The sequence below is a fragment of the Phyllopteryx taeniolatus genome, chromosome 10 (assembly GCF_024500385.1).
Source record: "Phyllopteryx taeniolatus isolate TA_2022b chromosome 10, UOR_Ptae_1.2, whole genome shotgun sequence".
Lineage (NCBI taxonomy): Eukaryota > Metazoa > Chordata > Actinopteri > Syngnathiformes > Syngnathidae > Phyllopteryx > Phyllopteryx taeniolatus.
This window is the reverse complement of record NC_084511.1, coordinates 3,982,584-4,096,546: the sequence shown is the minus strand read 5'-3', so window position 1 is coordinate 4,096,546 and position 113,963 is coordinate 3,982,584. Positions and strand designations below refer to the sequence as shown.

General features: G+C 40.4%; 3 protein-coding genes and 2 long non-coding RNA genes across 12 annotated transcripts in view; 3 read left to right on the top strand and 2 right to left on the bottom strand.

Moving 5' to 3' along the window:
* The window catches only part of LOC133485074 (uncharacterized), an 8,068-nt gene extending 2,844 nt beyond the window's left edge, over positions 1–5,224 (top strand). Inside the window, exons 2-3 of the long non-coding RNA XR_009790595.1 lie at positions 265–404; positions 3,452–5,224. This is a non-coding gene — a long non-coding RNA (uncharacterized LOC133485074). The remainder of the gene's footprint in view (positions 1–264; positions 405–3,451) is intronic.
* Positions 5,225–25,134: 19,910 nt separating this feature from the next.
* csnk1a1 (casein kinase 1, alpha 1) lies at positions 25,135–89,429 on the bottom strand. Of its 6 annotated transcripts, XR_009790594.1 has the most exons (13): positions 88,745–89,428; positions 88,403–88,509; positions 70,771–70,897; positions 63,867–63,965; positions 43,148–43,231; positions 39,716–39,855; positions 39,403–39,481; positions 31,885–31,959; positions 31,655–31,761; positions 31,320–31,468; positions 29,348–29,497; positions 27,896–27,936; positions 25,135–25,852 (listed from the first exon to the last, which is right to left on the bottom strand). XR_009790594.1 is itself a non-coding variant. In XM_061788415.1 (12 exons), exons 1-11 carry the CDS (start codon positions 88,865–88,867, stop codon positions 27,932–27,934), a joined length of 1,059 nt encoding a protein of 352 aa, XP_061644399.1. In that variant the 5' UTR covers positions 88,868–89,429; the 3' UTR covers positions 25,135–25,852; positions 27,896–27,931. The 6 variants fall into 6 exon arrangements, 5 of the variants coding, with proteins under 5 accessions (XP_061644399.1, XP_061644395.1, XP_061644398.1 ...); XM_061788415.1 differs by lacking the exon at positions 29,348–29,497 and having other exon boundaries at positions 31,356–31,468; positions 88,745–89,429; XM_061788411.1 differs by lacking the exons at positions 27,896–27,936; positions 29,348–29,497.
* Positions 89,430–91,097: 1,668 nt separating this feature from the next.
* Positions 91,098–92,389, top strand: LOC133485211 (trypsin inhibitor ClTI-1-like). Of its 2 annotated transcripts, none has more exons than XM_061788625.1 (4): positions 91,098–91,255; positions 91,334–91,401; positions 92,046–92,155; positions 92,250–92,389. In XM_061788625.1, the coding sequence occupies exons 1-4, from the start codon at positions 91,213–91,215 to the stop codon at positions 92,299–92,301; spliced, it is 273 nt and encodes a 90-aa protein (XP_061644609.1). In that variant the 5' UTR covers positions 91,098–91,212; the 3' UTR covers positions 92,302–92,389. The 2 variants fall into 2 exon arrangements, with proteins under 2 accessions (XP_061644609.1, XP_061644608.1); XM_061788624.1 differs by having other exon boundaries at positions 91,121–91,255; positions 91,319–91,401.
* A 3,744-nt stretch (positions 92,390–96,133) lies between these two features.
* LOC133484620 (storkhead-box protein 2-like) overlaps positions 96,134–113,963 on the top strand; it is a 72,311-nt gene continuing 54,481 nt past the window's right edge. The window contains exon 1 of one of the 2 annotated variants that reach the window (XM_061787487.1): positions 96,134–97,625. In XM_061787487.1, coding sequence (XP_061643471.1) covers positions 97,286–97,625 — 340 coding nt within the window. In that variant the 5' untranslated portion in view covers positions 96,134–97,285. Of the gene's footprint in view, positions 97,626–106,660; positions 107,308–113,963 lie in introns of those variants that run through there. The other variant, XM_061787488.1, reaches the window with a different exon arrangement.
* LOC133484621 (uncharacterized) lies at positions 108,298–113,384 on the bottom strand. The gene is made up of 3 exons (XR_009790448.1): positions 112,874–113,384; positions 110,094–110,205; positions 108,298–110,013 (listed from the first exon to the last, which is right to left on the bottom strand). It is a non-coding gene; the product is annotated as an uncharacterized LOC133484621 (long non-coding RNA).

Here is a 113,963-nt window from a genome sequence, read left to right as displayed (position 1 = left end):
TCATTGAAGCACAACACGTTTAAAATACCATCTCCAAGCAAAATATGATACGATGTGTGGTATATTTGGTGCTTGTGATTGATCAAAATTCAAAAGTGTGATTAATCTGATTAAAAAATTAATCGATTGACAGCCCTTATATATATATATATATATATATGTACATATATATATATATATATTTTTTTTTTTTATTATCACATATCTTACTCATAAATTTGCATTCTCTACAATTCAACTCTGCCTGTGCTCATTCACTCACAGATAGATGATGGAAGGAGATTTCCGAGAGGTGAGACACACGCACACACAGAGCCAGTCGCCGCATTAAAGTCACGGTACCATCTCAGAAAAGGTGTGAGGAACGTCACGGCAACCGCAGTCGAGGAATGTACTTGAGAAAAGTGAGAGAGTGAGAGCAGGAAATGCTTGATTTAGTTACTTTGCAGTAAAGCATCTTGGGGATGTGAGGGGCTGTACTGGGTTGACAGAACTTTCACATGACCCCCCCTCCCCAACCCCCACAAACACACTCACACACCCTCTCACATCAGTCCCCCTCAGGGACCAAAAAGAGCATCATTCCCAGGGTAAATTTCACATAAGAGGAAGCCGCACACGCATTCTGCCTGACGTCTACTTATGAAGGGTTTTTTGTTTATTGTTGAGGTCAAACTAGTTGTGTTGTTGTACTTATGTGAGGCTCCAGCTCAACAGCGACCCTCATGGGAACAAGTGGTATCGAAAATAGATTGATGGATGCTCATGCTGATGGTTTTATTTACTTGTACGTTTTATGCTCGAGACCTTTATTCTTGTAAAAAAATAAATAATAATAAATAATAATAATAATGTGACTATTCCTTGTAAAATATAAAGTTTTTTTCTTTTATTTTTTTTTTCTTTTCAGTGTAGCCCAAATACACATACAGTAGCAGGCAAAATACTGGGCATACTGGCTCATGGATTCAATGGGAAGGTGTGTCCAAATCAATAACAGGCTCTCACTCAGGCACATGCACACATAGACCCCGATAGGTGTCCAAGCACCTGGCCTTTTGCCCTGGATGAAAAAAAATATATATATATAAATTTAAACAAGTACAAAAATGACCCTTGCTGTCATCAAGAATGTCCAACAGACGCTTGTGTAGCCATTCTCATCATAGTGCTCCCCTCAGCTTCCAAAAATGGCAGTGGCACTTACACTTTTAAAGTCACTCAGATTCATTTATGTTTGTCCACGGTCTCTTTTGTCCTTCTCTACTTAACTCTGCGTGTGTGCGCGTGTGCTTGTGCGTGTAACGGACCCTTTGTACGACAGGCGGATAAAGTCAAACGGAGTGGGTTTCCTGTGTGTGAGATTTACAGAACGGGGAGGGGGAAATACGACCATATAAGGAAATGTTTGGCTTAACAGAAGAGATGGCTCTCTGGTTGTTATCACGGCCTGTATAAACACACTCAAACACTCTCTCTGACGTGAGTCTGCCTCCACACAGAAAATTCAGGTTAACTATAATGTCATGTGTCAATGTGCTTTAGTGTGTTTTTCCACTTGAGTGGTAGAATTATGTAGAGTAGTGGAATCCATTTAGATGTTAATGCAGAAACACCATTGATGTTCGTCATTACTATTGCTGACCCCATTCGATTTGTGCCAGTATTCATGTACAAAATTGGCGATGTGGAGCTTTATTATACGGTATTTCATTAAAGCAACACTAAATGGTGTTATAGTATGCTGATGTGGGATGACTGCTGTGACTTATAGTTTGTGCTTTTATGTGTGCACGAGCATCTAATAAGCTATGTCGAGGGCTTGTTACTCAACCGCATTACTCAAACGAAATACAATCAAAGATATTAATATGAAGCTTGCATACAGTATATTCAGTACGGTAATTTTTTTTACTGTTCATGTACAGTAATATTTTTAAGTGCAGTTCAGTTGTATTTAACTTTAGGCACGATACATTTGCATTCATTCTTTAACGGTTTCTTTTAAATGTTTTATTAGAAATACATTTTTATTTTATTTTTATATGCAATTCATTTAAGTTTTTAATTTAATTCGCTTTGACCTAATATGTGTATTTTAATGGTGGTACTTGGTGTAAAACGTTTGAGAACCATTGCTGTACATTATTTTTATGTTAGTAAAACAAAATTATATTCACTTATTCTAACAAAAGTCAAATGATTTCAATATTAATGATAATCAGTGTTTTTTGTTTTTTTTAATGATGGTTGTAGACTCTTGTCTCTGTGCTGTTGTTCTTGTGCAAACGTTTGAGATGAATACCGAAAGGTTTTGGTTCAGTTACCTTGCATCTATGCTTGCTCTGCACATTATTAGCCACATGTACAGCACAGCAGTACTGTAGAAGTATATATTGTGAAATTGTTCCAGAAATAAGTTAGAACATCAAGATTGATGAGTATCAGGCACCTGTACAGACATTTTTTGGGGCAGATGCTCATACCCTCTTATAAATGTGTTCAGAACTAAGCAATTGCATTCAAACTCATGTGAAATAGGGGTCAGCACACACCTGCCACCATTTAAAGTGCCTCTGATTAACCCCAAATAAATCAAGGTTGCAGCGAAATGTACAATTCTCCCAATGACTCAAATAAATCCAGCTCATGTATCAAAACTGAGCTGGTGAAATTGATGACAGTGTATTTTCTTTTCTTTTTTAATACTGATGAATGAAGAAAAAAAAGTGGGCTGCCGCAAAAAGGTCACTTTTTTTCATCAAGGGCAAAAGGGCAGGTGCTTGGACACCTCTTGGAGTTTTATGTGTGCACATGCCTGATGAGTATGTTATATTTTCACACATTCCACATATTTTCCCAAGCACTTGGGAACAGGATGCAGGTTTTGACTTGTCTCACACACACACACACACACACACTCAAAGAGGCTGAGAGAGGGTAGTTTATTAGTAGTGTGTACATGTACAGTAGATCACACTTCCTGAGAACAGACTTTGAGACTTGGCCTACCATGAGAGAGTGTGAGAGAGGCCTTTCTTCTTAATATGGACTTGTTGAGCCCAGGCAGAGGGAGATGAAGCTCCCCCTCCCTCTGCTGCCCTTCCAGTGAGACCCCCCCGACTAGAAAAGGGAATGTATGGCAGCTGGAAAAGGGGGTTGGGTGGGGTTGGAGGTTGGGTAGTAGGGAGGGGTGACAATCTATCTGTGGGAGCAATCACACAGTCTGAAAAGAGGGAATGTTTATCCAGTGCAGTGATCCCATTTTCCATGATCCCAAAAATAAAAAGGGCCACTAAGGCCTTATATGGGGCGGCAGAGAGTTTCCAGTCTAACACAGTCTATTCGAATATTCCAGCAAAACACCATGTTTCCTCTGTCTGTCCTACTAGCCTACTTGTTAGAAACGCCACGGTCAGGCTATATTTAAAATGCTATTTTGTTTTATCAGGGGTTGCCACGGAGATGAGGCGATGCCGCTCACTGATGGACACTTCACTCTGGCTTGGGTAAGGCTTGTGACTTGGGAGACATTTTCTAATACAGTGCAATCATAGGCCACAACATTAGGCTTGAACAAAAGCTTTATCTGCCTTTTCAAAATGACCAATGCTCAGTTTTCTTTGCCACTGACAGAGAAGTATTCATTTACTTTAGCAGGTGTTTAGGTGTCGATGTTATGGATCATTTTCATATAATTTGATCGGTAAAGACATTTGTGTAAAAAAAATAAAAATAATATTTTAGCCATTTTTTTATGCTGCCTTGCTTTTATATGGGTTAATGTCTCCCATGCGGAAACGGCCACACTTAAAGTCCTATTTTGAAAAACGTATTGATGATTTAAAATTTGAAGCATTCATAGTAAAGGCAATCCTCATTGACAGAGCAAATGGTGGTGGCCCAATTATCATACACTTCTTACATAACAGTAGAGACATAAACAGCTTCATAGAAATTGTGCGAGTTGCGCAATGTATGTGTTGACCTTCAAACTCTGCAGATACAAGTGCCGAAATGATCCTAACTACTCATTACACCGATAACACTCTTGTCGTTATACAATCATAATAACAGCAAAGACATGCAATAGTTCCGACACTTTCACAAATGTATACATATCTCAGAAATAATCATTCATTTTGCTGTCCGCTATTGTGTGAATTTTTAAGATGTCAAAATATCCTCCCAGCATTTGTGCAAGATCATCTCAAACGTTGTATATGCGTGTGGAGGTATCCGAGTGTGTAACATGAGAGGGAACAGCACAGGAAGTTTGAATTATGTCCGCAGAGGGTTAATGTCATTTCCTGTTTACCGCTCTCATGTAAAAGTGTGTTTGCAGGACTCCCTCTCTCTCTCTCTCTCTCTCTCTCTCTCCCTCTCCCTCCCTGCGGCCCATGGTGCAGTGCTGCATCTCTGGTCAGTTGGTAGTCTGAGATGAAGCACTGTAGCTCGGGACGGAGGACTGCTTCACAGGCCTCATGGACTACTTTAAGAACTAAAGGGCAACAAAGAGAGTATAAGAGTAGCGACATTTAGAAAGTTTACAGGTGCATCGCAAATATAGTTCACTTTTAGAATTGAACTATTGAAATAAATGAACTTTTCCCTGATAGATATCTCAAATTTCTTTCTTCCTTTTTTTTTTTGTCAATTAAAATTTTATTTACTGCATAATTTGTCCCTTGCCATTTATTCCATGGAAAGAATGTAGTCTGGAATTTTCCATGCCCCCCCCCCCCAATTCTCCTCTCTCCTGGGGTCCAGTTTTCCCAGGAATCCCTTGACCTGTCCAAAAGGGGGATTCCTGGAAATACTGTTCTTAGGGGCGAGGCCAAGCGACAATTGTGCGAGAGCCGAAGGCTTATAAAATATTAGTGTCAAAATCAAATCAAGGTCAAATCAAGTGTACGCCCTTCAACCAGAGGGTCGCCCGGTCGTAGCCCCGCCTGAGCGCATGTCGTCATTGTGTCCCTGGGTAAGACACTTAACCCACATTGCCTACGAATGAATGCGGTTGGATGTTTGGTGGTGGTGGGAGGGGCCGTAGGCACAGAATGGCAGCCACGCTTCCGTCAGACTGCACAAGTAGCTTACCACCACTAGGGTGTGACTGTGGAGAGAATGAATAATGTATATAAGGGATATGCACTGTTATATTTTATATGTTTTATGGCGAGGTTGTTAGAATACACTGTATAATAAACCACACTATGATGAACCTCATTCGTCTGTGTCATGTTTTTGGATTGTGTTGGGTTGTTTGAGTGTCAAAAGTCTTCCAAATGTGAGAATGAAAGGTAAAATGGCTATAGAATATATAGTACTGTACCTGTTTACATTGTACTGTAACAAACAAACATTTGGCACTTATTGCATCGTTTGGAATGTAAAACCACGCTTGTTTTCTGATGACAAACTCAAGCAAGATGTCTTTTTTTTGGGAGGTGCAAGAATTCCATCCAACAGCGACGATATGTAAAATATGAGTAAACACTGCCACTTTATAGTATAGTACTTTTCCCACACCAGCTATGCAGCGAAGTTGGTCTCCAGTTCCGTCACTGATGCCACACCACCACGGCTTATCGATTTGGGCAAAATAAAAGGAACATTCCCAGGGCAATACTTATTTACATACAAAACATATTGATATGATTGGAAATTACTGCTAGTTTAATTTTCTTGAGTAAAAAATATACAAAGACAACTTGTTGGTGAAATATAGTCCATCTGAATGCTTATAGGTCCTTCAATCACTCAATCAGCAAAGCAAAGCCTTTTAGACCATTTACAATGTTGTGTGAAAGATTTGGGGAAGGCCCTTTTCATTCGAAGCCTTGTGCATTAAGCAAAATTTTACCAGAACGTACTTTGCTATAGCTGCAAAGGATAAACAGACTATCGTATTTTTACATCTTGTAGGGGTAATGGCCATGTGCCCGTCTATTTAAGTCCATATTTACAACTGTAACATCTGGTTTTGGGTCACAATCCAGGATCTGTAAGAGGTCAAACTTCAGGACTGTGGGACTGCTAATGATGCCTGAGGAGAGTAAGTTCAAACACACCAGCTAAGTATTGACATGTGCTATGAGGGTCAAACACGCAAGACTTGCATTGGCATGCATTTAAAAAAAAGAAAAGAAAAAAAGAATGTGGTGCTGACTGGAATATAATCAGCATCCTCTTTAATTGCCAAATATGTCAAAAGCACACAAGGAATTTGTCTCTGGTAGTTGGAGCCGGTCCACTACGACAATGGACAGCCATTTTGACAAAATAAATTAAGACATAAAAACAAACTACAAAGAGTCACTTAGCCTCTAGCAGTTTAATGGCGAGAGGGAAGATGATGTTGGAATTAGCCTAATGTGCTTAAAACTGTTATTCTTTGTCTCCATAAGAACAACGTCATGTACTGAAACAGACTGAAATAAATGGTCCAAAATACAGTTGTTCTTTCATTAAAAAAATAAATAAAAATTGTTTCACAAACACTCAAGATGATAATTTACTTTTTGATTTTGTCTGTCAAAGATAATATGTCTCAGTGCATGATTAAAAGGTAACTAGCGATCACCAGTAACACAAAATAACATGAATCTGGTGTGCACCCAGAAGTGAGAATAGGCTTTTAATGTCTTACTGAAGCCAAGAGATGTGCAAAGTTAATTTCTCTTTTTCAAAACAATGAGCCAATAAACAAGAGCCACAGTATGGGTGTAAAATGTACAACCTCAATTCTAATGAAGTTGGGAGGTTGTGTTAAACAAACAAAAACAGAATACAATGATTTGCAAATCATGTTCAACCTATACACTACAAAGACAAGATATTTAATGTTCAAACTGATAAACTTGATTGTTTCTAGCAAATAATCATGAAGTTAGAATTTTATGGCTGCAACACATTCCAAAAAAGCTGGGACAGGTGGCAAAAAAGACTGAGAAAGTTGAGGAATGCTCATCAAACACCTGTTTGGAACATCACACAGGTGAACAGGCCAACTGGGAACAGGTGGGTGCCATGATTGGGTATAAAAGGAGCTTCCCTGAATTGCTCAGTCATTCACAAGCAAAGATGGGGCGAGGTTCACACTTTTGAACACTTTTGAGACAAAGACATTGACAAAAAAACAGTCACTGAGCAGTAAAGGGTTGTTAGTTATCTGGTAATGCCGGTACTTTTTTTTTTTTGACAATTGTGCAAAAAGATGCAGAGTCCTCGAGCACTTAGAGCAGTTCGAATGACTAATCTTGCAATAGTCCGGTGCAATGACCATTGTGCAAAGGGCGCCGAGACTTCAAGGAGTGTATGCGGTTTAAAGCGACGAGTAGTGCGATAATCTGGGACAATGTTGGTTGTGCAAATGTTGCAGATACTCCTCAATCAGTGTGCAAATGGAGCAGATGCTACTCTGGCATGAGTGGCCAGTATAGGCAAATAGTGCAGCATGGCGAGACAACTACAGTGAGTGCACGAGTAATGTATGATTGGCCCCACAGAAATGTGACAACGAACTCGAGTCAAAAAATTGCCAGCATGTTGTAATGGAATTGTAGGTTAGGTGTTTAAGTAGTTGATCGCAAGAGGGAAGAAGCTGTTGGAATCTCTGCTAGTTCTAGTTTGCATTGATTGGTAGCGCCTACCTGAGGGAAGGAGCTGGAAGAGCTGGTGACCGGGATGCGCAGGTTTTTGCACGCTCTTGTCTTAGTTCTCGCAGCGTGCAAGTCCTCAATGGTGGGTAGGGGGGTACCGACAATCCTTTCAGCAGTTTTGATTGTTCGTTGCAGTCGGAGTTTGTCCTTTTTTGTAGCAGCACCAAACCAGACTGTGATGGAAGAACACAGGACTGATTCGATGACCGCTGTGTAGAACTGTGTAGAATCTGGAGCAATCACTGCATGTAAGCAGGAATACCGAAAAACAACATTGAATGCCCGTGACCTTCGATCCCTCAGGTGGCACTGCATCAAAAAACGACATCAATGTGTAAAGGATTTCACCACATGGAGTCAGGAACACTTCTGAAAACTAATGTACGTAAATAGAGTTTGACGCTACATCCGTAAGTGCAACTTGAAACTCCACTATGCAAAGCAAAAGCCATTTCTCAACAACACCAGGAAACGCCGCCAGCTTTTCTAGGCTCATCTAAGATGGACTGATGCAAAGTGGAAAAGTGTTCTGTGGTCCGACGAGTCCACATTCTAAATTGTTTTTGGAAATTGTGGACGTCGTGTCCTCCGGGCCAAAGAGGAAAAGAACCATCCGGACTGTTATGGATGCAAAGTTCAAAAGCCAGCCTCTGTGATGGTATGGGGCTGTGTTAGTGCCAATGGCATGGGTAACTTGCACATCTGTGAAGGCACCATTAATGCTGAAAGGTACATACAGGTTTTGGAGAAACATATGCTGCCATCAGAGCATCGTCTTTTTTATGGACGCCCCTGCTTATTTCAGCAAGACAATGACAAACCACATTCTGCATGTGTTACAAACAGCGTGGCTTTGTAGTAAAAGAGTGCGGGTACTAGACTGGCCTGCCTGCAGTCGAGACCTGTCTCCCATTGAAAATGTGTGGCGCATTATGGAGCATAAAATACGACATCGGAGACCCCGGACTCTTGAACAGCTGAAGGTGTACATCAAGCAAGAATGGGAAAGAATTCCACCTCCAAAGCTTCAACAATTAGTATCCTCAGTTCCCAAATGATTATTGAGTGTTGTTAAAAGAAAAGGTGATGTAACACAGTGGTAAACATGTCCCATCCTTTTTGGAACGTGTTGCAGCCATAAAATTCTAAGTTAATGATTATTTGCTAAAAACAAAGTTTATCAGTTTGAACATCAAATATCTTTTCTTTGTAGTGTATTCAATTAAATATATAATATAGGTTCAACATGATTTGCAAATCATTGTATTCTGTTTTTATTTGTTTAACACAATGTCCCAACTTCATTGGATTAAATATTTAAATATTAAATTAAATATATTTTCTTTGTAGTGTGTTCAATTAAATATATGTCGAACTTCTTCTCTTCCTTTCGGCTTGTCCCTTTAGGGGTCGCCACAACACATCCTATCTACTGCATCCTCCTCTCGAACACCAACTGCCCACGTCTTCCCTCACGACATCCATCAACCTTCTCTTTGGTCGTCCTCTAGCTCTCTTGCCTGGCAGCTCCATCCTCATCATCCTTCTACCAATATACTCTATTTCTCCTCTGGACGTGTCCAAACCATCAAAGTCTGCTCTCTCTAACTTTGTCTCCAAAACATCGAACCTTGGCTGTCCCTCTGATGAGCTCATTTCTAATTTTATCCAACCTGGTCACTCCAAGAGCGAACCTCAACATCTTCATTTCTGCCACCTTCAGTGCCACTGTCTCTAATCCGTACATCATGACTGGCCTCACCACTGTTTTATAAACTTTGCCCTTCATCCTAGCAGAGACTCTTCTGTCACATAACACACCTGACACCTTCCTCCACCCGTCCCAACCTGCTTGGACCCGTTTCTTCACTTCCTGACCACACTCACCATTGCTCTGGACGGTTGACTCTTTCTAGGCATGAACCTATACTGTTGCTTGCAAATACTCACTTCTGTCCTGAGTCTAGCCTCCACTACTCTTTCCCATAACTCTATTGTGTGGCTCATCAACTTTATTCCTCTATAGTTCCCACAGCTCTGCACATCACCCTTGTTCTTAAAAATGGGCACCAGCACACTTTTCCTCCATTCCTCAGGCATCTTCTCACGGGCTAGAATTCTATTGAACAAGCTGGTCAAAAGCTCCACAGCCACCTCTCCTAGATGCTTCCATACCTCCACAGGAATGTCATCAGGACCAACTGCTTTTCCATTTGTCATCCTCTTTAATGCCTTTCTAACTTCCACCTTACTAATCATTGCCACTTCCTGGTCCACCACACTTGCCTCTTCTGCGCTCCCTTCTCTTTCATTTTCCTCATTCATCAACTCCTCAAAGTATTCTTTCCATCTATATAGCACACTACGGGCAACCTATTTCCATCTCTATCCTTAATCACCCTAACTTGCTACACATCCTTCCCATCTCTATCCCTCTGTCTGGCCAACCTGTATAGATCCTTTTCTCCTTCTTTAGTGTCCAACCTGGCATACATGTCATCATATGCCTCTTGTTTGGCCTTTGCCACCTCTACCTTTGCCCTGTGTCGCATCTCAATGTATTCCTTTCGCCTCTCCTCGGTCCTCTCAGTGTCCCACTTCTTCTTAGCTAACCTTTTTCCTTGTATGATTTCCTGTAATGTGAGGTTCCACCACCAAGTCTCCTTTCCTGCCAGAAGATACACCAAGTACTCTCCTGCCTGCCTCTCTGATCACCTTGGCTGCAGTGGTCCAGTCTTCTGGAAGTTCCTCGTGTCCACCAAGAGCCTGTCTCACCTCTTCCCGAAAATCTGCACAACACTCGTCGTCTCAGCTTCCACCACATGGTTCTCTGCTCTGCCTTTGTCTTCCTAATCTTCCTCCCCACCAATAGTCATTTTACACACCACCATCCTATGCTGTCTAGCCACTCTACCCTACCACTACCTTACAGTAGGTAACCTCCTTCAGATTATATCGTCTGGACAAGATGTAATCCACCTGCGTGCTTCTACCTCCGCTCTTGTAGGTCACCCTATGTTCCTGCCTCTTCTGGAAAAAAGTGTTTACTACAGCCATTTGCATCCTTTTTGCAAAGTCTACCACAATCTGTCCCTCCAAATTCCATTCCTGGGTGCCGTACTTAGCCATCAGTTCTTCATCACCCCTATTAGCGTCACCAACATGTCCATTACAATCTGCATCAATCACGACTCTCTCTCTCTGTGTGAGATGCTCAGAACTACTTCGTCTAGCTCCTTCCAGAATTTCTCTTTCACCTCAAGGTCACATCCTACCTGTGGGGCATAGCTAACTAATTATACATAACACCCTCAATTTCAAGTTTCAGCCTCATCACTCGATCTGATACTTTTTTCACCTCCAAGACATTCTTAGCCAACTCTTCTTTTAAAGTAACCCCAACTCCATTTCTCTTCCCATCTACACCATGGTAAAATCATTTAAACCCTGCCCCTAAACTTCTAGCCTTACTGCCTTTCCACCTGGTCTCCTGGACACACAATATATCAACCTTTCTCCTAATCATCATGTTAACCAACTCCCGAGATTTTCCTGTCATAGTCCCAACATTCAAAGTCCCCACATTCAGTTCTAGGCTCTGTGCTTTCCTTTTCTCTTTCTGCCGAAGAACCCGAAGAACCCCACCTCTTCTTCTTCGACTTCTTCGAATTAAATATATGTCGAACATGATTTGCAAATCATTGTATTCTGTTTTTATTTGTGTTTAACACAACGTCCCAACTTCATTGGAATTGGGGTTGTACAACATGCGAGCAAGAACTGGCCCATCAGGGGTTCAATCTGCCCTATGGCGATAGAAGACATTAACTGCAATTTTTTCAATAAAAGTAATTGTCACAAATTTTGTCCCCTGGAGGGCGCACTGACGACCACTTAAATGACTGAAATTGGCTGTTACTCAAGATTTCACGCCTGATATGCATACACATGTGAAGGCGAAAAGATGCCATGTTTCAGGATCAAAGCAAGTCTATTTCCTATAAAATATTGTGCCAACTTTACACCGTGAAGATTACAGTTCTGTGAAAATGAATACATCCTGTAGGAATATGTTGAGACTGAATATTGTAAAATATCAGTCAACAGCTTCAGTATTTGGTGGAACACATGCACTTTTACAAGGCATATCTGTAAAGCTCCGACTTTAGTTTGCATGGCGTGATGAGTCAGTTGTTGTTAATATTTCCAGATGGATGTGGAAATGTATGTAAATTTAAAATGATTGTTTTACAAAAGGTATATAGATTATATTGATCCACTACTGTAATTTGCACGTGTAAATGAAAACACTGATTTGATTTGAAACAAGACAAATGTGAATATTTTGCAAATTATTTGCACTCCAAAAATTTGGGAATTATTTATAGCTTATTAGGCTATATACTGGTAAGGCCCATTTGAGATCAAACTGGGGTGAACGTGCCCCCTGAAAAATGAGTTTGACACCCCTCCACAACAGTATACCTGTGTAAATAAATGTCCTTGTTTTGGCCACGAGGTGGCGTGGTTGTATCTTCAAGTGCCACACAGTCATCTGCTGACCGAGCTTTTTGTCATGACCTAGAGCACATGCCAACACAAAGAAATGCCGTCCTCCCCCTCCTCCTCCAGGTAGATTACCACACTGGCACACGCCCCAGTAGAAAGCAGTAAGAACTATGCGATTTCTCACAAAGCCAGGAAGAAGGATTATGATTATTCTTTTTTATATATATAACCAAAGGGTGGGGAGGCGCCGGCACAATAAAGTAGTGAAGTTTACTAGTCCTACGATAAGTAATGCTCACAAGTAAACTGCCTGCTGGTTGAGTTTCACATGTCCTCCCCACTTGGTTGACTTTCCAAATATGAATAATTCAATGGAACGTAAGGTCAGTCTTTGCTGTGACCATATAGTGAGGAAAGAAGATGCTCTCTTAAATATTTTATGTTCATGCTGAGTTAAGTAAATAAGAATAAAGCTACCCAGGACAAATGAGTAATGTCCATCCAAATAATTTAGGATACTGTCATTTTACTCACTGATAGGAGAGACAATGCTGATTCATTTGAGCAATGATTAAAGGTCAAAGGTGCCCATTAATACATATAAATGTTGAAGTAGAAGAGTTTTTGCAATCAGTGTTTGTCAACGGGCGCTGGCAATGTCATTCCCTTGCGGCAGCACACATTCACCTCTGAAAGGAGTGGCGCATTAATCCGGCTTCAGTGTTGCGTGTGTTTCAACAAGTACAATGACACTTTACAGGGTGTGTCTCCAGTGAACTGAAATGACTCACTCCTCAGCTATTAAGTTGTGTTACTGCGCACCCAGTGTGATAAGAACAGAATTGCTGACATGTTCCAAGTTGTACGCACACTTTGGTGAGAGCACACTGGACACATTTAGATTTATTTCCTTTTGAAATATTAGTTATTTGATTTATAGACATAACTCAATGTGATAATGTTGTCAATGCATGCAGTCGATGTTTTTTCATAGACGCACCTATGTAAAGTTGAACCAGAACATACTTGGACATGACACTCATCACAACAGGTTTGGGAAGTATTCTTGCATCAGTATTTCACTGTTGTAGCATTGCACCTTATGGATCTCCCCATGGGAAATTGTCTCAAATAAGAAATACAAAAGTGAGGGGTGGGTAGCACAGCGATTGCCTGGCAACCAGTTCGCGGTGTACCCCGCCTCCTGCCCGATGATAGCTGGGATAGGCTCCAGCACGCCCGCGACCCAAGTGAGGAGAAGCGGCTCAGAAAATGTATGGATGGATGGGTAGCACAGTTGTTCCATGTTCAGTGCATTTAGTGTGTTCGTGTGTGTCAAGGTGTACCTCAATGAAGCTCGTTGACCTCAGAGGCTTTGGCAGGACCGATGCCGTGTAAGGCTTCCCCGCTACAATAATTACACCACCTCAGCTCCTCAACAAGCGTCAATAAAAAAATGAAAAAAAAAAATCAGTTCACCTGTTTCCAAGAAGTGGTAGAGTTTGGTATTTTGCCCATTACGTGGAGGTTTCATTGACAAAAATTGTGAAGGATACCACAAATAACGCCATACAGTACCTTCTTCTTTTCCTTTCGGCTTGTCCCGTTAGGGGTCGCCACAGCGCGTCATCCTTTTCCATGAGAGCCTATCTCCTGCATCCTCCTCTCGAACACCAACTGCCATCATGTCTTCCCTCACGACATCCATCAACCTTCTCTTTGGTCTTCCTCTAGCTCTCTTGCCTGGCAGCTCCATCCTCATCATCCTTCTACCAATATACTCACTCTCTCTCCTCTGGACGTGTCCAAACCATTGAAGTCTGCTCTCTCTAACTTTGTCTCCAAAACATCGAACCTTGGCTGTCCCTCTGATGAGCTCATTTCTAATTTTATCCAACCTGGTCACTCCGAGAGCGAACCTCAACATCTTCATTTCCGCCACCTCCAGCTCTGCTTCCTGTTTTCTCTTCAGTGCCACTGTCTCTAATCCATACATCATGGCTGGCCTCACCACTGTTTTATAAACTTTGCCCTTCATCCTAGCAGAGACTCTTCTGTCACATAACACACCTGACACCTTCCTCCACCCGTTCCAACCTGCTTGGACCCGTTTCTTCACTTCCTGACCACACTCACCATTGCTCTGGACGGTTGACCCCAAGTATTTAAAGTCCTCTACCCTTGCCATCTCTTCTCCCTGTAGCCTCATTCTTCCCCCACCACCCCTCTCATTCATGCACATATATTCTGTTTTACTTCGGCTAATCTTCATTCCTCAACGCCATACAGTACCACCTCTTGGAATTGTTATCAGTCCAACTTGGAGAAAGTCTGATTTTCTTCCATTTCCACTTCCTGTACACACTGTAACCATGTGGCCCAAGTGTCCAATATTGAGACATCAACAATTCATCTTTTGGACTCTTAACACTACCACAAAGGATTTGAAATGAAACAAGATGTGCTGAAATGCAGACTTTCATCTTATTTTAGTACCCACAGTGGGTACAGAAAGTACTCAGACCACCTTCAGTTTTTCACTCTGTTGTATTGCAGTCTTTTGCTAAAATTTATTTTCTTTCCTCATGTACACACAGCACCCCATATTGACAGAAAAAAAACAATTTTTGGAGATTTATTAAAATGGAAAAACTGAAATATCACACAGCCCTAAGTATTCAAACCCTTTACTCAGTATTTAGTAGAAGCACCCTTTTGGGCTAATACAGCCATGAGTCTTTTTGGGAATGATGCAATAAGTTTTTCACACCTGGATTTGGGGATCCTCTGCCATTCCTCCTTGCAGATCCTCTCCAGTTCTGTCAGGTTGGATGGTGAACATTGGTGGACATCCATTTTCAGGTCTCTCCAGAGATGCTCAATTGGTTTTAAGTCAGGGCTCTGGCTGGGCCGTTCAATAACAGTCACAAGTTGTTATGAAGCCACTCCTTTGTTATTTTAGCCATGTGCTTAATGTCATTGTCGTGTTGGAAGGTGAACCTTCGGCCCAGTCTGAGGTCCTGAGCACTCTGGAGAAGGTTTTCGTCCAGGATATCCCTGTACTTGGCCGCATTCATCTTTCCTTTGATTGCAACCAGTCGTCCTGTCCCTGCAGCTGAAAAACACCCCCACATCATGATGCTGCCACCACCACGTTTCACTGTTGGGACTGTATTGGACATCAGTGCCTGGTTTTCTCCACACATACCGCTTAGAATTAAGGCCAAAAAGTTAAGTTACCTTGGTCTCATAAGACCAGAGAATCTTATTTCTCACCATCTTGGAGTCCTTCAGGTCTTTATTTTAGCAAACTCCATGTGGGCGTTCATTAGTCTTGCACTGAGGAGATGCTTCCGTTGGGCCACTCTGCCATAAAGCCCTGACTGGTGAAGGTTGACTTTCAAGAACTTTCTCCCATCTCCTAACTGCATCCCTGGAGCTCAGCCACAGTGATCTTTAGGTTCTTCTTTACCTCTCTCTTTACCACCACATTCAGACGCATACAGGTGATGAGTTACAACTGTCGGGTTCCTCGGGTCAAGGCGCTTCTGAGCCTGAGCCAAAGTAGGAGGTGTCTCAATTGGGCCAAGGAGAAGGAGGACTAGACTGTTGGCTAGTGTTTAGAGGTCCACTTTTCCGATGAAAGTAACGTGTGCCTTTCATTCGGGAATCAAGGTCCAAGGGTTTGGAGGGAACAGAACCCAAGCTGCTTGAGGTCCAGTGTGAAATATCCACAGTCAGTCATGATTTGGGGTGCAATGTCCAGTGCAGATGTTGATAAACTCTGCTTTCTTAAAGCCAAGATCATCACAACAGTCTACCAGAATGTTTTAGAGGACTTCATGTGTATGGAGATGCAGATTTCATCTTCCGGCAGGACCTGGCCCTGCCCATATTGCCAGAAGCTCCAAAACCTGGTTTGATGCCCATGTCATCTCAGTGCTTGACTGGTCAAACAACTCGCCAGCTCTAAAACCCATTGAGAATCTATGGGGTATTATCAAGAGGAAAATAAGGGGCACCAGACCCAAAAACAAAGAAGAACTAACAGCAAGGAAATCTGGGCTTCTATAACTCCCAGACAATGCAACAGGCTGATTGCTTCAATGCCACGGCGCATCGAGCCAGTGATTAAAGCAAAGGGATTCCCAACCAAGTATTGAAGATTAACATATTGTTTTCAAAGTTTTCTGCACGTGTTACAATAGCATGGCTTCATAGTAAAGAGTGCAAAAGACTGGCCTGACAGCAGTCCAGACCTTCCATTGAAAATGTGTGGCGCATTATGAAGTGCAAAATACGACAACGGGGATCCCGAACTGTTGAGCATCTGAAGTTGTACACATCAAGCAAGACTGGGAAAGAATTACACCTCCAAAGGTTCAACAATTAGTATCCTCAGTTCCCAAATGCTTATTGGGTGTTGTTAAAAGGAAAGGTTGTGTAACGCAGTGGGTAAACATGCCCCTTTTCCAGCTTTATTGAAACATGTTGCAGGCATCAAATTTGAAATTAGTGAATATTTGCACAAAAAAAAATAAGTTAATCAGTTTGAACATTAAATGTCTTTGAAGAACAATTGAATATAGGTTTTGAAAATGATTTGCAAATCATGCTTCAAAAGATTTCCCAACTTAATTGGAATTGGAGTTTGTACACACACACGCACGCACAAATGGCTGAAATAAGTTTAATGTCACCATTTTTCTCACCATACTTCCAAAAGTGCTATAGACCTGAACATTTTCTCACTAAATATACTTCCAAAGGTGTTATTGACCTGAAAATTTCACCAGATCCATACATAGAAAGTAGAACAAATAAACTCAGAAATTAAGTTGTGTGTAAAAATGTGAGATGACACAGAAAAAGTATTGTACACATCAAGGGAGGTGCAAAAAGGCATGGAAAGCCAAGACAACACCTAAAATCTATCAATAATCAAACAGCAATTCAGCCCCCGTCAGTGCAAGTTGATACTCAACTGGTTCAGTCCTAATTGATGGCCTACAAATAGGTCACATTGCCAAGGTGTGAGTCAAGACATCTCATGATGGGTAAAGGCTTCCTTATACTCGCGCGGGCAGCGACCGCGCTGACGTTACTGCGGCTGTCCCGTACGTAGTTTGCCTTTATACTCGAGCGCAACCCACGCGCGCAGTTTTGAAAATGTACTGCAGTTCACCTCCAAGTCGGGGGTGTCGCTACGGCTGGTATTGGCTAGGACACCACAGGGTGGAGTTGCCTCTCCTTTCAGTAACATGGAACAAAGCAACAACAATGGCGACCGTGGAACAGTGTCTGCTAGAACAAATGGACCTAGATGACCAGATGATACGTTTCATTATGCAGCAAAATCGATCGAGAAGGCGGCGGCGTAGATGGTATGTAGAACCATCAGAGCATTTGACTAAAAGGGACCAATCACGAGAGATAACACTGCGTTCGACGCTCAGCAACAATTTTTGCCATGTGCGCATCAAGCTACGCAGAGGGGCTGCACGGGCCAATTCGTCGGTCACGTGATGCAATGCAGCTGTCTTAAGACGATCGGAAACTAATTGATAATGGCATTGGTTACAGGTGCACATCTAAGCTTCTGAATGTTCCAGTGAGCACGGTTGGGGCCATAATACATAAGTGGAAAACCAATCATACCATCATAAATTTGCCTCGAGCAGGTGCTCCTCACAAGATTTCTGATAGAGGCGTGCAAAGAATAATCAGAAGTTGTCCAAGAGCCCAGGACCACCTGTGGAGATCTTAAAAAAGACCTGAAATTTGCAGGTACTGTTGTCACAAGGAAAACAGTCATTAATGCACTCCGCCGCCATGGCCTGTATGCACACTCACCACACAAGACCCAATTACTGGGGGGGGGGAGGGGGGAAGCATATCAAAGTTCATTTAAAGTTTGCTAAACAGCATTTGGACAAGCCAGTTAAATATTGGAATATAGTCTGGTCGGATGAGAGAAAAATGTGTTTAGCTGCCATAATGCACACCACGCTTGGAGGAGAAATGCACTGCAAATCACCCTAAAAACACCATACCAACAATGAAGTTCAGAGGTGGGTCCATGATGGTGTGGGGCTGCTTATCAGGAAAAAGTACTGGTAAACTTCAAATTGACGGAAGGATGAATGGGCAAATGTACCGAGACATTCTTGACAAAAATCTGCTGCCATCTACGAGGATGATGAAAATGAAACGAGGGTCGACATTGCAGCAGGATAATGATCCAAAACATACTGCCAGGGAAACTCAATTGGTTTCAAAGAAAAAAAAGAAAGCTGCTGGAATGGCCCAGCCAATCACCTGACTGGAATCCAATCGAAAATCTATGGAAAGAACTGAAACTCAAGGTCCATAAAAGATAACCGGATGAGCCAACATTTTCTTCAATTAAACCACAACAAAACTGAGAATTGTTTTTGGCAATAAAAAAAGAGGATTGCTGTTAGTAAATACCTGGAGTCACTCTCTTTAAGAACCAAAGACCAAGTCTGAAACCTTGGTGTAGTGATAGATTCCGACCTGACTTTAAACAGTCATATCCTTCCCTCAGGTAGGCGCTACCGATCAATGCAAACTAGAACTAGCAGACATTCCAACAGCTTCTTCCTACTTGCAATCAACTTCTTAAACACCTAACCTACAATTGCATTACAACATGCTGGCAATGTTTTGACTTGAGTTTGTTGTCACATTTCTGTGGGCCCAATTATACATTACTCGTGCACTCAGTGGAGTAGCCTCGCCACGCTGCACTATTTGCATATCTGTTGTTGACCTATACTGGTCACTCATGCCAGAGTAGCATCTGCTCCATTTGCACACTGACTGAGGAGTATCTGCAACATTTGCACAACCAACATTGTCCCAGATTATCGCACTACTCGCTTGAAGTCTCGGCACCCTTTGCACAATGGTCATTGCACCGGACTATTGCAATATTAGTCTTTCAAACTGCTCTAAGTGCTAGAGGACTCTGCATTTTTTTGCACAATTGTCCAAAAAAAAAAAAAAAAAAAAGAAATTTACAAAATGTACCGGCATTACCAGATAACTAGCAACTCTTTATTGCTCAGTGACTGTTTTTTGTCAATGTCTTTATGTCTCAAAAGCGTTCTCTGTCAATTGACTGTCTGTTGGGGTACTAGAGCGGCTCCAACTACCGGAGACAAATTCCTTGTGTGTTTTTTGGACATACTTGGCAAATAAAGATGATTCTGATTATTTTATTTAAACAGATTATTTTTTTCTTTGTTTTTAAATGCTTTTAATCATGTAAAGCACATTGAGTTACCTTGTGTATGAAATGTGCTCTATAAATAAATTTGCTTTGCTTTAGTTTCTCCATACAGGAGGTGTCTTGATCCTGTCATTGCAAAAAAAGGCTTTTGTACAAAGTATTAATACTAGTCGGTGTGTTCAATACTTTTTCCCTGTGTCATTTCACATTATTACACAAAGTTTCTGAGCGAAGTTGTTCTACTTTCTTTGTATGTATGGTTTACTTGGGTTGTTCCCAACATCTGGTGAAATATTTATGTCAATAGCACCATTGGAAATATATTTAATGAGAAAAATGGTGACGTGTTCAATACTAATCTCAGCCAGTGTGTGTGTATATATATTTCCCTAATAGTCATTTGATTGTTCCTTGAATATTTTTTTATCATTGACTGCCGACCAGGTCAGTTGTCATCATTCAGTCAGTCCTTCAGTGGTCAATATGTTGCGTTTTGAAGCTACTTGCTGTCAACAATGTGCATTCTTTGTGCAGGGGAGAACGTGCACACATTTCCCACCCCTGATATAAATGGACATGACTTTTTATCACCATCTATCATCTGTCATCTATCATCAAGTGTGCTTTCGTGATTTTGAAGTTGAAGGACTGGTTGCACTTGTTCAACTGGTTTCTACAGGTTTTGCAATTAGTTGGGGGTGCAACAGTCACCTGCGGCGTTCTCTTGTGTTTGCTGAAAATATGAATTGTACTTTTACATTTTAAAGAACTACCAAGCCACCAACAACCCTTACACTATTGATATTTACACCAATTAGTTGTATCGAGGTCTCTTTTTCCAGACAACACCATTTTTATATTCAAATTCTCTATCCATCCATTTTCTGAACCGCCTAATTTTCTATTTAATTCAAAAACATCATTTAGAGGCAGGACAAATAAAAGTCAATGTTTTTTGGTGACCACCTATCACAGCATTAGGTAAACTTGCACATTTCATGAAATCAAAGTTATCTCAAAGAGCTACATAAGGACACGTTTTAGAAACAATATGATGCAGTGCAGCTCTACAGGACTGAAAACCACACCCCAAAAAATTTCCAAATTCAATGAATACTTCAACATTCATCAAAACAGAGCATTATAATGTTTGATGGCTTAATTTTTCAAAGATATTTTCCTGTACTGGATCTCATTACAGTGTGCAAGTGATGAGCGTATATTTTTGCCCAATCCCTAATGTAAGTCAGATCTACTAAAGGTAACATCGTTGTTCCCATCTCAACCTGTTATTCATGTCTGGTATGTCAGAGCTGGCTCTACCACTCCCGGTGTATAGGCCCTGATGGGGGTAGGGGCGCGGTGTTCTTCCGTCATTGTTGTCTGAGTAAGCATTATGCAGCACAAAGTCAAACTCTTCCTAATATAATAATAGATATAAAATTACAGCTGACAGGTTGGGGCAATAAATGAGCTGTAGCATAAAAGGACACTTTGTTCGTCCTGGCCCAAAGGGCAGGCGCTACAGCAAAAAGGGTATTTTTTTCCCCCGGTACTTAAGTACCACCTGGGGTCCAAGCATGTGCCCGAACACAACTAAAAATATAGTTTTAGATCAGCACAATGTATCCCATCATAGCATCCTCAAACTGTTGGCAACTGTTCTGTATATTCACCATATTTGTCAGGTGCCATTAAGCCCTGTTCAAATGAAACTGGTGTCTTTTGAATGAGAAATCTTCAGCAAAAATGACAATTTGAAAACTGAAGAGATTAGCATGTCGACTATAAATCCAATGTATTCCATGTAATATACAACCCCAATTCCAATGAAGTTGGGACGGTGTGTTAAACAAAAACAGAATACAATGATTTGCAAATCATTTTCAACCTATATTTAATTGAATACACAAAGACAAGATATTTAATGTTCAAAATTATAAACGTTATTGTTTTTAGCAAATAATAATGAACTTAGAATTTATGGCTGCAACACATTCCAAAAAAGCTGGGACAGGTGGCAAAAAAGACCGAGAAAGTTGAGGAATGCTCATCAAATACCTGTTTGGAACATCCCACAGGTGAACAGGCTCATTGGGAACAGATCGGTGCCATGATTGGGTATACAAGGCGCTTCCCTGAACAAGTGCGTGAGAAAATAGTTGAACAGTTTAAGGACAATGTTCCTCAACGTACAATTGCAAGGAATTTAGGGATTTCATCATCTACGGTCCATATCATCATCAAAAGGTTCAGAGAATCTGGAGAAATCCCTGCATGTAAGCGGCAAGGCCGAAAACCAACATTGAATGCCCGTGACCTTCGATCCCTCAGGCGGCAGTGCATCAAAAACCGACAATGTGTAAAGGATATCACCACATGGGCTCAGGAACACTTCAAAAAACCAATGTCAGTAAATACAGTTCGGCGCTACATTCGTAAGTGCAACTTGAAACCCTACTATGCAAAGCAAAAGCCAATTATCAACAACACCCAGAAACGCCACCGGCTGCTCTGGGCCCGAGCTCACCTAAGATGGACTGATGAAAAGTGGAAAAGTGTTGTGGTCCGACGAGTCCACATTTCAAATTGTTTTTCAAAACTGTGGACGTCGTGTCCTCCGGGCCAAAGAGGAAAAGAACCAGCCGGACTGTTATGGACGCAAAGTTCAAAAGCCAGCATCTGTGATGGTATGGTGCTGTCTTAGTGACAATGGCATGGGTAACTTACACATCTGTGAAGGCACCATTAATGCTGAAAGGTACATACAGGTTTTGGAGAAACATATGCTGCCATCCAAGCAACGTCTTTTTCATGGACGCCCCTGCTTATTTCAGCAAGACAATGCCAAACCCCATTCTGCACGTATTACAACAGCGTCCAGACCTGTCTCCCATTGAAAATGTGTGGCGCATTATGAAGCATAAAATACGACAACGGAGACCCCGGACTGTTGAACAGCTGAAGCTGTACATCAAGCAAGAATGAGAAAGAATTCCACCTACAAAGCTTCAACAATTAGTGTCCTCAGTTCCCAAAAGTTTATTGAATGTTGTTAAAAGGTGATGTAACACAATGGTAAACAAGACCCTGTCCCAGCTTTTTTGAAACATGTTGCAGCCATAAAATTCCAAGTTAATGATTATTTGCTAAAAACAAAGTTTATTTGTATTGTATCCTATTAAATATAGGTTGAACATGAGTTGCAAATCATTGTATTCTGTTTTTATTTATGTTTAACACAATGTCCCAACTTCATTGGAATTGGGGCTGTACATGATGTCTCAGTGGAGAAGCTATGAATGCAAATGTTTGCTATGACTGTGGTAGTCTTAGGCGATGCACTGTCATCTACTGGGTCACATACCAGACTTCTGTGCAGCTGTTGTGTGATTAGTCCCCACTCCTCACAACCACCCTGTGGTTGGCTCTGGCTGCTCCCAACCATGACTGAACATGTTAAATCGTAGAAATTTTGACCTCAGGCCCTGGAATGAAATTAAGTATTGGAACGTGACTGATGGGTGCTTCTAGTTGTTCAGGTGTTGGCTTTTAGATTATTAAACAACAGATCGTGCTTGTTTTTGGCTATGGGTTTCACCTGTGTAAACCATATTTGCTGTTGAGCTAATGAAGACGAGAGAGCTGTCTATGGGAGAAAAGCAAACCATTTTGAAGCTGAGAGAAGAGTGAAGAATCGGTCAGAGCTCTTGCACAAACATTGGGCATACCCAATACAACAATTTGGAATGTCCTGAAAAAAGAAAAACTACTTGTGTAGTGAGCAACAGACATCGAACAGGTCGGCCAAGGGTTTCAACAGCAGTTGTTGACAGAAACGTTGGCTCTGTGAAGAAACACCCAAACACAACAGTCAGTGACATCACTGCCAACCTCCACAGGGCAGGGGTGAATGTATCACAATCTAGTGTTTGAAGACTGAGAAGAAATATACAGGCCATCCCACAAGATGGAAACCACTTATCAGCAAAAAGAATTGGAAGGCCAGATTGTATTTTGCAAAGGAGTATCGATGAGCCACAAAACCTTTGGAACAAAGTTTTATGGACTGATGAGACCAAGATTAATGTCAATCAAAGTTATAGAAAGGACAAAGCATGGATAAAGAAAGGATCTGCTTATGATCCAAAACACATAAGCTCATCTGTGAAGCACGGTGGAGGTAATTTCATGGCTTGGACTTGCATGGCTTCTGGAACTGGCGTCACGCGTCTTAATTGATGATGTAACTCATGATGGTAACAGCAGAATGTATTCTGAAGTCTATAAAACCATTTTGTCTGGCAATTTACAGAAAAATGCATCCAAACTAATCGGGAGAGGCTTCATCATGCAACAAGACGATGACCCAAAACACACTGGCAACACAACAAAGGACTTTATCGGGGGGTTAAAGTCAAAGGTCTTAGACCGGCCAAGTCAATCACCGGACCTTAACCCAATAGCGTACACATTTTACCTCATGAAGAGGAGACTGAAGGGAGAAACCCCCAGAACCAAACAAGAAATGAAAGAGGCTGCAGTTGAGGCCTGGAAAAACATTTTTAAAAAAAGAAGGCAAAAGTTTGGTGAAGTCAATGGGTCGCAGACTTGATGCAGTTATTGCACCAAATATTAAAAGTTAATTTAATCATGTCTGTTCCAATACTTTTGCTCACTCGAAAAGTGGGTGGCTTCAAACAAAAGGTGCTCTGTCCTGAGTTCTGTAACATCTAGGTAGAAATACAATGAAATAAAAGCTGGAATTAGGAACTTGTGTCTCATATTCATCTTTTGATTTGAAACCCAAATGTCTTCAGTATACAACAAAAAACAAAAGGAATTGACCTTGCCATTCCAATACTTTGAGGGGACTGTGTGTACATTAAACAGTAATATGGTCAAATGCGATGGGTAGAAATCCGTGGATAGTCTTCCAAACAGAATAATCTGTCTGTTTTATTAAATCATACAACTAAAGGTATGAACAAACACTAATACCATACAGTACTGTCCAAAGGTTACATACATTCAAGGGATTCCTCAAACTAATTCTGTTTCCTCAAAACGACGGAGGGCAATCTAAACATGCCAGTTCTACTGGTTGGATAGCTAGTAACTCAAGGCTGAAACATTTTTCCAGAGTGACAAGACAGTTTTTTTTTGTTTTTTTTTTAATTATTATTTTGGACTGTGCATGTGTGTGTCATATATACAGCCCGTGTCAACTACAGAGTTCATATTTGTTTGTACTAAAGATGCATTAAGTTCTCAGCCAGTGAAATTCTGTCAGTATAGGTAAACTTACGAGCACAACTGAAAAGTATGGTCATTGTAGCATTGCTAAAAGAGATAACCAATTGCTGACTTTTGCACAGTCGTTTTGTTTAGCGACTGAAAGCATGTCTGTTCAATAGATTGCAAATTGTTCTGTCATTAAAGAACATGCCAGGGAAAGCTAAATGACAGCCACACCCGAATAAAACATACCCACCTACAACTGACAATTGTGGCTTAAACACAAACTGAAGTTTCTATGATTTTAAAACAAAGTAATATCTGCCCTCATGTTTCGTGCTGCATTTGATGATTGGTGGAATGGCGATGAATACCTTTGTCAAAAACAGTTGAATTTATGAAAGTGACTTTTATGGTAGTGAATGTGAAGGGCATGTTTACAGAGTGGGTTAAAAATACTTTTCAATATCCGAGTTGTATAATGTTTTTATTGGCATTTTTGGAGAAGACCATGGGTTTTTACAACAGATTTAATAATAAGTCGTAGCTCTAAAGAGAGGGAGAGAGCCAGAGTATCAATCTACAACAGACTGTTGCCATCAGCTGCTTATAACGTCAACAGGCAACCTCCTAACCACCATAGGGAAAAAAATTTCAACAGTTCACCTTTCAGTAAATAAGGGTTCAATGGGTTTCTCATTCAGCTCTTCAAAAACAAAAAGGTTTTCAGATTTACATGTTTAAACATTTGCTTGGTAAAGCAGAGTGAAATAAGTAGTGAAAAACGGAAGAGATGCTTTGAGATGTTCCCACAGTGAGGCAAAACAAGAGCTGACTAATGTTTTAATTCTGTTTCCAACGAAACCTTACAAAAAGTCAACAGTGAAAGGGAAGACAGACAGGGATGGATGAGAAGCTATGTAGGGTCATGGTTAGGACAAGGAACTACAGCCTCCACATCCAAAGGAGCTTCGATTCCATCGTTTTTCTTTCAGAGTGGAGAATTTCTTTATATACACATTTAATATAGAGATAACACAGCCGACGTGTGTAAATCTATATATTTCCATTACACAGACAGATGGAAGGGGTGGGGGGGAGGAGACAGACTTTCTTTGTCGCTTGTCCGGGAAAGCCAGCCTCGTTTGTCCTCCTACTCTGCTCTGGCAGGAGACTACTCAGAAACCTGTAGACACACACACAAGTCCCATTATTAGTACAATGCTGACAACCTGATGACTGTAGTGTGAGTCAGATTGGCGCCCCTTTTGTGGAGCTTTCGGCAAAGTTAACGTGCAAAGGTGACTGTCACTCAAGAGTACTGATATCACTAGTACTTTTGATACATAAAACTTCAATTAACACAATCTAATTGTGAACAACGACCTCTTTATTACTGACACACGTGATGATTCGCCAATGTGTCAAACCGCCGCAGTGTAGCGCCAACTATTGGCGAGGTGGACTTAGCCGATGTCAGATTTTTTTGCCTTAAGTATCGGTGGCTGTATCGGCAACCTTCACGTGTACCTGATAGGTTGAAATAATACCTGGTATCAGTACTCACACATCCCTAGTAACTATTTAAAAAAGCTAAATGCACTCCAATTGACAGATCTTTTGTCACTTAATCTACGACTCCAAAACATTTAAGACGCAACCTATTTTGGAAATCCACCTGGGGCTGACTTTGAATTTGCATTTACTACAGTTCAAATATGCTAAGAGACTTTATAACAGAAACACCGCAGTCAAAAAATAAATGCCTCTAAAACTAAACAAAATCTGAACAAAAGAGCAGCGCAAAATTGAGGAGGGAAGTCACTTGAGACCAACTCCACTCGTCAATAATGGGGCCAGAGTTGGATCATTTTCCCGTCTAAGTTTCCTGCACTCAAAACACATTACACGTGTTACACAGCAGGTCAACTGTGATCGATCCCTCCTACCGCTTCAAGTGTGAGCACAGCGCAAGTTAAAAACTGACCGTGACTGACAAACCACAGTTAAAAACCAAACATGACTAATTGATAAGACGGATTTTGTGTTTTTGTTGCCTTGACAATTGGTCATGTATTGGCTTAGTTAATATGATTAAAATCACTGAACATTTAGGTCGACATTATTGATATACAATGTATAAAAAAAAGTATTTGTCCCTTCATGGCTTCCAATACCAGCCACGATACGTAACGAAAAAAAAAAAAAAAAAATTTCAAAAAATCCTCACCAGTGGCTGACAATACACTGTGGTGGATTTACAGATTGCCGAATCAAACATGTTAAGAAATAACTGGTCTTTGTTCACAATTATCTGTCATTGTGTAAATTGAAATTTTATGTATCAAAACTCCGTATTTCTATTGGTGAGTTCTCGAGTGACCACTCTTACCGAAATAAGTGGAACATCCCTAGTTTTTAAATTTTGTTTTTACATATACGTAAATGTTTCCGATCAAGTCAATTTTAGTACCTTGCAAAGACAAAAATACAAAATGCATTTTCTAAATAATTCTATTTAAGGGAAAATAAATCAAAATTGAAGAGGGCAAATACTTTTTCACAGCACTGGATTTATGTCATCAGGAGTGCCATCCATGTATTTAAACCATTAATTATATACTCAAAACAGTATCAAAATGTTTAACCATTTGACATGTACGTTCTATCACCAAATAAAAACAAGCATGTTTTGCCCCCCCAATTTCTCTCCTCAGAAAAACTAAGAAACAAAGATTGCTGAGCTTGCCATCTTGTATCCAAATTCAATTGTTGCAGAATTATCTTTGTCTTCAGGAGATGCAACAAATTTTTTAACTGGTGGTTCAAACAAATACGGAGAACATCAAGATTAACACTGGAAAATAATTGGTACTATACAATTCAAAATGAATTAAAACTAAATTGATTCTTAGCTATATCTAGGCGTTGATACCTAGATATTGCTAATGGCTGGGTAGCAATCACACATTTTTTACACATGTACCAATACACATTCCTTCACTTTGATACCAGTTCCTAAACAATACTTGTTTTCTGACACCAATTTTATAAGATTAATTCTAACAAAAAGATAATTACATTACATATTTATGGTACAAAGTTTGAGTTTTATTTTTCAGCTTTATTTTTCCATTGCAAGCAGTTTTCTTACATAACACTGAATACATTGTCACTTTGCAATTTGTCAAAAAAAACAACAACAGTCTGCTTTCTCAGGACAGAAAACCTCGTTTCTGGTGTGCTCAGTCGTAGACGTATGCTTTCATCCTGCAAGACAAAACCAGAATGAACTGAGAAATTAACATAAATCTATGAGTATGCAATATATTTTGTCTAATTTTGGGGTCACCCTAGTTTAGCCAAGCTACACCGCTTTGCCATACCACCATAGTTTGGATTCTGCCTGCCCAAGAGGGTAGAGATGTATTGTACAGATTTTGAACAGCAAAGTTGAGTATAAGTAAAACAGCCCATTTTTCTAAGGCTCATTTTTTTGACTGCTATATATGCACTATCTACAGTGGGCACAATGTTTTCCTTTATTGAATTAATCAAGATTGCATGCCCTGTATGTGCCGGAGACTAGTATGCAGGATTATCTCCTTCATAGTAGCCTCTTGCACAAAAAGGACTAAAATAGACAAGTAGTGGGAACCCTGTGCCATACTGGTTCACCCATCTGAGGTCACAGCCACATTTCTGACATCTTGCAATACTCTCGACATTTCCCTTCTCTACTGCATTACAATGCCAGCATCAGTGTATTTGAAAGTGTGTCTCAACTGGAGGACTGATATAAGGTGTTAATTGGGTATTGCTAACAAAAACCCATCTCTGCTAGAGTCTTAACTGGTCAACAATATACTTTACAACTCATTAACCTCCAGCATGGAGCCTTCAATGTAGAAAAGGGCAGCAAACCAACAACTAAAGTTTGTGACTGGAACTCATCATGTAATTTTTCAGCCAGTGTGAATCTGACCTTTTCCTCCTCACACCAGCAAGGCAAAGCATTTTTATTTATATAGCACATTTCATACACAATGCTTTACATGATTAAAATCATTTAAAAAGAATGAGAAAAATACATGTATAAACCAAGTACAGGAATAAATGACAGCTAACTAAAATTACTAAAAGATCATACAGTGCAAGGCAAGATTAAAATCCTTTGAATGAGCTCATTCGTAAGCATGAGGAAAAGAAAGGTTTGTTTTAACTTTGATTTAAATTTTTTTTATTTGAATTTAGGGCTAACTTCACTTCTGTTGGAAGTGTGTTCAATTTGTGTGCAGCCTAGCAGCTAAATGCTGCTTCACCATGTTTGGTTTGAACTCTGGGGTCCCCTATCTGACCTGAGTCTGTTGATGTCAGAGCCCTCTTGGGTTTACCAGGGTCAGAGGCAACAATGATAAGTTCAACATAACAGTGGACAAGGTGAGGTGCTAAACTGGCAGACCCAATGGATGAGCACATTTATTTTTTTTTTTACACGCAAAGCTTTATCTGTTACTGTCAATCTTTAGTTAGCTTTTGTTTTAGCTAGTTACATATACATAAAATAAAGCTACACAAATAAGTTAGCATTACATGAACCCCAGTTTGCCTTATGGCGCGATGCACTTGCAGTAACATTAAGTTAAATATGTTGGCCAGATTTCAAAGAATGTAAACTTACCTGTTGAAATCTCAAGACACTGCGCCGTCCTCTGTAATCATATGAAGCGGAATCCGGCGTGGGAGATTTTGAATCAAGCCGTTCTGGCTCGGTAACATCCACAGCTGGACTTGAATATTGAGAGGTGGTGGATGGCTACGTTCCGCTACCCTTGCAGTAAAACACAGAGCAACTTTCTGCTCTTAAATTTATTCCATTCAGTTACTTCATTAAATTTTGACAGCTTTAGGAACAGTTTTTTTTGTCCTCCCCACCATATATTGCACCGCCCCCTAGTAGCATCAATTTCGCAAAAGAGGAGCCACGATTTTGATCTCAGTGGTATTTGTATTTTTACTGGTTTGACGACTCTCAACTATACTAAAGATATAGTTCACAAATTGTGTACCCAAGTCTGTGAGCGTACACAGTGTCTATTTTCCCTGCATGCTCCAAATACATGTAATGCTACAGCCAATTACTGGCAGCATTATAAGAGCTTGAGCACGTGATTAACCTCTAAGGATCGAAACTTGGCACTGAGATGAGGTATATTTTGATACTTCGTACTACTAGTAGGGATGTTCGATGCCACCTTTTTCAAGTGCAATTATTCACTCATGAGTACTCACCGATAACGATAGTAATTTTGATAAGTACAATTTCAGTAACACAATCACATAATTGTGAACCAAGAGCTTTCTTTCTTTCTGACATGATAATTTGCCGATGTCTCAAACCGCCGTAGTTTAATGCCAACTACTGGGGAGGAGCACGCACTCGTCAGATTTCTTTTGCCTTAAGTATCGGAAGCGTTCACGAGTACCCGATATTTAGAAATGAGGACGGTATTGGCCCGATACCTGGCACCAGTTCTCGCCCATCCCTAACTAGTAGCATTTCGGTTGGTGCCATCAAAGAACTGAAGTTTGGCACCCATCCCTATAGACAGGTAAAGCATTATACATGACAATAAAGGTTGCATAGAAAGTATATGAAGACGGAAACTGTGCCTAATCCAGCACTGTATTCAAATGCCTCGGCTAAAAAAAAAACTTTGGAAAACGGCTACATATGATTGAAGCCTTATCTCTGTAGATCAGTGATTCTCAACCAGTGTGCTGTGAGTGCTCTTCCGGTGTGCTGTGGGAAATTATAAAATTTTATTTAATTTCTCAAAACATTATTTGCAAGAAATAATGTATCTTTGTTGTTTTTGTATCTATTTATGCCAGTGAGGCACAGTGACAGAAAGAACAAATAAATGCTATTCTATTAGATGGCAGGAAGTACAAACAGTAATTAATGTATCCACTTTTTGTGACATTTGTTTGTTGGTGTGCCGTGAGATTTTTCAATTATAAAATATTTGCCTTGGGTCCATAAAGGTTGGAAATCACTGCTGTGGATGCCTCAGTGCTGTGGACAGTGACTGCGTTGGAACTTTTACATCACTCAAAAATTCCCCAAATGGCACCTGAATTGCTCTGCAATAGCTAATGAGACACTTGTCCACCATTTATACAGGTGTTGATAATTTCACAAATAGGAAAACAAATGTTGAAAAAGAATATAGGTAATGAGACAAATGGAATAGTCAAGAGTAAAGTCATCAGAATGAGTTAGCCAACAGTAACAGAGAAAGAGAGCCCATTGTCCAGCCCCAACAAAGGAACATATCAATGTGACATAGTTAGTAGTCAAATTCCCAAGGACGTCTTAGCTATAGCAAGACAGACCAATTGTATCACTATCTCATTCCTTTGACTTTTGGCTCTTTTAAAAAGGTTCCTCCTCTAAGTTCTCCATGGCATCATTATTCCAAAAGGAATAATATTTTAGCGTTGCCATTTTTCCAATTTGGATATTTTGGAGATTTAAGGGACAATGGGGTGTGGGTTGTAGAAAAACAATAGGTAAGGCCTAGGTACAATACTGAGACAAGGAGCAATTGGTGTCTATAAAAAACGTCGCTTGGCTGTTTGCTACTAACCTTTCATGTTAGGCTTGGGTTTGTCAGTTTGCTTGCCTGTGGGGGTTTGCGCCTGTTGGCCTTGGCCCCCGGAGGAGGCCCCCTGCTGCACTGCTTTCTGTTTCAGCATGGTCCAGTCGAATGTGTAGTCATACTGGTGATTCAAAGTCCTAAAACATACAGTAAAAGACGCTGTTCAATACTCCATAAAGCTTAAGTTTTGAACTAGTTTAGTAGCAAGCTCACAGACAGTCAAGAGGAAGAATATGGGAATAAGGATAGTAAGTTCAAAGAACCAGCATTGGATATGTATGCAAGGTTCAGATCACTTTTTCCTTTCATGATAACAAAAGTACCTGAAGAGGATGCGGAAGAGTTGGCGCAGATACATGTAGTCTGGAGCCTCCTCGAAGCGTAGGCCACGGCAATAGTTCAGATACATGGAAAATTCTGCTGGAAAACCCTGGAAGCATGTATTATTACAGTAAGTTGTCCTGATGTAAATAGCAAAATACATGAGAATGTACATGAGAACGTATTTTGAGGATAAGAATGTTCAGCAGTTCCACCTTTATCATGTTCTTACCTTACACAGGATCTCAACAGGGGTAGACATCTTCTTCTCTGAGATTTTCTCATACTTCTGCTTCTTTGTGGCAGCCTGGAAAAAAGAATGCTCAGTGTGACTAAAAGCATAATCACACTGTGCAGTAAGAAAGCACTATCTATTCTGAATAACAATTACATAAAAAAATAATTCATACTGCGTGTCACTGTTCTTAAATCATACTCCAGTTCAAACATCATACCATGATCAACAGCAAGCAATCAACACTACAAGAATATAGACGCCTCACAAAAAGTTAGGAATATCAAAAGATTAGAAAGGTCAAAATAATTTCACGTGAATGTTATAAAAGCAATGTTACAAGATTTCCCCAAAACGAAAGTCAGTCAAAATTCAAAGTCTTGTTCGAATGGCCACTGTAACCAGAGCACAATGCAGCATATCCATCCATTTTCTTCCGCTTATCTGAGGTCAGGTCGCAGGGGTAGTAGCTTTAGCAGGGAAGCCCAGACTTCCCTCTCCCCAGCCACTTCATCCAGCTCTACCGGGGGGATCCAGAGGCGTTCACACTATATATATATATATATATATATATATATATATATATATATATATATATACATATATATATATATATACATATATATATATATATATATATATATATATATATATATATACATATATATATATATATATATATATATATATATATATATATATATATATATATATATATATATATATATATATATATATATATATATATATATATATATATATATATATATATATATCTATCTCTCTCTCTCTCTCTCTCTTGAATTCATTTTTTACATGTCGTTACACGCATTTCAGAGCTGCTCTTGAATGCATCATAAGCTATGGCGCGGACTTGAGGGAGCACGAGCTGATCAAAATAGAACAAACAAGCCATATAAGTTGAACACCTTTACAAGCTAATGTAGACAGTGTATGACAAATTATTAGCACATGTTAACGTTAAGTGATAATGCTGAATGAGTGGGTGATTGTGAAATGTCGAACGACAAGGAGATGTCTGCGACAAAGTGATCCAGCTCTTAAATCAAGTTACCATTTTGATTCACTATGTTGTGTCATAAAGTCAAATCGGAGCCCTGAGGAAAGACTGATCTTGTTACCTACAGTATATTAACTTACTTGCTAGCTATTTTAATCATACATTAAACAAAGCCACTCATTGCTTTGCAGATACCCATTTATGTAGCATTGTTATGAATATTATTAATGCTACAACCTCTTAAAAGGTTTTGATGGGCCTCAGGATTATGAATTGGGTTCTGAGCCGGCACTTTTTGGGAATGACTGGGTTAGTGTTTGATTCAAAACATCAGAAAATAGGGAAAACTGGCGATCACTTTTCCAAAAGCTGAAACCCATTAATGTCTTTTTTGCTTTAAAAAAAACAAAGGTAATTTGTTTGCTTTCATGGAGGACTTAGAAAATCAGACCCAGTTGGCCTGAAAATCTGAGGATTTGGATTTTTAAATTCTATTTTTAAAATGCCTCAATACATTTTCACTTTCTTACCATCTTGTGTCATCATGGGACATTTATCTGGCCAGTTCTGATTTAATGTCATTGTATTCTAACTCAGTAGACGTGAAACCCTCATTAATGAATTTTCCTTTTATAATCAGTTGGTAAATTCAGTCGATGTCAGGAGTACTATCAATGTATTGATATATTTTATTTACCTGCAGAAGGTGCTTCATTGAAGTGTCTCACTTTGCAGTGTGAAACAAAATTATATAATTACAAAGTAATTCAAGGTAAAGCAAAGCAAATTTATTTATATAGCGCATTTCATACACAAGTTAACTCAATGTGCTTTACATGATTAAAAGCATTTAAAAACACTGAAAAAGAAAACCGCTTATAAATTTAAAACAAAGAAAAAATATATATAATTAAAACAGCGTACAGTGAAAGAAATATTTTAAAGTGGAAATGCTCCAAAAAGCGTGGGAAAAAAGAAGAGTTTATAACCTGGATTTAAAAAACACACTTGGGGCTGACGTCACTTCTGTTGGCAACAAATTCCATGTGTGTTCCGCATAACAGCTAAATGTTGCTTCACTGTTTGCTTTGGACTCTGTGCTCCACTATTTGATCCGAGTCTGTCGAGCTCAGAGCCCTACTGGGTTTGTATTCCATTAGCATTTCTTTCATATATTCAGGACCTAAACCATTTAGTGATTTATAGACCAGTAGCAGAACTTTAAAAAACTGGAAGCCAGTGTAAAGACGAAGAATTGGAGCAATATGCTCTGACTTCTTTGTTCTGGTCAGAACCCGAGCTTCAGCATTCCGAATGAGCTGCAGCTGTTTAATGGTCTTTCTGGGGAGTCCAGTCAGAAGACCATTACAATACTCAAGACTACTTGAGATAAAAGCATGGATGAGATTCTCCTGGACTGCTTGACACATGCTAGCCTTCACTCTGGATATGTTCTTCAGATGGTAGAAGGCAGTTTTAGTAGTTGATTTAATATGACTGTTGAAAGTCAGGTCGGAATCTATCAGAACACCAAGGTTTAAGACTTGGTCTTTGGTTTTTAAAGAGAGTGACTCCAGGTATTTACTAACAAGAATCCTCTTTTCTTTATTGCCAAAAACAATCAGCTCAGTTTTATTGTGGTTTAATTGAAGAAAATTTTGGCTCATCCAGTTATTCATCTGTTTTAAACAGTGACACAACACCTCCATTGAACTGTAGTCATCCGGAGACTGCTAGATATAACTGTGTCATCTGAATAGCTATAATAGTCAAAATTAAAGGTAGAGAAGCAATGCTATGCTGTGGCTGGAGAATGTGAGGTGGACAACATTCTAACAATTTATCAACTGTTTGGTTGAAAACAAAAAACAGTTTTAGAGAATAAATCCACTAACATCTAAAGAGCTCCTGGCATGACATGATACTTTTATTGTGACATTCACACAAAATGCTAATGTGTGACCACAAAAAGGTGCAATTTGGGCACAAACAATTTGTAAGTTTATTATCATTCCCATCAACAATTAAGCAAACGGTTCGCACCTTTGCAAAAAACTGCAATTCCTGGCGTCCTTAAGGCAAGTCTTATTTGATTTTCATAAATAGCCTGCAATATTCTGCTAAGGCATTACAAACTCTTGTTCCATGTGCCCCCCTTTTAACTTTGAGGCACACCCCTGATGTCACATGTTGACACGGATGGCCGGCGCACGCAAGTGTGTACAAACTACAGAGTAATGAATCATTTACTCTTAATAAGAAATGCCATAAAGAGCTTTGCTGAATATCCAGTTGAATTGACTGGGAGGTCACTTTATTATACACACCCTACACTCACGGTTTGATAATGACATATTGCCATCAATCAACCATAAATGTGAACCACAATGCCATGAAAAAGTATTGGGCCCCTTCTCAAATTCTTATATTTTCAGTTTCCCCACTTTGATGTTTAAGATCAAACAAATGTAAATAGACAAATAACAAGTGAACTTAAAATGCTGTTTTTAAATGGTGACTTCATTTATTAAGGGGGAAAAAATTACCCAACTTAACCTGGCCCTATGTGAAAAAGTAATTACCCCCTTATTAAATCATGAATTAATTTTTGGTTAAATTTCACTACTCACACCCAAGCCTAATTACCTCCAGCCCTGTTCAATCAAGAAATCAAACAGAATATATCCCAACAAATTCAAGTCTGACATGAGATCTAAAAAAGGTGCAATAAAATGACACGATCGAAAGAAATTCCAGAACAGTTAACAAAAAATGAAACTGACATCTGTCACTCTGGAAAGGGTAACAAAAGCCATTTCTAAAGCTTTAAGATTCCAGTGAACCACAAGGAGAGCCATTAACTTCAAAGTGAGAAACTTTGGAACAGTGGTGAAAATATTTCAAGAGAAATCTGAAAGACTCATTGCAATTATAGCAAAATGCTTAATATCAGTTGTTACTGCTGAGGATGACTCACACAGGGCCAGGTAACTGCATAGTTTTTTCCCCCTGAATAAATTAAATCATTTAAAAACAGCATTTTAACTTCACTTGGGTTGTATTTGTCTGATGATCTTAAACATAAGTGGGGAAACTATGCAAAAATACAAGAATTTGAGAAGGGGGCCAATACATTTTCACAGCAATATAAGCATAAATGTTAAATAACATGCATTGAATAAACTACTGGTAACAAACACTAACAAAGATGAACGTCTTTTTTCACTGTAATAATTAAAATTTGCATGTTGTGATGGATTATGGGAAGTGTGGCTTTTCGGTCATCATCGTCCCTATAGTTGCCCAATGTCGCTGCTTTCTGTTATTCAGGGATGGAATGCTTGTTGCATGCCGTTTTGAGGCAGCCGCCCCAGCTACCTACAAGCTACAACTAATGCAGGTAAATATGATGCCGAGCTGCAGAGGCAAACGTGTGCCTCGCATCCAAGCGCAACATAACTCACTAATAATCGCCTACATGACAACGAATAAACTACACTTTTAGACATGTATTGTAATAACGAAGGACAGGCGGAGGATAAGACAAGAGAAAGACAGGAACACCATGCAAATTGCTAAGCTATCACATGATGCCAAACAAAAGTGATTGGGTGCTACACTACACTTGTCACATTGGTCTGGCTGGAATAGCATTATAGAGGAGATTAGCCAACTAATAAATAGCAGGCAAATTAGTACGCGTTTATAGAGGAAAATATTGTTATATACAATGCTAGACAGCTGTACAGGGATCGGGAATCGGAAACGAATTAGTACGTTGCCTCGGCTACGTCACTTGAGAGAGAGGGGGGGGGGGGGGGGGGGGGGGACCTATAATTTAAAAGTACATTAATAGATCTTTTTATATACCCTTTATTAGTTGCACAATGTGGAAATCGGCATAATTTTAGCAGCAATAGTGGATAGAGTAAATACAAAGAGCATGCAAGAGAAGGCATAGGTCTGCAAATGTCCCAGCTGCAATAACTGCATTAAAATAAATATTGAAGCCATAATTTAACGATTATTGAGTAATAATTATGTTGTAAAATTCAACAGTACGCATTTTTTTTTAATACACAGTGTTTTAATTGTGAGGTGTTTGTGACTGTTTGTTTTTTGTAAATGGTGTATTGCACAGTAAAGATGGCAATGATGGATGTGATGTGGTAATGTTCTTCAGAAAAATTGTCCTGAAAGTGAATTTCTTTAGGTTGGCAGCTTTGCAGTCATAGCCATATATGCAATTTTACAAAAATTGGTATAGTTTTATAATTAATAATTGGGGGATTAGATTTTTTCTGCATTTTCATTAATGAAAAGCACTTTATGTTGAATTTTTTTGTATGAAAAGCGCTTACAAATAAAGTTTGATAATTTCTGTTTTCGGCCTTCAATGTGGACCCTCATAGTTTACAGCTAATGTTACTTCAAGTTTAATCATGTCAAAACTAAAAGATTACACTATCATTGACAATTTACCAACAGCCACAAGCAAAGCAAACTACAGTACATCAGGCAAAAATCTTGCTTTTTTTCCTTCTTTAGCAAGCGTGGGTTGGCCATTTCATTAGAGACAGTGAGGAGGATCACGTATGTTATTTTCCGTATTAAAGAGTGTAAGAGGCAAACAAACGGAGGAAAAAAATCAATCACTCAGTTTAAGTGCTTTTTTTTTTTTTAACTTACCCCGAGAAAGCATGAGCAAAGTTTTATAGTCAAATACGTGTTGCACACACGTCTGCTTGCAAAAGCACTCGTTTCTACTTTCAATTACGGCCTTAAAACTTAATGATACTTGACTTTTTGAATATTCACAGTTGCTATGAGTTTAAGGGAATATACTAAATGGGCACGGAATGTCCGTACTCACTCAGAAAAGACAATTTACGTCGTCTTTGGTGTCATTGTACAGACTTCCACAGCGACAATCGATTTTTTTGTTTCGTTTACTACTTGGATCCCTTCCCCGATTGGTTGACAAGTTTCAGTCATATCCATATAATATCCATCATTAAGCTCATACGGGCCGAAACTCCAAAGCGTTCTCTAAGCTGACACCCTGAAAATGATTGTGACCTTTCTGTGTCACATTTTGCCCTAAAAATAATTTAAATGGAACATTATTTGTCAGAAGAGGAGGATGGGCAGTAGAATTGGTCATGTATTTAGTCACTAATATTTTTTTTAATAAAATTTGTTATGGAGGGTTTTAGGAGTCCGAAGTTCTCATTACATTTTTTAAAGAAAATTCCAAGATGGCAGCCAACTGTCACGTTGCTAACTGCATTTTACACCGTGTGCAGAATTATTCGACAAATCTCATTTTTGAGGGTTATTTTTATTAATCACCAACCACAGTGTTTTAGGTTAATCCAAAATGTTAAACCTCAAACAAGAATGTTTAAACAAGTGAGGTTTAGGCTTTCTTAGGAGAATATCAATAAGTGGAGAATTCTTAGGCAACTATTAGTGTGCAGAATTATTACGCAACTAAATGAAAAACATTTGCAGTCACTTTTTTTATTTTCATTTTTTTTTTTTTAAAGTGAGAATTATAAAACAAACAAAACTTTCCAATACAAACTGAGATAGTGACCAATATAGCCAACCCTTGTTTTCAATAACTGTGATAAGCCTTCCATCCATGGATTCTGTCAGTTTCTTGATTTGTAGTCAATTAAATTTTTGTGCAGCAGAAACCACAGCCTCCCAGAAACCAGCTCATCTTTAATAATACCAGCGCCCCACTCTCCACTTTGCTGGCATCTGAGTCGAAGTGGAACTCCATGCCCGTTAGTGATCCAGCCACCGGCCCATCCATCTGGTCCGTCAAGAGTCACTCTCATTTAATCAGTCCATAAAACCTTTGAGAAACCTGTCTTCAGATATTTCTTGGCCCAGTATAGACATTTCAGCTTATGTTTTGTTCAATGGTGGTCTTTTTTCCAGCCTTTCTTACACCTTGGTCATGTCTCTGAACACTGAATATTTTATACTTCAAGGTATTTCAGGTAGGTTGCAGTTCTGAAATATCACAGAAGATAATGGATTCCTGGTATTTTTACGCTTGATTCTTTTCAAATCCTTGGCAGTTAATTTGCATCTTTTTCTCTCAACACGTTTCTTGCAATCCTGTTGACTTCTCGCAGCAAAATGTTTGATGGTTCCGTGATCACTCCCCAATTTCTTAGATATTTCAAGAGTGCTGCATCCCTCTGACAGACTTGATAATTAGACTTTTCAGAGTCATTTAAATCTCTTTTTTGGCCCATTTTCACCTAAAGAACATGTTATATAGTACAATAACTTATACAACTTAACACCTTATAATTACACACACCTTTATATAGGAAATATGCCTAAACGTGATCAGATGGTCAAAATAGTTGCCTAATAATTCTGCACATGGTGTAGGTTAATCCTGGCATTTCACCCGAAAGCCAAATATCACTAATCGTATGCTGAGGAAGGGGTTCGCTACATTTTCATACCTTCAGTCCTTGCCATGGTAGACTGGTTCTGTTGAAGTACATCAGCACATAGCCTAGTGACTCCATGTCATCACGGCGACTGTAAACAACAATTTGACTTTAGTATAAGATGAAGCATTATTTAAACAAGTGCAAGTAGCTGGAGGTGAAAATTCATCCTTTTTATGGAGATTGAAATCCTACATGAAAAGCTGGTGTTGCAAAACTTTCCTCTAATAGCAAACTCATATTTTAATTTATGTTACGCCACATTATTGAAAAAAGCAGGCCCCTCTTACAATGGAATCTCATTTGAGTTACTGTGTGAACAGACCTTTGTTCAATGCCCAGGTGTGCATTGATGGAGGCATAACGTGCTGTGCCGGTCAGGTTCTTGTCTTCTCTGTAGGGGATGTGCTGTCGTGTTCGGTTGTCTCTGTACTTCTTCGCCAATCCAAAATCAATAAGGAACAACTGTGTAGAGGAAGCAAAAATATGACAGCTATTAAAACTGAAACCCCAGAAATCGTCAGGCATTAACATGCACAGTATCAAGTCCACACATATTTTAACATGGAAGCACATTTATCTGTTAAAACAAATTCCCTCAAAAACGTGACTTTTTTCTTTTTTTTTTTAAATATGCAGTTCGATTAACCGTGAACCACATTCATACTTTTGCACACATAACTGCCAGATGTGATGCGTGTTAAATTACTAAGGGGTTGTTAGAATGGGATAGCCTAAGTCTATTGCTAGCACTGACACTACACGCCATACTACCCTGGAGTACTGTTTCTGTAATATACATGATGGCGCATTCACCAAATAAAGGAGTCTACTGTCCTATGCAGCTGATATTGCCTCTGACCAAAAGGGCTGAGGTTGAAATCCCTCGACCACATGGGCATGTCCAACTCCTCCCTATGTCATGTCAGCTTCCTACTGCTTCAGTATGTCACTTTGGGAAAGCACTGGCTGTGTTCAATGTAGACTTTACACCGATCTGATCGGTATCGGCCCATAATTAGCATTTTATGCTGATCGGCTTTAATGCCATAACTTGTATTCCGATACCACCACATCCCGTCTTTTACAATCACCGGGCTTTATCTTGTCAACTCAAATGTGACCGGATACACTCGTTACCGTCGCGACGCGTGGATTATAAAAACAAAATGGGGGGGGAATGTGTGCTGGTGGTCACCGGTGCTCGGGAGAGGATGTTCGTTTAAGGCTTGCTTGAGGTATGCTGACGTACTTTTAATACGGTATCGCTCGCAAGCAGGCAACAAAACATTATGTAGCCTAGCAAGCTAGTGCTAGCACTAATGGTTGTAAGAGAACATGCAGGCATTCTGTCGAATCATGCTCTAAAGTTTTGGTGTGTGAAGTAATTTAATTACAATAAAGTAATTTAATTACAGTAAGTTAGCACCCGTGATTTCTGTCATGTAATGTTGGTTTGACCTGACTGATTAGAATACATGATCTGACTAGAGCAGTGATTTCCAACCTTTATGGAGCCAAGGCACATATTTTACAACAGAAAATTCTTACGGCACATCAACAAATAAAAATGTCACAAAAAGTGGATACATTAATTACTGTATGTACTTCCTGCCATCTAATAGAAGACCATTCATTTGTTCTGTCTGTCACTACTGGCATAAATAGATGAACAAAGATACATTATTTATTGTAAATATAATCTTTCGAGCAATTAAGTACACCAGTATATACAGTAAATGAACAAGTCATTTAAATAGACACACTGCCCCATCTCGTGATCGGTTATGGTTTTCTTTTTAAACTCACTGATCAGTCCAAAAAATCCTGATCGTGTAAAGCCTAGTTCATTGCATGTGTCCGTTATTGAATCGGGGGGGAATTCAAATCTTGATTCTAGACCTATTTTGCTTATTTGAAAGGGTATGGATTGTGGTTTAGCATGTGACTTTAACAAATTATAAAAATGCTTTAAAGGTGATAGAGTACATTACAAGGTTGTTCGAAAGTTATTTCATAAATAAGAATGCCAACAAGTACGCGTATGCTAAGCCTTTAAAGCTGTACTCAACAAAATTAAAATTTAAAGTTGTGCCTTCTGCCTTCTTAAACTATGATATCTTATAACAGCTATGTTTCCTACTGTTTCAGCACAAAGTCCAAAAGGTAGAATCAGCTGCAACCATCACCAATAAACAAATTGAGCAAAGTCTGCCAAACTACATCAGCAAGGCAATATTTTACCAAGGTAAAATAACAGCACTTGGACCACCCCTCCCTCGACATCATGAGCCCCACAATTTTAGAAGGTTGATATAGCGTAAGTTGCTGCCAAGAAAGAAACCTGGAATCTACCTGGAATTGTTAGAATAAGAAGTCCGTCAATGTAACATCTGTTTCCAAATAGCCATTAATGACAGAATGTCATGTTCAAAGTCACAAATTAACCATTTTTCACTGTAACAGCATGCTCTTTAATCTCATAAAACAATCTTTTCTTATTAATCCCACCTCATAAAACAACCTTTTCTTAGTACAAACACAAATAGTAACAAATTGAAAATAATTAGACGAACAATGAATGCCATCTTGAAAAGGTATCACTTATTGGAAGGAAACTAATTTAAAGTCTGTTCCAAACAAACCCTCTACATAGAAATTAGGACTGTACAATAATCACACTCACCAGATCAGAAAAGAAATGCAGGTGCACCTTACACTAGCACACCTGATGTACCTGCAACTCTCTCATACTGGCTGCTTCAGTGAATCTTTTGGCCTCTGTTTGCATTGTAGTTTCACACATTTAGTGGAGCTCAGACATTTGCTGTGTCTAATTTACCCCCGCCCTTCCCTCCCCTTGGCATTTGTACAATATCCCCATCATGGTGAAAAAACGAGAACACTGAAAATAAAGCATGTTTTGGTGACAGAAGCAGCCACAGGCAGTGCAAAACCCTCATTCTCTACCAGCCGTAGTGATCTGAAATTGGAAACATGATAATAGTGTTTGGAACCTCTGTCAAATTATGCAGCAATTCTGCAATTAGCACATAAGTGTAAAACTAATGGGGCAAATCTTGTACTCACAAAGCGTGGGATTCACATGTGAGTCTAGATAAGATAAAACCCCTGATTACAATGCCAAGTTGGAAATGTGAAAATTTCCAAAAGATATAGTGGAAATCAATTCTAAAATTGTGAGACATTCCCTGAACGTCATCCACTTTTTCCCGCTTCTGTTACAATGAAATATCATACTTCTATTAGCTTGGCTACAATTCAACAAATATGTTCAATCTCCACAAGACAACACGTTTTACTTAAAACACACTTTCCTTATGAATTTATAATAGGACCAAACTTCAATTTTCAAATTCTTCATTCCAAAGGTTATGTTATCATCACACCATTTCTTGAAAAACGGCACTTCAACCACACCAGGATGGACACTGGTTTATAATATTTGACTCACGGGCCAAACAAAGAGACAAGAGCTGCCTTTAATTTAAGTCAGAGATAACTGGTCTCCAAACACTGCAGGACTGGGACGAGACAGCCATTGCCTAGATGATTATGTTGAAAGGTTTTACCCTCCTCTTCCAATGGAATGAAGTGCACACTGGGTGGTCAGGTATAATAGGTGCAAGATGAACACTAATGGTGTACTGTCATTCACTATGCCTGTATAGTTAATTATAATTGCGAAGCGACAACTGCTGTTGTGAGGCAGCTGGTGTTGCGGTAAAGGTCACACCTGGTTTAATCCTGAGAAAGATGGGTCCTGAGAAGAGCTAACCGCCAAGCTTCTTTTCCTCTTCCCCACTGACGAGTCTAAACACTAGGGCAGACAGTAGAGGGGCAGGGGGTCAAAAAAAATCACACAGCCTCTATCCACCTTTAGTCACAGTTAACAAGAGTACAACAGGCACTTCTGGTTGTACCCACTTAGTTTGATACCAATTGGTTCTGTACAACTAAGCAAGCACCTCTTGTGTAATTAAGGTTGGACCTAAAACCAAAAGGCCCTTTTTGGGGTATATATGCTGTATGTAATGATCAAACTGTCATCTGTCAAGAAGAATCACAGGTGTGATTTTCTTCTGTCAAGACAACCATGGAAAGATCAACCCTGTACAAGAAGGTAAAACTTCAGTATCCTCTCTGATGACCGCTTTTTAAAAAAGCCAGAACAGACTGGCAACAAAATGGCATATACACCTTGATTGTGGGCTGCAATAATTGCTCATAAGACCTGGTGCGGTAAGATAGGTAGAGAATAAAAGGATAACTACAACCTTACAACAATTGTACTTTTAGCTTTAGCATTCAGTTAAATGGCCAAGATCTATTTAAATGTAAACAAAAGAAATGTTTTTTGTTTTCTCCATAACAATGCCTGGCAATATATTGTATACGGTTGGAAAGCCTGCCCATTTCCCCTTTAAATTACATCATTTTTAAGGAATATGTATTTGTGGGATGAGCAGCACAGCTGAGTATGTGTCTTACGCCCATGTAAAATGTACTGAGTTTTCTAACAGCTCTCATTCTGCTGTGGCCATCGACTCGTTCTTTTCCAGGTACTGACAATCAGGTGCTGATCCTCACACATTCAGCTTTTGCGAACTCTAGCCTTCTATAGGTTTGCAGTCAACAACTGCATGACTACAGTGGATATACAAAAAAAAAAAGTCTACACAGACCTGTTCAAATGCCAGGTTTTTGTAACAAAAAAAGATAGAAAGAGACAAATCATTAAAATTTTCTCCAAAATTAAATGTGACCTAATTTTTACAACCACCACCCAAAAAAAATAAAGATTTTAGAGAGGGAGGGTGTGCAACACCCTCTTCTAAGTGGGGATGTGGTCATGTTCAGAATTAACCAATCACAAAACCGTTAAATGGGAGTAAGCACACACATGCCACCATTTAAATTGCTTGATTAACGGCAACTATAATTAAATGTTGTACCAGGCCTTTTCTGACATTTTTTGTTGTCACATCTTACTGCACAAGCCATAGCCAGCAGAGCGCTTTCATAGCCTCAGATGAAACCGATTGATAAAAGGTATCACTCAGGAGATGGATATATAATTTACAAGGCATTAGACAATGGAACCCAGTGAAAACAGCCATCATAAAGTGAAGAAAATATGACACAACAGTGACATTACCAGGAAATGGACATCCCACCAAAATGAAGACAAGAAAAAGTGGTCAGGGAGGCTGCCTAGGGGCAGACAGCAACATTGAAGGAGCAGCAGAAATTTCTGGCGAGTACTGGCTGTTCAGTACATGTGACAATCTTCAACCATCTTATGTCTGGGCTGTGGCGTAGGATGGCAGGACGGAAGCCGTACCTTACAAAGAAAAAAACCCAAGCCCGACTAAATGTTGCAATAACACACTTGAAATCACCCAAAGCATATTGGAAAATTATGTGTTACTGTCTGATGAAACCAAGGTTGAACTTTTAGGCCATAAATGCCAAAACCTGATTTTCGTTCAAATACAACACTGGATATCATCAAAAGAACACTATACCTACACTGAAGCATTGTGGTGGTGGCTGCGTCATGCTTTGGGGCTGATTTTCTTCAGCTGGAACTGGGGCCTTAGTCATAGTGGAGGGAATTATGAACAATTCCAAATACCAGTCAGTCAGTGTTACCACAAAACCTTCAGGCACTGCAAGCTGAAGATGAACTTTATCTTTCAGCATAATAATGACCCAAAGCATGCACACACAAAAAAAACAAGTCCACACTTGAATTCAATCGAACATCTGCATGGTGATCTGAAGAGGGCTGCGCACAGGCGTTGGCCTTGCAATCTTATCAAAATTTTGAGACTTTTTGCAAAAAAAGAAATTGGCACATGTACCTAGGTCTAATCACAATAATTTTCTTATGACGATATACTATTAGGATTGGGCATCCTTTGAATTTGAGCGATTCCGGTTCTGATTCAGGTTCCAAACAATTCTCTATTCCGATTCTTTTAGGGGGCTTGGACAAAAAAAAGTTTGCGTGGTTTAAATAAAAAGGTGTCCAAATTATGATCATCCATTTTCTTAGCAGCCCGCAGCATAGACTAAAATTAACATTTGACTCGAGGTTCTCTATAACCAGTATCAATATTAAACCTATGAACTAAAAGGCAATGTGTGTGGAACTAGTCTAATTGACTTAATATTCATTAATTGATGTTTCAGCTAAAAGTTAAATATAGAATTGCTACAATAGTTATTTGGGACTGTTTCATTACATCAAATGGTTTATATGTGCAGCTTTTAACTTGACTTCCTGTTTTAAGCTTGTAGCCTTTTATTTTGAAGGGTACGCACCGGAACTCAGCATTTTGGCACGAAAAGTAACTTCACACGGCACCGGTGACTTAAAATGTATTTTTAATTTTTTAATGGATGGAACCAAATGCTATAAAAAACTGTTTCCTTTCCCTGCCCACCGATAAGTAACAAGGTTAGTGTTTGTGATACTGTGAGACGTTTGTGAATTTTGTCTTAATTCATTGTGATGTAAAGTTGCTACGGTGAGGTTTTAGCCCAATGTTAAATTAAGCTTTTTTATGTCCTCGGCACTTACGTTGCTTTGAAGACTAAAATAAACACTAAAAACCATCAGCGCAAAAGTGCAAGCAACCGTTTACTTTGTTAGCTGTCTCAATGATGGCATAGACTTATTTTACAGTTTCACTCACCCATTTGACAGTGAGTTGACTTCACTGAAGCTAAGCGCGGTGTAGGCTAAGGCTCGGAGCACGTCGGACGCTACACATCCTGAAAGCCTCTTTTGCACAATGTAATCTTATTCTAAATGTTCACTGAGGCGACTGGTCATTAATTTTAACTTTTTAATTTTAACAAAGTTAAGACACACTTTTGTTCACCGCGGCCGCTGTTGGGCACAAGCACGTCATCGTGCGCATTCTTCCTTGGTTTATGCCGCTTCTTCGTTGTTTTTTGCCACTTCTTCGCAGCTGGAGAACTGGGCATCAAAACTGGGAATGGAAATTTTTAAATTTGAACTGTTCCGGGAGAACCGGAATGTTAGTCCCGGTTCCAATCGGTTCTCGATGCACAACCCTATATACTATACATGACGACACACTATATTGCTAAAATTATTCGCTCACCTGCCTTGACTCACATATGATTTTAACTGATATCCCATCCTAAATCCATATGGTTTAATACAATGTTGGTATACCCTTAACCCTTACAGCTTCAACTCTTGTGGGAAGGCTTTCAACAAGGTTTAGTTGTGGGAAGGCTTTCAACAAGGTTTAGGAGTGAGTTTATGGGAATTTTTGCCCATTCATCCAGGAACATATTTATGAGGTCACACACTGATGTTGGACTAAAAAGCGTGGCTCACTCGCAACTTGAAATCAACCCAAAGGTGTTCAATCAGCTTGACGGCAGGACTCTTTGCAGGCCAGTCAAATTCTTCCATGCCAAATTCTCTCATCCATGTCTTTATGGACCTTGCTTTGTGCACCGATGCAGACATGTTGGAACAGGACGGGGTAATCCCCAAACTGACTGTCCAAAATCTCTTGGTACGCAGAAGCAAGTTCCTTTACCTGGAGCTCAGGGGCTATTATTTTGGACATTTCCAAATTTATGGCAACAGTTTAGACATGCATCAGTACACAAATCAAAGTTCATGAAGACACGGATGATAGAATTTGATGTGGATTAACTTGCCTGGCCTGCAGAATCCTGACCTCAATCCTATAGAACTCTTTTGGATAAATTAGAGCGGAGACTGAGAGCCAGGCTTTCTGAAAAAATAAGTTCCGCCCTCAAGCTGCAAGGCTGTGGTTTGTCCGTTGAAGACGAGCCCTTCACCTGTCAATCAAATATATGTTGACGTTCACTGTAGGCAACTTCTGGCTAAATAAAGTGTGCTACTGAAGTTATGCTTAATAAACAGTTAACTTTCCCGTGTTTGTGTTAATTGGGGACCAACAAAACAATGCAGAGAGAGGCGCTGACGTTTTAAACGACACCCTCCTGCAGAGATGTCTCAGTATATCCTTTTTCTACTGGGCTTAAGTTCGGGATAGTGGGATACCGCAATTACTATGCCTTCCTCCATTTCCCCCTGGCTGTTTACAGTACAAGTCCGCCAAAATAGCACTCACAAATCACTTCCAGCCCCCCTCCCATTGCCATTCCCAGGAGCTCTCTGACGTCACCGCTCCAGAATAGAATATATTTCTCTTAGAGGACCGCGTCACGCTGCTGTCCCCTCAGCACATACACAATGAATGGGAAAGTCGAGGGCGTCATACTACATACTACAGTCCCATATTTTACCAAACCAAAATTTTTCTAGTATTTGGGATGTAATATTGGCTCTGTAGTGCCTCAGTAAACGCAAAATATGAATTTAAAAAGTCCATGCATTCTTAATTTTCTGCTCAGAAGCCTGAAATCCCAGGAGATCATTCGAATTTCCAGCTTATCTACGTCACTAGCAAAGATTTCCGCCTACCTCTTCGTTACAAAGCCAGTGCAGTTTTTTCTCACAAGTGGGTCTTCTACATGGATGCAACCGATCAGAGGAAAGGGGGCGGTCTGAGCCAAATATGGACAAAGCGGATACAAAACTGCGTCAAAACGGACGTAGCTATCAGAGGGCCCTTTTCTGGACACAAACAAACCCAAGGTGTTTTTAAATAGTGTTTTTTAAATGAAACTGACACTTTTATACTGAGTCCATGTTAGAGAGTCAGTCTATAGAGGTCTAAATAGCCAAAATATGGGACCTTTAAGTGTCTCCGTTGTGTGAATCTACGTGCTGCTCATGGAGCAATGCGGTGGAGTATAGGACGGAGTCAACACCAGCAAGAGTGAACTGGTCCGCCGGCGTTCCATGAGCCCACTAGTGGCTAATGACACAGCCCCCCCAACTCTGTCAGCTCCCTGTGTGATGCGCCCACCGCTCCACCACAATGACAATTTATCGAGCCCGGAAAAACGATCGTGTCCATTTTATTGATCAAACAATAAGTCTGTACAATAATTATCATGACAGGCCTCCTCAGGTATGTCCCACACAAAAAAAATAATTGCTGAAATAAAAGCAAAGGTGGTGCAACAAAGCATTAAATTGAATTAAATGTCAGTTTTTCCAATTGAGTTGTACACATTCTAGCGGCACATAAAAAGTGTATTTTTTTTTATGATTTATTTTGGCTCCTTATTTTATATCCTGAAAAACCTGGCATTTGAACAGGAAAGGGAATCCAGAATGGACAGTAAACAGCCAATCTCATGACTTGTCTTGTCATCATCAAAGGCAATCTTAACACAGACAGATGGAGATTAGAACAGTCCCGACTTTAAACCAACAGACCACCTCGGTTTTGGCATGCCGTTTACGACCAGAACAATCAGATTGTCTTATAATTTTGATGATGCCTGACAGAAGAATAAACTGCCACTCCACAGCATAAAGTGCCAAGCTGTTGGTTCTTCCACTAGCAACTGATACTCTTGACCGTTTGTTGAAAGAATAAGGTGGAAGTGGCTTTTTTCTCTTCTTCCTTGTTACACCAAGCAATTGCAACAGCAGAATAAACTTTTTAAAAAGGTTGCAAGGTACGTAATTCAGATGTTCCTTTCAAATGGGGCATCATTTAGAGAAATTAATCTGCTTTCCAACAGTAAACAGGTATTGTCCTTGCTTCAGAGCAATAAAATACTAAACACATGCAATGCTATGTCCTTTTGACAAATTCTCCAGCATGATGATACTTAAAATAAGATGACAATGGTTGTACAATATAGCAATATTAGAAGACAAAACCATTTCCTGGGTTAAACTGATGTACTATATAGTGGGGCAGCATATAAGCATGCTTTGTTATTTTTAGTCTGTTAAGTGTGGCAACATGAGAGACATTGGTGGATATTCACTAACTTTCCCCAAACAAGCAATAGCAGACATTCTGGGAAAGACCAATTACACCACAGTTACATCTGTAACAGAACCTTTAAAGCAACGAAAATCAATGGATTTAGTATCGCTAAACAACAGTAGTGTATCGCATCAAAAGAACCAAATACCCCAAACAAACAACTTTTGAGTGAGGAACTCAAAAGTTTAATGCTTACTGCACTGCCTATATAATGACTTGAAAACAAAACTCAAGATACCACAGGAAATACCAATTAAGCAGTATGTAATGGTATTATGGTTAACAGAGAATGACTTATTAAATTAATAAAAACAAATATGCTCCCTGAAAAAAATTGTCCATATTTTGTTAGTCAATCCCCCCATTTACTGTTTACTGAACATTTTAGGACTTTTGTCTTCACAAACACTTGGAAATACGTTTCAGTAGGCGACTAAAGTTACTCTTGGTGGTTTGTGATCTACGTTTAAGGTGAGTGAAAATGGACTGACTGGCTTGGAGTCTTGAAGAGGCTTCAGGTTTGAAAAATGTTGGGGGTAGTTGTGCATTTAATTCTATGAGTTGCAGGAAGCTATCATGGGTTCTTAGGCGTTTCATTATTCAAGAGTCACGTTTAATCAGGAATGATTCTTTTCATTATTTTTTTTAAATTGCTTGAGCCTCTTTTGTGTTTCAGTAGAACTCAGTCACCTCCGTTGAAAAAAATAAAGAACAAAGGGATGCTAACTTTACAAGTAGTGGTACAGATGCTAACAGCTACTGTCTTACTCAGAAACAGCAACACAGTTTGATCAAAGAGCTTTTGCTATTGTGTTACAATCAACAATTTATTTGCCCAACCAGAAGTAGTAGTGTGACAGGTGTTCAGTGGTTCATCAAGTCTGTCATACTGTTCTAAACATCTATGTTTAGATGCTTAGAATACTTGTTCGAGCAGTCTGACAAGGAAGATTATTTCCTGGTCTTTCTAATGATAGAGGTGGTGCAAGTCATGAGCATTGGTCAGGGTACAACACATTGAAAACAGTGCTAAAATACATTGCTCAATATTCCCTGTTGACAATGTTGAACAAAACTTCATTAAATATAATCGTTAGGGGTGCAACGATGGGTTTAGGCAACGATTCCATATAACTCAAGGAGAATATTGGTTTATTTAGAACAACACGATCTGAAACGATTCAGTGGCTGAAAATCACTTTTGCAAAAATTTATCCAGTGTGACTGTGAAATAAAGACCTGCATACTGGACAGTGCAGGTGAAATTTCTTAAGATTCTTGGGGTTTTTTTGTAAGAAAACTGGGTAAAAACTAATTATGGTCATTAAATATAAAGATTTTCTCTTGTACTTTCCTTTTGTGTCCTATTGTGTACCATACTATACGTTTTGCTCTAATGGACTATGAGTCAGATGAGTGGACTCCCTCTGGATCGCCTGAAACCAGCCAAGCTTCATCCCTAGTCTGCAATAAAACAAAAGGGAAAAAAGCGGCTTATTGTTATTTATGATTTCAGCTATGATTTTACTTGTTTGGCCAGATTTTTCCTTGAAGAGATGTTTAATTGGTGTTAGAATTAGGAGGGGGTCCTTGGAACAATTTCTCCAATGTATGGAGTCCCTAGCTGGACCCAACATTTGAGAATCCCTGTTCCAAACAGTTAAATACAAATACAAATGAAGCACTCTGAGGTTTTTCATGAGAAAATCATTTAGGAATCGTGGGAATAATACAGAGCTAAATAAATGAACAAACCTGCCCTTTGTAGCACAAACATGAGCCTGAAACCGCATCCAGTGGTTGATAATGTCACTGGTTCTCCTCTTGTTCACTCAAGTTTACACTCCTCATAGTCAACTGTTGTCGTTAGCAACTAGTGAGCTAAGCTAACCAGCTTGAAAGGCTTCAAAGCGCACGGCGATCACAAATGAGTCACACACACATTCTCAATGATAATTTCTCGCTAGCCTCCTCATCTGCCATTTACCAGGCTGACTGACATCTTAAACGTCAATAAAAGTGCTTCAAACAACAACACACACACACATACTGTGGCGCCTTGTCCAACCACTAGGGGCACTACAGAAAGGAGTGTGCGGTCTAGAAAAGAAAATGAGACGAAGAAGAAAGTAGCCTTTACAGTACATTGCTGTGTACAAACTGAAATATCAACCAAAGAAAAATAATTTTGTTTTTCTTGGAAATACAACACAAACACGAGGGCTCGAGACGGCGATCAAATTGGTCACGTGATCCTTTTTTTTCCAGCTTGTGCGATTAAAAATTTCCATCGTGTTGCATTTGAGCGAGAGCATGTTTTAATGGTTGAAAGTTGCCTTTTTTCCACTGCAATCGCTTCCTGTGCGAGAGAGTGCTATGACACCGTGTCTATCGTCGTTATGAATTTCATTTGAGTTAAAAGTGACCCGCTGCAATTTGATTGGCTACCTGCTGTAACATAATTGACTGCTTCTTCCAGTTAAGACACACCATTATCCAACGCATCGTTGCGTACACGCGCCCCACATATGCGCATCGGGGAGGCCAGTACGCTGTTGTGCCTGGCCAGTAGCCACCACGTACCTATATTGACGCTGGGCTGTTATTTATTTGTGTGAGCAGTCAACTCATCTGGACTACTGGTATGCAAGCTAGCTAGCCCGCACCTACCTTGTGAAGTCCGGTAAGCCGTTAACTCCTCCTGATGCAAGTCACCTACCGCTTTTCTTTTTACACAAAAGATTACCAAAGCTGGGTGGCATGGTGACCGACTGGTTAGCACATCTGCTTCACAGTTTTGGAGACCCGGGTTAAAATCCAGCCTCGCCTGCGTGGAGTTTGCATGTACTCCCCGTGCCTGCATGGATTTTCTCTGGGTACTCTGGTTTCTTCTCAGATCCCAAAAGCATGTATGGTAGGTTGATTGAGGACTAAATTGCCCGTAGGTGTGAATGTGAGTGTGAATGGTTGTGTGTTTATGTGTGTCCTGCGATTGGTTGGTGACCAGTTCAGGGTGTACCCCGCTTCTCGCCCAAAGATAGCTAGGATAGGCTCCAGCACACCCGCGACCCGAGTGAGGATAAACAGGAAGGAAAATGGATGGATGGATGGATGATCAAAGCTGCTACATTTGTCATGGGAAAAAAACAAAAGTTGTTTCCCCGAGTGACGTCTCAAATGATCGTTTCAAATTTACGAGGGTGGGTGTGCGAGTTTGTGGGGAGGCTATGCCGCTAACTGCAAATATTGCCTGCTTAATTTGTCTCTTGTTTTCATTTCACTCATTACAAACACAGACCCATGTGCAAAGGTTTTACTCATGTTGTTATGAAGCTAGCAAAGCTAACCTGTCTGTCTGTCTGTCTAAACCCTGTTTATATCAGAGACATATTCAGATACTATATGTGCAGAGTTAAAAAGCCCAGACAAAGATTGTATGGGGAAAAAAATAAAATTGAGCCCATTTTATTTCATTAAAATAAAATGCAATAATTGCAGTAGTAATGATGTATCCATGTTCTATTTGGGACTATGAGTTTTAATGGGTAAAATGGTTTGTTTTGAGAGTAAATAATTTGCAAAATAGCGTGAATAAGCAAACGATACTTTTATATGGTGGTGGTACACTTATGAAATCACTTTTTAATGTATGTTGATCATATGGTTGTGGTAATGCGCAGAATTAAGAGGGTTAGGAGCCCTCATAAAAACTGGCCCCTCTGAGTCAAACAAATGATCACTTAAAAGCATTCGTTTTTTTTTTTTAATTGACCCGTTTTGTATGTCACCAGTTGTTACGGACAAACTTCTTGTTCATAGTAACATATTTAGCAAATATAGCTGTTCATAGTAACATATTTAGCAAATATAGCTCTAGTCAGTGTCATTCAAAACTCTGGTATGCTATGGTCATGCTGTACCTCCTCAAAAATGCAACCATATCATGTGCTGGTGCGACAAACTGAAAAGGTTGGTTGCACCAGTACTACTCATGCAAAGGTTAGTGTAGAGCCCTGTACACACCTCCTTATAAAGCCTTCCATGCTTAAATCCAGTGTGTTATTTCTTGTGATGTACCAAAATTTCGAGCGCGGAAATATTTCAGCCAAAAATAGCCCAAAACGCCATTGTTGGTTTTGAACCAAAATACTTTTTTCAACAAAACTACCGAAATAACGTCACATACATAACATGTCATGCTGAACACAGTGACGGCCGGCCCCTGCAAGTGTGTACACTTCAGCGTAAAGAATAATTTACTATTAACAAGCAATGTCATACAGAACATTGCTGAATAGCCAGTGGAATTGACTTGATCTCTTTAATACACACACCTCACTCACACCCACAGTTTGATAATGACACAGTGCCATAAATCATTAATAAATGTGAAATAAGCATATACAGTTGTGTTCAAAATAATGGCAGTCCCACATCACTAGCAAGATAAAGCACTTTTTGTTAGAATTTCAACTTCTACACTGCAAGTAAGTTTCTAGACGGTTTAGTAAAGGTACAGAAAACCAACAGACCCAACAGGCATGACACGCATGCTGCTGATTCTGTGAAACTGAATCATTAACTGAAAGGGGCGTGTTTAAAAAAAAATAAATAAGCAGTGTCGACATCTGTCTTTACAAACTCAAAATGTACTGTATAAACTAAGAAATGCTTCAAGATTCAACTTTCATGAGAATCAAACTAATATTTAGTTGCATAACCGCGGTTTCTGATAACTACTTCGCATCTGTGGTAGATAGAGTTGACCAACTTCTGGCACCGGTCAACAGGTATTGCAGTCCAAGACAATTGCACTACGTTCCACAATTCCTCTGTATTTCTTGGTTTTGATTCATGAACAGCATTTTTTATGTCAGCCCACATGTTTTCTATGAGATTAAGGTCTGGGGATTGTGCTGGCCACTCCATTACTTGAATGCTGTTTGTCTGGAACATGATATTGCTCGCTGGCTGGTGTGTTTGGAGTTATTGTCTTGTTGAACCACCCATTTCAAAGGCGTTTCCTCTTCAGCATACAAGAACATGACTTCTTCCAGTATTCTGATGTACTCAAACTGATCTATGATCTCTCGTATGCGATAAATAGGACCAACCACCGTTTCTTTTTCTTCCGCGCCTTTGTTTTTTGCCATTTTAAAACATTTGATATCATTTTAGCTGAACAGCCTACCATTTTCTGCACTTCTTTATAGGTTTTCCCCGCTTTTATTAATTTCCTAATCAAAGAACACTCTTCTGAACGGTGTTTTGAACGACCCATTTTACGCTGTTTTTCAAGGACAAATACACAGCCAGCATATGCAGCGTCAGTTGCCTTGATCCTTAAATAAGGGCAACCTGTTTAACAAATTTTTTTCACAGAATCAATTACCGCACACTGCATTGGCATTGAATAAACTACTGGTAACAAACAATGACAAATATGAACATCTTTTTTTCCTGTAATAAGTCAAATTTGCATGTCGCTTTGAATTATGGGAACTCCATGGTTTTTCCATCATCATCGTCGCCACGCTGCACTATTTCTATATCTGTTGTTGACCAATACTGGCCACTCATGCCAGAGTAGCATTTCACCACTTGCACACTGACTTAGGAGTATCTGCAACATTTGCACAATAAACATTGTCCCAGATTATCGCACTACTCGTCATTTTAAACTGCATACATTCCTTATAGTCTCGGCACCCTTTCCACAATGGCCATTGCACCGGACTATTGCTATATTAGTCATTCTAAGTGGTAGAGGACACTGCATCTTTTTGCACAATTGTCCCCAAAAATATATATATATTGTACCGGCATTACCAGATAACTAGCAATGCTTTATTGCTCAGTGACTGTTTTTCTCAATGTCTTTATGTCTCAAATGTGTTGTCGATTCACTCTGTCGTCGTACTAGAGCGGCTCCAACTACCGGAGACAAATTCCTTGTGTGATTTTTGGACATACTTGGCAAAATAATGATGATTAAACAGAGGGTCCCTATTTTTGCCAAAACCCGCTACTTTCCGCTGTTCGTGGGGGGGAATGCTTGTCGCATGTTATTTTGAGGCAAGTATCGCAAAAACTGAAGACAGGCAGAGGATAAGAGAAAGACGGGAACACAATGCCAATCGCTAAGCTATCAGATGACGTCGCAAAACATATGACTAGCTGGGCCAATATACTTGTCACATTCGTCTGGCCGGAACCGCGCTATAGTGAAGATTAGCCAATTTTGAAGAGCAAAATAGCTGGCAACCTATGTGTTTATGGAGTAAAATACTGTTCCTGTATATACAATGCTAGACAGTCATACAGGAACCAAAAAACGGAAACGAATTAGTACGTCAACTCTGCTTCGTCACTTGAGAAAATGAACCTATAAAAGTACATTAACTCATTCCTTGCCATTGATGTCTGAAAATGTCGCCAATTTGACCAATTTTAAGGAGACACAATACTAAGCTAACAGATTTTTACTAGGCCATTTATTTTTAAGAGAAAATCAGCTACTCTTATCAACTTTAACAAATACTTGCCTACAGCGAATGTGCAATAATGCAAAAAATAATAAAAAATAAATAAAAAAAGGACATGACAGCTCTGCAGAGATCTAAGACAAGATTTTGTGGAGGCTGATCTGGGGAAGGGTACAGAAATTGTTCCGCCAATGAGCAGCGTTCACCTTCATCCATCAATGGAATTTTGAAACAACCATGATTCCTGCTAGAGCTGGCAGCCTGTCTAAACTGTGCAATTGTGGGAGAAAGGCCTGAGTCAGTGAGGTGACTAAGAAGCCGAAGCTCACCATGTCAGAGCTCCAGCATTCCAGCAATCCATCAATGCGGCCTGTATGGTAGACTGGCCATACTAGGGTTGGGACGGTATAGGTAACCCGTGGTACAGTCCGTACCTAGGATAGTTACATTTTCGTTATGTTTTGTGTGAATTAAGAGAGCAACTTTTGTTTCCACTTGCAAAATTCTGTTTACTTTGCTTGTCAGCAAAATCTGCATTTTGTAATTAACTAATTTCAAGTGAACTTATTTAAAAACAACTATTTCAAATGGTAAACTGCTTCTTATTCCTTGACTAATTGTATAAAGGTCACAATACAAGAATATCAAATGCATAAATTCACACTTCTCACACACACAAAAAAAATAAAATTAAAAAAATAAAGCACTACTTGTGAAAGAGTTGGATTAAGCATGGGCCGAGTGGTCACGCGTGCAGATTGGGGTGCACGCATGACCAATCGGCCCATGCTCAATCCAGTTCTTGCACTTAGGTGGGGAGTTAAAAATTCAGGGAAATGTGTACGTGGGTCGAGCATAGGGGCTGGCGATGTGACCTAAATGAATCCTTCACCGGTAACTGTATATATTGCGATAAAAACGTATGAAAAATTACAAAAGTATTTATGAATGGGTTGCACTTGATTTCATTCTTTAACAATGGTAGTGTTGTGTTGCGTCATCAGCTGTACATGTAGATTTGATAAGAATAATCCAAAGAGCTTTTGCTGAAACTTGTCGAAAGCTTTGGATCACAGCAATTAGAAGAGACAAGTGGACCCTACTCACAACGATAGTGTGCTTTCGACAATTTATATAATGGTGAGGCGCTTAACTTTATGATTTTGTTTTGCATTATAATATTAGATATATTATTCTAATTCAGCCTTTATATTGTTCACACTAGGCACAAAAAGCAATCACCAAAGCAGTCCTGACTATAATCCATCTGTAAATATGGGAGTCTTAATAAAAATAAAATTAAAATAAATAAATAAAATGTACGTTGCATTTGAATTTAATTTATGAGGACTTTACTGTGATGCATGTACAAATCTTTTACAATGAAATCTTACAGAACATTAGTCTGGATGCCACAGGCTGGTGTTGGATATATACGTGTGCATGGATTTAGGTCCCTTTTGTCCATAATTGCAAGAAGATCAGGCAAAACCTGGGAACCAGCGTTGTACAGGTTTACGATATATTGTATATTTGCTTGCCATTAGCAACAAACTTGCATTGTATGTACCGAATTCAAGGTATGAAATAATATTCAAGTTTGGGGAATTAATATCTATTATTAGACATGCAAACACTCCCAGACATTTTTTTTTATCTTAACAAATTAAGCAATCTGGAAGACTTTAAAGCGTACAATAAGGCAAAAAAACAAATTTTCTTCACGAAGAAAAACTTATTTACACCGCTAAAGTACATGTTGATGTATACATTTTAGATTAAAATTAAATTTGCCTAATTTCTTTTACTTTTTTGTTCTAGCCTCCAACTTGAGCCAGGCCCATCTCCGCCTGGACCTGATGCCTGCTTTGTTGTGCCACATGAACAGCATCCACCTCTTTAAGCACTCTCATTCTGGAAAAGAATTGACTAAAATCATTGTCCGTTTCACTTCATTTTTCACTATTACCAACTTCAAAGGCTAATCCCAAATGTTATATCGCAGCCATTTGCTAAAATCATTTTTGGTTTTTTCCCCCCTCACTGATGTAGACACAGCACCCCATATTGACAGAAAAAAAACGCAATTGTTGGAATTTTTGCAGATTTATTAAAAAAGAAAAACAAATCACACAGCCATAAGTATTCAGACCCTTTGCTCAGTATATAGTAGAAGCACCCTTTTCAGCCAAGACAGCCATGAGTCTTTTTGGGAATGATGCAAAAAGGTTTTTCACACCTGGATTGGGGGATCCTCTGCCATTCTTCATTGCAGATCCTCTCCATTTCTGTCAGGTTGGATGGTGAACGTTGGTGGACAGCCATTTTCAGGTCTCTCCATAGATACTCAATTGGGTTTAAGTCAGCGCTCTGGCTGGGCCATTCTAGAACAGTCACGGAGTTGTTCTGAAGCCAGTCCATTATTTTAGCTGTGCACTTAGGGTCATTGTTTAGTTGGAAAGTGAACCTTCACCCCAGTCTGAGGTCCTGAGCACTATGGAGAAGGTTTTCGTCCAGGATATCCCTGTACTTGGCCGCGTTAATCTTGCCTTCGATTGCAAACAGTTGTCCTGTCCCTGCAGCCGAAAAACACCCCCACAGCATGATGCTGCCACCATCATACTTCACCGTTGGGACCGTATTGGACAGGTGATGAGCAGTGCCTGGTTTTCTCCACACACACCGCTTATAATTAAGGCCAAAAAGTTATAGAATCTTATTTCTCACCATCTTGGAGTCCTTCTGGTGTTTTTTTTTTAAAAGCAAACTCCATGCGGGCTTTTATGTGTCTTGCACTGAGGAGAGGCTTCCGTTGGGCCACTCTGCCATAAAGCCCCAACTGGTGGAAGGGTACAGTGATGGTTGACTTTCTAGAACTTTCTCCCATCTCCCGACTGGAGCGCAGCCAAAGTGATCTTTAGGTTCTTCTTTACCTCTCTCACCAAGGCTCTTCCCCCCAATTGCTCAGTTTGGCCGGATGGCCAGCTCTAGGAAGGGTTCTGGTCGTCCCAAACGTCTTCCATTTAAGGATTATGGAGGCCACTGTGCTCAGGAACCTTAAGTGCAGCGAAATCTTTTCGTAACTTTGGCCAGATCTGTGCCTTGCCACAATTCTGTCTCGAGGTCTTCAGGCAGTTCCTTTGACCTCATGATTCGCGTTTGCTCTGACATGAACTGTGAGTTGTAAGGTCTTATATAGACAGGCGTGTGGCTTTCCTAATCAAGTCCAATTAGTATGATCAAACACAGCTGGACTCCAATGAAGGTGTAGAACTATCTCAATGATGATCAGAAGGAATGGACAGCACCTGAGTTAAATATATGAGTGTCACACCAAAGGGTCTGAATACTTATGGCTGTGTGATATTTCAGTTTTTCTTTTTTAATAAAAAAAAAAAATTCAACAATTCTGTTTATTTCCCGTCAATATGGGGTGCTGTGTGTACATTAATGAGGGGAAAAAATGAACTTAAATGATTTTAGTAAATGGCTGCAATATAACAAAGAGTGACAAATTTAAGGGGGTCTGAATACTTTCCGTACCCACTGTACATTAACAGAGTGTTAAGAGGAAGGGGAAAACCTTGAGAGGATTGTCAAGAAACGGCGATTCAGAAATCTTGGGAAGCTTCATAAGCAGTGGACTGAGGCTGGTGTCAGTTCATCAAGAACCACAACATCCAGACGTTTGCATGACATGAGCTACAGCTGTAGAAGTCCATGTGCCAAGCCACTCCTGAACCAAAAACGTCAGAAGCGTCTGTCCTGAGGCACACGGAGAGAGAGAAAGCAGAAAAAGTACTGGTCTGTTGCCCTGTGGTCCCAAGTCCTCTTTTCAGATTAAAGTAAATTTTGCATTTCATTTGGAAGTCAAGGTCCCAGAGTCTGGAGGAAAACTGGGGAAGCACAAAAGTCAAGTGTGAAGTTTCCACAGTCAGTAATGGTTTGGGGAGGAGCCATGTCATTTGCTGGTGTGGGTGCGTTGTCTTTCATCAAGTCCACAGTCAACGTAGCTGTTTACCAAGAAATTTTAGAGCATTTCATGCTTCCCGCTGCTGACAAGCTTTTTGTAGACGATTTTATTTTACAGCAGGATTTGGCACCTGCCCACAAACTACTAATACCTGGTTAATACATGAAATATTCTAATTTTGTGAAAGGCCGATTTGTTTTTGTTTTTTGTCTTTCTGCCATAATCATCCAAATTGAAACAAAGGCTTGAAATATTTGACTTTGCGTGTGGTGAACTAATAACATACAAGTTTCACTTTTTGAAACAAATTTAAATAAATGGAATTTCCCTCAATATTCAAATTTTTTGGCTCATACCTGTACCTCTGTTTGACCCACTTTTTTATCCGCTTTTTATTTCCTCCGATTGGTTGCCTCCATGTAGATCACCCAACCCTCACTACTTGGGAGAGCACACGTTATGTTGACAGCGTTGCCTCGGGAGCAGAGATCTTCGCTCGTGAGGTAAATAAGAACTCAGGAATGCATGGACGATTTTAATTCATATTTCACGTCTACTGAGGCACCATAGAGCTAATATAATATTCCAAATACTAGAAAATGTGGGTTGGTAAAATATGGGACCTTTAAAATGTCAGACATGCTTCAAGAATTAGAACACAAACTCAGTCTTGTTGAAATCAGCCTGTTTTGAGGGGGCTGTCCAGTCACATGCAAATGAGCCACTTTTTACCCCAACCTTTAATACACAGTGTGCAAATGCGAACAAGACTTCACATTACCATGACAACCAGGGACGGGGGGCTATTTTGTCCCCTAAATCTGAATTTTACTATATAATAAAAAATTCCCATAAAGACAGTAAAAGCATTGATTGAATTTTCATTGGTGGCGGTGGCACTTTACCAAGCTGTCGAATGACACTTTTCTATGAGTGTAGACATGACATGTAGTGGACGTATCACCAAACTCAAACATTCTTCTGTGGTGTCCTGTTTGGGACTAAGATTTTAAATGGGTAAATTGGTTTGTTTTGCTACATGTATGCAAAATACTGTGAATAATCACAAACGCTACTTTTATATGGTGGTGGTGCACAATCGTTTTTAAATGTACGTCATTCATATGGTTGTGGTAGTGCTAAAATTTAAGTGGTTTTCCCAGGGGAAGCGGGATTAGGAGCCCTCACTATAAGAGCTGGCTGCTGGCCCCTCTAGTCGAACAAATAAAATGTAAATAAGGCCTTTTTTTTTTTTTAAACTAATTGACCCGTTTTGTCTGCCACCCGTTCTTTCAGAGAAACTTGTTCACAGTAAAAATATTTTGGAACTATATCTCGAGTCACTGTCGGTCTTTACTTCATATGAAAGTATGGCATGCCATGGTCATGCTGTACCTCATCAAAAGGGTGCGACCAAATCATGTGCTGGTGCAACCAACTGAAAATATTCGTTTCACCAGCTCTACTAGTCCACAAGTTAGTGTAGGTCCCAGACTTTGCACTTCCAGCATCTATTGTGAATATAAAAATGTAAACAAATGTAACATGCTGAAAGAAAGCATGTTACAGACAAACACCAAAGGCAAACAAAATTAAATAGAAACATTGTAGGGAGGTCTGGGGGGATCTCTAGGGCCCCTCCAGAGATTTTTATTTTATTTTAACATAAATGAAGCAATCCGCAAGACTGAAGAGTACAATAAAGCAAAATACACATTTCTGCACAAGCAGAAAACCCTTTATCTACACCGCTCACGTACATGTTGATGTACAAATTTAAGATTCAAATTAAATTTGCCCAATTTCTTTGCTTTTTTGTTTTGGCCTCCAACTTGAGCCAGGCCCATCTCGACCAGCACCTGATGCCAGTTTAAAGATGTGCCACATGAATAGCATGCTCCTCTTTAACCACTCATTCTGGAAAAGAATTGATTAAAATCATTATCTGTTTAACTTAATGTTTCACTATTACCAACTTCAAAGGGTAATCCAAATGAATTCTCCAAGAAAATATTAAGTACAGTATTATTCTGTTTTTATTGGCCATTTCTGAATTTGAAGTTAGTTCATTCTGTGCTGTGACAACCCCTAACATCTCTCCGTTGCTTAATACATTTAACATTAACATCCTTAAACTAATTAAATAATTGTAGGTATGCTTCCTAATTAATGTAAGATTTACTAGCGGATCAGCTCTTGTCACCGATGTTACGTGTGCTTCGCGGTTCCGCTGGGACCACAACCAGGGCCACGACCCGCAGCACCTCAACGCGAAAATACAAGACTAGTGCAACAAATACGACACTGGCTAATCTGATGAGCAAGAAATGTTCGTAAAACGTAACACGAGCAATAGAGGATGTCTGCTCCAGAGGTGGGTAGAGTAGCCAAACAAATACAGACCCTTTCCAAAAAAATGTAATATCGTGGAAACGTTTAGTTCCATAAGTCCATTCAAAAAGTTAAACTTTTATAGATTCAGGGCCCACAATTTAAACGATTGAGTATTTATTTTATGACTTTGTAAAAAAAAATAATAATAATAATAAACAATTTGGGCTTCCAGCCCCAAGTGTCAAATTGCTTCAGTTTGGTTCATTTGTTTCAGTTGGGTTCAATATGGGGAAGACTGCAGACTTGACAACTGGCCAGAAGACCATCATTGATACCGTCCATAGCCACAAAGGTTCATAGCTAAGGAGTCTGGCTGTTCACAGAGTGCTGTGTCCAAGCATATCAATAGAAGGACAAAATGTGGCAGGAGAAGATGCACCAGCAAAAGAGATGACCGTGGGCTTCAGCGGATTATCAAACAGAGAAGATTCAAGAATCTAGCAGAGATCCAGAAAGAGTGGAATGATGCGGGAGTCACAGCTTCAAAAACCACCACATTCAGACGCATATGAGAGATGGGCTACAACTGTCGGTTCCTTGGGTCAAGCCACTGCTGAGCCAACGTAGGAAGAGTCGCAACTAGGCCAAGGAGAAGAAGGACTGGACTGTTGCACAGTGGTCCAAGGTCGTGCCAGAAGCACCAAAACCTGGTTTGATGCCCATGCAATCACAGTTCTTGACTGGTCAGCCAACTCGCTGTATCTAAACCCCATTGAGAATCTATGGGGTATTATCAAGAGGTAACTGAGGGGCACCAGACCCACAAACAAAGAACAACTGACAGCAAGGATCAAGGCAATCTAGGCTTCCATAACTCCCAGGCAATGCCACAGGCTGATTGCGTCAGTGCCACGGCGCATCGTCGCAGTGAGGACAGCGACGCCTCCAACCCCCACCAGGAAAAACTCTTCGGATCTATACGATTCACATAAATGGCTTATTTTGAGTTCAAAATGGCAAACTGATTTGCATGTATGATGTTAATAAGTCAAAATGGCGGTGGGCGTAAACGAAGTTCTCAGCATTGCAGCTCGTCAGAATAAAATTCGTACGTGGATTCGCTTTCATTTAAATGTTAAAATTGAGTCGGGATTTGTTTTTTTCAAGTGGATTTGCGAGTAAATCTGAACTGGTACTCATTCGTTCGTAGTACTACCCAATACTGTCTAATTGGTAAAAAGACAATTTCTTAATGGACAGTTTTGTTATGAGCATAGCATGATTCTTTTTATTATTATTATTATTATTATGGGTAGAGTTGCACAGTGATAAATGATTTGAAGATTTCCGTTTCACAAAAACCTGTGGAAAAATGCACAGAAACTACTAAAGACTATCAAGAAGGACTTGGCCAGCAAGAAAAAGCGAGGTCTTTGGGTTTTGCTGAGTACGTCTCTCTGGCCCAACTGTACTCTGATTCTTCCTGCAATACTATGAGCTTCTCCACAATACTGCAATAATTATCGTAACGTGAGTAACCAAACCGTGAGATATGATTACATTACATCCCTAACTAAATATATGTCATGGGACAACCCTTTAGCCAACGAGCTGTACTTACCATCAGGGCACTCAAGTCAAGACATGTTTAAATACCATAATAATTGGAGAGCGATGTTGACCTGCAGTTTAACAACTTTTATCTCTACAATGAAATAGAGATCTTACCTTGTTACAATGTCGGCCGATGCCCATGAGAAAGTTGTCTGGTTTGATATCTCTGTGGATGAAGTTCTTTGTGTGTACATACTCAATTCGGCTGATCATCTACAACAAAATGAAAGGCACCCAGTCATTACACTTATTCCTCGTCAGTAATTGAAAATTGTGACTATTTATGCTTCTCAGACCTCATTCATTTAGATAAATACACATTTTCTCACTCACTAGCACAGCTGAGAAAACAACCATACACTAAAAAAAGGCAAAATCTAAATGTTGGCCTGGTGACAGCATGTGCACAAATCTCACAATTCTATGTGGAACTATGCCTTCTAGGAAAAAGTAATTGCCTCAAATGCACATACACCACTCACAGAAAGTTATGGATATTCGGCTTTCAGGTGACATTTCAAGATAAACCTAAAATGCACTAAACTTTACGGGGGAATTTAATATGACCTCTCTTTTGAATGCACATGTCCAACTGTTCAATGTTTAAGTTAATGTTTGCACAACCTGCACGGAGATGTCGACCCTTAACGTCACCACTCAGGAACATTCTGGATATTTTGGAGGGAACACTGTCAGGAAAATTTCCATCTCGACCAAAACAAAGACACCCCATCAGAAAAACTCAGAACGCTTATATTTCTTCATATTTTCACAAAATTTTCTCTCTTTGAATGGAAAAAATATTGACAGCTTATTTTTTTTCATTTCAGTTTTGAATTATTATGTCTAACTTGACACTAAAAATTGATAAATGTAGAGTTTCATTTACAGAATGACATTACAACAAAAATCAGGTTGTATGGTACTTTAGCAAAGCTAAATTGATTATAAAAAAAAAACTAAGATACAATGTAATTTTGAGAATACTGTGCAGATCTCAAAAGTCAAAATAAAAACAGCACTCTTCACGCTATAAAATACTATAGTATGTATTCATTTGTATGGTAGTAATTATGGGGCTTTAAGATCTGATTGTATGTATACGTTTATTTTATTTATTTTGATTTAACCTTTATTTGGCCAGGAAAACCCCAGAGATTAAACATCTCTTTTATAAGTGTCCTGGTCAAAAATACATGGGTATAAATACATATGTAAGTGATTAAGTGATAATGCAGGTGCTCAAAAAATAAACAAATACAGTGGGGCAAAAGGTATTTAGTCAGCCACCAATTGTCCAAGTTCTCCCACTTAAAAAGATGAGAGAGGCCTGTAATTCTCATCATAGGTATACCTCACCTATGAGAAAATAATAAAAATAAAAATAATAAAATAAATAAAAAATTAATAAATAAAAATCCAGACAATCACATTGTCTGATTTTTAAATAATTTATGAGCAAATTATAGTGGAAAGTATTTAGTCTATAACAAAAGTTAATCTCAATACTTTGTTATATACCCTTTGTTGGCAATGACAGATGTCAAACATTTTCTGTAAGACTTCACAAGGTTTTCACACACTGTTGCTGGTATTTTGGCCCAGTCCCCCATGCAAATCTCCTCTAGAGCAGTGATGTTTTGGGGCTGTCGCTGGGCAACACAGACTTTGAACTCCCTCCCTTGAAATGCTTCTTACAACGCCACTCCTTCGTTTCCTGGGCAGTGTGTTTGGGATCATTGTCATGCTGAAAGACCCAGCCATGTTTCATCTTCAATGCCCTTTCCGATGGAAGGAGGTTTTCACCCCAAGTCTCATGATACATGGCCCCATTCATTCTTTCCTTTACACTGATCAGTCGTCCTGGTCCCTTTGCAGAAAAACAGCCCAAAAGCATGATGTTTCCACCCCCGTGCTTCACAGTAGGTATGGTGTTCTTTGGATGGAATTCAGCATTCTTTCTCCTCCAAACACGACAAGTTGAGTTTTACCTATAAGTTCTATTTTTGTTTCATCTGACCATGACATTCTCCCAATCCTATTCTGGATCATCCAAATGCCCTCTAACAAACTTCAGACGGGCCTGGACATGTACTGGCTTAAGCAGGGGGACACGTCTGGCACTGCAGGATTTGAGTCCCTGGGGGTGTAGTGCATCACTGATGGTAGCCTTTTTTACTTTGGACCCAGCTCTTTGCAGGTCATTCACTAGGTCCCCCCGTGTGGTTCTGGGATTTTTGCCATTAATACAGGTAACAAGTGGAGGACAGGAGCCTCTTAAAGAAGTTACAGCGTCTGTGAGAGCCAGAAATCTTGCTTGTTTGTAGGTGACCAAATACTTATTTTCCACCATTATTTGCTAACAAATTCTTTAAAAATCAGACATGATTTTCAGGATTTTTTCCCCCTCATAGGTGAGGTATACCTCTGATGAAAATTACAGGCCTCTCTCATCTTTTTAAGTTGGAGAACTTGCACAATTGGTTGCTGACTAAATACTTTTTTGCCCCACTGTAATTATTTAAATTTTGGGCCCTGAATCTGTAATCTATGAAAGTTTCACTTTTTGAGTGGAATCATGGAAAAACTTTTTGGGAAAGGGTCTGTAAACACTTAATGCCCTTTTCAAAGTCGTGAACTCTCACCTGTAACGAACACGGTTCCAGCTAGACCTGAGTGGAAGTTGTACTGTAGCATCAATCACTTATTACAGGTGTTTGCTTTGTGACTACATTTAACAATAGCTTAGCACCAGTTTAGAATATCTTAGCCGTTTGTTAATTACTCCTCGTCCTACTTGCGTGATCGCGATTTTTGCCAGGAATGTAGCTTACTCGCCGTCATGAAAGGGATAAGTGACGAAGGATGTCTCGATCCAACTTTTTTTTTTAAGCATAGCCTTGAATTTTGGCCGATACCGATAGTCTGATCCGATATCAGCACTAATCATACATACTTATTTTGTAGTATGTAATGTTAGAAAAGGCTTGAAGTGATGTTACTCAAACAGCGAACAACAATCAGTAACAGTATGAGGAAAAACTGACTCATTTATTATTAACCAACGGCTACATGAAGTAAGGGTACTTAGTATTGAATAAAATAAATGAAAATTACATTAGGAAATCCTGAGACATAACCAATAAAACTAGTAACAAAAATAAGTTAAATTGCAACATAACCACTGCTTAACTTAAACATTCTACATTTGAATAGATTAAAGAAAAAAATAAATTGGAAAAACATGGGTGGGGAAACAAATCTCAATAATTATGAAGAACAAAATAAAGTTAAATTCAGTCATTGACAATCGCTGTTCCTACTGTGGACGTCTTTGCCTCTGAGGAGCAGTGTGATACACGCAATGAGATACACACTTGCAGTAACAAAGAGTAGAAGTCACGATCGAATATTGTTATTTTAACTTGTTTTTCAGAGTTTGAAGAATATACAGTCCCCTCCAAAAGTATTGGAATGGCAGGGTCAATTGCTTTAATTTTTTGGGTTACAGATCAAAAGATGAATGAGACAAGTTCAGAATTCCAGCTTATTTCATGGTATTTACGTCTAGATGTAACTAACAACTCAGGACAGAGCACCTTTTGTTTGAAGCCACCCACTTTTCAAGTGAGCGAAAGTATTGGAACAGACAAATTAACTTAAAGTGAACAACATTTAATATTTGGTGGCATAACCCTTACTTGCAATAACTGCATCAAGCTTGCAACCCATTGACTTCACCAGACTATTGCATTCTTCATTTGAAATGATTTTCCAGGCCTTTACTGCAGCCTCTTTCAGTTCTTGTTTTTTTCTGGGGATTTCTCCCTTCAGTCTCCTCTTCAGGAGGTAAAAAACATGGGCTATTGGGTTAAGGTCCGGTGATTGACTTGGCCACTCTCAGACCTTCCACTGCTTTCCACTGATGAAGTCCTCTGTTGCGTTGGCGGTTTGTTTTGGGTCATTGTCTTGTTGCATGATGAAGCTTCTCCAGATTAGCTTGGATGCATTTTTCTGTAAATTGGCAAAATGGTTCTGTAGACTTCAGAATCCATTCTGCTGCTACCATCATGAGTTACATCATCAATAAAGACAAGTGAGCCCATTCCAGAAGCAGCCATGCAAACCCAAGCCATGACATTACCTCCACCGTGCTTCACAGATGAGCTTGTGCGTTTTGGATCATAAGCAGATCCCTTCTTTCTCCATAATTAGGCATTTCCATCACTTTGGTAGGTTAATCTTGGCATCTTCAGTCCATAAAGCCTTGTTCCAAACTTTTGTGGCTCATCTCTGTACTGCTTTGCATAATCCAATCTGGCCTTCAGATTCCTTTTGCCGATTAGTGGTTTCCATTTTGCGGTATGGCCTGTATACAGTATTTCTTCTCTCTACGTCTTCTTTGTTCAGTGGATTGTGATACCTTCACCCCTGCCCTGTGGAGGTTGGCAGTTATGTCACTGACTGTTGTCTTTGGGTGTTTCTTGACAGCTCCCACAATGTTTCTGTGATCAACAGCTGTTGATACCCTTGGCTAACCTGTTCGATGGCTGTTGCTCAGTACACCAGTAGTTTCTTTCCTTTTCAGGACATTCCAAATTGTTGTTTTGGCTATGCCCAAAGTTTGTGCAATAGCTCTGATCGATTCAAAATGGTTTGCTTTTCTCCCATAGACAGCTCTCTGGTCTTCATGAGTGTATAACAGCATATGCAGTTTTCAAAGGCGAAACCCAAAAACAAGCAACCTTCTGATGTTCAAGCAATCAGTCTAAAAGGCAAAACCTGACCAATTAGAATCACCAATCAGTCACACGTTCCAATACTTTTGCGCACTTGAAAAGTGGGTGGGTTCAAACAAAAGGTGCTCTGTCCCGAGTTGTTAAACAACTAGATGTACAGCAGCTGAAATAAGTATTTAACACATCACCATTTTACCTCACTAAATATACTTCCAAAGGTGCTATTGACCAGAAAATTTCACCAGATGTTGGGAACAACCCAAGTAATCCATACATACAAAGAAAGTAGAACAAATAAGATGAGAAATTAAGTTGTGTAAAAATGTGAAATGACACAGGGAAAAAGTATTGAACACATGAAGGGCGGTGCAAAAAGGTATGGAAAGCCACGACAACACCTAAAATCTATCAATAATCAAATAGCATTCCAGCCCCTTGTCAGTGCAAATGAATAACAGCTGGTTAGCTGGTCCTAATTGATTGCCCACAAAAAGGTCTCATTGCCAAGGTGTGAGTCAAGACACATCTCATGATGGGTAAGAGCATCACAAACTAATTGTTGCAAAAGATAACGATGACATTGCTTACAGGTGCATATCTAAGCTTCTGAATGTTCCAGTGAGCATGGTTGGGGCCATAATATGCAAGTGGAAAGCCAATCAGAGTGCAAAGAATAATCAGAAGAGTTGTCCAAGAGCCAAGGACTACCTGTGGAGAGCTTTAAAAAGACCTGCAATTAACAGGTATTGTTGTCACAAGGAAAACAGTGAGTAATGCACTCCGCCGCCATGGCCTGTATGCATGCTCACCACAAAAGAACCCATTGCTGGAAAAAAAACATGTCAAAGCTTGTTTAAAGTTTGCTGAGCAACATTTGGACAAGCCAGTTAAAATACTGGGAGAATATAGTCTGCTCGGATGCGAGCAAAATTGAACTGTTTGGATGCCATAATGCACGCGACGTTTGGTGAAGAATTGTCAGTGCATATATATTGTACCTTATTTGTTTATGTACCGGTATTTATTTATTTATTTCAAAGATAGCCGCTTGGGCTGCATCATCTAATTTCCGAGAAGGTTCTTTCAACACAAAGAAAATCAGCAATATAAAAAATAAACTTACATCAAAATCATAACGTGCACGCGCATACACACAGCTCCCCAAAGCTTAGCCTCCCACCAACCAATATTTTACAATATGCATGTACATATATATTAATATATAGTATACATAGTGTCAAGACAAAAGATCGAGCATTGTTGAAATGTCAGTGCTAAGTAAATATTTTAATATTGTTGCAATTGATTTATTCTTTGAAGCATTATTATTAATTTGTGCAATTACAATGCCTTGATTTTAGTGAGGTTGGCGTTGAGCGTTCGAAGGCCCGCGATGAGATGGATGATGGACCATATCAGGGTCCACTTCCCCCGAAACATCGACTGTCGGCAGACATTCAGACTCTTGATTACAATGAACTTGATCCATCCTTATCTGGGAGCAGTAGGGCGTCCTTCCCTGAGCCCCCAGAAAGTCACGGAAGAGGTAAGAACTTGCTAACTTCAAAGCTAACGTCCATAACCTTAACGTTGACGACGGTCATTTTTATCATGCAACAGGGATTAAATGTTTCTTTTTGTAGGTTCCATGTTTCTGTAGCTACAGAACACAATTTTCTGTGGGCCTTCAAAAATCTGTCAAAATTGTCAAAAATGGCTACCTCCCGGCTCTCCCAATATCTGAAAACGGATGGCACTAAAAAACTCAGCACAATACCAGATAATTGTGAACAAAGACCTCTCTTTCTTCCTGACGCATATGATAATTTACCAGTGTCAATCCCCCACAATGTAGTGCCAACTACTGGTGAGGAGGAATCAAATTTTTTAGCCTGAATATCGGCAGCCTTCACGAGCGCCGATACCCTGAAATAAGGCCGGTATCAGCCTGATACAGATACCTGGTATCCGTACACGCCCATCCCTATCAAAAATGTAAATAGGGTGATTAGGAGGACTGTTTTAACACCACTTCTAATTGAACCACGATATGCATTAGTCCATTCATGTATCACCTGTTAAGAATTTTGCTGTTCGGGTCCTTGTTAGAAAACAGCTAGTTGTGCAAAAAGTACTAAAACTTCTTACAGTTGAAAATGTGCATTAAAAGCTTTAGAGAAGATCAAATTAAGTTCACCTGTCATTCTGAAATTTCACACAAAAGCTGAGAATCCCTTACTTTTTGTGAGTGGTGTATGTATTATGCGCGCATTGGCTACCTGGTCTGCCAGCATAAGGACCGTCTTCATGGTGAAGCGTCGAGAGCAGAAGTTGAAGAGGTCCTCAAGGCTGGGGCCAAGCAGGTCCATGACTAGGACATTGTAGTCCTTCTCTTGGCCATACCACCTAAAGAGATAAAATAGATTTTTAGCAGGTACAGTGTCTAAATCTGCTTTACCAACATAACTTTTGCCTTTACACATTTAGTATTTTAACACAAAGCTGCTCAACTGACAGTCTTTCCCATTTCACTAAAACCGTCGTTAATTGTTCGTAATCTAAACTGTCACAAAACACTGCAGAACCTTGCTCAAAGGCTATCCAACACACCATGACCGTAAATGTTCGTTTTTCAGCTTTCTACCAAGCACAATTTGCCATCTCAAACATTTAAGGATGATTGTTACATGCGCAAAACCATCCATTTTCTGTATCGCTTACCCTCACTAGGGTCGCGGGCGTGCTGGAGCCTTTCCCAGCTATCTTTGGGCGCAAGGCAGGGTACACGGGGAGAACATGCAAACTCCACACAGGTGGGGCCGGGATTTGAACCCCGGCCCTCAGAACTGTGAGGCAGATGTGCTAACCATTCGTCCACCGTGCCGCCTGCGTACGCACCGCACAGCACGCAACTCAGCATTTTGGCACAAAAAGAAACTTCACACGGCACCGGAGATAATTTGATTTATTTTTTAATGGATGGAACCAAATGCTATAAAACGCTGATTCCTTTCCCTACCCACCGACTAGGCACAAGGTTAGTGTTTGTGATACTGTGAGAAGTCTATGTGAATTTTGTCCAAATTCATTGTTGCGTAAGGTTGCTACGGTGAAGTTTTAGCCCAATACTTTTGTCAACGGCGCTTACGTTGGTTTGCAGAGTAAAACAAACGCTAAAAACCATCAGTGGAAAAGTGCAAGCAACTGTTTACCTTGTTAGCTGTCTCAATGTTGGCATAGATGTATTTTATTCTTTCACTCACCAGATTGACAGAGTTGACTGCACTGATGCTCCACGCGGTGTAGGCTGAGGCTCGGAGCGCGTCAGACGCTACACCGTGAAAGCCTCCTTCGCACAATATAATCTTATTCGATGTGTTGCACTGAGGCGACTGGTCATTAATTTTAACAAAGTTAAGAGCCACTTTTGTTCACCGCCGCCATTGGGCACAAGCACGTATTCATGCGCGTTCTTCATTGGTTTTTGCCACTTCTTCGTGGTGGGAGGACTGAAGGCATCAAAACTGGGAGCCGAAATTTTTTAATTTGAACGGTTTCGGGAGAACCGGAATGTTGGTCCCGGTTTGAATCGGATGTCCAACCCTAACAGTCAGTGACATCACTGACAAACCTCCACAGGGCAGGGGTGAATGTATCATAATCCACTGTTCGAAAAAGAAATACTGTCTATAGGCCATACCACAAGATGCAAACTACTCATCAGCAAAAATAATTGGAAGGCCAGATTGGATTTTGCAAAGTAGTACAGAGCCACATGAGTTTTGGAACAAAGTTTTATGGGCTGAAGACACCAAGATTAACCGCTACCAAAGAGATGGAAAGGCCAAAGTATGGAGAAAGAAAGGATCTACTTATGATCCAGAACACACATGTCATCTGTGAAGCATGGTGGAGGTAATGTCATGGCTTGGGCTTGCATGACTGTTTCTGGAACAGGTTTTTTTTCGGGCAATTTACAAAACAAATGAATCCAAACTAATCAGGAGAAGCTTCATCATGCAACAAGACAATGACCCAAAACACACTGCCAACACAACAAATTACTTCATCACGGGGTAAAAGTGGAAGGTTTTAGACTGGCCAAGCCAATCACCAGACCTTAACCCAACAGAGCATGCATTTTACCCCCTGAAGAGGAGACTGAGGGGAGAAACCCCCAGAAACAAACACCCCCTGAAGAGGAGACTGAAGGGAGAAACCCCCAGAAACAAACAAAAGAACTGAAAGAGGCTGCAGTCAAGGCCTGGAAAAGCATTTGAAATTAAGAATGCAACAGTCTGGTGAAGTAAATGGGTCGCAGGCTTGATGCAGTTATTGCAAGTAAGGGATATGCCAGCAAATATTAAATGTTATTCACTAAGTTAATTTAATGTCTGTTCCAATACTTTTTCTCACTTAAAAAGTGGGTGGTTTCAAACAAAAGGTGCTCTGTCTTGAGTTGTTTCACCATGAGGTGAAAATAAATACCATGTAAATACCATGAGGAAAAACGCTGGAATTCTGAACTTTTGTCTCATATTCATCTTTGGCTCTGAAACCCAAATGTCTATCGTGTACAACAAAAACAAAGGAATTGACCTTGTCGCTCCATTACTTTTGGAGGGGGCTGTACCACGTCACATGTAAACAGTTGACCAGAGCTCTTCAATCAAAATGACCGGAATGCAAGTCTCCATGTGGTTGGTCTGCTTAACAATAGCCCATCACTTGTCAATCAATCGAAATTATTTCAATTGGAGTGGAAGTCTCTATGTGGTTGGGCCACTGAAGGAGAGCCGTTCATCTGTCAAATAAATATGTTGACATTCCCTGTCGTCAACTACAGGCTGAATAATGTGTGCCACTGAGGTTACGCGTAACAGTTAACATTCCCGTTAGCACACAACAACGCAGAGCGGAGCGCTGATGTTTTAAACGACATCACTCGTGACAGTTAATTTTCCCTTAAGTGCATCTGTTGTGTGACTACACGCTGCATACGGAGCAAGGCTGTGGAGTATTGGACGGAGCCAACATTGGCAAGTGTGTACCGGTCCGCCGGCGTTCCATGAGCCCACCAGCAGCTAATAACACAGCTGTCCAACTTTGTTGGCTGACTGTGTGATCCGCACGCCGGCTCACCACAACAATGACAATTTATCGAGTACGGAAAAACTATCGTCCATTTCATTTATCAAATGATAAGTTGATATCGTAATTACGATGACAGGCCTACTGGTTTGCCACATTGGCTTAAAGGTTTCATGACCCACTGCCAACCCTGCTTAAGCCTGTGCTTCATCCATGCAAGTAGAAACTTGAATGTACCAGACTTGTGGAAAATATTGGAAACTATTGTTAGGTATTTTCCAAAATAATTCCAAACACCTATATATCAAAACAGACAATATCAATGGCAAGAGGAGTTATACACAAATGAGCCCTGCTTTGTAAGAATCAGACAAGGATTTTATGCCACTTGTCGAAAATCGGCCCAAATTTTCTTGCCCAAAAATCTATATAAATCATGAGGAAATGCGTGACTGAAACCATGACACTCTGATCTAAAAATGCCGAGTTTTTCTTTTTAATTTTGAAGCATTAATATTCAAGACAGACAAATAGACAAACATTTGTCAATGTGACTGTGGGTGTGTGTGGAAAGCACTGTTCGGTAGAGATCGACCAATTATCGGCAGGCCCGACTATCGGCACAGATATTTGGAAATTTTACATACATCAGCATCATTTTATATATAAATCTGACATGCCGCTATCAAGAAATTAATTTAAAATTGGGTTATTTCGGCTTAGATGCAGCTACCCCTCTCTCCTGCCATTTCTTTCTCCAGCATTGTTCCACCCACAGCGCCATCTGACTGGTTAAGCAGCCACAGCACGAGTAAGGGGCAGAGCCCATCTGAAGCGGAAGCTCTCCTCACAAACACAAGCCGGAGAGAGAAAAGGTTCTCTCGTGTGGAGAAGCTCCGGAGAGCAAAACCCGTGTCGATAAAGTAAACGCAGAAAACTCTCCCAAAATTGTAATAAACAATTATTACTGCTAGCTAGGAGTATCTCCCGACATGTCTGAGAATTACTTGAAAGAAGGCTGCCGATATCGATATGGAAAGAGTCCGTGATAGCAAAAGCATGTGTGTGTGATTGAGAGAAAGTGCGTAAAAAAACTTAATTCACTTGTTTTATGGGAGGGAAGCACGCTAAGGCGGGGGCTGATTTGCTTTTACCGTAACATTAGTTCGACGATCTGGCTCTAAATGCTCAGCAGACTATGTATTAGCAATGGGGAGAAGTGTGTGTTAACATGAAAGTCATATGAAAAAAACTACATCTCACGATTACCACAATAACATAACATAAAGGGCAACGTAAACACAAGCGGCAGCTCTGCTAGCTCGGAGTACCTCCGATAGGTCAGTGAACCACCTGAAATATTGCCAGTAACAGTCAGTGATTGCAGAAGCCCGTGTGTGTGATTGAAGTACACAGAGATGAAGGCTGACTAGTTTTTAGCATAGCATGAGCTCACTGGTCCAGATCTCTAAATACTGAGCAGACACAATGGGAGAATGTATGTTATGTTGAGAATAGTATGAGTTTGCGTGAAAGACAAAAACTCTAGTTATGGGAAAGAGTAGTGGAGGCTAGACTCAGGACAGAAGTGAGTATTTGCGTGCAACAGTATGGTTTCATACCTAGGAGGAGTACCCCAGATGCATTATTTGCCTTGAGGATGTTGATGGAAAAGTACAAAGGTCAGAAGGACCTACATTTTGTCTTTGTAGATCTAGAAAAAGCCTATGACGGCGTACCTAGAGAGAAACTGTGGTACTGCATGCGGAAGTCTGGAGTGGCAGAAAAGTATTTTAGAATACAGGACATGTATGAGGGCAGCAGAACAGTGGTGAGGTGTGCTGCTGGTGTGACAGATGAATTTAAGGTGGAAGTGAGACTGCATCAGGGATTAGCCCTGAGCCCCTTCGTGTTTGCAGTGGTGATGGATAGGGTGACAGGTGAGGTTAGACTGGAATCCCTGTGGACCATGATGTTTGCAGATGACATTGTGATCTGCAGTGAAAGCAGGGAGCACGTGGAGGAACAGTTAGAAAGATGGAGGAGGCATGCACTGGAAAGCAGAGGAATGAAGATGAGCCGTAGTAAGACAGAATATATGTGCATGAATGAGAGGGGTGGTGGGTGAAGAGTGAGGCTACAGGGAGAAGAGATAGCAAGGGTGGAGGATTTTAAATACTTGGGGTCAACCGTCCAGAGCAATGGTGAGTGTGGTCAGGAAGTGAAGAAACGGGTGCAAGCAGGTTGGAACGGGTGGAGGAAGGTGTCAGGTGTGTTATGTGACAGAAGAGTTATAAAACAGTGGTGAGGCCAGCCATGATGTACGGATTAGAGACAGTGGCACTGAAGAGACAACCGGAAGCAGAGCTGGAGGTGGCGGAAATTAAAATGTTGAGGTTCGCTCTCGGAGTGACCAGCTTGGATAAAATTAGAAATGAGCTCATCAGAGGGACAGCCAAGGTTCCAACCAGTTCCTGGTCTAAAGACGCCTGCCCTACCCCCACCGGTCGCCCCATCTACCGCCCCTCGCCGGCAAAGGTCCCAACCCACACACCCTTCTACTGCTATATGCAATTGTCAACGTTTAGTATTTAAAATTTTATGAGAGAGGGCGCGACACTAACTTTTGCAGTAGTAGCACTCAACTTTTCCGGTTGGTCGCGCTAGCACATTATCTGGTCGCACAATGTTTTGGAGGTGGTACAGCATGACCATGGCATAACATCATTTTCAATGACAGTGACTTGAGATAAAACAGTTACTGTGAACAAGTTTGTCCGCAAAAAGCAGTAGCAGACAAAACAGGTCAACTAAATTTAAAAAAACTAAGTCTTTACTTTCATTTTATTATTTGTTTGACTCAGAGAGGCCAGTTTTTATAGTCCCCTTGGGAAAACCAATTCATTTTGAGTTTTACCACAACCATATGATTGACATTTAAAAATGATTAACTAAGTGTACCACCATCATACAAATGTATCGTTTATGATTATTCACACTGTTTTGCAAATAATTAACACCAAAAGTAACCATTCATTTTCCATACTGCTTATCCTCACTTGGGTCGTGGGCGTGTTGGCACCTAGCTGAGCTGACTCTGGGCAAGAGGCGGGGTACACCCTGAATTGATTGCCAGCCAATTGCAGGTCACATAGATAATCATTCACACTCACAACTACGGGCAATTTAGTCTTTAATTAACCTATCATGCACAACTAAGGGCAATTTAGTCTTTAATTAACCTATCATGCATGTTTTTGGGATGTGGGAGGAAACCGGAGTGCCTGGAGAAAACCCACGCAGGCACGGGGAGAACACATGCAAACTCCACACAGTCGGGGCCGGGGGTTTAACCTGGGTCCTCAGAACTGTGAGGCTGACGCTCTAACCAGTCGCCCACCGTGCCGCCTAGTCCCAAACAGAACATGGGTAAATCATTACTACTGCAATTATTGCACTTGAGCTTGCAAACTTTAAATGAGTCTGGGGTTATTTTAATGAGTCTGGGGTTCTTTTGCAGATACAGTATCTTCATATGTCTATGCTATAAACAGGGTTAAGACAGACAGATTTGTTAGCTTTGCTAACTTCATAAAAGTTATTAAAACCTTTGTACATGACTGTTTATACTACTGGGTGAAATGAAAATGACAGACATTATTAAGCAGGCAATCTTTGGAGTTAGCGATAGATTGTGACTCAACAGGAATAAACCCCGAAAAGTATCCATCCATCCATTTTCTGAGCCGCTTCTCCCCACTAGGGTCGCGGGCGTGCTGGAGCCAATCCCAGCTGTCATCGGGCAGGAGGCGGGGTACACCCTGGACTGGTTGCCAGCCAATCGCAGGGCACATACAAACAAACAACCATTCGCACTCACAGTCACACCTACGGGCAATTTAGAGTCTCCAATTTATGCATGTTTTTGGGATGTGGGAGGAAACCGGAGTGCCCGGAGAAAACCCACGCAGGCACAGGGAGAACATGCAAACTCCACACAGGCGGGACCGGGGATTGAACCCGGGTCCTCAGAACTGTGAGGCTGACGCTCTAACCAGTCCTGTTAACACCGCCGCCATGCCACTCTGTCTCTGCGCAGCGCTCTACTCACATATAACCATCATCACCATGGCCACCACGTCAATACACCACATTCAACATAGCCACCACATAGGCACGGGAGGCACGGCTTATGGAATTGGATCGACTCATATTGTATATCTGTCACCCGGAAATATGTCAGTCCCATTCTCTGCCTGCTTTGCGCCACAGCGCCAGTAAACAGTGGCCAATTCTGGAACTAACAGACTTTGTCAACGGCAGTTTAAGTGACAAATGAATACTGTTTTTGGACACATTGTACAGTCCCGACGGTCCATTTTATCCGATATCCGTTATATCGAGGTTCAACTGTTGTTTGTGACAGCTGCTACCTCTATTGAAGTGGATCAGTGTATGTGAAAATTTATGTCTGTGACAATTTCAGTGCGATGGACTACGATAGCCTTCCGCCGGGCTTCCTTTGTCATATGTAAAACAATGTGAAATAATTCGGCTTATTTTGTCCGTTTCTTAGCAGTTTTCCCTTCTGTGCTACACACTTTGGTTTCAACAGTTTTTAAACATACTTTGCAGCAGGCTGTTTGTTGCTCATTGTCTTGAGGCTGCTAACCCGCACCAAATCCAAATGACAGACAAAACAGAGCCCCTTAACTTCTCTCAACGTAACCATGTCTTCGCTGTTCACCACCTTGTCGTGAGTGTAAACAGTGCACGGCCGTAGGCTATGGAAGCCACTAAGGGGAAAATTTTATTTTTGGGAAGAAAAAAAAAAGAAAATACAATAACTGACGTGGAAGACCCCCCACCCCCAAAAATATCAATTACATCAATAGTCACGGTAAGCGTTTGGAGCCACCTAGCTTGTAAATAGCCTTTTTCAGAGTTTCCATAAAATTAGCTTTCAAAAGATGCAACATCATATCTACCATTTACACATCAATAATTACAAATAAAAATGAATCATAAAATATTGTGCCTGCTAAAAAAATTCATAAGTGTGAGTTTGTACAACAAAATCTAGAGTACGTTTGTCTGCATACAGAGAAGGCTAGTAGCTTGTGTGAAAAAAATGTGACCAAGTATTATGTAAAACATGTCTACATGTCATAGTCCATACTAGTGTTGCGCCAACCAGTTTTTTTCAGTACCAGTACTTAATAATTTTTTTTTTTAAATAATAATAATAATAATACATGAATTGGAGACTAAATTGCCCATAGGTGTGCATGTGAGTGCGAATGGTTGTTTGTTTGTATGTGCCCTGCGATTGGCTGGCAACCAGTTCAGGGTGTACCCCGCCTCCTGCCCGATGATAGCTGGGATAGGCTCCAGCACGCCCGCCACCCTAGTGAGGAGAAGCAGCTCAGAAAATGGATGGATGGAATAATAATAATGAAAAAAAAATTAAAAAATTTAAAACACACACACACACACACACCATAGTGCTCATATGTTGTCCGAAAGGCCACCACACAAAAAGCTGACAGTCAGCCAATGACTTCCTGTCTCCGGACAAGTTAGAAAATGCCTTTATCACTAAGTGTGAAGTGAGGGACGAAGGTTTGGTGTGTGCGTGCCGGGAGAATGAAATGGGTTCAAACTGCAGACGAGCGCCTGGCTCCTATAGACACGTTAGCGTTGGCCACCGGGACGTAAACTCAGAGTCCGCAGCTCACGAGGCTATGTGAATCAAAATCATCTTTATTTTGTCAAGTATGTCCAAAAAATGAACAAGGAATTTGTCTCCGGTAGTTGGAGCTGCTCTCGTACGACAACAGACAGTCAATTGACAGAGAACACTTTTGACACATAAAGACATTGCGAAAAACAGTCACTGAGCAATAAAGGGTTTCTAGTTATCTGGTAACACCGGTACAATTTTATTTTTATTTTTTTGCCAATTGTGAAAAAAGATGTAGAGTCCTCTAGCACTCAGAGCAGTTTGAATGACTGATAACAATAACCATTGACTGCAATAACCATTGTGCAAAGGGCGTCGAGACTTCAAGGAGTGTATGCAGTTTAAAGTGACTAGTAGTGCGATAATGTGGGACAATGTTGATTGTGCAAATGTTGCAGATACTCCTCAGTCAGTGTGCAAGTGGTGCAGATGCTACTCTGGCATGAGTGGCCAGTATTGGTCAACAACAGATATGCAAATAGTGCAGCGTGGCGAGACTACTAAAGTGAGTGCACGAGTAATGTATAATATAACAAAGTCAGTGTTCTATGCAGTGGATTTTCCTATGCTGTAAGTAAAACTTGGCATTTGATGCAGACGAGAGTCTGTGTTACCAGCAGGAGATTGATAGCATCGATAGCATGGGGCGACTTAGCGGGGGTGCGCGACACACGGATGCCCAGCTTGTAGCGCTCCAACCCGGATACAGGCTACGCTCATCATTAAAAACCAAACGGGGAGTTCAAGAAGAATAAAAATCCACCCGAATGCAAAAGGAAAAGTATTTACTAACAAAGTGGAATCCAAAAGTCCACTTTGAGTGTCGTGGCTCTGTTCGCAATGAAAAACAGCAAAGGCCGGCCACTGACTGGTGCACATGTATTGTTTACAATGGGTGAAATCAAATGCAAGAATACTGCATACTAAAAGCTTACAGTATTATGTATGAGTAAATTACATTATATAAATACTTAAAATAGTCATGGAAAAGATTTGAACCCTTGTTTTTTCAGTTTCTTGTTTATGTCTGGTGCAAGTAAAGGTACATTTGTTAAGACAAATAATGACAAGGAAAATAGCTCATAAGAGTTTAATTTAAGAGCTGATATCTAGCTCTAGCAATTTTCTATGGTTTTCTTGATAAAAAAAAAACATATTTAATACAATTAAGCTCCTAGGCATTAAAATGAACAAGAAAAGAAATAAGGGTGGTGTAATATTTGTTTGGAGTTGTACGATTTTTCTATACATAAACATTCATGTATGCATCTGTATGTAGAGTGGGTACGGAACCCCCTTAAATTTTTAAATTCAAATTTTTCACTCCGTTATATTGCATCCATTTGCTAAAATAATTTAAGTTCATTTTTTCGTCAATGTACACAAAAAACGGAATTGTTTAAAGTTTTGCAGATTTATTAAAAAAAAAGAAAAACTGAAATATCACACAGCCATAAGAATTCAGACCCTTTGCTGTGACACTCATTTAACTCATTTGGACTGGCTCAGGCTAGACTTCGCTGCAAACAGTAAAAAACTGCTACCAGATAAACTAATACAGATATGGGTGTAATGACAAATATCTTGCTTCCCACCAAAATTTAAAACAACAACACTGGAGACTTACAATGGGTCATTCACAAGGTTGAAGAAAAGCAGAAAACTACTCAATCGTGCGTGCATATTTCACTGACATGGACTATCTAACAATGGTCTCATGTAAAAGAGGTGCGAGTTCATGTTACTGATTAACTGTACAATGCATAGATATGTGGGATTACAGCAGTCTGAAAGATATTGCACAACTCTTTGCATACACCAGGAAAAGCAGAGAATGTCTGCAGCAGTGGTTTCAAAAGGCCAAGCTACTTTATTAGTATGAATTAATTAAGGGTGTCCCGATCGGTCCGATGTCAGCAAAAAATGAGTATAATTTCGGCTCCGACTGGATCTAAAATCTCCAATTATACCACTCTTATAGAAGCAGTCCATTCCATGCTCCACTCCAGCAGTTTTATCTAGCTGCACCTGGACGGCATGCAGATCCCAGGTGATCACAACAACAGGTTGCTTAGGTGCCAACATGGTAGCACGGAATAGGAGTGAATGTTGCTTGCTTAAAGTCATTTGACACTCCGGTTGAAATTCTCTGTAAAATTAAATTTGCATAACAAAATAATTACACCCATTGAATGTTCAAATACATCACAGCCTTTGTTCGTGTTTGTTTTCAAAAATCACTAGCTCAAAGCTAACATACAATGAATGAAAAATCCCATTGACAAGCTACCGAAAATTAGCATTGAACTCGCGGCTGTTTCATTAGCTGCCTTGCTCCGTGTGCAGCGCGTAGATTCAACAGAGGCACGATAGGGTAAGTTAACTGGTTAGTTGTGTTCGCTAGCCCGGCCGCGAGCTAAAAAGCTTGCCTGCAAGCTTGAGTTAAGGAGCTAAACAGCCTTACCACGGCGTTTAAAACGTCAGCGCCCTTCCGAGTTGTTGTGTGTTTGTCCCCAATCAACACAAATACAGGAACATTTAACAGTTTTTTTAAGCATAGCCTTAGCGGCACGTTTTTCAGCCAGTAGTTGACGACAGCGAACGTCAACGTATATTTGGTTGACAGGTGAAGGGCTCATCTTCAGAGAACCAACCACACAGTATCTCAGTTTACATGGAGACTTTGTCATTCCCATAAAAATCATTCCGATTGAAGATATCTGGTCAACTGTTTACATGTGACATTATCTATTCCAACCAGGTGTTATACATGATGTGCTCTACATTTAATCGGCACAGCCGTGTGACATGCACAGGTCGTCATGAGTCACGTCATTTATCAACATAGAGGTGTGTTGTCTATTCAGCACAGTAGTTGGGATTGTTTTTATATGTTTATTTTACTCATTCACTGCCAGCCCTCCATGTTAACATGGATATTTGAATTCAACAGCCGTCAATGGCAGTAATTAAAAAAACAAACAAAAAAAAAACGCTTGATAAAAACAACCGAAGTAGTTAAATACAAGATCGCTGTCGCATATGAGCTCTGTCAGAAATCACCATATCTACATTGTGTGTAAACGATGACGTCACTGCACATTTACATCGAGGCGATGCATGCGCAGAGATCGCGCTTCCCGACTCTATTCTGAATGAAAGCTACATGGCGAAAATGTATTTCAGATCAGTTTGGCAAAAGGAATTTTCCACCTCTGCGAAACCGAATGAAATTCCATTCGGATTCTGCCTGTTTCTTATGATTGAGATGTTTATATTGAGAATTCTCATTCGGTTTGGGCTTCTGAACCGATTATAATCGTAATAGAAGGCTCCATGTAAACCAGGCTAGTTTTGCAGCTCTTTATTCTTTATTTCAGACCCAGGGGGATCCATATCACAGAGTAACAAAAAACAACTTAATCGAGAAACAAGAAAGGAAATGTTAACAACAGTAATAACAATACTGATTTAAAAGCAGTAAAATAAAAAAATTAGGGTGGGCCTTATTTTTCATGATTTCAGAGGAATTCAAAAAACAATATCATTTATCGTCTTTTTGAGAAAATATATCGTCTTAGAAAAATTGTTATTGTGGCAGGCCTACTAAGAGGCAATATAACAATGTCATATATTCTTCAAACTGTTGAAAATGAGTTGTAATAATTTTCCGCCCTGCGATTGGCTGGCAACCAGTTCAGGGTGTAACCCGCCTCTCACACAGAGTCACCTGAGATAGGTACCAGCACACCCGCAACCCTAGTGAGGATAAGCGGTACGGGAAATGGATGGATGGATGGATGGGTGGACTTTGTTACTTTGTTACTCGTGTATATTACTGTGTATCACACTGCCCCTCAGAGGCCAAGACGTGCACAGCAGGAACAGCGATTGTCAATAAAACTAAACCCCATAGTTCAAAAGTAAACTCCCACACAAGTGGCAAAAGCAAATGATCTTTCCATCATATACTGACAGGAAAAAAATAAATAAATACATTTAAAAAAATGAAATGAACAATGTTATTTTGCACTTTAAATGTATTTATATTTATTAATTACTGAGTTTATTTTTCATGGTTTTGGAATTGTATTTAATCCATTCAAATGTAGAATATGCTTATGTTTAAGTTAAGCAGTAGTGTTGCTGCAATTTGAATATTTTTTGTTCTTGGTTTTATTTGTCAGGATTTCCCAATAATTTTTATTCATTTCATTGAATTGCAATATACATTATAGACTATGTAACCCATTACTTAATAAATGGGTCAGCTTTCATACCCACTGCTGCTGAGTTGGTCTCTGATTAATATCACTTCAAGACATATTTTTAGATCTACATTTCAAGGGGGATATATGATTGGGTTTACATTTATGGAACAAATTAAACAACTTGCAGATGCACAAATTCTACGTACATAGTTCCACAAACCACCAAGGGTGTCCCGATCTTATTTTTTTTTAAGATTGGATTTCAGTCCGTTATCAGCAAAAAAAAAAAAAAAACGATTATCGGATTCTATCGGACTGGATCTAAAATCTCCGATATCAACACTCTTATACAGGCAGCCCATTCCACGCTCCACTCCAGCACTTCCATCAAGCGGCGCCCCAACCACAGCATGCAGAGCCCACGTGATCATGATATCATCCATCCATTTTCTGTACCACTTATCGGGTCGTGGGCATGCTGGAGCCTATCCCAGCTGTCTTTGGGCGAGAGGCGGGGAACATCCTGAACTGGTCGCCAGCCAATCGCAGGGCACAGCACATAGAAACCAAAGATCCATTCAGACTCACATTCATATCTACGGGCAATTTAGTGTCTCCAATCATGTAGAATTTTGTCACCTGAACCATGAAATTTAAATCCAGCCTTAGGGCATTCCTTTGCCGCTTCATGTATGATGCCAGGCTGTATTAAGTTTCAGAGATTTTTTATTTTTGTAGTTGTTCACAATATAAAAACAAATCCCCAGAATTGTACTGTTCACACTCGCAAACTAATTTTATATATGTCAATATGGGAAAATAAGAACTGACCTACAGTTTAAATACAAATAGCCACACACAAAAAAAACATCTACATTAAATCCTTGGACTTCCACAACTTCTCCCTATAGTATTCAGTGTCCTTTTGAAAGTGTGTAAGATGTTGCACAATCAATCAGGTATGACATACAGAATTTTACCACTGTCATTCCAGTCTGTCAACATGCTCAGTCTGGTTCGAATGGCAACTGCAACCTGAAAATTGGACGATTGTGTTGGGGGGGAATTCGCCCTTTTGGGGAACATTTTGGTGTGATATTAACTACAAAAAAATCTGGTCAAATAATTAGGGACACACAATAACAGTTTTTTCAACCGAAAACGTTAACTTGCTGCTTTTCCAAGCCGATACCATTACCAATAACCAATACTTCAACAATTTCCAGGACGAGGACCTCCAAACTGATGGAAAGCTGGAGCGGGGACCCCCTACTTAGGTATATTGTATATAATTGTACATCAAACTGGTCAGATAATAGAATGTCTTTTTATTCATATAAAAATCATTAAAATTAATAGTATTATTAATATCATATAATATATAAAATGTATAATATAATGTAATATAAGAATAAGCAATGCCTTTTATTGTCACTATACAAACGTACAATGAGATTGAGATGATGCGATTTATAAATGTATTGTTATTTTGCAATCAATACTATAGTTTTGATGACAAACTTTTTTTCCCCTTCTTAAACATGAATAATACACAGGTTCAAATATTCATGTTTTTGTTTTAAATAAGATGTTAAACTTTATTTAAAGTCCCCCTGCTCCAGTGTGTTCCACTAACATGTGTATGTGTTCACTGTGATGGGTTAAATGCAGAGAACAAATTTTGTGTGCATGCATGCATGTTAATGACAATAAAAGGTGATTCTTCTTCTTCTTGTAGATCATCCAGTTTTGATGTTAATTACATTTGTAGGTCATCTAATTTTTTTGACCAGTGACCTAAAGTTGTAAAGGAATAGGCGTTTGCAGGGGTTAGCTGTTGTTATTTTAGCCGTTAGCCCACCGCGACAGCCGTGCTTCCGCATTCGGCCAAGCCCCACGCTTTGGTTCTCTGTCGGCTTGAGATGCTAAGCTAACTGCTTCATAGGCCGCTGGGTCTTGCCTCGAGCGTTGTAGGTGCGAACTCAGTCACTGGATGGTCGTAAATTCATTAAGTGCTGGTGCTCATAAGCTAATTTACTGCAGACTATTTCTGGCGTCATCGGTGAAGAATTTTGGTCATAAAATCCATGACCATAAGGGCCAATGCAAAAGGCTGGCGAGTGGAGACTAGTGCACAGACTGGAATGATGTGGCTGTAGCTATTGGTCCCATTTTTTTCTTTTTTTGTTTGTTATCGGACCGATGAGCGGGACGTAATTTTCCCCCCCAATATCGGGGTGATAAGTTGTCTGTCCGAGAGTTATGGCGCATGCCTACAAATAATGTCTTTAGAGTAAAAAAAGAATAATTTAATTATTTCTCAACATGCCTCCTCAAACCTTAATTTCATCTACTACTTAGGAACCCCCTTCGAATTGGCTGACAATATATAAGACTCGAAATATAATTTTATTTCTTTGAGCAGCATTTTCACTGATGCTTTCTTCATTTGACAATCGACCATCTTTGAGGAGCAATTTTTTGCACGTTAACCACGCAAGGACCCGAAGCAATGGTTTTATTAAACAATTGAAATACGATAGTTTAACGGCGGAGTTGAATGTAGGGCTGCAACCAACTAATATTTTAGTACTCGAGTATTGGATAAACTAATTTTTGCTTGGTTAAAGAGCAATTATGAATACAAAAGAGAAAATAAGACCTTTCACTTAAGACTAACTGCTTTCCTTTTTATATAATCAACAGTTTTTATTTCTTAAATTCACATTACGCATATAAGATGAGGCATTCATTTAAAAAGCATTAACAGCCTTTGTGCACCTGCACTTCAGCAGCTAGCATTTTTAACATTTTGTGCCAATACTTTAGGTTCATGGCTGTGTGTATATGAGGTCAGACCAGCTGACTAGGAATAAGACATTCTTTGTGCAACTAGTACTACTACAAGTTTTGAAAGTGTTCAATTTGTTCAAACTAAAATGAAGAAACCTTGAGAAAAAAAAAAATAAGATTTCCTTCATCTGACTTCACAAAAACCCTCCTCGTTTGGGTACACGACCCATTTTATTCTTATTCCTCTCTGGCCACATTTGCCACATTTTTCACCTACTTGACTCTAAGTTTTGTCACTTACAGATCATCAGATGGTAGTATGCTATACTATATCTCAGTGACTACACTAAGCAAAAACACCTGTAAGTAACTTTGTCTTTACTATATGGTTGTGTACTGTACTTGTCACCTTTGTAATAAAACCACACATTTGACAGTATTCATAATTAACAGAAATGTTCTGCAGGGCTAACATTACGTTAGTAAAATAGACTAACGTTAATCTCATTGATTTGCACAATGTAAATTTCACCTTTGTCTCTCGGGTCTCACAACGCGGCATCATACTCAGCGTCTTCGGTGGAGAGAAAGGTCTGTGTTACAACTAACGGGTCCTCGCCTTGCATTTCACTATGAAATGCTCCCACTTCTTTCCCCCCCCCCCCCCCTCTTCTCAATTCTGCTTGACGTCGCAACATCCCACTGTGTTCCTGCTCCTTGAATCGAATAACTTCACTTCCACGTTATACTTTCCACGCATCAGTGACATAAGCGCGTTTTGTCACATACGCCCCTGCATACTTCTGTCTTCGTTACCTTCTCCACGGTAAAACTGTGATTCACAGTTTTGCTTTACATTGTGTTTTTTGAGGCGCAAAATGCACATTTTATCTCGCAAACTGCAATGCGAGACCGGTTAATTCGAGCTTTGTATAAATATCAACAACTAACTTCGTACAGGCCGAAATTCTGATTGGTTCTCCAAATCGACGTGTCAAAAATACTGTGGTGTTTCACATAGCATCACTTGCCCTAAAAACTAGACTTAAATAGCGCAAATGGAACATTATTTGTGAGAAGGGCAGTATAATAGGTATTTGTTACGGAGGATTTTAGAGCAGTTTGATGCACTCGTTCCATGTTTTGGGGAAAATTCCACAAAGATGGCTGCCACTATCACACTGCTAATACAAACGTGATGACACAGATGGGGATGTCTTTAAATTCTTGTTCCATACCTGAGATATTACACACCCCTTCAGCTATATGTCGAGAAGCTTGACATTTAATTAAGCGAAAAGGCATAAAAACGTCACAAACATTTGTATACATGTATATTACATTGCCGTATGTAAAGAAACGCGTTTCTGTATAAAGTTTGAATACATTGTACTTAACTAACGTGCTTGCATTCTGCTTTGCTAAGTCTATTATCCACTGTTCCAAACTTAAGAAATTGCATCTATGTACATTTTTCAAATATGTAGGCTACAGCTCAACCGGCCGGGTAAGCGGCAGAAAATGGATGGCTCTTACATTACAGTCGAACAACTTTGAATGTAACCGCCAAGTTTAAATCTGGCAGTTTATGCCACTCTTGGTGACACAATAAAGATAAAAACAGTCCAATTGATGTTTCAATCAACTCCATAATGACCTAATTAAAACACTCAACGCTCTGTTCAGGTTGTTTTCCCTGCTGTGTTCGGCCGCCATTTTCTAACAGAGGACGGAGCGAGCACAACAAAAGAGGAGCGGCCATTTCCAACACATAGCAGCCTTTTCTCAACCCTTAACAGCTGTTATTCGCGATAAAAGAACACCATCTCGGGATACCATATAATGACCACAACTACGACAAACAGCAGAATCGCGATTGCGGAAAAATGATTTACAAGCGATGATTGAGAAATCATCTTTCACGGCGTACACTAGCATTTGTTGGGCCTTGTACAAACATTATTGTGTCTGTTACACTACACAATGTATACTAAACAAATGTACAAGAGCGATTACTACTTAATAAAGTATTTCTTTATCAGGACAATACAAGGTTATCAATAATTCCCTTACCTTATGTGTGGAATCCCGACACCACCTTGTAGGATTTTGTACAGCTTACTTTCGTATAACAACTGTGGATGCCTGGCTTTCTGTGACTCCAATTTTACTGCTACCTCCTAAAAATGACACACGGAACAGGTGTTACTTTTATTTTCAATCTAACAATAAAAGTTCACTTCGATGACAGTCATTTATTTACTTCAAATGAACGAAAACTAAGTTCATCGTTTCTGTAGCGAGGTTACAGTTTTTGGATAACTGAGCAAATGTTTACTCAAATAAACTGACGTTCTCAGCCTTCAATGCTACGTTGACAAACAGCTGTACGTACTCAATAATTATGACTAATACCTCTCCATTTGTGACGTTGATGGCCAAATATATGTCGCCAAAAGACCCCGATCCAATTTTCCGGACAAGCTTGTACTTCCCACCGACAATAAATTCGGCTTTAGAGCCACTGCTGCTCGCCATAATATCCACCAAATGACGATCGCCGCTCGATTCACTTCAGGAAATTCTGTTCTAACTGAATGGTCGGCGAAACATAAATGTAATCCTGACCCCGTTGGTCAATATGGACGAATGGTAGCTAAATGAGAACTTGCTAACGTAATGCGCAAATTAGGGGGGAAAAAACAACAAAAAAACAAGGTACCATCCACAAAAGATCGTTAAAATACGAATTCCTTTAAGAAACACTGTATGACGTGGTAGTAAGAACGTCTAATTCGATCGAACGGCCTTGTACGACCAGCCAGTCACAGCTACTCGAAAACGCAGCTAGTCAAGCTTAGCGTTAGCGAGGACCGTTGCTGGGAGGTGAGGGAGAGAAAAAAAAAAAAAAAAAACGACCTCCACACTGAGGGTTCAAAAGACAAAATAATTACGCTACGGACGATAATGTTTTTCTATCCGAACATTTCAGTCCTTAATAACTAGCGTGCTAACTTAAAGGGTCGCAACCGTTTGTCCACAGCGCAACCCACTCAATCCGCCATCTTGTCTTCTCTACCCTTTCTCTGTGGTTTCCGTTGGAGACAATTTGCTCAACTCTGATAGCGAATGGCCCCTTCAGATGCTATCGGAAATCAGGGTGTTCTCTCCCACGGTGGCTTTCCATTGGATTTTAATGAGAGTTGACAGTATTTCTAAGTAATTATAATTAAGTGTGTGATTAGGTAACAAAGAAATCTAAGTTTTAAAAAAGTTGTTTCAAGCCTTGCCAACTTATAAGAAAAAACACTACATAAAACGGATGACTATAAAACAATAAGGACTTGGAATATATATATAAAAAAAACAGAAGTCTTGTATTTCGAGGAATATTTCCCATGATAAAAGATGGCGTTGTTTAAAACATTCAAATAGCATTAAAAATAAAAAGTTGCAAATAAAAAAAAATCAACATCGATGAATAGTTTGGAAATCATTAACCGCTCCAATAGCGCCACCTACTGGCATTGCTCGTTAATCTGGACCAGAGAAAATGTCAACAAAAGGACATTAAAAATTGGACACTGGAGTCTGTGCAGTGTTTGCCTTTCTGTTTTGACTGTACTAACTCGGATATGTTTGTAGAGGCATGTGGGGAGTATTTGCATGAGTTAGCTAATTAAACATGTTGTTATGCTGCATTCTGCAGAAAAATGGTCATTCACTGTAAAAGGGTTCAAATATACCCCGCTAATAAGACAGTTAAAATTAGGCTATCAAATACTGTGTAATAGATAAGTGTAACAAATTATTGATGGCATCACATTTCTGTATTATGTATTACTCGTGCACTCACTGTAGTTGTCTCGCCGTGCTGCACTATTTGCATATAGTGGCCACTCATGCCAGAGTAGCATCTGCTCCATTTGCACACTGATTGAGGAGTATCTGTAACATTTGCACAACCATTGTCCCAGATTATCGCACTACTCGTCACTTTAAACCGCATACACTCCTTGAAGTCTCAGTGCCCTTTGCACAATGGTCATTGCACCGGACTATTGCGATATTAGCCATTCGAACTGAGGACTCTGCATCTTTTTGCACAATTGTTGTTTGTTGTTGTTTTTTGTCAATGTCTTTATGTCTCCAAAGTGTTCTGTAAATTGACTGTCTGTTGTACTAGAGCGGCTCCAACTACCGGAGACAAATTCCTTGTGTGTTTTGGACATACTTGGCAAATAAAGATGATTCTGATTCTGATTCTGATCATGTAATTTTCATTCAATTTCATTCATTTATTAAAAGACCGACTGAACCCCATGAGCACTAGGTGACGAAGGCAAGGAAAAACACCCTCTTGAGAAGAAACATCAAGCAGATCCAAGACTTGGTGTGGGGCGGCTTTCTACCTCGATCGGTTGAGTTAGGTTACATCACACAGCAAACTGGGTTGAATTAGTTTACGTCATCCAATAAACTAGTTTGTGCCCGAAAAGTAAAATAAAATTTGATCATTTCCATACAAGATAAGTTTGTACTACCCTGTCATGTGTCTGTATGCATCAGCTTGATATGACACACAATGGAAAATAATGTACTGTTTGTGATTGGACAATATTACAACTGTGTTTTCTTACATTTTATTTCCACATCCACCATGCTTTACACAAAATAAATAAATAAACACACACACGGGTCCAAAGTTCCATTTTAGTTCAATATTTGTTTTCCAAGCTGTTGTTTGTTTCAAGGGCACAATCTGACGTGCCTCCTGGCCTTGGAAATCCAACCAATCAGGGACAACTCCAAGCTATTTACACATTATTGGTGGGAAAGCACACCTGTTACCCACACAGGAACTCATACGTGTTGTAGAAGAAATGAAGTTAGTTGTACTGCTCTGTTTTGTCCTGCTGCTTTCTGGTGAGTCAATTCATTGAACGTACTGACTTTTTGAAATGCTACTAAGTATTGGTTTCATTGTAGTGTTTGTGTCTGTAGTCCTAACCCTGCAAGTTGGGACTGGGTCTGCAGAAAGTGATCCACATGGTCAAGATGGTGTTGCAGAGGTGAGGGAATTGGCTTCCCCCCCTTCTTTCATTCTTTCAATTTAATTATTCTGTACACCACTACCACACTTGCGCAATCTAATGATACCCATTACAAAAGCTGTTTTTTTTTTTTAAAGTAACCAGCCTTAACTGAGTAAACAGTCCAAAAATGAAAGTAAAACACTCTTTGCACAAATGTTGATCCCTAATGATTTTTGCAAGGCTCCTATAATAGCAACAACAGAATATATTGTTTGGCATAGACACTGACAGACGCAACACGATTCAGCTTTTTTTTTTTTATATTTATGTACACGGAAGACAGGGCATTTTGCAGAAGGTTGTAAATTTAATGTAGTGTGTTTTAAAAAAAAAAAAAAAAAAAAAAGCAAAAATAGCAGCAAATGTGATTGTCCACGCAATAGTTTGGTCATCTGTCAAGAACATCAAAACATCCATCCAAGAATTGCTGTTTTATCAAATAACTTGAGCAATTAAATTAAAGCACGATCCCAACATGGGGTGCTGAGGACATTGGATAAAGATCAAAAGGACTGGATTACAAGCAAAAACTGAAAACTGCAACTAAAACCCAAATTTAATATGTTGGTTGTATATTCCATATATTAAAAAAAACAACCTGCAACTACATTTGTGTCAAGCCTGCCTGTGAGAAGTATGAAGACGGATTTTGCACCAAGGAGATGGATCCAGTGTGCGGCAGTGATGGACATACCTACTCCAATGAGTGCCTTCTCTGCCTGGAAAATAGGCATGTATAAGTCGTTCTCACACTGTCTACCTCATTCACTTGCACACACACTCCGGTACATTGCCCTGAAACATTTTTCTTTTGTGACCAACAGAATGAAGATGAAGAATGTGAAGGTAGCAAGGAAGGGATGGTGCAATCCATAACAATGTGGAACACATTGCCTTGTAATAGGCTTATTTGATATTATGAAAAGCACGCCTTCTCAATAAAACTTTGAACATGTACCCTGCAGTGGCGGTTCTAGCCTGTTTTTAACGGGTGTGGGGGGAAGATTGGGTCCAAGGTTTTTTTTCAGGGTTGCCGGAATACAATCGTCAATGGGGGTGGGGGGCAGATCGACATATTTTTTTTTTTTTCCCGGTGGCCTGGAAGTGCAAAACATAAATTGTGAAACACTTTAACATTTCAGAAAACAAAAAGAAAACATGAAACACTAACATTTCAGAAAACACAAAAAGAAAACGTGAAACACTTTAACATTTCAGAAAACACAAAAACAAAACATGAAACACGTTAACATTTCAGAAAACACAAAAACAAAAGATGAAACACTTCAGAAAAGGAACTATGAAGCAAAGTTGGAAAAACAGTGTGGCATGCATTCCAATCGCTGACAAATTACAAGCGACGATCCCCCCCAAGCTGAGAACAATAGCACACTAGTCAACGACTTGAACACCTTCTCCTGCAGATTTGAAAAGGACACTTTCACACCCCACACCCACCCAGCCGCACCACCGACCACTATCACACCACCGACTTCTGCGTTAACCATCCACGAACAGGATGTGAGACGCATCTTCAAACAACAAAACATTAACAAAACGGCAGGCCCAGACCAGGTGTCCCCATCCTGCCTCAAAGTCTGCGTGGACCAGCTCGCTCCAGTCTTCAAACAGATATTCAATAAATCTCTGGAACTGTGCGAAGTACCATCCTGTTTCAAACGCTCCACCATCATTCCAGTCCCCAAGAAACCTACAATCCCGGGTCTAAATGACTACAGGCCTGTCGCCTTGACATCTGTGGTCATGAAGTCCTTTGAATGTTTCGTGCTGGACCACCTCAAGAGCGTCACAGGTCCCCTGCTGGACCTCCTGCAGTTTGCCTACCGAGCGAACAGGTCTGCGGATGATGCAATCAACATGGGACTGCACTTCATCCATCCTAGAACACCTCGACAGTGTAGGGACCTATGCGAGGATCCTGTTCGTGGACTTCAGTTCAGCATTCAACACCATTATCCCTGAACTCCTTTCATCCAAGCTTCTCCAGCTCAGCGTGCCATATGCCAGTGGATATACAGCTTCCTGACGGGCAAGACACAGCAGGTGAGGCTGGGGGAGACCACCTCATCCAAACGCAGCATCAGCACTGGGGCGCCCCAAGGTTGTGTCCTCTCTCCGCTGCTCTTCTCTCTCTACACGAACGACTGCACCTCAACGCACCCGGCAGTCAAACTCCTGAAGTTTGCAGATGGCACCACTGTCATCGGCCTCATCAACGACGATAATGACAAGATATTTAATGTTCAAATTGATAAACTTTATCATCTACGGTCCATAATATCATCAAAAGCTTCAAAGAATCTGGAGAAATCACTGCATGTAAGCGACAAGGCCGAAAACCAACATTGAATGCCCGTGAACTTCGATCCCTCAGCATCAAAAACCGACATCAATCTGTAAAGGATATCACCAGATGGGCTGAGGAACACTTCAGAAAACCAATGTCAGTAAATACAGTTCGGCGCTACATCCGTAAGTGCAACTTACGGATGCCATTTATCAACAACACCCAGAAACGCCGCCGTCTTCTCTGGGTCCGAGCTAATCTAAGATGGACTGATGCAGAGTGGAAAAGTGTTCTGTGGTCCGACGAGTCCACATTTCAAATTGTTTTTGGAAATTGTGGACGTCGTGTCCTACGGGCCAAAGAGGAAAAGAAGCTTCCGGACGGACTGTTATGGACGCAAAGTTCAAAAGCCAGCATCTGTGATGGTATGGGCTGTGTTAGTGCACATCTGTGAAGGCACCATTAATGCTGAAAGGTACATACAGGTTTTGGAGAAACATATGCTGTCATCCAAGCAACGTCTTTTTCATGGACGCCCCTGCTTATTTTAGAAAGACAATGCCAAACCACATGCTGCACATGTTACAACAGCGTGGCTTCGTAGTAAAAGAGTACGGGTACTAGACTGGCTACCTGCAGTCCAGACCTGTCTCCCATTGAAAATGTGTGGCGCATTATGGAGCGTAAAATACGACAACGGAGACCCCGGACTGTTGAACAGCTGAAGCTGTACATCAAGCAGGAATGGGAAAGAATTCCACCTACAAAGCTTCAACAATTAGTGTTGTCAGTTCCCAAACGTTTATTGAATGTTGTTAAAAGAAAAGGTGATGTAACACAGTGGTAAACATGAGTCTGTGCCAGCTTTTTTGGAACGTGTTGCAACCATAAAATTCTAAGTTAATGATTATTTGCTAAAAACAATAAAGTTTATAGGTTTGAACATTAAATATCTTGTCTTTGTAGTGTATTCAATTAAATATAGGTTGAACATTATTGGCAAATCATTATCCATCCATCCATTTTCTGAGCCACTTCTCCTCACTAGGGTCGCGGGCCCGCTGGAGCCCATCCCAGCCATCATCAGGCAGGAGGCGGGCCAGCTGGTTGCCAGCCAATCGCAGGGCACATACAAACAAATAACCATTCGCACTCATAGTGGCCAATTTAGAGTCTCCAATTAATGCATGTTTTTGGGATGTGCGAGGAAACCGGAGTGCCCGGAGAAAACCCACGCAGGCACGGGGAGAACATGCAAACTCCACACAGGTGGGGTCGGGGATTGAACCCCGCTCCTCAGAACTGTGAGGCTGACGCTCTAACCAGTCGTCCACCGTGCTGCCGCAAATCATTATTCTGTTTTTATTTATATTTAACACAACGTCCCAACTTCATTGGAATTGGGGTTGTAATATTTAACTTACTATATCACATTGTCCAGTTTGCATATGTACTGTATTTGCTTCTATTTTGCTTTGTTTTACTCTGCTGTCTACAGCCAGGTTGGAATAGCAAATACCTGGATAAGGTTAAAAAAAAAAAACATAACGGACAGCTATTTGTCTTTTTGTTTTTTTAAATATAGCAGTGTGAAGTATTTGGCATCTGTAAATGTGTTTGCATTAAAAACAGACTGTAGCTTGCAAATATTTGTTTGTGAACGTACAAACACAGAAAAAAAGCCGGGCTTCATTTCTGTCTTTGACTATGGCAAATGCGGATTTTTTTCACAGGAAGGAGCTCCTTCAGCCTGTTTTTATTTTAATTTTTTGGGAAAGCCCCTTTTGACGGACTAGTCCAGTCACATCATATCCATTTTGGGCAACAGTGAGGGGGGGCAAGCCCAGTCTTTGGGGGCCACAGGCCCTCCTTAGAACCACCACTGGTACCCTAAACTCGGTCTATTTCAACATTTTGGTGCGTGTTATGGATCATCAACACACTAGCTGACAATTACACTCTGGTTTAAGGCTCTCAGCTCAGCCTGTATGAAAGGATAATTACAACCAAACGTTCCCTATATTTAAGCAAGTCAATTAATGCATAAGGAGAAAAAGGATCTTTTTACTGAATAAAAGCAAGTCAAATACGTTGAGAAAGGAATGACAAAAGGACACCTGAAGAAAATCGTTGTACTGTGTATTACTTTTTTTTTTTTTTGTATGACTCAAACAGTTAACAGGAGTTCCAACTTCTGACAGAGTATACAGTATAAATGAAACTTTCTGTGAGGCAAAAATGCATCGTATTAAGGGAGCAACTGTTAAAAAGTCACTTATGAGCAACAATCAGGTATTTGAAGCTGCTGTTGTTCCTGGAGTACGAAGAACCACTCAATGCTCCAATGTATTTATGCCAATCCTAAAGGGAAAACGTTTAAGGCTTAGAAATACAATTAGTCTTTCAAATACAAAAAAATTACTAATTAAAAAAATTAAAAAAAGACTAATTTTCAAACAGTTTTTTTTCCCCATTGATGAGTGCCATGCTAATTTGGTCTTTCGAGGCCATAATATAGACAGTGGAATTCATAAATTATGATTTTATCTAAATTAACAATGACATTGTAAAATTTAATAAATACAGAAAACATGGGTGTAGCGAAATATTAATTTTATAACTGAATTATCATCAATGTGGTTGGATTGAAAGCAAACAAAAACAAATGCATAATTTGACCTCATTAGAAAATGATGTAGATGAGCAAATGTTTACAATACAGGTGCTGTGAAGCAAATTGATAAATTACATTTCTGGAGGTATATGGAACATTTCTATAAACTTTATATATTTCTAATTATTTATTTATTTTTACCGCCGTTCCATTGCTGTGGTTGCTTCCCAGTCTTAATTTGAAAATGTATCCGGGAAAAGTGCTATTTCTCGTCGACATCCTTTTGACGCACCGCCATAGCAAAGCCTGTCAGTACCTGGATGAAGCGGATCCGCACCTCAGCCGTGTCCTCGCCCACCCACGGCTCGTTCCGGGCACCACGCGGCGTTCCGACCTTTCACTCGGAGGTTTGTCACCTGCTTCGTGAATTTGGGACTCAAAGGAGCCGACGTCCCACCGGACTCGATGCTGCCTGTCGACAGGAGAAGGGGTGTTCGCCGCATCTGTTGCCTGGGTGAATTCATGATATGCTAGCATCCACCTAGCTGTAATCCAAGGGAACGACGTGTTTTTTTTGGTTGTTGTTATTTTTGTTTTAATTTGTATATCGAAAATCACTAATGACAGCTCGTGGTTCTGGTGGACTGCGCTCCATGTGAGTCTTCAGTAAATAGTCGACCCACTAAATGGTGTTAAAAAAAGGCGTCTTAAAACCAGGGCGGACCTGAATGTGTAGGAATGGGTTTGGCGTGAGGCTGCAGGGAGGTAACGGCAGCTAGCCTGCTAGCTCGATGGTAGTTGACATGTAGGATATGCAGCGACTGTACAGCAGTCCTGCTGGCTAACATGGACTTTGTGTTGCCCGTCGAGCCCGATGCAGTAGGAGACAGGTAAATACAATGATGACACCGAATTCGGCAGCCTGCAGCTAGGCGACCATGGAGTCTTTCCTGCAGATCGCTCCCCACTCTCTGGCCATCGTGCTGTCCAGGGTCGGGGCCGGGGAGGCGTTGGGGGCGGCCGGAGTGTCAGAGAGCGACGAGCTCCCGAGACACCACACCGGCTATGAGATATTTGCCGATTTCAAAGCGGAAAACACTCAGCATCACGTATGGAATCAACGGATTACAGAGGCTGTGTCCGAGACTTTCTTCCTGGGATGGATAGACGAGCATGTGCTGCTTATACAGGGGAAGGAGGACCACCTGGAGGTACTGAGGGAGGGATGGATGCGGAGGTCCCTCAACCCGCCTCGGGGATTCACCATCAAATATCTGGGTAAGCCTTCCATGTACCTCCTAAATGCTGCTGTGTGGCAATGAAACCTCTTGTCAGCACAAATTCACACAGTTTCACATCTACATTTGTCATTGGACAAATGGCATTTGAGCATCTCGGTATATTTTGTGCAACAAAAATATTGGTACCCTTAATATTAGGGATGGGCGAGTACCGATACCAGGTATCGATTACCTGATTTCAAGGTATCGGGCACTCGTCAACGCTGCCGATACCAACCTCAGATGCTTTAAGGCAAAAAAAATCTGACATTAAGTCCTCCTCGCCAGGAGCTGGCGCTTCACTGGCAGTTTGAGACATTGGTGAATCGTCATGTGCATCAGAAAGAAAGACAAGTTTGTTCACAGTTGAAATTTTATGGATCAAAAATAGACCCACAAATGAATCAGTGGCGATTCGAATAGACTTGCGAGTCCGGTTGAAAAAAACAAGTCCTTAATTAGAATTGTTGCATTCAAATCAAAATGAATCCAAGAATAACATGCTGCTTACTTTATTCTGAAAAGAGTTGCAATGCATGCCACATTTACTTCCTTTGTTTATGGCTGGCTGCTGTCGTTTGGTTTTACTAGCAATAGACCGATAGTTTTTTTTCAGGGCCAATACCAATTATTAATAGCCAAGGAGGGCCATAACTGATATTTGGAGCTGATATTCATTTGCAGTAAAAGATAAAATATTGGCATCAGATTTTTTTAACAATACAAACGCCAACACTTAATTTAATTGAAATGCCTTTATGCATATGCTCCCAGGCTTAGCAGTATGTCATAAAGCTAAATGAAAACCTAAATGAATATGGAGCTCCCTAAAGTTGTCTACTGTAAATAGTTTTCCAAAACAAAACTGAAATGTCAATCTTTCACTTATCTTTGTTTTAAGTTGGGGGGGAAAATTAAGTGTGCGGCATTCCCAGGGTCAGCAAAATGGGTTATAAACTTACCTCAAAATTTATATAAATAGTTAAGGGCTTATATAAGGTGACTTCAGAATACTGTAGTCCAATGTTTTGTTCTTAGCCTTTCTTGGGGGGTGTTTAGGGTCATTACCTCCCGAAAATTTCCTCTCTTCAGTTGACGACCTCGCATTAGCAATAGGTACAGTTTTGCTCACTCGCAATAATTAAGTTTGGAAGCACTGTTAGCTCATAGCTGTATTTGGATTGGAGGCACAAACAAGTTCGGCCACTTCAAGGTCAACACAGGTTTGTGTCTTAAAGTATTGCTATTTTCAGTTTCGATACTGTATTGTATAAGGCTTAGACTGCATATATACACTGTACATACACTGTATATATGTACTGTATATGTGTGTACTATGTGTATATATAGGTACTGTATATGTTTGTACCCGACCGACTATTTTACGGCACTGTGTTGAAGCTCTTAAGTTAAATGATATATTTTAACATCAATATTATTATAAAAATATAAGTATTATTGTTATCAATTTTATATTCAATTAAATTATTAATTTGCTGTTGTACAAAAAAATCAGTTTGATTTTGATTAAAATATTAACTACATTAATTTTTAACTTAACAGTAGCTTGATTGATTTTTGACTGTGAAGCCCAGTGAGTGCGCTCAATTTGGGTTGAAAAAGGTAATTTATTTCAAATTCCTAATTCCAGGCGGCACAGTGTTCGACTGGTTAGAGCGTCTGCCTCACAGTTCTGAGGACCGGGTTCAATCCCTGGCCCCGCCTGTGTGGAGTTTGCATGTTCTCCCCGTGCCTGCGTGGGTTTTCTCCGGGCACGCCGGTTTCCTCCCACATCCCAACAACATGCATGGTAGGTTAATTGAAGACTCTAAATTGCCCATAGGTGTGAATGTGTATGCAAATGGTTGTTTGTATATGTGTGCCCCGCGATTGGCTGGCAACCAGTTCAGGGTCTACCCCGCCTTCTGCCCGCTCTGTTTCAAAAAGGTTAGTGAGTACATTACTACCTCTCGTGTGATCTTCTTTGTTTAATTGCTTTTGTGTAATCATGAAATAATACCAAATAAACAACAAACCTCAGTTAATAAACTGTAATCGAAAAAAAAATTGCAATAAATTTTAATGTAAAATATATTTTTTTCCGATTACTCTAATAATCGATGGAATAATTGATAGAAGAATATTCAAATTCCAAGAATTTTGAAAATCACATGTAGGTTTTCAAAGAAATGGAGTTGTGTCGGAAAAAAATGCCTTGTGTGATAGGGCTCATAGAAAGTCTTTTTATTTTATTTATTTTTATTTTATTTTTTTACCTGTCCTGATCAGCTGGATGGCTATGCAGAATAGTGGCTCTGTATGCCTTTTGTGCTGGAACAGTTTTTCTCTGCAACAGGCGAGTTTGAAATACACCCTCTGCTTATTTGTTATTTTTTTATTATTCTGATGTTTATTTAAAATGCAGCCAGACAGAAAATGGTTTTAGGGGACAGACAGAGGGACCGAACGGACAAGGGGAATAGGGGTGCGAACCACAGCAGAACAATAGTCAGACAGTCTAGAAATTTGACCACAAGTAACGTGAACAGTCAAATCTTGTTCTTATTTGTGGATTGGGGGTGGGTGGGGGGACACCCGGTGAGGACATGCAACAACTAACCAATAGAAAAAGATGAGAGAGGACAGATGTGAAAATGAGTGGTGTGGTGCAATGCTTTTATATTGTCTAAACACCAAGAAGAACCTGTGAGTTGATATCCTAATACAACCTGTGTTATTGTTAATGGTCCCAGCACAAACAATTAAAGCCGTTAGCATGTAGACAGAAGTCATTAGTGAATAAAAACCATATCACATGCATGTTAGTCATCTGCGCCTACGCCAAAATTCCCCTCACACGTCACTCAGCACGCCCCACTGCTGCTTCCACCCCCGCCACTCCTGGAGAGCATGGGGGCCCCAACCACCAAAAGGGCCCAACGTAGGAGCCAGCTACCACCTGAAGAGGCCACAGCCCACCAACAAGCGAGACCATGTCAAGCACATGCCGCTCATAGGAAATATGGATAAAGGCCTTCAAATTAAAGTTTGAGTAAAACAGTTTAAATTCATTGATCTCAACTAGACTTTACGGCGATCTGATCGGTGTTATCGGTATCGGTCGATAATTAGCATTTTATGCTGATCGGCTGGTCGGCTTTCATGTCATAAGTCGCCGATCCGATCAGTGACGTCATCGATCGGCTCCGCACAAGACATTTAAATCCGCGTCTTCGTCGCGTATGAATCCAAAAGCTTGTTTATTTTTAGCCTTGTCACGTGTCTTGTAACGTAGTACTGTAACTATCTGACGGCCAATAAAGTTTTTTCAATCTTGTTGGTGAAAAAACACGTCGGTGTGGGACTATTTTGCGGTGTCTCAGACAAACAACACAAGTTTTTTGCAGTCTGTGCACAACTGAAGTACGTCGTGGGGAACGTCATTTAACTGCGTCAACACAACAAATTTGATCGAGCACCTGAAGAATGTACATGAGGAGCATGCCGCGTTCAAGCAACGCAGCGTGGGGGGGAAAAAGAAAAGTGTCAAATGGACTCAAACTCTGGACAACACCCGTCCATACAGCTGGAACAGTGAGAAAGTTAGAGGAAGCATGTCATTAACAGTATCTATTAAAGTAATTTAGTTGCAATAAAGTAATTTAATTAAAGTAAGTTAGCACCCATTATTTCTGTCATGTTGTAATGTTGATATGACCTAAACCTATGTCAGTGGCCAATCCTTGAATGCCCCCTAGAGGTCATTAATGTTTTAACGTTTGTTTAAAATGCTAGAGAATAATTTTGAGCTGGGACGCTCCAGCACGCCCGCAACCCTTGTGAGGATAAGCTGTACAGAAAATGGATGGCTGGATACAGTATACAGTACACAAGTATATACAATAAATGAACAAGCCATGTAAATAGACATATTGCCCCATCTTGTGATCGGATCGGTGATTGGTTATCGTTTTTTTAAAACTCCAAAAATCCTGATCGCGTAAAGCCTAATCTTAACATAGAATATCTCCATAAAATGTCACACATTTATGTACTGTAATTGTCCATGCTGAATTTGATTTTGAACTTATTTCTTACGAAGATGCTCATTTAAAGGACCTAATTAGCATAAATTATGCCCAAAAATGGTTGCTTGTCAAAATGTCTTATTTTTAAAGTGATGGTCAGTATTTTTTTTTTTCAAAATGAAAAATAATGAAGCCAAGCTATTCACAGGAGGACATAATATACAAACCCATCATGTAATTTTTTAAATATCGAACATTTCAAAATGTCAGCATTGGTTGCTATGGTGGAATTAGAATCACGCGATTACGCAAGTAACACTTTTTCTCAGGAACTACTACTTGATGGATTTAGATGAAACTTGGTATGCACCAACTTTTAAAGCTACTGCGTGTTTGTGCTTGAGTTGTTGGGGTGGAAAGCAATGGTCAGTCACACTGCAGTGGACATTGATGGGCTGTCATTGTGTTTGGCCTTGTTTAGCATATGATGATAGGCTCCTATTGTATGGTTAGATAGCTAACGTTAGCAGTGAAGACGTCAACAATTTAGCAAGCTATAGCAAAGGTCTTCGCCAAACTAAACTTGAGAAGAAAACCTGTATGAGCACGTCTGCGACCGACAGGCTGATGATTGTTCTTGCCAAGTGGATAGCGATTAACTGCAGACCGATAAACATAACGGAAGATGAGGGGGTTAACAGAGGTGTTGCAAACTATGTCGAATGAACCAATCGTACAAAGCAACGTGCAGGACTGCAGTGATCACCAAAATCGGCAAGATATACGGCGGCGAAAAAAACAACAACATTGATTTCTGACTGCATTTTCATCTTTCACAAGCAATACATTTATCCATCCATCAATCCATTTTCGGAGCCGCTTCTCCACACTAGGGTCGCGGACGTGCTGGAACCTATCCCAGCTATCATCGGGCAGGAGGCGGGGTACACCCTGAACTGGTTGCCAGCCAATCGCAGGGCACACCTCTTTGTGAACAAGTGCATGAGAAAATAGTCCAACAGTTTAAGGACAATGTTCCTCAACGTACAATTGCAAGGAATTTAGGGATTTCATCATCTATGGTCCATAATATCATCAAAAGTTTCAGAGATTCTGGAGAAATCACTGCATGTAAGCGGCAAGGCTGAAAACCAACATTGAATGCCCGTGACCTTCCGTGACCGTGCCGATCCCTCAGGCGGCACTGCATCAAAAAGCGACATCAATGTGTAAAGGATATCACCACATGGGCTCAGGAACACTTCAGAAAAGCAATGTCAGTAAATACAGTTCGGCGCTACATCCGTAAGTGCAACTTAAAACTCTACTATGCAAAGCAAAAGCCATTTATCAACAACACCCAGAAACGCCGCCGGCTTCTCTGGGCCTGAGCTCATCTAAGATGGACTGATGCAAAGTGGAAAAGTGTTCTGTGGTCCGACAAGTCCACATTTCAAATTGTTTTTGGAAATTGTGGACGTTGTGTCCGCCGGGCCAAAGAGGAAAAGAACCATCCGGGCTGTTATGGACACAAAGTTCAAAAGCCAGCATCTGTGATTGTATGGGGCTGTGTTAGTGCCAATGGCATGGGTAACTTACACATCTGTGAACGCACCATTAATGCTGAAAGGTACATACAGGTTTTGGAGAAACATATGCTGTCATCCAAGCAACATCTTTTTCATGGACGCCTCTGCTTATTTCAGCAAGACGATGCCAAACCACATTCTGCACATGTTACAACTGCGTGGCTTCGTAGTAAAAGAGTGCAGGTACTAGACTGGCCTGCCTGCAATGCAGTCCTGTCTCCCATTGAAAATATGTGGCGCATTATGAAGCGTAAAATACAACAACGGAGACCCTGGACTGAAGAACAGCTGAAGCTGTACATCAAGCAAGAATGGGGAAAGAATTCCACCTACAAAGCTTCAACAATTAGTGTCCTCAGTTCCCAAATGTTTATTGAATGTTGTTAAAAGAAAAGCTGATGTAACACAGTGGTAAACATGACACTGTCCCAGCGTGTTGCAGCCATAAAATTCCAAGTTAATGATTATTTGGTAAAAACAATAAAGTTTATCCGTTTGAACATTAAATAACTTTAACACTCTTTGTAGTGTATTCAATTAAATATAGGTTGAACATGATTTATAAATCATTGTGTTCTTTTTTTATTTATGTTTAACACAATGTCCCAACTTCATTGGAATTGGGGTTGTAGTTGAGATGTCTGAGTTTACATTAGCCAGTTACATGTCTTGGCAGGCCAACAAATATTCATTCCTTCATTCATTTTCCGTACCACTTATCCTCACTAGTGTCGCGGGTGTTCTGGAGCCTATCCCATCATACTCTGGGCGAGAGGCGGGGTACACCCTAAACTGGTCGCCAGCCAATTGCAGGGCACATATAGACAAACAATCACTCACACTCACATTCAAGTCTTCAATTAACATATCTTGCATGTTTTTGCAATGTGGGAGGAAACCAGAGTACCCGGAGAAAACCCACACAGGCACGGGGACAACATGCAAACTCAACACAGGCGAGGCCGGATTTGAACCCAGGTCTTTAGAACTGTGAGGCAGATGTGCTTACCAGTCGTCCACTGTGCCGTCCACTTTCTAATCATTACTCTCCTAAATAAAATTTCAAATGAAACAAGTCTTATATGATGCACCTTGGCTGAAATGTTTATATCATGTCCATCTTGAGTTTCATATGATTCCGAGACTGCATCACACATGGCTTTATTTTGTGAAATCCTGTAGGCTCACATTTCCAGTAAATATCACTCATTGCCTTGTTGTTCTCTCTACTCATTCATGCTGATTCCTACAATACAATAGTGTATTATTATTAATATCCACTAATGACAACTAGGGTTGAGCATCGAGAATTGATTGGAACCAGGACTAACGTTCCAGTTCTCCTGGAATCGTTCAAATTTAAAAATGTCTGTTCCAAGTTTTGTTGCCTAAAGTCCGCCCACCGTGAAGAAGTGTTGAAAACCAACCAAGAATAATGCATACGAAGACGTGCTTGTGCCCAACGGTGGCGAACAAAAGTGTGTCTTTGTTAAAAGTAATGACCAATCGCCTCAGTGCAACACTTGTTGTAAGATTATATTGTGCAAAGGAGGTTTTCAAGATGTGTTGCGTCTGACGCGCTCCGAACCTCAGCCTACACCGCGCGGAGCTTCAATGAAGCTCACTCACTCAGTCAATTGGGTGAGTGAAAAAAAATTACGTCTATGCCAACATTGAGACAGCTAACAAGCTAACGGCGGTCAGTGGTCTCGTCTCCCAATGCGAGAGACACTGGTGGTGTGGGTACAATCCTCAGTGGGAGGTCGACCCCACGCAGAAAACCTTAACCGGTTACACCTGATTGGACGACTGTCATATCCCCACACGCCCCACACTGAGTACTGGATCGTTCATACAAATTAGAAGACACTGGTCATGGAATTGTGTGTACATGTTTGACTGATGCTGTTGTGCGGGCCAATTTCACGCTAACTTCAAATTGATCCCGTGAGTCGGATGAAATTTCTGCGCGGGCCGGAAGTGTCTGGGTTAGGTGATTATTTATTTAAACTCATTTCCTAGCCACTTTCTTTTGAATTTGTTGGTACATTTGTGTAAAAATAAGTAAATAAAAATTAAAACAACCAGATGATTTTTTGACATATGATTTCTCTCTGTCGTGAACTTAAGCAAATACAATAGGACAAAGTATTGTAAACAGTCAAATGTCTCTAATTCATATATTACTGTAAGCATTAGGAACCCAAAAAAGTTATTCATTATATTTTTTTCAATTAATTGGCCGATTAATCGGTTATCGGAATTTTATTCTGACGAATATTGGCATCGGCATTGGCCTAAAGAAAAATCCTTATTGGGCGGGCCCTAATTGAGATACCATCATTCCAGAGCTGTGACCGGTGGACGTCATTGCTAATGTCTTCAACAGTTGTTTATGGGACTCTGTTACAGCTCTCACAATGTTTGTCATCAATTGCTGCTGTTTTCCGTTATCATTCCATTCAACACAACAAGTGGTTTCTTTCTAACCGTTGCCTATATCACCAAATATACCTATAATTTTACATTGTTTCACTTGTCATACAGGCAACTGATGGCCTTGTGTAACTGGCAGTATAACGTTGATATTGATGCAAAGCCAAAGCAGTACAGCTACATCCGCCAATATGACAACAGACAAAAACTGTTATTGCCTGTGCTGCTGTGTGGATTGCAGCATTTTGTCAATAGGTGGATAACTAGAAAGTCACACGAAGAGTCTTGTGCTGATTGGCTGGCTCATGGAATTCTGGATTTCACACAATAAGACTTTAAACACACACTTGTGCATGGACACATCAATTCAGCTTTTGGATGTGTGGGTTTTCTATGAATGGACAGTAGTCTCCAGTTTTTGCAACAGAGGGAAAATAAGGGGGCGGACTCAAAAGAACCCTGCCCCTCTCTGTTAGCCCCCTGCCTGCCCCTCCTCTCCATCCTCCTCTCCCACGATACTGAACACAGGGAGAGAGAGCAAGCAAGAGAAGAATGCTGGAGAGCGAAAGAGGGAGGTGAAGGGATGAAGGAGAAGACAAAGAGAAGTGGAGACAGTTTTTGCTCTGTTTGGGATTTACCACATATTATTGACTTATTTGATTTTTTCTTTTGTCTATAAGATGTCCATCATGCCTCAATTAAGCTGTAGTAGTGTCACGTATGACATTTCTACCCAGCGGGTAAAGCAGCATTTGTCTACGGACTCCTGGAGCAATGTGGATGGCTAGATGTTGAAGAGAGTAGCGTATCTGCTTTCCCATGGATATTTTGTTGGATACTCTCCTCCCTCAACTTGCTTTCTTTTGTATTAGCATGCCCTCCCGGTTTCCCTTCTTGCTTCGTTTGGCTGCAGAGGCTTTTTTTTTGTGATACAACGGCTCTCCTTCCCAGAGACCTCCTTTACCCATACCAACAGTATTGTCTCCTAGACTTTGTCCTACTACTTGGGAATATATTGCTTAAATCTAAAGGAGACTTTGTTTCTTTTTACTGCCAAGTCTTTTTTCATGTATTTGTGTCAGTAGATGCATTTACTGTCCAATGACTTGCTGTGCTATCATACATTTTTTGTGACCTAAGAAGACGCACGGTGACTGTGGATATACTCATTGCTGCATACCTTTCTGAATCAAATCTGAGGACTATTTTGGCCATGTCAACAGCGACAAGACCATGAATGTAATTATTTTTTCACAAAATGGTGGTGGTTTGATTTTCATTAATTGATTTTAACTACTAGTTCTGCAGAATGGAATTCACGTGATAAACTGCAGACTGAGTCTTTTACCTGACTCCAATATTCAATTTGCTTGTTTTGACTCAGCCTTGTAAATAAAATTACCACCCAATGTGGTGAGGATGAAGAAGACACACAGCAGGACACTGAGGCGGGCATGGCCCAGCTCTGAACTGTCAGAGCGGCTGCTGTCACCAGCAGCCTGTGCAGAGCCTCTTAGGAACCGCCGCTCTCACAGTGAAAAGGACTACAGAATCCACAAATACAGGAAGAAGAACCACTATCCTGCACAGTATGTGTGTCAGAGTCCGCCTGCTTACTTTCACACAGGTACTGTGCACGTCACCAGAGATTGTTTTTGTCAGAGCTTCTAAATAGTCATGGACTCTCTTCATTTTGAATTTTTAGTCAGTTTTAGTCAAACATGTATGCTCATAGGTAGAGCAGGTTGTCCAGTTACCGAAGGGTCTCTGGTTCGAATCCCGGCTGTGAAGTCCGCATGTCGCAAGTCTGCAAGTGTCCTTTGGGCAAGACACTGAACCCTAATTTGCTCCCAGTGGGCCTGGCAGCGCCTTGCATGGCAGCAGCCACCCATTGGTGTATGAATGTGTGTGTGAGTGGGTGAATGTGAGGCTTTGTAAAGTGCTTTGGGTACTGTGATGGTATAGATAAAGCGCTATATAAGTGCAGTCTATTTACCATTTACAATTTGATCAAGTCAAAACAGAGAACAGGGAAGATAACAGAATATCTGTGGCTCCATAGTTAGCTGAATGATGGTTGTTGCCATGGATACAATCCACCAATTCTGAGACTTTAGTGATTTTGATTGGGTCCATTTGGTGTATGTAATATTTCCTTTTACTAGCAACTTTGGGTAAAAATGAGCAGGTGCGTGTGTGTGTGTGTGTGTGTGTGTTGTCACATGCGCGTGTACACACAGAGACAGGCGCTGAATTCCTGCCTAAATAATATTGCAAAGCTTGTAGTTGTAAGTACGGCTGCAGTTATTTAATCTTTTAAGACTCGAGTATTCTATCGATTATCCCATCGAGCATTATCAAACACAATAACGTACATGAGGTGCACCATGCAGGTATTATATTTGTCCACTTGGGGACACTATCCTTGCGTTCTGCTGGATGATCTGTGACTTTTAAGTATGTATGTACGGCCCTGTCTTGGTGAAAGATGTGACAGCAAATGAGAGTGTAGAGTTGGCTGACTCTTAATTGGCTAACCCGTTAGCAGTGTTGCCACAGTTACCTTGAAAATTAACTTAGTTACTTTACTGATTACTTGATTTCAAAAGTAACTAAGTTAGATTACAAATAACTTTATTAGTACTACTTTATTAGTTACTTTCCGCAGTTGACAAGTGGCAGGAATATTACTTATCCACGGTACAAAAAGAGCATGAACATAACCGTACCCATTACTTGGTAATATACGCCACACAGGTTACTGAATGGCGTCATCAACATGAATTAATAACTTTTTTTTTTTTCATTTTTTCCCCCTTTTTTTCTCTCTTTTTTTCTTTTTCTATGCAAAGCTGGATGGTTTCATGGTGACAGGGGAGCTGTGTAGCCCATCCAGGGCTGTGACCTTTTTTGGCGAAGGGAGGGGTTTGAGAGGGAGTAGGAGCTGACGTGCTAAACCCTAATGAATAAAACTATCATCTGCGCCGGAGTCAATGAGGGCTGTTACTGGTGTGTTGCGAACGGGACCAAGAATACACGTGGGAATGGTCATACGGGAGGGAGAGCTTGGGAAGGTGTTGGTTTGGCTCACCAAGGCGCTCTTGGGCCGTGGTGAGCCCGGTCTTTTCGTCTCATGGAGCATGTGGCAATGAAGTGGCCTGGTTGTCCACAATAGATACACAATCTTTGGTTAAAAGGGCGCTGACGTTCCTGAAGTTCTAATCTGATGTTGCCGAGTTGCATGGGCTCACCCGATGCAGTGGGGGGTGATGATCAGGCGGTCGGGAGTTCAGGATGTGGCGGAATTGCTAATGGCGCTGTGCCCGTGGAGGATACTAATCTATCAGCTTTTACCCCCCTCTCCCGTGCTCTTTCCCACAAACGGTTGTCGAGGCGAATGGACAACAAAATTAGGTCCTTGAGTGAGGAAGGCTCGTCCCTGGTTGCGAGCTCGTCCTTGAGCTGCTCCGAAAGCCCTTTGTAAAAAAATATCCCATAGCATGGCTTCATCCTACCCACACTCACCCGTAAGAATTATCCGCACTTAGAATTCTAAATTCAACAGAAGAGGACACCACGGAACTAGAGCCCTGAGTGAGTGTAAGGAGGCGTCGAGTGGCTTCCCTGCCCTGAACGGGGTGGTCAACGACCTTTTTAAGTTCGGCGGAAAAAGAGTCAATTGACGTGAGTACTGGGGAGGAATTATGCCATAGCTCGAGTGCCCATTTAGCAGCTTTCCCGCGTAGGAGGTTGGTGACAAATGCGACCTTGGATTGTTCACTAGGGTAGCTCAATGGTTGCAGATTGAATACTAGGGAGCGATTTAAGAGGAAATGGCTGCATGAACCTAAGTCCCCGGAGTATGGCTCGGGCGGAGGAACATCATGAGGCTCTTTGTACGGGAGGCAGGATTGATCGGAGGCTGTGGGCTCGGAAGGAATACTGACGGGAGGGTGGCCGGTGTGCATTTGGGAAGAACTGAGGGATACTTATTGAGAGAGGGTGTTGAACGAGGCCATGATCTCGCAGAGAACTTTGTCCTGTCTTCCAATGTGGGCGCTTCTCTTAGCACCTCCTGGGTTGCTGTGTCCATGATGGCCAGAGTATTCTGTCACAATACAATCATATCAGGGTTGACTGGACCCAGAAGCAGACGGAGGCGGAAGAAGTCGTGGAGAAGGGTTTATTTAAAATAGAGTTCAGAGTGGGATCTCCAAGGTGTGATGGTGGACCGTCGGGACAAGGAACGTGCGGGAGGCTGTGGCGTGAGCAGGCAGAAGAGCTTGGCGGCGTGGCTGGAGAGAACAGCGAGGCGGGGAGCACGGAAGGAGCACTGAGGACGAAGAGGAACACAGAGATAAGTACAATTCCGGGAAGTAGCGTAGCTTACGTGTGAGGAGAGAGCCAGTGTACCACGGATGAATGTTAATACTCTGGCGGTGGAATCCTGGATCTGGCAGGCTTAAATGGAGGCAATGATGAATGCTGATTGACAACAGATGCTCGGCCGAGGTGGTGCTGATTACTGGGAAGAGAGCGAGAGGGACAGAGAGAGGGCGAGAGGGGCGTAAAGCGCAACACAATCTCCAACAAAGGAACTGCAGGGCACAGACCATGACAGTAGCTTTTTCTGATTCTGTTTCCCAACAACACACACAAGCGCGTGCACACATACACACACACACACACACACGCACACACTTGCTCCCACCATCGTAATTTTGATGCGAAGAGCAAGAAAACTTCTTTGTTCCCGGTGACAAGTTAACGCAGCTGTTTAACTAGCAAACCTGTGGGTGATTGACGTGGGGAGAAGCACTTACTTACGTGAACGTCAGTAGTGCAGCACATTAAACCAGCTCGCGCAGTCCGGACTCCAGACGAAGTTGAAAGCTCTCACTTTTCATTGTAAATATAATTTAAGATAAGTATTGTAAGTCCTTCAGTGTGTCGGTCCTTAACTCCAGACGATTTCTGACCGTGCACTTCGGTATGAATAATTAACCCAACAATTCATTCCGCGCTGAACACACCAGTAAAACTCTATTCTTAATGTGTGAATAAAAAAGTAACAACAATCAAATACACCTTTTACTAAGTAAAATAACAAAAATTGTGTGGTGACAGGAAAGCCGTGCATTTCTTTACACTTTTATATTTCATGCACCTTCACTGTGTAGTGTATGATAAACAATGACTTCCCAGTCATTTTCCTTAGTATGTTAGAAAGGAAGTGGTCTGCCTAATTGATAAAATGCTATTGGACACATGGGCTGCTTCTTCTTCAAGTCATTAGCCACAAATGATTACTTGTTAAGAATCATTGTTGACTCATTAGTAACTGTTATTAGTTTGACGGAGTAACTGTAGTCAGATTATTTTCCTGGGTACAGTAACGCATCACATTTCTTGTCACTCAAAATGGCGGCCATTTCAGAGGCATCACTGCCCATTAGCCATTCTGCATGTTGAGTTATTCAGCTTTGAGTTGTGGACATCGGCAGCTCGTGAATGAATGTGCTTATTATGTGTTTGTTTTCTTATCATTTGGTCAATAAAGCGATTGAAAGTGCACCGAAGGCAGTATCTATTTTTGACCACTTGCGGAGGCATTACAATATGTTATAACTAGCGCTGGTAGGCTACCGGTATGTTAAATTATTGATAGGTTCTTCTGTTTAGGTGATTGTAGACATGCTGTTGTGGTACACATTGTACTTTATCTTCTTTTTTTATCCCAAACTTGGGACATTCTCTGTCTTTTACAGATTCTCCTCCTATCTTTCCGCCATTGTGCCAACTTTATTCTACACGGAGTGGGGCATGCGACTGCAGTATCATTAGTCTCTGTGGAAAAATTATCCTTGCAAAGCTTCGAGGCAGAGATTTTGTGACAAAACGCGCTTCCGTCACCGATTCGTGGGAAGTAGAATACGGAAGTGAAGTTATTCAGTTGAAAGAGCGGGAAGATGCGACACGACGGTGAATTGAGAAGAGGAAAAAATAAGACCGAAATGGCGAAAGTGTGCTAGCATTTATTAGTGAAATGCAAGGCGATGACCCATTTGTTGTAACATGGACCTTTCTCTCCGCCGAAGCATCTTGGGACCAGAGAGACCAAGGTGAAATTAACATAACACAAATCAGTGAGATTAACATTATTCTACCTTACTAGCATAACATTCACCCTGTGGAGAGTTTCTGTTTATTATGAGTGCCATCGAACGAAAGTTCATGAACTAGTTCATATTTTGGGCAAACATGAACTGAACTTAGTTCATTTCTACCTAATTAACGTTACTGAAAACGCGCATCTGTGAGCAGTTTTCAAACAAATGTTCATTTTCATTCAAGAGTGGCTGGTTTTGTTAGGGACTTCCAGACCAAAACCCGTCTGAACACACTATACAGTATACGAGCCTTTATATGTGAGGGAACAAACGATGTATTTGGCAACCATTTCAGTGTAGCCGCCATTCATGTTTTCAGGAGCAAGGTGCGTTCAGTGACACGCCGTAAATGGGAGCGATTGTGTTCTTTGTTTGGAAAATTATTTGTTTCAGAATGCTTTAGTTAAAACACTGTATGATCACACTGTCATAATACGGAATTTATTTTGATTTGTAGTATAAGACTAGATCAAATATTTTGGAAATACAGGAAGTCCTCGATTTACGAACGAGTTCCGTTCCTACGCTGGTGACGTAACACAAATTTCCGTGTAAGTCGGATTTCACCGTTAAAGTCGAAATTTTACGTCGAAATACTTCTGTTACGGGTATTATCCCACGTGATTGTGACAGCAAGCTCAGTGTGTGTTGGCGTGTGCGTCGATGTGTGAGTGAGACGGGACTGCGCAGGCGTCGTCCGGCGGGACTGCGAAGGAGGAAGGAGTGCGCGCAAGTGCGAGTGTGTACAGTAGCAAGTGTAGTGACGGCGACCGGGGAAGAGTAGCGATTAGCGGAGGACCCGTTGACGTTGAATGTGAAGAGGAGCTAATAAAGCCATTAAAGCAGCAAATCGGTGCTTCGTGCCTTTATTGTTGCCGCCACCCAGCTCAGCTGTGCAACGAGAGAAGGGAGTTAACCCCTGCGTCTCCCGACCACGGCCAGGTGTCCGTAGCAGGAAAGGTTAACACTTGGTATAAAGAAACTAAAATACATTAAAATAAAAACATAAGATGCTGTACTTACCATTACTGCTGAGAGCGTGAAAAAAGGAGGGCGAAAAAGGCAAAGATACTCCCGCCGCACAAACACAGACAAGCACTATGCACTAGCTAAGCAGAAACACTATGGTGCTGGGACAAAATGGCAGACGAGGCACGGGCGTCGTAAAGTCGAACGTCGTAGGTCGAGTGCATCGTAACTTGAGGACTTCCTTTATTGTCTGCCAGAGCTGCTAGGAATGCAAAGTTACCAACGTCCTTTCACCATCGTTCCTGTCATACTGTGTTGCGTGTTTTTGTTTGCACATTAAGGACAAAAGTCCTGTTTTTTTTTTTTCCAATTCCTCATTTAAAAAAAAATAATAATAATAATTTTTTTTAAAAAGACCATTCCACCAACAAGGTTTTCCTCATATTTTTGGGATTGTAGGGTGAAAGCTGCACCTGGCAACTAATGTGGACTGAATGGGTGGCAACAATGGGGAAATGAAATGCCAGTATTTTGAAGGTAATAGAGGGGGTGTTACCCTCAAAATACAGAAACATATAGTATTGTAAAAAAGAACTATGACCTACTTCATTTTGGAACAGTGAACTTAGTTCAAAATTTAGAATTATGAACTGTGAACTGAACTAGTTAATTTTTGGATCAGTAGGAAATAAACTCTCCCAACACTGTATGTGGCTTTGTTTATTACGAAAGTGACAAGTATGGTATGCAACCATAATATTACTTATTATGGCCAGTATAGTATACTACCATCTGATGATCTGTAAGTGGCAAAACATTGAGTCAAGTAGGTGAAAAATGTGGCCAGAGAGGAATAAGAGTAAAATGGGTCATGTACCCAAACAGAGGGTACATGACTGTACTTCATTTTTTGGTGAAGTCAGATTAAGGAAATATTTGTTTTCTCTCAAGGTTTCTTCATTTTAGTTTCAACAAATTGAACACTTCCAAAACTTGTAGTAGTACAAAAAATTTCTTATTCCTAGTCTGCTGTCTAAGATCATAAATGCACAGCCATAAATCTAATGTATTAATACCACACAATGCTAAAATGCTACCTGCTTAAAGTGCAGATGCACAGACTGTTATTTTTATTTTATTTTTT

Coding starts and splice junctions, on each gene's coding strand:
- csnk1a1 (XM_061788411.1), bottom strand. CDS start 88,867: ATGGCGAGCAGCAGTGGCTCTAAAGCCGAATTTATTGTCGGTGGGAAG. Junction 39,856..43,147: donor CTTTCTCAGGATTAAACCAG/GTGTGACCTTTA, acceptor TCCTCTACACAG/TTGTTCCTTATTGATTTTGG. Junction 31,469..31,654: donor CTCTTCCGCATCCTCTTCAG/GTACTTTTGTTA, acceptor TGTATGTTTTAG/GACTTTGAATCACCAGTATG.
- LOC133485211 (XM_061788624.1), top strand. CDS start 91,213: ATGAAGTTAGTTGTACTGCTCTGTTTTGTCCTGCTGCTTTCTG. Junction 91,402..92,045: donor GTCAAGATGGTGTTGCAGAG/GTGAGGGAATTG, acceptor ATTTGTGTCAAG/CCTGCCTGTGAGAAGTATGA. Junction 92,156..92,249: donor CTTCTCTGCCTGGAAAATAG/GCATGTATAAGT, acceptor TGTGACCAACAG/AATGAAGATGAAGAATGTGA.